Below are 143,005 nucleotides of genomic sequence, written 5' to 3'. Positions count from 1 at the left end.
CATTTATCGGCCTCCTAAATACAATAAGGATTTTATCAACGACTTTTCAGATTTCCTGGCAGACGTGATGCCTAAATATGATCATGTCCTTATTGTTGGAGATTTTAATATCCATGTATGTTGTCCTGATAAACCAATGGCCATGGACTTTTTAAATTTGATTGACTCTTTTAATCTTGTACAGTCTGTATCTGGTCCCACTCAAGAACGTGGACACACTTTGGATCTGGTTTTATCATATGGTTTACCTATTTCTAATCTGGAAATTTGTGACTCAGCTTTCTCTGATCATATGCCTGTTTTATTTGAGGTCTCTGTTGTTAAAAAATTCAGTTAAATCTTGTGCCCCTGTGCGGAGCTGCCACATCATTAACCCTTCCACTGCTGCAAAATTTTCTGCTGTTTTTAATCAGAAATGTGTCAGCACAGCGTCTTCAGTCAACAACACGCAGGATTTCAGTTTCTGGTTTCATGCAACCTGCCAGTCTGTCATGGACACTGTGGCTCCTGTAAAGACTAGAAAGCCTAAACTCAAATCTGAGCCCTGGCTGAATGAAACGACCCAGGCTGCTATAGGCGTGAATACCGCAGGGCATAGCGCAGGTGGAAAAGGGACAGGCTGGTGGTCTCGTTTCAAATATGAAAGGATTCTTGGCGACGATATCAAAAGACTGTGAAGGAAGCCAAAAGAATATATCTGTCTAATGTTATCCAGTCAAACTCTCACAAACCTCATGTTTTATTTACAATAATTGACTCGGTTCTTAATCCTCCACAAACTGTTTGCATTGATGCTCCCTCTGTTCTTTGTGAAAACTTTCTTCACTTTTTCATAGATAAAACAAAACTATTAGAGACCATATTTTACCTTCTGCCCATGATCCTTCTATTTATGTTCCTGCTTGTGCTGTTTTTGTCAGGTTTGAACCTGTGACTCTGTCTTCTCTTCAGCAGATTATCTCTCACCTGAAGCCTTCAGGTTCTCCCAATGATGCTGTCCCTCCTCGACTTTTTAAAGAGGTTTTCCCCACCATAGGACAATTTTGTCTTGAACTTATTAATAGTAGTCTGTCCTCTGGTGTGGTTCCTGATCATTTTAAACATACAGTGGTGCAACCTCTTATTAAAAAATCTGGACTAGACACCACTAATTTAGCTAATTTTAGGCCAATTTCCAAGCTTTCTTTTATTTCCAAAATCCTCGAGAAAATTGTGTACAGTCAATTACTTAGTTTTCTTGAAGAGCATAATATCCTCGAGGTTTTTCAATCTGGTTTTAAAACTTTCCACAGCACTGAATCAGCTCTTTTAAAAGTGTTTAATGATATTCTTTTAGCAACTGACTGGTGATTGTGTCATCCTTGTGCTTTAGGACCTAACAGCTGCTTTTGACACCGTAGACCATGACATTCTGTTATCTCGTTTGGACCAGTGGGTGGGAATCAAAGGTGTTGCCTTAAATTGGTTCAGATCCTATCTGACCAACCGAACATTCTGTGTTAGTCTTGAGTGGTCAGTGTCCTCCTCTTCTCCTCTTTTTTGTGGAGTCCCTCAAGGCTCAATTTTAGGCCCGCTTCTGTTTTCCCTCTATTTGCTCCCACTTGGTTCTATTCTCAGAAAGCATGGTATATCATTTCATTGTTACGCAGGTGACAGCCAGATCTATGTACCTCTTAAAAAGTCAAATTCGTTTGTTATGGACCCACTTCTTAGGTGTCTTTAATGAAACCAAGACTGAGGTTATGGTTTTTGGAGGTACTGCGGGTCACTCCCCTATAAATCTAGGTTCCTTGACTCAGTACAATAAATTGTTAGTGAGGAATTTAGGAGTTGAAATAGATCCCGATCTCAAATTAGACAACCACATCAGGTCAGTTGTTAAAAGGAGTTTTTATCATTTGAGGCAGATAGCCAAAATAAAATACTTTATTCCAAAAAGACATTTTGAGACAGTGATCCATGCCTTTATTACCACCTGGCTGGATTATTGTAATGCACTTTATCTGGGGGTTAGTGGGTCCTCCGTTGCCCAACTGCAAAGGGTCCAACATGCTGCAGCGAGGCTTTTAACTGGCACACGTAAATATGAGCACATTTCTCCCATCTTATCTTCACTTCACTGGCTGCCTGTGCCTTTTAGAATCCATTTTAAAATACTTTTATTTGTTTTTAAATTTCTGAATGGCCTTGCCCCACCTTACCTGGCTGATCTGCTGCATCCCTATAATCCCTCCCGCTCCCTTAGATCAGCTGATCAACTGCTCCTGAGGGTCCCTAAGACCAGACTTAAACTAAAGGGAGATCGATCTTTTGCTGCAGCAGCTTCTAAACTTTGGAACGAGCTGCCCCTCCAACTCAGACAGTCTGTTTCTAAAATGCGTCTTAAAACCTACTTGTTTTCTTTGGCTTTTGACACTGTGTATGGTGTTGTGTTTTTTGTTTGTATTATGAGTTGTGTTGAATCTAGTTTCTGTACAGCACTTTGGTCTGCTGTGGTGCAAAAGTGCTTTATAAATAAAGTTGGATTGGATTATGCTGTCCCACATGCACCATCTACTCTGCTTTTGTTTTCTTCGGGAGATGACAGTTCAACAGGAACGATTTCACACCAAACAGAAGAACCCTCCAGTACAACCAGGCTCAGGATGAGCAGCTGTCTGCCTCAACCAGCTGGAGGTTGAAAAGAGAAAAGAGTCACAGACAAAAGCTACTTGAATTGGACCAGGGGACTATTCCAAGATATTTCCACAAACCCTGAGTCTATCCTCTCCATCTTGTGTGTGAAATATTTTTATATCCTACCACTCTGCTCTGTCAAGGAATTTGCATTGGCATTTTGTTGTTTTACAGTTTCTCACTTTTAGCTGAATTACACTTTTGTGTCTTTAACCATCATACAAACTAAAAAACTTCTCTAAATGGTCTCACCTGGAGATTTGGCTTTGCCTTCACAGTTTCCCTCATTAAATGATTATTTGAGTATTGAGCAAAAAGCAAAGCTTCGGCATCCTTTGTTACTTGTGTCCTGTTTATTTGAACTGCCTACAAATGTGAGAGTCTGTGTGCATGGTTGACTCCTGAAATAGATCCCAGTTCGCCCTGCAATTGAACAAGATTAAACAAAAACAGCAAAGAAATGCATGGGTGGTTGGATGGCTTTGACTTTAAGGTTTTTTTTGTTGGTGAACACCATTAAGAGATTTTTGCTATATTTTTGCTCTTCTTGTTCTTCTATTGGCAGAGTTTATGGCTGTGATTTCAGTTTGTCTGTCACTTTATGCCTGTTTTGAGGTTTGAAGGCAACATTTGCACTTTATTCTTGGTTATCTCCCTACTTGTCCTTTTCAGATTATAATTTTTATATAATGAGCTTCATTTTTTTTAGACACTAGTGGCCTCTATTTTTCACATTTTCTTGAAAGTGAGTTGACAGGAAATAGGGTGGAGGGCCAGGACTCGAACCCGCAACAGCCTGTGTTGAGAACTAAGGCCCCTGTGCCATCACTGCACCTTTATACATTTCTTTTAAATCAGTAAGGAAACTAAAAAATACAAATGAACTGGTGTAATTTTTTTTTTTTGTGCTTTTCCTGCACACCTGGTTCTAGTTTCTGATATATAAACCGTGGATGGATGTGTATCTTGATTTTGCATGGTCCAAACAGAAAGTGCTGATTTGATCTGATAATTAGTTAAAAAGTGACTTTTTTATATTCACTTTATAACAGTTTTAAGTTTTTTAAAGAATAAATATTTGAAAAATCTATGTAAGAGTTTGGAGCCCAAATAAAGGTGAACATAGGTTGATTCTTCGACCCACAGTTTTCATTCTCCTGATCATTTGGCAACCCAGATTACTCAAAGGTTGCTGTCCAATGACTTGGCATGTTTTCACACCCACACTGCTGTCAGATGAAAGCTTTGTCTTCTATTATAAAACCACAAATGGCCAGTACATTTTGAAAAAAAAAAACAATCAGTGCAGCGTCAGATTGCCTACAACAGCCATCATCATTTAGCAGCCAAGCTGAAACTATCTGAAAGCCACACGAGAGTGATGCAATCGATGAAAGACGAGTGATGGCTTCTCTGTTTCCTTTGCACGTACAAATAAAGATGTTTATTGAATTCTTCTTGATTAAACCCCAGCTCATAAATCTGGCCTCTCTTGTTCTAAATTGATACTTATCCTAAAGGATTTAAACATCTTGGAAAAGAAAGGGTGCCTTAAAACCTTTGATATTGATCAGTAGGAACAATTAGAAAACAAACATTTCCAGACTTTGTCATTAAAGATTTATCAATTATATTCTCAGAATGTTTTCCAGTATTTTAAGCAGTTAAATCACAAACCTGCACAAAATTATTTCCTAAAAGTAAAGCAGATGGCAGGATGTTGGAAATTACTGGCACAAGCAAAGAAGCAGATGCCTGTTTTTGTGTTCAGATGCAACCCCCACTGAAACATCTGCTGTTTCAAAACGGCAGGATCTATAATATAAATCCCAAATCTACCATCCTTTGCATCCCCTATACATGCACAGCCTTCTGGGATCCAGGCCGGCACTTACTTTCATTGTAGAAACTACTTCCAAGGTTAGAATTGTTTTTGACATCATGGGTTAAAAATTAAATTGTCACGTTTTGGTGCAGTGTTGTAGGACATAAGAGCCGACAGGTGACAGGAAACAGACATAGAAGTAAACAAAGTATTTAGTATAAAAGGAAACAAAATCCGAAAGGTTACAGAAGCTAAACCTGGATGCAACACAAAGGAGAGCAACAGGGACACATGGAAAACAAACCAGTAAGATAACAGGAATTGGAATTGTTCTAAATTGCCACTGAGTAAATAAACTGAATGCATTGAATTGAATCAGAGAGAATGGCAGGAGTTGACAGCTGGATCTGACAAAAGGTGGTGATTACTGGATGAGGAACAGGTGGTTTAATAACAGGCTGCAGCTGTGGGGGAAGCAAGACGCTAGAGGGAACTGGTGAAAGGAATGATTGAAACCATAATCACCACAAGAAAACTCAGGGGCCAAGACAAAGGCTAAACTAGAAAAGCACTCATTGAGCACAGACCTCCACCAAGGCAATAGGGTCAGTGATGCATGTCAGCTTTTTTTCTATACCCTTGAACTGTTCTCTGGATGATGTCTGGTCACTGCATGTCAGCTGCTGATAGGGTGATGAACCATGTGCGCACCATGATCTGGCAATGATAAAGAAAAATCCTGCATCCAAATGGTGCTCCGCATCACCACCAAAATCAAATCCCATGTTCCTTGTGCTAAAACGCACCTTGTCTGAGAATTTAACCCTAATACGTTCATAACGTTTTGAGATATTTTGCAACAGGACATAAACCTGCACCTAGGAGACTAAATGCAAACACAACAATACTGAATAATAACATTACTGAAACACAAGAAAGACCCAAAAACACAGAGAAAGTATTTTATTCATGATACAATTTTGTACAGATAATCAACAGTCATATCAGCAGCATGCAAATTACCACACGCAGACAGGTAAACTAATTAGTATAAGCAGAAACTACCACATGCCTGAACAGCCTCAGAAAGATGCCAGCATAGCTGTTTCATAAATACCTATCACCTAACTCAAACCTGCAGCTACAACATAAAACATTTTTTAATCAAAACATTGTTGTATTTTTGCTCTTGTGATTGACAGTTAGGTTTAAATGAGCATATTTTCTCACTAACTCTGGAATGATTTACATAAACTAAAGTCTATATTTATATATGGACCACAAACTTCCTCTCCTTTTACTCTCTATATCAGTTTAGAGTTATCAAATAACTCAACATGCATCTGTTTGGACTGTGGGAGTAAGTTGGAGTACCCAGTGAGAACCCTTGCATGCATGGGAAGACCACGGAATATCCATGCAGAAAAACCTCAGGTCAGGATTCGAACCTGGAACCTTCTACCTGCAAGGTAGTAGTGCTAGCAACTGCGCCTATAATTATAAATGCTGCTAGTATTAATATAAATATTAACAATAAGAATAGTAAGAATATTTAAATTGTTTAATTGCATGCCCAAACAAGGAAAGGAATTGTTATAAACTGCAACATTTTAACAATAGTATTAGACGCAATAATAATGATGGGGTAGTAATATTACCAAATACTAAGAGGGGGTCATCTAGCAACACCTAGTTTTATAAAGGTGGTTTTAGCTCATAAAAAGCAAAATGAAACATTGACCTTTTGTTTTGTGACTGTTCTAATTCACAATTCCAAATAGTGAACTATGAACATAAACTAATTCCTTTTAAATCCAGGGGAACGGAAGCGTGAACTTACTTGTTCAACTACTCTTTTTTTAGTGTTCCGTAAATAAGACACAGGAGGATCTAAAACCTTCCCTCCACTTTCACTCTGCTGGTCTGCTCTAATTGCTCCCTCAGTTACGTGGCTCCAGGAAGAGCAGGACAGCTTTTGCAAAATACTTGAAGGCAGAGACAATTTGAATGCTTGTTATCCTGCTGATTGAGCCTCATACAGTAACATGACACAAATTTAAGTAAGGCTATCCAGGCTGTCGCTCGCTCATTTTCAGCACGCACTGATTACAAAATACCATCCTGAAAAAGATGTCCTGGAGAATTTAAGTCCGAGACAGCTGCCTTATTTCAATCATCTCTTCGCTTTTATGGTACAAAAATGCATTTGTTCGCTTCCCACGGGGAGAGCAAGATTTGAATTTTTACCCATGCTCATTTCATGATAATTCATGAGCCTGCAGGCTGTTAGAGCTCAGTCGAGAGGAACACTCTGAGCCATGCAAGCTAATGGAGCAGATAGGCAGTTATTTATTCAAATTCTTACCAAGCTTATCCATTTTCTTCATGCGTTTGTTTATTTATTTTAAAGTTCACATAACTGCAACAGGTTTCATTCAAATTAACATTCCAGCTGAATATTGAGTCAACTCTTCAGATCTTTGTAATTAGAGAGAAAATTAATTCTGTTTCACTAACAGGCAATTTAAGCAACTTGCAGAACTCGATTGCTATTATTATTAAGGTTTAGCTATTTTCCTGCATGATCTTAAATTTCTGCATATTGTCATATTTAAAGACTCTTCTTTAGCAGCAGCAATATAAAAAAATATAAAAAGCAGCCCTCATTGTATCAGTTTTTATTATTTGAACTGTTAAATGTCCTAGACGTGTTCCTTGTAAGACAACCATCTACTGCACACTGCAAGAGTGACGTGATTTACAGTGGGTATCTAAGCAGAGCAGGCATGCACCAATGCACAGCATCAACCATCCTGAACATCATTTGTCAAATTCCACCATAAAGTAAATCAACAGGCAAACAGCACGATGGCTGCAGCACAATGGTTTCACAGTTGCAGGGACATTGATTAAATTTAGCCATTTCTGCCTTTTCAGGGAACAGAAACACATTTCCTCTATAGATAAAATCACGTTTTCCTTTATTTTGTTATATTACTGAGTTCTCAAATTTATTGCTTTTTTTCTGCACACCCAAGTTTTTACCCATACTGTACTTGTCAGCAACAGCCTTAAGTGCGCCTAATCTAATAGGCACAATAGTGGTACCTGGAAGCAGATCCAAACATTGGTCCATTGCAGGTGTGGACTGAGAACCGGAATGGATGAAAGATGACGGACAGCAAGACGTCCAGACACTTGTATGAGCTGTAAAAGGACAACAGTAGAAAGTGGTTTTAGCTGTAAATCTTGTAATTTGTCCCTTCCCTTTTTGTATTTTCAATTGAATATGTTATTTACATAACATATGAATCTGCAGAGAGAGGAAAGGGAATAAGTGGAACTGCAGTTATAAAATGTTCAGAAATGAAAGATAAAAATAAAAGTCATTCAATATGATAAGAGTCAAATAAAGCCATACATGAGGGGATGGAAGGAATATGAGGACAGTTAATGGAGTTGGCAGAGATGTATCACGTACTTAATAGGTTAGTAATGATAACTGTTAGTACTTATCTGTCTTCCATGGCTATAAAAGAGGTTGTGTCTTCTGTCTAGTTTTACTGAAGAGAGAATCACACGAGAGCACAGCAGGTTAATTGCAACATGTATAGAATGACGTAATTCACTAATAAAATGTATTTTACTCTATTGTGCTCTCCTCTAGCCTCCCTATTTCTGCCTCCTCTTTTATGCATATTTCCCTGGAATATTAATGTACTTTTTTTCTATCGGAATGAAATATCCTTTATTGTCCCTTAGTGGGAAGCTTTGGCTGATAGAAGTATACATATAAGGCAAAAACGATAAAAAGCACAAAGCAATGTCAAGAAACAAAAACAGAGTTCAGGCGGGCGACCAGGAGGTCGTCCCGAGCAGGCACAGAGTTCAGGCGGGCGACCAGGAGGTCGTCCCGAGCAGGCACAGAGTTCCGGCAGGCGACCAGGAGGTCGTCCCGAGCAGGCACAGAGTTCCGGCGGGCGACCAGGCCTGCACCAAAGACATGGAGGCCGACTGAGCAGAGTAGAGGACCTCCCAGACGCTCTGTGTCACTCCAGAGGCATGGAGCCTGGCGCACCCTCAGAGGCAGAAGCTAAGGTGTCAGCCGGACCCTCAGTGGCATGAGCAGGAGCTGAAGCGTCAGCCGGACCCTCAGTGGCGTGAGCAGGAGCTGAAGCGTCGGCCTGACCCTCAGTGGCGTGAGCAGGAGCTGAAGCGTCGGCCTGACCCTCAGTGGCGTGAGCAGGAGCTGAAGCGTCGGCCTGACCCTCAGTGGCGTGAGCAGGAGCTGAAGCGTCGGCCTGACCCTCAGTGGCGTGAGCAGGAGCTGAAGCGTCGGCCTGACCCTCAGTGGCGTGAGCAGGAGCTGAAGCGTCGGCCTGACCCTCAGTGGCGTGAGCAGGAGCTGAAGCGTCGGCCTGACCCTCAGTGGCGTGAGCAGGAGCTGAAGCGTCGGCCTGACCCTCAGTGGCGTGAGCAGGAGCTGAAGCGTCGGCCTGACCCTCAGTGGCGTGAGCAGGAGCTGAAGCGTCGGCCTGACCCTCAGTGGCGTGAGCAGGAGCTGAAGCGTCGGCCTGACCCTCAGTGGCGTGAGCAGGAGCTGAAGCGTCGGCCTGACCCTCAGTGGCGTGAGCAGGAGCTGAAGCGTCGGCCTGACCCTCAGTGGCGTGAGCAGGAGCTGAAGCGTCGGCCTGACCCTCAGTGGCGTGAGCAGGAGCTGAAGCGTCGGCCTGACCCTCAGTGGCGTGAGCAGGAGCTGAAGCGTCGGCCTGACCCTCAGTGGCGTGAGCAGGAGCTGAAGCGTCGGCCTGACCCTCAGTGGCGTGAGCAGGAGCTGAAGCGTCGGCCTGACCCTCAGTGGCGTGAGCAGGAGCTGAAGCGTCGGCCTGACCCTCAGTGGCGTGAGCAGGAGCTGAAGCGTCGGCCTGACCCTCAGTGGCGTGAGCAGGAGCTGAAGCGTCGGCCTGACCCTCAGTGGCGTGAGCAGGAGCTGAAGCGTCGGCCTGACCCTCAGTGGCGTGAGCAGGAGCTGAAGCGTCGGCCTGACCCTCAGTGGCGTGAGCAGGAGCTGAAGCGTCGGCCTGACCCTCAGTGGCGTGAGCAGGAGCTGAAGCGTCGGCCTGACCCTCAGTGGCGTGAGCAGGAGCTGAAGCGTCGGCCTGACCCTCAGTGGCGTGAGCAGGAGCTGAAGCGTCGGCCTGACCCTCAGTGGCGTGAGCAGGAGCTGAAGCGTCGGCCTGACCCTCAGTGGCGTGAGCAGGAGCTGAAGCGTCGGCCTGACCCTCAGTGGCGTGAGCAGGAGCTGAAGCGTCGGCCTGACCCTCAGTGGCGTGAGCAGGAGCTGAAGCGTCGGCCTGACCCTCAGTGGCGTGAGCAGGAGCTGAAGCGTCGGCCTGACCCTCAGTGGCGTGAGCAGGAGCTGAGGCGTCACCCGGACCCTCAGTGATGGGAGCAGAGGCTGAAGCAGAGCCTGGCGAACCCTCATCTCTGGGTTCAAAGACCAGAACGAGGACAAAACGTTCCTTAAATCCCTCAGGAACAGGGTCCAGCGGCGCTTCCTCCTCGAACCCCTCGTCGCAGGGTTCTGAAGCCAGAACAAGGACCTGTTCCTCACTGAACCCCTGCAGGCTAGGAACAGGAGGTGAGGCGTCGCAGACACCCTCAGTGACGTGAGCTGAGGCGTCGCCGGGGCCCCCGATGACTTGAGCCGGGGCGTCCCTTTTACGACTTCCTCTGCGACGTGTGTCTGGCCTGGAGTCAGGCTGCTCTGCAGCAGCATCAGCAGCAACAGCTCCCTGGAGTCCTGGCGTGGGATGATCTGCAGCAGCAGCAGCAGCAACAGCTCCCTGGAGTCTTGGCGTGGGATGATCTGCAGCAACAGCAGCAGCAACAGCTTCCTGGAGACCTGAAGTGGGCTGCTCCGCAGCAGCTTCCTGGAGACCTGAAGTGGGCTGCTCCGCAGCAGCTTCCTGGAGACCTGAAGTGGGCTGCTCCGCAGCAGCTTCCTGGAGACCTGAAGTGGGCTGCTCCGCAGCAGCTTCCTGGAGACCTGAAGTGGGCTGCTCCGCAGCAGCTTCCTGGAGACCTGAAGTGGGCTGCTCCGCAGCAGCTTCCTGGAGACCTGAAGTGGGCTGCTCCGCAGCAGCTTCCTGGAGACCTGAAGTGGGCTGCTCCGCAGCAGCTTCCTGGAGACCTGAAGTGGGCTGCTCCGCAGCAGCTTCCTGGAGACCTGAAGTGGGCTGCTCCGCAGCAGCTTCCTGGAGACCTGAAGTGGGCTGCTCCGCAGCAGCTTCCTGGAGACCTGAAGTGGGCTGCTCCGCAGCAGCTTCCTGGAGACCTGAAGTGGGCTGCTCTGCAGCAGCTTCCTGGAGACCTGAAGTGGGCTGCTCTGCAGCAGCTTCCTGGAGACCTGAAGTGGGCTGCTCCGCAGCAGCTTCCTGGAGACCTGAAGTGGGCTGCTCCGCAGCAGCTTCCTGGAGACCTGAAGTGGGCTGCTCTGCAGCAGCTTCCTGGAGACCTGAAGTGGGCTGCTCTGCAGCAGCTTCCTGGAGACCTGAAGTGGGCTGCTCCGCAGCAACTTCCTGGAGACCTGAAGTGGGCTGCTCTGCAGCAGCAGCAGCTCCCTGGAGTCCTGGCGTGGAAGGAGGTGGACGCCAGTAAAACCGCCTTACTGCAGCCTCATAATCCCTCTCCATCTCCCTCTCCATCTGCCTGATTCTGTCCATCAGCTCAGGAGAGGAATACATGAAGCTGGTCTTCCTGAAGCTCTTAGAACCTCAAACGCTGCTCCAGCTCGTCAGGTGTTGCCTCAGAACACCGGGCTGGAGCGAGCGCAGACGGCATGGGCGGAGGTGCAGCGAGCCTGGGAGACAGTGCTGTGGCAGACGAAGATGCGGGCTTACTTGCCGCAGTGCTCACGTAGGCTGGCTGGGAAACCACTTCCTCCCCAGCCGAACCACAGGAAGGTGCTCCACGCCGGCGTTTCTTGCGGCGTGAGGAGGGCGAGGGCTTCACTGCCGGACCAGAGTGCGCAGCCAGGGGAGCAAGCGGAGAAAGGCAACGAAGGGGACCTGTCCCCGGAACTGGAATCGCCAACCTGGATCCATCATAAGCCGACTGCGGCACTGACAGCCCCACAGAACGACGCAACGACTTCTCCGCCTCCCGAGACAGGAACGTTAAGAGGTCCACCGCATCGCGGCCAGACCCAGGACCAGCAGGTGCGAGTTCCATCTCCTCCAGCAGAAGTGGAGAGGGCACAACCTCCAGGTTGGTCGGCAGATTGCTCATAGCCTCCTCCTTCTGACGCTGAACCCAGCAATCCGAGGTGTCTGCCTTCTGCGCGTCCGCGGGGTCCGTGGTTGGCGGAAACATTCTGTTATGGTTTGCCAGATACAGGACCCCAGTATGCAGACCAGAAGGCAGCTTGACGGTAAGTGTAAAAGATTTAAAGACAAAAAACAAAAACTCACTCACAGCAGGAGGCAGGAACAAAACAACGGACGGGCAGGCGAGACAGGCATGGCATGATCCGAAAATAAGACTTGAACGTCCAAACTTGACATGAGCATCAAAACTTGACATGAGCATGAAAGTGAAAAACGTTTCCGCGAAAACTAAACAGAACAGGTGTGTATAAATGGAGCATGGTACAGGTGGAGCAGCAAAACTGATTAACATGGTGCAGGTGAACCGAATAAACTTAATTGACAGAACAAAACGTGACTGAAGCAAAACAGAGACTCTTGAACACAAACTAGAAAAACATGAAGCAAAAGCATAACCAGATCCGAAAACCAAACTTGACAAAATATGAACAAGATGACAAAACAAAAGCATGAGTCTACTTAGATATAAGTCAAGCGTATTCTGCTGATATAAATCTAATATGCCAAATGGTGATGAGATTCATCAATATTTTGATATAGAATAGTAAACATTATACTACAGTTTGTCTCAGCTGTATTGACTTTGTTGTCAATGTGGGTCCCTTTACCAAGAGTTTATGTAGAAAAAAATGCCTAAAACTCTTAACTGCATCCAAGTGGTCAGTTCTGCAACAACAACCATCAATCATACCTCATCATGTTGTTGGGATTATGATTATTGATTAATTAATATTTATCAAGAATTATAATTAAAAATCATAATTTGAGAAAATTTATTTCTTAACCAAAAATCCTCATTTATGAATCGAAACCAGAGATGTCCTCTGGTGTTGTAATTGTAGCCTAAAGCCCTTGATAATTACAATTATTAAATTCTCAGTAATAGTTGATAACTATTATTAGATGTCACTGTTTAATCAACCGTTTCTGCCGAAACGTGAGGAACTTTAACCTTATTTTGACTGACAAATCACTCTTACACAAAATAAACACAAACGACTTCTCTTTATCTACGTGAATATTTATTAAACCAACAGCCCTGATACACCTCGCTCTTCCAATTCAATAATCTTCACCTAATCAAGCATGCAAAGTCCTACTAAAAAGGGTAAAATATCTAACTAAACAAAATAAAGAACAGCATTAAGTGTGTATGAGATCAAACCAGCAGTTATGGCAGTTATGGGAGGCCACTCCCAAAGTGTAGCTTAGGTACTGTAAGCCATAAAACATCTTCCACCGCTGGGAAGTCCGCGCAAACAAAGGGTTGTAAACTTTTGGCGGCAACTAATAGACATGACGTTGAAGACAAAGAAAATGGTTGATTTTCACCACGAAGTTATTATAACAGCTTTAAAATGTGCCCTGAGGTTGCTCTCAGGTGTTAAACAACACAGCAAAACACACACAGCTTGAAAAGCACAGCGGCTTTCAGATATCCACAGCAATCAAAGTTTCAATAAAATATTGCACGCACATACAATTTAGAACACATTGGACTATAAGTGGCGATTCTAAATCGCCTAAAACCCTACTCTATCCGGATAGGTCGGCAGTCCATTGCAGGGCAACACAGAGACACACAGGACAAGAAACCATGCACACACTCATTCACACCTACGGGCAAGTCAGAAAGATCAATTAACCTAACAGTCACGTTTTCTGGACTACGGGAGAAAGCCGGAGTACCCGGAGAAAACCCACGTATGTCAAGATCTGCCGTTTGCCTTTGTTTTGGTTTTGTGTTTTGTTTAGTTTTCATTTAGGTGTTTCTATTCCTTTGGGTTTAGTAGTTATGTTTGTTTATTCCTTCTGTTACCCTGATGTTAGTTTTGTTCTCTCTCCCCTCGCCCATAGTTCCCTTGGTGGTTGCTTTCTCATTTATTTATTACTTACAATGGTTTTCTCCTCTGGTTATTATTATTATTATTGCTATTATTATTAGAACAGTTCTCTTTGCTTCTTTGGGTTTTCTATTTTAGTTTCTCGCTTATTGTTCCTGTGTTTGTTTACTGTTAGGTTATTTGTTCGTGCTGCATTCTTCTAGTTTGTTAGTTTCTCTTTGGCCTAAGACCCCTTTTTGTTGCTATTTACCCAGTTGCTTGTTCCCCTTAAGATTAGTTGTTCTTTCCCAGCCAAGCTCTTTAGTATAGTTCTTCATGTCCCTGCTTTGTCTAGTTAGTGTTCCTTCCAGATTTACCCTTGTGTTTTGTGTTAGGGTTTATATTATATATATATATAGGGTTCCTTAGGTCGGTTTTCCATTCGTTTAGCTTTCCCCCATGCCCCTGTTTAATCCTTCCTAGAATTACTATTTATGTTCCCTAGAGTTGTCTTTAGTTTAGTTTAGTTTTCCCTTCCTGTCTCTGTGTTCTCTTTTTCCCGTTTCCATAGTAACATATTCCCTCAGTTCCCTGCAGCCTGGTCCACACCTGTTTCATGTTTCCTCTGATTACCTGCCTCCCTGTCTCATTGGTCCATAATCTACTTGCCTCAGTTTATAAGCTCTCTAGTTTTCATCGTTCCCTGCTGGTTCCTTACGTTGACAACCCTTGTTGTATTATCCTTATGGTTTGTTTATCTCCTGACTATACACCTGGACTGCTTGCCAGTAAGTCGTTCCTTTAATATTAAAAATGTCTTCTACTCACCATGCAGCCTCCTCGCCATGATCTGCATTTTGGTCCTGCCACCAAACCCACAACCTTGACAACGTATGCACATGGAGAACATACAAACTCCATGCAGAAAGACACCCAGCCCGGAGTCAAACCCAGGACCTTCTTGGAAGGCAACAGTGCCTTACAAGAAGAAGAACAGAATTCCCCAATTTAGTTTGAGGTCAGGAGGCTACAGGAGTCAATCATACATTTTGTTATTGTTTTGATTGTAAATTATAATTATTTTATCTCAAAAATGAATTATTAATGCATGGGTATTATTAGGGTGTCAGGCAACCAGCAGGGCCCCTTCATGGTTTTGAGACCCTAGATGGTATGGTAAGTCCACACCTAGGCACATATGACAAACTAATTAAAATAAATTACAAGTGTAAAGTAATACCCTACCACTCACACACTGTTGATTGCATAAGTTTGGTCACTTACAAAGAAAAAATGGTTTAGATTTAGATTTTCATGTAAAGTATCAGACAAAATTCTGATAAAATCAAATTACATAAAAGTTATTTTCACGAGATTAAGGTTAATGATATTATGTGTTCCGACTGATTGGTTATGTGCCAATTTTTCACACAGATTACTGTTAATCAGTCAGTCTATTAAAAATAGTCCTTACCTCAGCTCAAAATGTGGATTGAGCACTGTTACCAACAGATTCGGTTTCTTACGATGCAACCATGGGAAAGACCAAAGAATTATCAAAGGACAACTGCACAAGGCTAGAAGGGGCTCCAAGACCATCTGCAAGAAGCTTTTTAAGAGCTGGAGTAGGTATAAAATGACCATCAGTTGCCTTCACTTAGCCCGCTCATCTCATGGGGAAAGTAGAAAATGCTCTTGTCAGATAAGAGAAAGAGCGACCTGTATGGCAGAAAAATGTTCCCACAGTCAAACACTAAGGTGGAAAAATTATGGTCTGAAGCTGTTTACCTGCTAGGGCTTCAAGGTTACTTTGATGCATTGAGGGGCCAATAGAAACAGCAATGTGTTCTATAGTTTTGGACAAGAAACCTCCTTTCGCATGCCACCAAGGCAATAAAGGAGTACCTGATGAAAAAGCCCATTAGGGTCATGAATTGGATGATCCCCAGACCTAAATACAGAACATTCATAGGGCCAAATTCGCTCCAAAAACATATACAAACCTGGTGACAAACTAGAAGAAATTAGTGCAATTAAAGGTTTTTTCACAGAGTTCAAAGTCATGTTTAGCTTGAGGAATAAATACAGGGGCTTCCAAAAGTATTCATACCGCTTGAACTTTTTCATATTTGTCATGTTTCAAAACCTTCAATGTATTCTATTTGGATTTTTTGTGACAGACCAACACAAAGTAGTGCATAACTGTCAAGTGGATACACAAGATAAATGATTTTCAAAATGTTTTTTAAATAACACTTGTGGCATGCATGTGTATTCAGTCGCTTCTAATTTCTCTAAATAACATTATGTGCAACCAAGATCCTTCAGGAGTCACATTAGAGAACAAACAGCATCACAAAGACCAAAAAACACAGCAGATAGGTCAGGGAGAATGTTGTGGAGAAGTTTAAAGCAGGGTTAGGTTCTAAAACAATGTCCCAAACTCTGAACATCTCACAGAGCTCTGTTCAATCCATCATCTGAACATGGAAAAAGGACTGACCAACTGCAGACCTACTAAAAGATGGATATCCATCTAAACTGACAGGCTGAACAAGCAGGCATTACCCAGAGAAGCAGCCAAGAGACCCACGGTAACTCTTTGAGTAGCTGCAGAGACCCACACCTCAACTGGGAGAATCTGTCAAAAAATAACTATTTGGTCACAAATTTACGTTTTATGCAAGAGTGACAAAGAAATCCATGGTTGAAAGAAAGCCATTGGGTGTTCAGTTTGCGGTTTGAAACAAGCAAAGAAATCAATGCATTAGATGTTTTGGTTGTAATGTGAGAAAATCACAAAACGTTAAGGGGATGTTGAATTGTACAGCGCCATCCTCATTACAGAACAACTTCACACAAATTAAGTCAGACAGAAGAGAAAACATGATTGTACAAGTTGAAGTGCAAGGTTCAGATTGATTTATTACACATGGAATTTGTTCTGGATCTTTTCAGAATTTTATTTAGGAAAAGAATCTGAAAACCGTGTATAATTTTCCTTCCAATTCACAATTATGCAATACTTTGTGTTGGTCAATCACATAAAATCCCAATAAAATACACTGAGGTTTTGTGGTTGTAACTGGACAAAATATAAAATAAAATCAACAAGTTTAAATTGCTTTTCAAGGCTCTCTGTTTCACTTAGAGACATGCAAATAGATTTTAACATTCATGTTGTGCTTTTTCAGGTGTTCTGGTTGATATTTTGTTTTTCTAAATTAAAAGAAATCTACCATAGCAAATAACAGACTCTTCTTCTGTTTGTCAGTGAGCAAACCAGTGAAGCAGTGGGTCAAACACATATTTTCTCCATTGTAAAGAATAAACTCCCTGACATTCAAGACGACTTGGAGAACTCTCCAGTGTTTTCTACCACATGTAGAAGTTGTTTTGGTGGCACATGGAGGTTTATAAATGTGCTGAATATTGACTTTGTAATAATGTAGGTTTTAAAGTTTTTCTGCCTCTGCATTTACCTTAGTGTAAATGGTATCTGAATGTCCCCCTAATGTGTGCAATCGCTCCAAAACAACAGCATTTAGTCACTGCCACCTCAAATCATTATATAATACAAAGAGGAGGAAGAAGAGAGAAGAATGGAAAGAAAAGTCTGAGTAAAAGAAAACCAGAGGAGAGCAGTGCCAGTAAGGACACTGAAGTATTTTGAGATATTTTCATGGCATGCCACAACTGGCTGTCAAGATTAATCATCCGAATTTGTTTTTCTCGCCTCATCATTTTTGTTCCCTAAATCGTTTCTCTCTCTAGAGCGTAAATAAAAAAGTTTCATCACAAGACATTAACCAGCCTATGCAACAGATGCAGATGGTGAAAAGTATTAACATATAGTTTCAAAAGCCCTTAAACTTTTTCATATTACAACCACAGACTTCTATGTATTTACTTAGGATTTTGGTGACAGACAAACACAAAATTGTGCATCAGGAAAATCATTATGAGTTAATACTTTGCAGAATCACCTTCTCATTGCAGGTATAGCTGCATGTCTTTTGCGGTCTGTGTCTATCAGCTTTGCAAAAGCTCAAGCTTAGTCGACGTGTATGGAGGACCCTCGTGAGCATGAATTTTCCTGTCTTGCCATAGATTTTAAATTGGCTTTAGGTTTGTACTTTGACTGGGCCATTCTAATACATGAAAATGCTTTAATCTAAACCATTCCATTGCATCTCTGGCTGTATGTTTGGGGTCGTCGTCCTGCTGGAAGGTGAACCTCCCCCCCAATCTCAAGTCTTCTGCAGCCTCCAGCAGGTTTTCTCCCAGTATTGTCCTGTGTTTAGCCCCATCCATCTTCCCATCAACTATGACCTGCTTCCCTGTACCAGCTATAGAAAAAAACATCCCCATAGTAAAAAGTCACCACCGCCATGTTTCACACTGGGAATGGTGTATTCAGGGTTTTGTGCAGTTTGACAGAATGATTGGCAGAATGAAGACCACCAGTGAGGAATTGAGGGGTGAGTATTCAGGTAGGTGTTTGCAGATTTAGTTTAAAAGTGTGGTTCACAACAGGAGGACCACCAGTGGGCATCTGTGGAGTGAGGTGAGTATCCAGCCAAGAATAGCAGGTTGTGGAGGTGTGGTGGGAGCACGGTGGTGGCGCAGGGGTAAAACGTACGACCCACATTCGGACGCCTTAGTCCTCAACGCAGGCCGTCACAGTTTTGTGTCCCGGACCGTTGACCTTTGCTGCATGTCATCCCCCCTCTTTCCACCCCTTTCATGTCAGCTAACTGTTTACAGTTTACAAAAAATAAGAACAAAAATGCCAATAGTGCCACAAAAAAACAAAAATAAAAATAAAGGAATAACAGGTTGTGGTTTATTCCAGGTAGTTTTTGCCAATGAACAATGGAAAAATAAAATAAATGCATCAAAATATGGGGAATTCAGTGGTTAAGCGAGGATCTTTACCACAACCGCTGCTGACTATCAGGCATCATTAGATAACTTGATGTTCTTATGTTGTATATGGTGCACGTTAAGGAGAAAAATCACCCAGGATCATGACAGTTAGTTTGCTGCCACACAACGTATTTTACATCTGTTAAAGGTTTGAATTTACTCTCATCTGAGCACAACACCTTCTGTCATGTTTGCTGTGTCCTCTTGTAGTAAAGTGAAAATTGAGCTTTTTAGGTGCTTTAGAAGCAGTGTTCCTCTTCCCATGCTTCACCGTAGATTAATAGTTGCCCTGTCAGCAGATTCTCATACCTGAGCTGTGGATGTCTGCATCTCTTCCAGAGTTATCTCTTGGCTGCTTCTCCGAGCAATGCTGAGCAATGTCCAACCTGTCAGTTTAGGTGGACAGCCGTGTTTTGTTAAGTTTCAGGTTTTTCCATCCTGTGTCCATTTTTTGTGACCTAACCCTGCTTTAAACTTTACAACTTTATCCCTGACTTGTCTGTCGACGTTGTTCCCTGATGTAACAAACCTTTGAGGGCTTCACATATTGGCTGCACTAAATTCTATTTAGGGGTGTCAGAGCAAAGCAGGCTGAATACAAAAGCTCGCCACAATTTTCAGATTTGTGTTTGAAGAAACATTTGAAAACTATTTGTAATTTTTCTTCCACAATTCTGATGAAACACATTAGAATAATTTTATAAGGTACTGAAATTAAGAGAAAACTTTCAATTTTTCCTTTCTTTTCCTTGTCAAGTTAAAAGCCTTCAGTAAAACATATAAAGCCCAGCAGAAAACAGCCCACATAAATGTTAAATGCAGCAAGGATACATCACAGTGTTAGCCTTTGATTATTTTCTGTCTCAGCTCTCACTGGTTCTTGCCAAGAGTTGGGCAAAACCTGAGCAAACCTCTAAGCTAGCTTTAGTCTGGCAGGGCGTCACAGGAAAGTTTGATATCCAATTTCCGATTTCCTTATTGCCTTCAAAGAATGAGAAGAACGTGTGATGGCTGGTGAACATTTTGCTGCTCTAGCTGTTTGATAACCAAATACTCTGGCCTGCGATTTTGGTGTTGAGCCCAGCCAAAGAGGAAAGTAATTTGGGAAGTGTTGCAATCATGTATTGCTGAGCAGTGCTGCTTTCTGTATCCTCTCATATTTTGCTCATTCAGATAATATTTCATTGGCCCTGTTCCTGCAGATCAGTGGTTTAAGCTCCGGTTTGCAATCTCACACTGTATTTTTCCACAGATGCCTCATGTTTGCAGCCAGCATAAGCATCAGACTGTCAAGCAGGGTGATTTTCCTTAGGGCATTTTCCCTACTGTGTCTTTTTACTTTGATTCATGTGCTGACATTGTTTAGCTATGGCAAGGTTTTCCTCCACAGTGGTGCCAGATTTGTTTACTTTTCACACTTTAGTGGGGATTTCTTATTGTTGGTTTGGAGTTGCTAATTTCTGTGAGACACTATTGTAAATTAGTTTCATTATAAACAGGCTAATCTTGAGTTTTTCAGGAGAATATGATATAAGAGCAACACAATCAACCAGCCATATCAGGACGCGAGTCTACAGTTGGTCCTGGTTATAGAGCTTTGTGTTCATTAATGTTTAATTTGCTTGTAAAAATCACTGAGAAAAATATTGGAAACAGGGATACATGCACCATATTGCTAAAAGTATTTGCTCACAATACCAACCCAATAAATTCTGGTGTTCCGATCACTTCCATGGCTGCAGATGTATAAAGTTTGGTGTGGAGAAAACTGACTGGCCTGCACAGAGTCTTGACATCTACCTTGTTGAACACCTTTGGGATGAATTAGAGCAGAGGCTGCAATTCTGGTTTTCTCATCTATGAACACACTCCTAAACCTTGTTTGAACCCTGAAGATGTTTACAGAGTTAAAGTTGCTATTGCTGGCAATGGTGGGTCCAATAACAAATTGGACATTTTATATTAAGAATAGGATGTCATCAGAGTTCATTTACATGTAGAAGTAGACAGACAAATACTTTTGGCAGTATATTGTATGTCTAAACAGCCAGCCTACCTTTTTATCTCATATTTGTGCATTTAAGGAACTAGTAAAAGCAAATCCATCCTAGCCTGATCCGTCACATTGTTTACCTCCTCACAAATGATTAAAGTCCTCTTTGATGCCAAGAATGCCCTGTCTGCTTCCTGTACCTCTTCCTCCCGCTCTCTCACACACAACCACTCTAGAGTATGCACCCCCTAAGCTTTATCTTCCAACTCTACCTTTGTTACCTCAGCATATGATGCCTTTGGGGCCCTTTGAAGCATCAGTACATCCTGTGCCAGAAAGAGAAATGTTCACATTTAAGTCACTATATAGGCAAAGGCAAAAAAAATGCTGTCTATAACTGTAAAACTGAGTCAACAGAAGGAAAAGTAAAAACTGATAGATTATTCATAGAAAGCTTATTAAATCTGCTGTTATTCTGTTTCCTGTCTTGCCATGAATGTCAGTGTATTTAAAACATGCATTACAAGGGTCTAAATGAATGGTGTCCAAACTTTTTCTCACATGGGCCAAAATGGTCAAGTCAAAAGTACTCACAGGCCAAAAAAACTCTTTATTTGCTGTACTTAGTAAACTTTAATAAATCACTCAAAAGCAGATTTGGGTGCACCAAATTTTGCTCATGAGTCAAGTCCCCTGATATATGTTATCCAATTTACTATGACATTAAAGAGAAAGCAAACTGTGTGGTCATTAAAAGACAAGTAATTTGTGTTGTACCTAACATTTTCCATTATAAGAAGATTTAATTTTGTCGATTTACCTGTCGGTCTACGTTCCTACCCTCACCTATAGCCATGAACTTTGGGTCATGACCGAAAGAACGAGATCCCGGATACAAGTGGCTGAAATGAGCTTCCTCCGTAGGGTGGCCGGGCACTCCCTTAGAGATAGGTTGAGGAACTCGGCCATCCGGGAGGGGCTCGGAATGGAGCCGCTGCTCCTCCACATTGAGAGGAGCCAGTTGAGGTGGATCAGGCATCTATATCGGATGCCTCCTGGACGCCTTCCTCAGGAGGTGTTCCAGGCACGTCCCACTGGGGACGCCCAGGGGACAACCCAGGACACGCTGGAGGGACTATGTCTCTCGGCTGGCCTCGGAACGCCTTGGGCTTCCCCCGGAGGAGCTGGAGGAGGTGTCTGGGGAGAGGGATGTCTGGGCGTCTCTGCTGAGTCTGCTGCCCCCGCAACCCGGCCCCGGATAAAGCGGAAGACGATGAGTACGAGTTAACTTTGTCATTAATAATTTTGAAATAATTGAAATTTAAAAAGTTTACATCTGTATCAACCACTTGTGCTGGTGGGCCACATTTGTATCAGTGTTGAATTGCAGTCGGGGGCTGCACAAAATTAGTCCAGGAGCTGCAAATGGCCCCAGGCAGTACTTTGGACACCCCTACTCTAAACCTTCAAAAACAAATGGTACTTTTTGAAAAATTAAGTCCAGTCACATCTTTGAAGTATATAGGCCACCTTTGATAGGCTTCCAATCTTACTAGAGCAATTGTATTAAAATCAGATATGTGGTCTTCACAGTGTTCTGCTGCGTCATGACCAGGATGTTTCTTTGGCCATTCCATTTAGCATGTGGGAATAAACTTTTATGTTCTATAATAACCCCAAGTGGTAGAACAATCATTATCCAAATTAATCAAGAAGCAAGCCATACCTTTACTTTCACTTTCTGTTTTGAGCGTCCACAATGCTAAGGTGAGTGAAGCCCCTGTATAGTGTTCTGTAGGATTAAGTGATTGCATCAGTTCTGTAGCAGTTGTTTAAATGTGCAGCATGCATGACCTGTGAGAGCTGCAGTCCTCAGGTTGCTAGATCAAATGTGTAGTAAGCTGTCACAAAAGCATTGCTGTCCTCTGTCTTCATGTCTTCTTATAACATCGAATGAAAAGCAGACATCCAATAGTGTGACTGGGAAGTTATTGCAGTGAGCTGCAGAGACCAGGGTTAATTTTGGCAGAATTTCTGTGCTGTAAAGAAATTTTCTATTCCTGTCAATCAGATTTTTCAATATTTGAAAATTAGTTTGCATGTACTTGACTTATTACCTACAAAGCTATGCTTTAGTGACAAAACAGTATAGCATTGAAAGAATTGAATTTCTAACATGTAAAAAACTATCCCTCTAGACTAACTGTAGGCATTTCCAGTGGCTCCTTTTCTCACTTATTCCACTTTGACTATTCCTGGCTGAATCCTTCTGTATTTCCACAGAGCCACACTGTTACACAGAGAAGGAGGTAGGTGCTGAAAATAGTGCTGATTTTGACAGAAAACAGAAAGACATTGCAAATTCACCTTTGACAGGTGACAAGTCACATATTACCCGGGGACCTTTAATTTTTGTGCCATCCACAACCTGTGTTTAAATACCCACCAGTCCTCAGCTTCCTACAGTAATTGGATCCAGCCAGGGCACCCACAGATGAGGCACTCACACACATTGCTTCTCACAGATTTAATCATGCTTTTTTAGTTCATCCTTAATGTTATCAGAGGAGAAGGATTTAGTCAGTTGTGCAGATGCTCCCTGAGCTTTAAACTTCCCTAGATGAAGTCATTTAAGGTTTATTGTGACAAAACTTTCAAGGATTTTGCATTCCCTGTGGATTTCATATCTAAAGGAAAAGGATTTACCAGCAGTGGGATACTCTGAACACAGATTACTGCAAGAATTTTATGAGCATATTTCGTGTTCACTTTAATATCCACAATTAATAAAGAAATATTAAACATTTAAGTGTGCTGGTCTTAAAGTGGCTGTGACATAGAATTTGTACGATAAATCCAATTACATTTATGGAAAGGAAACATTGATAAAATGTTTTTGAAAGTGAATTCATGCAGCTGAAATGAGAGTTGTTGGCAGAGCACAAGTTTGGGTGCAGCTCCTTATATTTTGGAGCTGCAAGAAGAGCAAAATGCGCATTTTGTTACAACAAAATGTGCACATTTGTGCCACAATTGTCTTTTATCACATCTTTCATCCTGATAAGTCATTTAATGCCCAATAATGATACCACCAAGTGTGACTGCCATTTATCTTGTCCACATTTCAGAACGCTGTAGCTCTGAGGTACTATATGTTCATAAATTTTATAAAAACCTACGGCTTTTATATTCAATTCGCAGCTGAGCTGAGGTACTCCACCAGGAGTTTGGTAATTAATTCCAGGGCTGATGGTAGTTTTTTCTGCCCTCTCCCTTTTCTCTGCTCCATCTTTCAGCGTGGGAGCTCACTGTTGTAAGGGAACAACTCAAAACAAAGAGGGACAGGCTGGTCTGGAGAAAGGGAAAGAAATGATTTATTCACACACATTTCCAGGGAAACATGAATAAATTCAGTTAGGTAAGCTGTTATACATAGCTCTTTGATTGTTTTGTCTTGTCCCTGTGGACGAAAGTGGAGCTGTGTGCATTGTTCGAAGGATGTATAGGCACTCAGTGAAATGTTTGGAACATTTTATTCATGCTGTAAGTCTATTCTACATTAATCAATAAAAAACTGATCTTGTAAGCAAAAAACCTGAAATGTGTCCTTCTCTTAACATTACAGGTTCTTCTCAAAAAATTAGCATATTGTGATAAAGTTCATTATTTTTCATAATGTCATGATGAAAATTTAACATTCATATATTTTAGATTCATTGCACACTAACTGAAATATTTCAGGTCTTTTATTGTCTTAATACGGATGATTTTGGCATACAGCTCATGAAAACCCAAAATTCCTATCTCACAAAATTAGCATATTTCATCCGACCAATAAAAGAAAAGTGTTTTTAATACAAAAAACATCAACCTTCAAATAATCATGTACAGTTATGCACTCAATACTTGGTCGGGAATCCTTTTGCAGAAATTACTGCTTCAATGCGGCGTGGCATGGAGGCAATCAGCCTGTGGCACTGCTGAGGTCTTATGGAGGCCCAGGATGCTTCGATAGCGGCCTTTAGCTCATCCAGAGTGTTGGGTCTTGAGTCTCTCAACGTTCTCTTCACAACATCCCACAGATTCTCTATGGGGTTCAGGTCAGGAGAGTTGGCAGGCCAATTGAGCACAGTGATACCATGGTCAGTAAACCATTTACCAGTGGTTTTGGCACTGTGAGCAGGTGCCAGGTCGTGCTGAAAAATGAAATCTTCATCTCCATAAAGCTTTTCAGCAGATGGAAGCATGAAGTGCTCCAAAATCTCCTGATAGCTAGCTGCATTGACCCTGCCCTTGATAAAACACAGTGGACCAACACCAGCAGCTGACACAGCACCCCAGACCATCACTGACTGTGGGTACTTGACACTGGACTTCTGGCATTTTGGCATTTCCTTCTCCCCAGTCTTCCTCCAGACTCTGGCACCTTGATTTCCGAATGACATGCAGAATTTGCTTTCATCCGAAAAAAGTACTTTGGACCACTGAGCAACAGTCCAGTGCTGCTTCTCTGTAGCCCAGGTCTGGGGAATGCGGCACCTGTAGCCCATTTCCTGCACACGCCTGTGCACGGTGGCTCTGGATGTTTCTACTCCAGACTTAGTTCACTGCTTCCGCAGGTCCCCCAAGGTCTGGAATCGGCCCTTCTCCACAATCTTCCTCAGGGTCCGGTCACCTCTTCTTGTTGTGCAGCGTTTTCTGCCACACTTTTTCCTTCCCACAGACTTCCCACTGAGAACAGCCTATTCGTTCAGAAATTTCTTTCTGTGTCTTACCCTCTTGCTTGAGGGTGTCAATAGTGGCCTTCTGGACAGCAGTCAGGTCGGCAGTCTTACCCATGATTGGGGTTTTGAGTGATGAACCAGGCTGGGAGTTTTAAAGGCCCCAGGAATCTTTTGCAGGTGTTTAGAGTTAACTCGTTGATTCAGATGATTAGGTTCATAGCTCGTTTAGAGACCCTTTTAATGATATGCTAATTTTGTGAGATAGGAATTTTGGGTTTTCATGAGCTGTATGCCAAAATCATCCGTATTAAGACAATAAAAGACCTGAAATATTTCAGTTAGTGTGCAATGAATCTAAAATATATGAATGTTAGATTTTCATCATTACATTATGGAAAATAATGAACTTTATCACAATATGCTAATATTTTGAGAAGGACCTGTATATCACTTCTGGCTTGATAAGGCGTTGGGATCCCTCACAGCGTTACTGGGTTTCTATCCTAGACCTGTTACCCTTTGACCCAATCTCAGACGGATGGATAGATCCACATTAAGGAAACTAGGTCCTGAATAATAAATTCTTACCGTTTCCTATTGTGGAAGTGATGCAGTTATTTTTTTTTTTCTATATTTGTACTTTTAGACTGTTGGGGTCATCCATTTTGGTTGGGCAGTTCGACATGAGCTGCTCAGCAGACGTCGCAGCTCTGATGTCACCTGGGATTATAAAACCTGCAGAAAAGAAACTTTCGTTGCCATTTCCAGCGTGTCTCACGGGACGCATTGGAGGTGCATATCTGAAGAGACAAAAGCTCGCAGGCTAACTTTTTCTCCACACAGCCATTCCCAGAAAAGCTTGAAAGCTGGAAATCTGTCTGATACAAGAAGGCCAGAAGATTTATATACAATCGAAGACCACGACGACGCCTGGTGCAGGTGAAAAACGCACAGAGGTTTTATTTCCAAGGAGATGAGTTTCCCCTTGTGATTCAGGCGATTAAACAATTTGTTGCATGCAATACTGATTGAAGTGTTTTTTGCTGAGCTGTTTTGATTTGCTGTGCAAGAGTGGCTGAATCGCAGAGTGCGGATGTGATTAGAGAGGTGTGTGTGCATGTTTTGTCTGGCTAATCCCAAATCAACCAGGAGTTTGAAGTTTGACTTTTAAAGTTTTCCATTCAAAGCAGCTGTGGTCTGGGCCTCTTGGCCTGACCACTCCTTTGTTCCAGTTTTACTACTGGAGTTTTCCACCGAGTTCCCGCCTCAGAATTTTATGACTCTTCGTTCGAGATCTGATCGCCGCAATCGAAACGCATCAGCACACCAGGAGGGCTTCTCTTTCCAAGTTAACCCAAATTGCACATATTGTCCATAAAACTGCTGGTTTTAGACACTCAATGCGCATATATTTTTCTTTTATTACTATTGTTTGGTAGTCATTTTTATCCCCTTTGTGTAGAATAGTGCTTGTTAGGTGGAGGTTTTAGGACCAGAATGGTGGTATACCAGAATTATGTGGCTTCAATAAATCTTCATATATATAATTAAGAGAAGCGTTTGTGTTTATTTTGTGCAAGAGAGATTTATCTGTCAAAATAAGGTCGAAGTTCCCCCACCTTCGGTGAAGTGGTTGATTAAACAGTGACATGGTTTTTGGTTAATAGTTATCAATTGTTAATTAAAATGTTACTAGTTGTAATTAGTAAGGGCTTTGAGCCCATAATCATAACACCAGAGGAGATCTGTGACTTCTATTCGTCGGTAATGATTTTGGTTAAGAAAATTATTTTTGTGAATTATGATTTTCAATAATAATTTTTGATTAATATTAATTAATCAATAATCATAATCCTTACAAGACCTTGTGGTGCCTTAGAAACGATGGATCAACACCTCTACGTCATGTTTTAGCCACAAAAGTCATATTGTCTCCATCATCCAGACGTTATTTATAGATCACTTTTCATACAGTCAAGTGTAACACAAAGTGCTTTGCAAGATGTTTAACCAATAGAAACAAATACAAAAATGGTCAAATCAAGTCAACAGACTTGAAGTATTTATTGGTAATAAAACAAAAAAGAATTAAAAGTGAGACAAACCAATTATAGAGAATGAGGAACCGTGAAAAATAATTTTGTGGATCAAATTAGCAAGGATGAATGTTCATTCCTTGACTGTAGCTTCACTCTGATGTGAAGTTCTTCAAGGGTTTATCCTTGGGCCTGTCCCATTCTGATTGTACACGCATTGCTACTCATCTTCAACAAACACAATTTTCTTTTAATTCATATGATAATGACATTCAAATCAGATCAAAAGAGCCACTACAGCCTTTTTAGAAAGAGCGGTATAGAAAATGACTAACAGACTAAACTAAACAGATTATTGTAAATGGGTTAACTGAGTTTAAAACCAATCCTTTGTAACTTGGGTGTGAACTTCTTCCAACAGTCATGGCATCGTTCAGTCTCCCTGCTGCTGATTTTAAAATTCCTGTTTTCTGCTCATTTGGAAAACTGCATTTTCTTTAAGGCATGTTCGTCCGCTCGTCCCTTCGTTGTTTTGCTGCTGGTTCAAAACTACAATTTGACCCATACAGTTGGTAATAATAAATAGTAAATTGATCGAATAGAGTATTTAGATAGGATCATCACAGGAAGCCTGATTAAAGACTAACCCTTCACTGGTCACACAGAGTGACTTTTGTGGCTTCAGTATTTGTTTAATTTAATTCTGCTCTCAGTCATTCGAGCTGTGAAACATAAGAATCAACACACAAACACAACAAAACTGGATCACCAACTCATCACAAATATAACAATTTGGAATAATTATTTTTCTCTTGAGTCTTTTTGTTATGATTTGGGGTTGTTTGGTTTTTGGTTTCTGGTTTTTTCTTATGTTTTTCACAGTTTTGACTCGTTCTTTTGTTATTATTCTTCTTAGATTTTGAATCATGCTTATGTTATTTTCCTGGTCATGCTTTAGTTTTGTCGTCTTGTTCATGTTTTGTCAAGTTTGGTTTTGTTTGTATATTAGAGTCTCTGTTTTTACCGCAGCCACGTTTTGTTCTGTCTGTCAATTAAGTTTATTCGATTCACCTGTCCAAGTTAATCTGTCTCCTTGCTCCACCTGGTTTTCACTCCATATATACACACCTGTTCAGTTAGTCGTTGCGGGAACATTTCTCATTCTCATGCCTTGTTCTCATGCTCATGTCTAGTTTTCATGCTCAAGTCTTGTTTTTTGATCATGCCATGCCTGTCTTGCCTGCCCGTTTGTTTTGTTCCTGCCTCCTGTAGTAAGTGAGTTTTTTGTTATTAAATCTGTTGCACTTACCGTCATGCTGCCTTCTGGTCTGCATTCTGGGGTCCTATATCTCGCACTTCTTCTGGAACCATTAGAAACTGATATTGAATTGAAATCATATTCAGCTCAGGGCTCTGGACTGGTGCATTCCCACCCTAACATTTTAATTTTATCTTCTTTGTTGTGGAAAAAATATTTAGAGACTCTTAAGCCTCAGATTACAAAAACATTGATAGCAAACCTAAATCTATAAACCACAAAAATTAAATTAATAATTCTTGTTAATCCTTTCTATAATAATTCAAAATGGCTTGTTTTAATGGTGTCAAAAAATGTTATTTCCTCTCTGAGATCAAGCCCAAATCTATCATCGATGAATGAATCAAAACAAGAAGCAAGCATACACCAACCAACAGAACATGTCATTTAAATCCCATATTAAACAGGTTTCTAGGATTTCCTTCTTTCATCTCCGGAACATTGCCAAAATAGAAAGACGCTGAAAAACTAGTCCATGCATTTGTTACTTCAAGGCTGGACTATTGTAATTCTTTACTATCAGGATGTCCAAAAAATGCAGTTAAAAGCCTTCAGCTGATTCAAAATGCTGCAGCAAGAGTTCTGATGAAAATTAAAAAGAGAGATCATATTTCTCCTATTTTAGCTTCCCTTCATTGGCTCCCTGTTAAATCCAGAATATAATTTAAAATTCTCCTCCTCACATATAAAGCTTTTAATGACCTAGCTCCATCATACATCAGAGATCTGATTGTTCCATATGTTCCTAACAGAGCACTTTGTTCTCAGACTGCAGGTTTACTGGTGGTTCCTAGAGTCTCTAGAAGTAGAATGGGAGGCAGATCCTTTAGTTATCAGGCTCCTCTCCTGTGGAAGCAGCTCCCAGTTTTAGTCCGTGAGGCAAACACCCTGTCTACTTTTAAGGCTAGGCTTAAAACTTTCCTTTTTGATAAAGCTTATAGTTAGACTGGCTTAGGTTATCCTGAGTTATCTCTGTAGTTATGCTGCTATAGGCTTAGGCTGCTGGAGAACATAATGACCACTTTAACCTTCTTCGCTACATTCTCACACTACTCTCCAATTTTGCATTATTTGCTGTTATTTCAGCTTTTAACTTTATGTTCTCTCTCTATTCTCTTCCTAGAAGCTACACCTGGCCTGACTCTGTGTCTACCTGTGACACCTTTCTGGAGAGGGGAATCGTCCGAGCTTCTGCTGGCAACAACTTAATGCTCACCTTCTACAGATGATCCACATAACCCTGTCTTTCAGTGTTTAACTCTTTCTCTCTCCTAGACATGGCGATTGACTGAGCTTCTACTGTAACTAATTATATGTGCTCTCTTTCAGACTCTAACCTTGAAAACTGGCTCAGAGTTTATCTGTTCTTTCTTCCTAGATGAAACGACTAAAGGAGCTACATCCATTAACATTTACTTTTCCTTCCCATAGAAAGTACTCCTGGATCAGTGCTTCTTTGTTCTCTTTGTGTCTCTGCTCTGTTCTCTCAAACCCCCAGTTGGTCGTGGCAGATGGCCGCTCACACTGAGCCTGGTTCTGGTTCTGCTGGAGGTTTCTTCCTGTTAAAAGGGAGTTTTTCCTCTCCACTGTCGCTACATGCATGCTCAGTATGAGGGATTGCTGCAAAGTCAACGCCAGTGACTGTCCACTGTCTCTACATGCTCATCCAGGAGGAGTGAATGCTGCAAGTCACTGACTGGATGCAATCTGCTGGGTTTCCTTAGATAGAAAAACTTTTTATCCAATTTGAATAAATAACTGAATCTGACTGAACTGTTCAATTGTTAGTATTAATTGGAATGTATGTACCTGACTTTTGTGAAGTGCCTTGAGACGACATGTGTTGTGAATTGGCGCTATATAAATAAACTGAATTGAACAAAAAAGATGCTAAAATATTAAATGACATAGAAATTTAAAAGGCAAGCAGAATAAAATGTCATTAACACAGTGCTAAAGAAACACGAGCAACCATATATGAGGAAACACCAAAACAGCCATGAAATAATACAAAAAAATAATATATTTCTAGTATTCTAAAAAACAGAGAAAAAAAGTACAATAAACATAAGACAAATAAAGTTAGTGTTAGGAAAGTGAATAAGGACCCAAATGTAGATAGGCAGGCAAGACCAGACAAAGGTGAATGGAGAAGATTTAATAAATAAAAAAGCAAAAACTTACAGCCAGGCATGAGAAGAATGGGCAAAATATCACAGGGATAAACATGGGCCGCTTTGGCAGGAACATGGCATGGAAAGAAATCATGGACAGACTTGGCAGGGATAACAGTCGAAGACATGAAGAACCAGTGAGGAGTACTTTCTGCTCTCGGTGGAAGAGGACGCTTTTTCTCTGTCTCCCACCCCCTCCCATATCTGCCCTGCTTCAGCTCTGTATCTTGTCTTTGGAGCCTCTTCTTGCATATCTTCCAAATTCTTAGTTATGGATTTGGTCAGCTGGTCTCTCAATGCAATAGATCAAATTTTCTCGATGAGAAGCCAGGGTGAAGGAGAGCCCAACTTGTCCGGGCTGGACGTTTTTCTCTGGCTACACAATGGACTCCTGGCAGAAGTGGAGGATTGTGTGTTTGTCGATAATGTCAGTTGAGGATGTGGAAGATGTGTATATAATTGGATGTTTGATATCAGGATTTCTGCTTTTTGGAGTCAGCGGTTACCTGGCATATCGAGAAATTCGGAGAATGTCAGCAGCTGTTCTGGCCATTGTGAGGCTACCTGGCATGTATGATGGGATCTTCAGAGTGATCAACACTCAGACTGAGATGTTACGTGAGCTGAATCGCAGACTGGATGTGATCCTTATACAGGATCGCAGGCAGGTTGCGGTTCCTGGACTCAGGGGTGAAATGGGATAAATCTTGGAGAAAGTTGTTTGCTCGGATCTGGTAAAAGACCAGGAATTTGGCTGTTTGGATTCACCTTTGAGAAGCACCAGCGAGACTCTCAAAGCTGACGGAAAATTAAGAGTCAGCCTAACCCAAATAATTATTGTTTTTCTGAATCTGGCTCCCCTGCACGGCCTTGATGGCTGGCTATCTTCAACTTCTCCTGGAAGTTATGTAAAATGACACTCTGCACCATCTGCCCCCTCCCTTCCCTGAGGACATCTGTGGACCTGCTCAGAACTTTGTGGCCAGTTGATGGACCTTCCAACGTACCATCGAGGACAATGGCCTCTGTGTCAGTGCTTCGTGGACTTACTGCACACACTCACTTACACACACACACATCCTCAAGATACACATATGCACCCCCTCACACCACCTTCACCGTTCCCAGCATGATGTTGTTTTGTCAACTTGCTGCTTCTTTGTTCTGAGGTTTTTTGCAATCTCAAACTGTATCCTGCTAAGGATAAAGTGTGAAATATGATTTTTTTCCCCTCTACTTACCTAATGTGGCCTCTTTTCTCATCTAACAAGGGTAGCGCCTGTGAGTGGGCAGCAAAGCCTCGGTCACCCGTCCCCCCTTGTCTTGTGTCATGATGTCTGTTTGGATGGGTTGTACTGGAATTCTAATTTCCCCTCGGGGATCAATAAAGTATCTTTGAATTGAATTGAATTGAATAAGGGGGATGGCACAAATGAGAGCAATAAGAGTGATTGTTTGAAGGAGGTGGACCAGGTGGAGCTCATTACAAATTGACTATGACAGGTAGTGGTATCAAGAACATGAATGAGCCCAACAGAAATCCAAAGACAATCTAATGAAAAGAAAATCTGGCAAATGTAACAGATTATAAAATACACCATACACAGAACAAGTAAGAAACAAAACATAAAAAAATAAACTGAAGCACCACCTGCAAAACATTAACAAACATGAGCAAAGTCCAAAACAAAGCAAAAAAGCTTACAAAATGTAAATCAAATCAGAACAAAAATATATTTAATGTAGGATGAAATCTACAATAGAGCTACAAACTGGAATAAAAAGACAGAAAAATATAACTAAATCTTAATAATAAATTAAGATTTATTTTAAAATGTAATACAACCAAATATAAACCTCATTAAAGTTTAAAAACAGATTAATTACATTAAATAACCAAAGTTCAGATAAAGGCCAGGAAAAAAAAGATCTATTTTTACTTTTCTTTTAGCAAATCAGAAAAATAAGTTTGAGCCAAACCATTTATACAGCAACTTAAAATCATTTCTAAAATAGTTTTCCATATCTCCAGCTTCACCAGGTAAAATGCGTTTATAAGCCTGAGCGGTCCATGTTTTCATGGAGGAATGACCGTTTTTCAGAAGAGGTCTTCAGGCCAAAGGACAGTCTGCAGATGAAAGCAGTGAGTGGATCTTTCAATCCGTAGCCAACATCAGTAGAGCCTGCAAAACTTAATAAAGAACAGACCCACACTTTTTATATGACTGAGCTGAACTTAACTACTTCACTGACCCCAACTCAGCTGAGTTCATCGATTCCTTCAGCGGGTGGAAAATGACTTCTGTTTCAGAAGGACCTGGTAAGGAATGTCCTTTCACATCACAGAAAAAACTGGATGACCTTCTAGGTCATTATATTGATGGAGATGTTTCTTTTTTACTGTTCATTTTAAGATTAAGAACTAAATTGTCAAGTCAAAGAGTCAAAAGATGAAAAGTTATTAGACAACAATTTTTTACAAGTTTTAATAAGAACTTCTCTGATCCTCAGACCACCAAAGCAGTAGCTCTCAGTAACCAAACACAAATCAACAAATCACAAGCATAGTAAGGAGCCACTTTCACTTAATGGACTAAAGAATTGAGTCATCATCCAACACAGAAATACGACAGAGAAATCTGCCAGTTTGACACCAAATCTAGAAGATGATGCAATAAGTTGTAAACATGACGAGATGTTCGGAGCTGTAACTACACTAATAAAAGCCTCATCTGCTAGATTGTTTTGTTGTTTGTACTGAGCTCACAAAGCAGATAAAAGGGATGCAGAGCATTTATTTACTGGCTTAGTTTTGTTGTACGCGTATTAACACCATCCATTGAAGACCCTAACTGTATTGGAAATAATTCTGCTGGTTTAAATATGTCACGCAGAAAAAAAACATAAAATGTTGTTAGAATCTGACCAAATATTTGTTTTATGAAGCAGGCACTAAAAATAAAGCAAGTAGTAACAAATGTTTGTCCTCAAAGTTGTAGTTTATTTGGTGTGCAGTACTTCAGCCTCTTTTAGTCTCAATTCTGCTTGTTTTGCCTGATCTAGGCACTGAAACCATTTAGCTCGGGTTAAGAAACGATTTAGAAAAGATCAGAAAATTAAATGAAAAGGGAAATAATAAATGAAAGATGAAACAATTACAGCAGCAAGAGTCTGACTGCATTGTGTCTAAGAAACCCCAGAAAATACATTTTCTGCTCTAGAGTCCAGTGGCAACATGCTATGCACCACTGCATCCGACGCTTTGCACTTAAGGCTTGGATGCAGCGACTCGGCTTTAGAAACCCATTCCCTGAAGTTCTCTAAGCACTGTTCTGAAGGCCACATGAGGTTTGGCTCTAGACGTACTAACTCTACAGAACAATGGTCACCTCTGCAGATTATGCGCCTCCACTGACCAGCTTACATGGCCTACCACTTTGTGGGCCTGTTGCTGTGGTTTCCAAAGGTTTCAACTTTGTTATAAAACCACTAACAGTTGATTATGTAATGTTTAGCAACGCAGAAATTTCACAACTGGATTTATTGTACAGGTGCCATCCTTTCCACACAGGAATTCATGGATCTCCAGAGAGCAACTCTTTCTTTCACAAGTATTCAGCATGATAATACAGCTGTTGTTTTATTAATAAAGGCCTTTGTGTCAAATATAAAAGGTGCCTTATTACAAAAAGCAAACCAATGTGTTTGGATCTTTAGCTTGTTTAACACATTGAATGTTTTGTTTGTCATTTAATTACACAGTGATAGTGTATTAAAGAGAGATTTACAAGTTTAATCACTAAAAAGTTGAAAGAAGAAAACAAATAAAGCGGTACTGAAAAATTTTGCAAGGGCAGCCTTGTACCATGAGGAGAACTGATCGATGTTATGCTGTGAAACATGAAAATTAGAGGCTCCCATGTTGGCTACATATCAGAGCTCACAGTGAAAACAGGCAGTTCCTTTTTTACTTTTACAACCAGCACTGCATGTCAAGGAAATATTTAAGTATGCATATAGACACTGTCATACACTGTTTTACAGCAGAGAAGATCAATTCTAAATATATATCACCGCTTTTTTTAACGCTTTTTTTCTCAGTTCTTCTCTTTCTATCGTTAAAAGTGTGTAGAAATATCCTGAAATCTAATGAGTTATTTTCTTCCCCTCACAGCTGCACATATGGAGTAAGTGCAGAGCTTTGTTTAACATAAGCATGAAAACCAATCCTCATTAGAGACGTTCAGAACCGCGTGGGTTTCTGTATCCAAACACCTCTTTCTTTCTAAAGTGAGCAAAAAAGGAAACTCTGGTTCTTTGTTGATTATGTGGTTAGACTTTTCTCACTAAGCACCAAAATGTCTGTTTTTGGCTGAAATATGCCTCTCCTGGTGTTTCATTATCTAATCTAACTAAAACCAGATATGGATGTTGGATACAGATAGGTTAGAATGAATTTATGAATATGTTAGAATGCAGTTAAAGCATTTCCCACCATGTAACATGTAAATTACTTTATCCTCTCAGTAGAGCTGAAGCCGTAGCTTCCTTTAGACTGGCTTTGGTATCTCAGTGCAACCTGTGATTGAGTTTTTATTTCATCAGGTTACATTTTAAAAGGTAGATCTACATCTATTACAGCAATGTTTTGCATTGCTAGGAACAAAGCTCACTTTTTTAAGCATGATGTAGTAATTAAAGTCATACTTTTAATTTGTTTAGTTCTGGACATGCTTTCCTCTTAAATCCACAGTTTTCCCTAAAAGAAAGTTTAGATCCTCCTAACAGAACAGGAGGTAAAACAAATTAAAAAAAAATAGGATTTCTACAAGTTTTGCTTATTTTTATAATAATAATACGATAAGCAGGAAGGGCTTTTACAGTTTACTGTGTTAATCTTTTTCACATTTCAACCACAAACCTCAATGTATTTTATTGTGATTTTATGTGATAGACCTACATAAAATAATGCATAGCTGTGATTTGAAAGGAAGCCATGATCTCACACACACACACACTTGTGAAAACATGTGAAGCTGATGGAGTTTCAGATACTTGTGAGTGTTCCAAAGACTGGACAGAAAATGCAAAACTGAGTACAAGCAAGCGCTGGGCTGACTTTTTTCTTGAACCATATGTTGTTCTATGTTTGCAGAAAGATGTTGCATCTTCTGTCTTTGGTGCAAAGTGTGATTCCTTTTGCCTCTGTTGGATCAGCAGCACCAGACCCAGTGAGCCAAAGAAACTGAAAAAACTAATAAAGAAAAATAGTTCTGTGCATGTGGGGTAGCTCTGGAGACCCAAGCGCTGATAGGGAAAGAAGATTGCTGCTCAGCTTCTCAACATGACAGACCACTCTGCACCTTTTCTACACAACATTATGATCAAACAGCGTTCAAACTTTGAAGGGTCTTCATCTTTGCTGCCAAGCCAATTTTAAATCAAAACAATACTGACCCAACTGTTCCTTGTAATAGTCTGAACTGCTTTTATTTTATTGTAGCTTTGTGTGAATCAACATTAATCTTCATTACACTGTGACCTGACACCAGAGTTGTATAATTTATATGGTCAATAGCAAGGTTCTCATCTGATTTATTTATCTCCCAGATTTTGAATTTCCTCAAAAACAAACATCATGAATTGTTTTATGTTGATTAATAAGTGACCTGATCTGAACGCCTCACTAAACAGTAATATCTGGACCATATCTAACTTAGCATTTATGGCAGAGATTACTAAAAAAAGAGTTTAACATATTTACTTCTATTTAAAAAAAAAAAAAAAAACTCTTCAGGTCTTTCCAGTGACGATTTTGGAAAAGTGGGCGGGATTGTCTTGTGATGTGCTAACCTGTTTCAGATCTTACTTGGCACTTGGCAGACTGGGACTACTTTGTGTCATTCAGCAATTATAAATCTGTGCAAACAACGATCAAACATGGGATTTCTCGAAGCTTCATTCTAGGGACACTTTTATTCATGCTCCCAGAATAAATGACGCAGAATTTGGATTGTTTGCTCCTCAACTCTGTAAGAAACTTTCTGAAAACCTCAGATTTGCAGAAACTATTGGCTGCTTTAAATAAAGACTGAAAACCTCATTTATTACTCTAAACCTTCCAAAAAAGATTTTTTAAAAGTGTTTATTCGTCATTTTATATCAGGTTTTAGCTATTCATTTGTTTTAGATTTACATATCTACAACTTCATGTTTATGTAATGTTTAAATGTTTCTATTATTATTTTCATTATTACTCTATTTTCATGTATTTCTTTATTTTCAGCAAACTATTTTAAATTACATTGTTGGTATATACAAATAAAACTGGTCTTGCATTATTTATTTGGAAGGAGCCTGTAATCCCCGCGACGTTTTTGGCCTGGTACTTTTTAGCAGTCGGAAGGCCACTGGAAGCTTATCAAAATGTATCACACACAGTACAGTTAACCAACACCAGCATTGCAAATTATCTGCTTTACAATCTCCACGATCCAACACACCAGAGACATCATGCAAATTGAAGCTTTCATATGGTGTTGGGTGTTTTACAGATTAAGCTTTCAAAACAGCTTTCCTAATGCTCATTGTAAGGGCTGCAGACACTAATGTCAATGCCCTCAACTTAAGCCCTGTCTGAGGGAGTTAAAGAAAAAAACTGCTAAGAAACTACCAAATTGCTTACAGTTATAAAGAATTTGACCTTACATAGAATTCAGTTTATATAGTTCCAATTCAGAAAATAATTCGTCTCATGACACTTTACAAAATATGTCTTTCCAGTCATACAGGCAGATTCCAAGTCAGTAGGATAAGTAGTTTCTCAGAAACAGCAGAACTTCAGGACATTAGCACTCTCCTGTACTGAGAAGATTCTTGAATGAGCTGTCCATGTTTCCTTTGAGCTGCTCTAAGTCTTGCTCTCAACTATAAACAGAACAGTAAGCAAGGAGTAACTCAGGATCTGAATTCTTAAATAATAATTCTGTCTTACTGGATAGATGGGGAGATCCACCAGAGGGGGGTGGAGAGACCAAAGGGTTGTTTACCCGTGAGACTGAGGACGGTGAATACTGGTGTGCCAGGATGGTTAGCTGGTCCAAGAGTTTCTGAAGTTGGTGCAGTGGATGGAGGAGGGTGGACAGGGTTCATGAAGGGTGATCCAAGAAGCGAAGAAATCAGGAGGCTGCCAGCCGGTGTGATCAAACGAAGTAGCAAGAGGCTTGAGTCTTTGTTCATGGAGCTGGATCGCTTCTTTCCAGAAGAGGGTAATCCAGGCAGAGTTCAATGCAGAAGGCAAAGTCAGGTTCAGGTAATCCTGCAAGGTAACAGACACTGATTACCAAAAGGTCAAGGCAAGGACAAGACAAAGGTAATGTGGCTAAAGCTGTACCACTAAAGGCAACACTCTGGCAGTGAGTTGCTGGCAGCCTTCTCCTTAAATATTCCTCAACAGGTAATCAGGGAAATAGAAAACACCTGTCACCTCTCATCCAGGTTCCACGCCATCTAGAGGTTAAGCATAGTAAACAGCACCAAACAAACAGACATGGCACAGATCCTGACAAAGCTGTTTACATCCCTGCTGTTTCTGGCACAGTTACCTTTTCTTGTAGTCTGTTGTTGTTTTTCTCATACACAATTACAAATGCACTTTTTGTAAATTGCTAAATCACTCTTCTGGGTTGCAAATTTCATTTAATCTGAGTATGGCTTTTTTAATAACTGTAAAATATCTCTGTTTCTTTATGTTGTAAAATTTTATTTTCTTTTATTGTACAGGCAACTACTTACTCTGCTTTTTACTTTGCTGCTGATACACCTGAATTTCCCCATTGTGGGACAATAAAGGATATTTCTGTTCTTCTATTCCCTATTCTTAAAATGATATATAATTTTCAAAACGATTAACAAATAACATTTTGAAAAGTGCAGTGTGCAGGCATATTCAGCCCCTTGCATTCTGAAACCAGTTGACATCATAAAAATGCAGCTGTTCTGTGAAGACTTCAGAGGTTTGTTAGAGAAAATTAGAGAACAAATTCCATCATAAAGACCAAGGAACACAGCAGACAGGTCAGGGAGAGATTTGTGGAGAGGTTTAAAGCAGGGTTAGGTCCTAAAACAACTTCCCAAGCTTTGAACATCTCACAGAGCTCTGTTCATCAAACTTACCACTGTCAGTGTGTGAATGTGTGTATGAATGGGTGAATGACTGAATGTAGTGTGAAGCTCTTTGGGGTCTCTGGGGACTTGATAAAGCGCTATACAAGTACAGGCCATTTACCATTTACATGTACTGTGGCTCCACCCTGAGGTCTCTGCACAGTGGGATGTGCCCTGAAAACCACCATCCATCTCCCACTCCATCCTTGAACATAGAGAGAGGATGGCACAACTGTAAACCTACCACAATATGGCCATCCAAGAGGGGCATGAAAAACGACATTATTAAACAAGAACCATCAGACGTCTTGTTTGCAGATTGCCACACCATGTAGGAGACACAGCAAACATTCGGACGGAGGTGCGCATCTCAGATGAGACCAAAATTGAACTCTTTTGAATATATGTGTTGTGATTATGAATCTGAGAATATTATTTAATATTTAACATTAATATTTTAATATTTTATCTAATAATATTTTGGTCTGTTAAGGGTTGTCCTGTGAATACCAGCCCCGTTAAGGAGATGGTATTAGGACAAAATAGAAAGGTGTGAGACAAGCTCTGACATTATTGAACAGCATAAACTCTGCACATATATGGAATGAATTCACACAATTTCTTAAAATACAAGAATTTATTAACAAAAATAAGTCAACTCAAAGTCAAACGTATTTCAATCAACAAACTCTTTACTTTGCTAAAACAATCCAACTAAACTACCAAGCAGAATTAAAGAATAATGAAGACTAATGGGCTATGTACAATATAAACAAGTTGATTAAAGATGATTGAAAACCATGACCAAAAGAGTGGAACCAACTTAGGCAATAATCAGCAAACGTTTAGACAACCATTCACAATGCAAGATCAGGTAAAATATTTTAATAAAATAATGTTTTAATTAATGATCTGCTGAATAAAACCAACCTTCTGGATGACTAATTCTCAACAGTGTCTCATTAGCTGCCTTTATTTATTGAAATAATATTTGAAGAAATATTATTAAGGGAATATTTTGGAAAGAGCCAAATCTTTCTGGAGAAATGGGGCTTGATGATGTTTACTTAGTTATCAGATTTAGTGAAATAATGTTTAGGGACTATTATTCACTAGCTTGAAACTAACAACCTTTCTGTTAAATATTCTGTAGCAGCAAGCACGTGTTCTTACCGGTTAGCGTTGAGCTAACAAAAGAAGCTAATAGCTTAGCACCAGAAACAAACACATACCTTTAAAATACCTCGGTTAATATAAGGGTTAAAATGCATAAGCGCGGACGGCGCGTTATGCGCAATCTTCTGTGTATAAAATCACCCTTCAAGAAAAGTTTGACTTAACTTTAAAAACACAAACACAGAACACAAACAGGACATGTGTGCTGCAGATAGCCTGCTAGCACTAAGATAGCTGAGTTTCACACAAACAAAACCAAACTTCATAGAAAGAAAACGTTCAGATCATTTCAACCTAACTGTTATTCTGCCCAAACCTAACCTCTGACCATGGTGAGGAAATGTTGTCCAAGGGACGAAGTTTGAAGAAACGTCCACAGTCAACAAGCGGTTAGCTTTCAGCTAATCTCAGTAGCTTCGCGGGGGTTTGAAGGTGCGTTCGCTCTGTGAACAAAAGGGTTACCTCCGGAGCTGTAGCTGGGCGGCCCGTCCTGTCCGCTGACCACACGGGTTAACAAGGTCTCTGCTGTCTTCCTTCCAGACTGGGAGACCGCGTCTTTGCAGGGGCTTCTCTCGAACACCGTTTGCTTCTGCAGGGCTTGGAGAGAAAGTCAGCAATGCTTATACCTTAATTTCCCCTCTTTATGAATGAAATCACCGGGTACACAAACAGTGCTTCACTCATTCTTAACTTGTGCATATGATCACGTGATCTTATGACACTCTTGGATCCAGTTTGAAGAGTTTGTCTTTTTGCCAGCAAAAGACATTAGCGCACTTTGTTCCCCTCCTATCCCGATGAACACCGGTGTGGAAGAGGTCGTTTTGTTGGAGAGAGGGTGCTCTTATTCAGACAGAGGCGTCATGGGAAGTCTGCTGCTACCCCCTTTTCCTCAGTTGCTGGAAGTCAGTTAAATGCAATTTATTTTGAAAGTTCCAGAAAAGTCTGTTCCGGAGTTTATTGTTGAAATCCATAGCTGGGTCCCAACATATGCAAAAGGCTTTGTGTGGAGGAAAACTAACACCACACAACATCCTGAACACATGAAAACACAACAAGTCAGAGTGGATGAGAAGATCCATTTAGTTAAATTCAGAAAAATCCTGAAAGGTAACCTGTTAAAGACTCCAGAACACTTGGAACTGGGTTGGACGTTCACCTTCCAACCGGACAACGATCCTCATCATAGAGCCAGAGCTACAAATAAATGACTTAGATCAAGGCATTATATATGGTAGAATGGCCCAGTCAAAGTCCAGACCTAAATATAATTGAGAATGCAAGTGAGGACTTGAAAACTGACATTCACAGAGGCTCCCCATCCAGTCTGACTGAGCTTGAACTATTTTTGCAAAAAGAACTGGCAAAAACTTCAGCCTCTACATATGCAAAGCTGGTAAAGACATCTGCAGCTGTGGTTGCAGCTAATTGTGGTTTAATGAAATATTGGCTCAGGGAGGCTGAATTTAAATGCATGTCACACTATTCAGTTTCTTATTTGTTTAAATTAAGTGAAAACCATGTATTATTTGCCTTCTACTGCACAATTATGCACTACTTAGTATTGGTTTATCATATAAAATCCTAATAAAATACGTTAAAATTTGTGTTTGTAATGCAACAAAATGTAGGGAAAAGTTGTTTCTCTCTTTCTTCGGCCCCTCCCGTCCTGACGTCACTGAGTACGCAAAGTCACGCCTTGAACTTGGCCGTGTAATCATGCTCGTTTCCTCTTTTCATTTTAAAAGGAAGTGGCGGTTTGATGGAGTGCGGTGAAGAAAAAACAAAACAATCTGGCACGGTTCTGCCAGTTTTGTGAGTCAGAGTTGGAGGTATTGAGCTTAAAGTTGAGGCTGTGTAATCCCTCACCTGTGCTAATCGGCTAATAGTTCTACTTCATGCACGAAGCTGCAATCGCAGGTTGGATCTGATTGTGGACGGGGCTGCTTCATTGCTCTCGCTGACTGGGTGCTGGGGATTCTGGGGGTGTGCCGCTACCTGGGTGGACAGGTCATGGATTCCTGATTCTGCTTGACTGAGAAGTACACGAGACTTCTTTTTGCTGCGGGGCATTATATGTATAGGAGGCTTTTCCCACATGATTCTGGAAGAGAAGAAAAGACCATTGGACATTTAATTTTCATTTTCATTTTTGGATATTTACAAAATACAAAACTGAATATGTGAATATGTTTCTTTTTTTTGGGTGGGGGGGTTTATCTATCGTGTGTGTGTGTGTGTGTGTGTGTGTGTGTGTGTGTGTGTGTGTGTGTGTGTGTGTGTGTGTGTGTGTGTGTGTGTGTGTGTGTGTGTGTGTGTGTGAGAAAAACCAAAAAAAAAAAAGAAAAGAAACAATCTTTATTGTCATTCAAAGCTGTTAAGGGGTCAACTTCATTAGTAGGTATGATCCTTATTTGACAGTTAAGGGAAATGTTACAATAATACAACAATTTTGTCAGAAGGGTTACCAGGCTGGCACCCCATTTTGATTTTTCATATCAGTATCAGAAAAGCTTTATTGCCAAGTACATTTTTGGACATACAAGGAATTTGTTTTGTCGTAGTCGGTGCAATACAATACAAATTAAACAGTATAAACATATCTACAATATAATATAAATATATGTGCACAGTTTTAAGTGAGTGAGAGTAAATGTAGAGCAGTATAAGATGCAAGAGCAGTACAACAGTGCAGATGATCATTGTGCAAGTATGGCAGGAGTCCAAGCTGAGCGTTAATGTAACGCATAGAGTTACAGGTTACAGGTGTCCTGTCAGCAAAAAAGGGGGGGTGTGGGGGAAAGGGAGAGTGTCAGTGTGGTTTCCGGGCTTTGTTAACAAGGCTGGTGGCAGATGGGAAAAAACAGTTCTTGTGGCGTGAGGTTTTGGTCCGGATGGACCGCAGCCTCCTGCCAGAGGAGAGAGTCTCAAAGAGTCTGTGACCAGAGTGGGAGGGATCAGCCAGAATCTTCCCTGCCGGCTTCAGGGTCCTGGAGGTGTACAGTTCCTGGAGTGACAGTAGACTGCAGCCAATCACCTTCTCAGCAGACCGAATGACACGCTGCAGCCTGCCCTTATCCTTGGCTGTAGCAGCGGCGTACCAGATGGTGATGGAGGAGGTGAGGATGGACTCAATGATGGCTGTGTAGAAGTGCACCATCATAGTCTTTGGCAGGTTGAATTTCTTCAGCTGCCGCAGGAAGAACATCCTCTGCTGGGCTTTCTTGATGAGGGAGCTGATGTTTGGCTCCCACTTGAGATCCTGGGAGATGATGGTTCCCAGGAAGCGGAAAGATTCTACAGTGTCAATTGTGGAGTCACAGAGGGTGATGGGGGCAGGTGGGGCTGGGTTCTGCCTGAAGTCCACAACCATCTCCACTGTCTTTAGAGCGTTGAGCTCAAGGTTGTTCTGGTTGCACCAGTCCAACAGATGGTCCACCTCCCATCTGTACGCGGACTCGTCACCATCAGAGATGAGTCCGATCAGGGTGGTGTCGTCCGCAAACTTCAGAAGCTTGACAGACTGGTGACTGGAGGTGCAGCTGTTGGTGTACAGGGAGAAGAGCAGAGGAGAGGGAACACAGCCTTGGGGGGAACCGGTGCTGATGGTCAGGGAGTCAGAGACGTGCTTCCCCAGCCTCACACGCTGCTTCCTGTCAGACAGGAAGTCAGTGATCCACCTGCAGGTGGAGTCGGGCACACTCAGCTGGGAGAGCTTCTCCTGGAGCAGAGCTGGGACGATGGTGTTGAAGGCAGAGCTGAAATCCAAAAACAGGATCCTGGCGTAGGTTCCTGTGGAGTCCAGGTGCCGGAGGATGAAGTGAAGGGCTAGGTTGACTGCATCATCTACAGACCTGTTGGTTCTGTAGGCAAACTGCAGGGGGTCCAGGAGGGGGTCGGTGATGTCTTTTAGGTGTGAGAGCACAAGGTGCTCAAAGGACTTCATCACCACAGAGGTCAGGGCGACTGGTCTGAAGTCATTAAGCCCTGTGGTCCTTGGCTTCTTGGGAACAGGGACGATGGTGGAGGACTTGAAATCCGGTCCAGCAGCTTTCCGGGGGTTCTGTCTCCTGAAGAGTTTGTTGACGTCCCTCTCCTGGATGGAAAGAGCCGTCCCCGGCGTGGGTAGGGGGCTGGTGGGGGGGAACTTCAGGGTAGGGGTTGGAGGTGCCAAGGCCCCTCTTGAGGTTGGGGAGGTGGGGGTGGTGGATTGTGGCTGCAGCTGTTGGGGGGTGTCGTGGGGGATGGTTGCAGGACTGTCCCTTTGTCTTTCAAAGCGGCAATAGAACTCGTTCAGGTCGTTGGCGAGGTGTCGGTCGTTAATGGAGTGGGGGGCTTTTGGCCAAACTTGTACTTCGCCTCTCTGTATATGTCTTTGTCTCCACTCCTGAAGGCTTCTTCCTTATCCAGTCTTAACCTTCTGAGTTTGGCTGTGAACCAGGGTTTGTCGTTGTTGTAATTCACCCTGGTGCATGATGGTACACAGCTGTCCTCACAGAAGCTGATGTAGGAAGTCACAGTCTCTGTGTACTCGTCCAGACTGTTGGTAGTAGTCTGGATGAGTCTGGAATATAAAAACCGTCCCAAAAGTTAAATGGGTTTGAAAAGCATTGTAAGCTACAAGACAGCAAACCAGCTGAGGATGTGTTGTATGTGCATTGTCTTTCTCTTCTTTCTTACATATTTTTTATTCTGAGGATGACAGTCAAACAGTACAGCATCTATATTTCTCCGAGACGGCACCAGTCTGACTCAGAACCTTCCTCATTACAGAACAACTTCACTCAAATTTACCAGCCAAATCAGACAGAAGATATATGATTTTTTTTCAAGTTGAAGAGCAGGGTTCAGGTTGATTTATTAGACATTAGACAGAATTTGTTCTGGATTTGTCTCGGCCCAATTGGTTCATCTGAATTTGTGTGCATGAAGCTTGCATCTGAAGCTCTAATGGTTTACTTGCTATGCAGAGATCTGCTGAGCGGGGCAGACATATCCCTGCATACTTGTTAAAACGCCTGTTTAAAGGCATTGGTCCTGCTGACAGAGACTGGAGATCCAGCTGAAAAGCCAAACGCCTCTGGCAAAAACACTGAATCCATGTGAAATACATTTGTTTCACATAGCTCCAGCATAAATGCTTTGTCATTTGACAGTCATCTATTTAAAACCCCAGGCTTGCACCATCATAAGAATCCCATTTAACGGCAGTTCTTCACGCAGAAAATAACATGCACTTTTATGCCTTTTAGTTTTTACACTCTTCATCTATGAATTCACATCCAAGAATCAAAACAGATTTTATCTTAAAATTAAAACAGTTTCTATCTGTCAGTTTTCATATAGTTCTGGCTTTTTGCACATCAGTGTGAAGCCAGGCAGCATCAGAAGGGCTACAGAATTTAAAAAGATGTTAAAAGGTTAGGCATCGATGCAGAACCAAAATAAACTTGTTGTTTACTTGTTTGTACAAAAGGGTTGACAGAAGTATTACAGTTCCTCATTTGTACAGTTTTCTTTAAAGATCTTCTCTCTTTCTTTGTGTTGCACAACAGCTTTGCTACAGAGGTCTTTGTTCTTGCTTTGTATGCAGTCAGCATGGGGAGGACCTTCTTTTACATTGCATCACCTCTGTGGGGGAAAGGGATCTGATCCCTCCAAAGTCACCTTGAGCGGTCCTATTTGCAGTTCCTTTCCATATTGTTTCCTATGTGGAGCTGTTTCTTTCTCAGGGTTAAACTGTTATTCTGAATTCTCATGATCCATACTCTGTTGGACTGAGCCTTCCTCTCCCAGTTGACTATAAATATAAAGTGATTAATTTTTTGTAAAGTTGTTTAACTTGTCAATTTTGTCCTTCAAAGGTTGAATATTTAGTTTGAACTGCAAGAAAAATATGCCACTCATTGTTACAGAAAATCCAAGATTTATAAATCCATCCATCCATCATCCTCTGTTTATCTGAAATAAGGTGGGGAGGGGGAGGTCAGCAATTTCTAGAGGTTCCTAAGGCATTTCCAGGTCAGAACAGTCTTTACATGTACTGTGGCTCCACCCTGAGGTCTCTGCACACTGGGATGTGCCCTGAAAACCACCTCCATCTATCCATCTCCCACTCCATCCTTCCATCGCTTATGAACAAGATGTTTTAACTCCTCCACTTGAGGCAGAGACTGACCCCACCCTAGATGAACCATTCAAGATTTTTCTAGTTAAGAAGCAAGGCCCCAGAGTCAGAGAGACTTGTTTCTTCCTGGCTGCTTTACACTTTGCTGAAGGTATGGCTTGATGATGCCAACAGAAACATATAACCTGCAAAAAGCAAAGATAACACTCTGGCATTCTCAAGCTCTTCTCCATCACTGCACCTTGAGATCCTGTCCATGAAGGAGGGTGGACTGTTGTAAGATTCAACTCTCCACCATGTGAAGTTGATGTTTCAACAGAGAAATGTGTAATATAAAAACATTATGGACAGAGTCACAATTTTAGAACCAGAATCAACTTTAATGGCCATTCTTCAAATTGCCTACTGTTTAAAAATCTAATAATAATAAAGCCAAAAACATACAAAGAAAGCTCTTTTAAAGAAACAGAGCATGAACCTGGCAGGTAGTTGAATCCGGAACAAAACAACAGAGGCCATATTACATGAACCATGAAACAGAGTAACAGGAGAAACCAGCAAAGAGCAATGACAACCAACAGTTTAAATACTGGGAGAGACTGAAGAGAAGGCATGACAAGCAGGTGAGAGCAATCAGGAGTAGCAGCTGAAATCAATGAAAGGAGAGAGAATGAACACAGACGCTGAACTGAAATACTGGAAAGAATCAAACTAAGAAATCTGAATATATAAGAATGATCTAGGAAATAAGTATGCAAAGGAAGAAATACAAATGGCAACACCAAGTAAATATAAACAAGAAACTGAGGAAACAGAGACTAGGAATTAAACTCAAAACACCTGACACAACTGGATCATGACAGTAGAACAAACACAGAGTTTCTGAACAAATTCATCATACTGACTTTCAAACATGTTGTTGGTAGTGTGATGATCTAGGGCTGTTCTGCTCCCTCAAGACCTGGACAACACATTTCAGCTTCTGGTATTATTCAGGGATTTCTGCTCCTTTCTGTTTCACCTTGGAAGTTGGGCCAGAAGCTTTTGGATTTTTATAAACTCACATTTGTGTGCTTCATCGCTGGCTTGATTTGTGATTTATGAATGGCCAGAGGCAGCTCAGAGAGGGGCTCGTCTTCACAGCTTTGTGGACTTATGGTTGAAAGAGGCTTATGAGAAACATGGTGGTGTGAACAATATTAGATTAGAATTATAACTGCAGGCTATGTGATAATTTGTCTGTCAAATACTTTACTTTCCATTGTTTAAAAGGTAAAATGTGCTAAATATACAAACTCAGGCCCTGATGCCCTTTCACCGGTACCCGAAAATCATAAATCAACACAGTTTAAAAATTTTTCCAGTGGGTAAATAATCAGTCTTATGTCTCTATAGGAAGACGGATAAATATAAAGGTTTTATTCTGATTTTCAGTCATTTTTTTAGGAAATGGAAATAGACGTGTGGTTCAAACTCAGTTTTCTGACAACAGCTTCCCAATGTAGCTTTATATTGCCTTGGTGATCTAATTCATAATTTCTTGAATATAGTCTGTGTTCAGTTGGAAATGCAATCGAGCAGCTCACAGCACAGTTGCAAGTAAACAAATCTAAGCACTTTCTTCACAAATATGTGTACAGTGGTACTCACTATCTGTAGTCAAATGTCCCAAAACTGTTCAGCACTATATATAAATATCTTCCTAATAATGTGTGTCACCTTTCAGAGCATCCATTTAGGATAGATGTATTTCTTAACTAGTGCAACCTACTTGGTTAAATGTACGGAATCCAAAACATAAAAAGGGTCATCCATACTGTTTTGATTGTTCTCCTAGCCCAAGACTCTTACTGAATAAAGATATTGGATGTTTGTGGTTCTATTTACTGCAAAATTAAGATAAATGAAGAAACCTGGTTAATACATGATAAAATAACATTATCTATAAAAATGTGCCCTAATAAGATAAGAAAATTGTCCATCTAAATCAACTGCATCTGCCTGAAGGTAAGATTTGGGAGGTGCTGTTTGTTGTTGGAAGGAAATTGTGATTCATGCCGAAAAAACCTTTTTAACAAAAACAAACTAAACTTCATCTCTGCTGGTATTCAGAAAGTGTCTCGTCAGTGCACAGCATGTACAGCCTAAATATTTAAAAACCGAAAGAATAGCAAACACTAGCACAGCACAAATATGTAATGTTTACTATTCTTTCGGTTTCAACTGAAAAAATATTCTCTTTCCACAGGTTGACATTATTATCACAGTGTCACTGAAGACATTGAAATGAGTTCATTTATACCGAATCACATGAAGATGTTTACATCTAAAGCAGAACAATGACTCATGGTATATAAGATCTACGTTAAGCTTCAACTTTGGAATCAGGTCTACAGCTCAGTGGGAAGCAACCTGGCACTTAGAATGCAGTGTTAGGTCAGGGATTAAAGGTGTGAAGGCTGTGAGGATTCATTAGTGTGGTGCACATCAGTTAATCTGAGGAAGGAATTTCTTGATTGATTTATTGATTGATTTTTGATTTATTGATTTTCTCAGCTGAGTGGACTGAAAGATGTTCCTTTTCCCAGGAGTTTAAACACCCACAACCAGTTTAACAACCAGTCCACCTTAAACTGGTGGACTTCAAAACCACCAAGAACAACATCTAGTTTAGATACTGATAGTGATTCTTGATTGCACATTTGATTTTGGTGTGGCGGATGTCAGAGGGTGAAAGTGTTTGCATGTTTTTCTTGTATTTTAGCACAATTGTTTTCTTTTTTTCTTTTTTTTTTACATTTTATTGTAATTTATTTTTAAACACTTAAATGAAACCTGTCTTTCCTTGGCTACCATCTTGCTTGCTCTTCCCAGTAAATAAGGAAACTAAAACCTCCTTCTTTTAAATTTCCATTTTTTACTAAACTTATTCATAATTTAGTTCTTCTTCTGACTTGACGTGTGTTACAATGCTGTAGTTTGTTATAAACTCATGTATGAGGTTGTAATATTCTGTAGGTTGTATCAATAGGTGGTTGTACAGCAGCAGTTTAAATCTAATAATAGGCCCCCTAAGAGATGCTAACCATTATCACCCTGAACCATTTCACGCCCTCTAGTCGTCTTCATTGAAACCAGCTTTAATCACTGTCACTTAAATCATGTGACGTCTCTCTTCCCCTATTTTCTTCTCTTTCTGAATTTGGCTCTGAGATAATCTTAGGTTGACCAGTGAATATAAATGTTTTTTCATGCAAAACATGAAAGTGCTCACGAGCACATTGTTAAATAATGTGAGCACATAGTGTACAGTATATGAAGCCCCCAAGAGTGCAGGTTACTGAGCATCACTTGCTGTGCACTAATGAGCAGCAGGAGGCATGTTTGTTTTAGTGTCTTATTGATTAGAGCTACAAGACTGCTGAATTGACATGTTTAAAAATGTGTTATGCAATCAGATAAAAACTGGAAGATTTCTTTAATCTTTTTTGCACTTTACCATGAGACACTTGCACTCAAATTGGTTTTGTGCCAATTCTCTGTAGCTACTGCAGGGTTTTGTGTTGCTCAAGGACATTTTACTTTAGCCCCTTTTTTGTGTTTTAAGCTAATCTGTGTGTTTTGCTTGTGATTCATTAAATAGGAGTTGATAAAGGTTTCTGACAGGTAATTTTCGGATCCTAAATTCAATTTGTGGCCCTGCAAACCCAACAGCAGTCTGCAATGGCCGATTTCTGTTCCAGCTGCCTTTCGTGTTTGAATGGCTGTAATGAGTTCAGAATGACAGAGAGAATCGAGTTGCACCGCTCCCGCTCTAAATCATCATTTCAATTACACCCGGGGTCAGTGAATATAAACAAGACACAGACATGCCCTGCTGCACCTCATGTTTGTAAGAATGCATTACTACTTCACACCTGACATATATCATGCAAAATGTGGTTTGTTCAAATGTACTGATGACCTGCCATCAGTTGGCTCTGTGTGGGCTGGAACTGACTAGTTTGTTTACACCAAAAGTACAAGTAAGCTATGTTTGGATTTACAAATATAACCTCAACCGAAGACCCTTTGTATAAATCAGTATAGAAAGAAATTCTGACAGCATTAAGCAAGGCATATTTCCAGTATTGTAATTCTGATGGGCAAGGGCTTGAGTTGGTACCCCCAATTTTGCAAACGATTGGGCCACCAGAATATCTTAGCAAACCAAGCAGTGGTTGAGTAGAATATAGCAGCAGTGAATGGAAGCAGCTGAAAGTCTAATCTGTCAACACTATAATCAGTCTGAGTTTTTCTCTTGAGGGTTTAATTGAACTAAAGTAACATAGCTGTTAAAACTTTATTCTGAGGGAAACATCTAACTTACCACTTAAACTCTGTAAATCCATCTGCAGCTAGTTTCATAACACAGACATGTTTAGCAATAAAGGTTCACCTGAAGCCTATGTTACATGTGTGGTGGTTTGAATGTAAAGTTAAAATATACAATTTGACATTCATTTGGCTCAGACACTGAGAAAAAACAAGACACAGCTGCAGCTAGTTAAAGTGAGTAAACATGCAGCAGGAACTTTTGGAGAGATTTTAATTAGTAACTCAATGCAGGGACTTAATCAAATGTTTTGTATTGATCAAGGACATTTAAAACCTAAAAACCACCATCAACACATTTTCCCAAAAATTCACAAACAATGCCAGTGACTGTCCACTGTCTCTACATGCTCATCCAGGAGGAGGGAATGCTGCGAGTCTCTGACTGGATGCAATCTGCTGGGTTTCCTTAGATAGAAAAACTTTTTATCCAATTTGAATAAATAACTGAATCTGACTGCACTGTTCAATGGTTAGTTATTATTGGAATGTATGAACCTGACTGTTGTGAAGTGCCTTGAGACAACATGTGTTGTGAATTGGTGCTATATAAATAAAACTGAATTGAACTGAATTGCTTTTAACGGTCCTGCTGCTGACACCACAAGATTTACTTGTCATTGCTGTGGCATAAACTGTGTTATGTTCTTGTCGCTCATCTTTTGGTTGTCGCTTCTCTTGTGGACAAGATTGCACCTGTTTTACAGAGTGTTTCTAACAGAGAAATGCTGTTTTTGGTGGAAAAGTTTCTTTATGGATTTAATTTAAAGAATATCATCCACTCTTTTTTACATAATTGGATTTTTGTGAATCCAACATGAATAAGTTTTCAAAATATTCGTGTTGGAAACTTTTTTTTAAATAAGTGGCAGTCTTGCGCTGCTCTTATAAATACAGGGGTTGGACAATGAAACTGAAACACCTGGTTTTAGACCACAATAATTTATTAGTATGGTGTAAGGCCTCCTTTTGTGGCCAATACAGCGTCAATTCGTCTTGGGAATGACATATACAAGTCCTGCACAGTGGTCAGAGGGATTTTAAGCCATTCTTCTTGCAGGATAGTGGCCAGGTCAATACGTGATACAGGTGGAGGAAAACGTTTCCTGACTCGCTCCTCCAAAACACCCCAAAGTGGCTCAATAATATTTAGATCTGGTGACTGTGCAGGCCATGGGAGATGTTCAACTTCACTTTCATGTTCATCAAACCAATCTTTCACCAGTCTTGCTGTGTGTATTGGTGCATTGTCATCCTGATACACGGCACCGCCTTCAGGATACAATGTTTGAACCATTGGATGCACATGGTCCTCAAGAATGGTTCGGTAGTCCTTGGCAGTGACGCGCCCATCTAGCACAAGTATTGGGCCAAGGGAATGCCATGATATGGCAGCCCACACCATCACTGATCCACCCCCATGCTTCACTCTGGGCATGCGACAGTCTGGGTGGTACGCTTCTTTGGGGCTTCTCCACACCGTAACTCTCTCGGATGTGGGGAAAACAGTAAAGGTGGACTCATCAGAGAACAATACATGTTTCACATTGTCCAAAGCCCAAGATCTGTGCTCCTTGCACCATTGAAACCGATGTTTGGCATTGGCATGAGTGACCAAAGGTTTGGCTCTAGCAGCCCGGCCGTGTATATTGACCCTGTGGAGCTCCCGACGGACAGTTCTGGTGGAAACAGGAGAGTTGAGGTGCACATTTAATTCTGCCGTGATTTGGGCAGCCGTGGTTTTATGTTTTTTGGATACAATCCGGGTTAGCACCCAAACATCCCTTTCAGACAGCTTCCTCTTGCGTCCACAGTTAATCCTGTTGGATGTGGTTCGTCCTTCTTGGTGGTATGCTGACATTACCCTGGATACCGTGGCTCTTGATACATCACAAAGACTTGCTGTCTTGGTCACAGATGCTCCAGCAAGACGTGCACCAACAATTTGTCCTCTTTTGAACTCTGGTATGTCACCCATAATGTTGTGTGCATTTCAATATTTTGAGCAAAACTGTGCTCTTACCCTGCTAATTGAACCTTCACACTCTGCTCTTACTGGTGCAATGTGCAATCAATGAAGACTGGCTACCAGGCTGGTCCAATTTATCCATGAAACCTCCCACACTAAAATGATAGGTGTTTCAGTTTCATTGTTCAACCCCTGTATGTGGTATTGTATTTCTGTTTTAGGGAGGTGCGGCTTCAAAAATTGTCTGGCTCTTTTACTGTATATATGATCTGCACTTTGAAGCAATAAGACAAAAAAATATTACAACCAATAATTGATTATCTTTTAGAAATTATTCAGCATTATAAATTACTGCAATGAAGAGTATTCAAACCTTTGCTTTTCGTTGATGCACCATACCACAATAAATTAAACTTTACATTCAATTCAATCTCAACCTTTAGTGGTGTTGGTGATTTTTCAATTTTAAACATATTTGGTTCATTCTTTCAACAACTTTTCCATATTAGTATTAAGTTCACAACTTTAACTTGCTCATTGCCCAGCCAACATGTACAGGAATTTAGATCTGGCTGAAACCAAGTAGATCTGTGTATACAATGGGTGTTTTGAAAGGTGAGTCAAGTCTGCAGACTGGCTTAATTAGCAGATAATTGCCTAGCCAATCAGAAAGCTGCTGTCAATTTGTCTACGATGATGCTGGAAGGAGTCAGAGAAGGAGAGCAGCTCTGCAGGACCCTAATGAACAAAGAATGGATGCTATCAATATTAAATAATATCAGCTACAAATATGTTGTTTAGGAATTGTTTGAGTGCAAGCTACCAGTAAATATTGCAGTATTTTTAAATACTGTTAAATTGTTTAGCTTGTTGCTCTTCCAGTCTGTTAGAAATATGGCCACCGCCAGAAGTTTCTGATTTGTTGTGTAGTGTAGTGTGTACCCCGCCTCTTGCCCATAGACTGCTGGAGATAGGCACCAGCTTCCCCGCAACCCACTATGGAATAAGCGGTAGAAAATGACTGACTGACTGACTTTCTTTGAACAAAATTAGCAATAACTCAACATTCTTGCTAAATGGTCTTGGTTGTACAGTGTTGTACATGTTATTTGGACTCAATGCTAAACTTTTTTTTTTCTCCTTTTCACAGACTTAAACATTTAGTTTGCCTTCAGTCTTAATCTTCATATTGTTAAACTGGGACAGCAAGAAATATGTGAAGTTTGTCGTTTCACTGCTCTGTTTCAGAACCACACATTTATGAGAAGATGAACTCTTCAACAACTTGTAAAAAATTTAAAAACAAATTCTCATTTAATTGAATGGATTTGTGACATTATGTCTCATTATGTTTTCTGTCAGACTTGGGCAGAAATAAAGATTTTAATCCCAAATGTCTGACTTGTTTTTGTGATGTTACATAACTTTATGATGATATATAACCTAATATAATAAACTGGCTACATTTAATTGCTGAAAATGTGTGTTGCTGTGAGTGGTTGAAGCATTAACCTTACAATTACCCGGAGAACTGGGTTCATCGGTGCCAAGACACAACATTTCCTTTGCACTTTTCTTCTTACTCTAACATATTTATAAAAGCATGAAAAACATATAAGGTATATGATGGTCTTTAAAAACACAAAACACATAAAAGAGATCCTTCCACGTACCCTGGGACATTATGAGGCTAAAATGACAACATGAAACATTTTTGTATCTTTCTCAATGCTGTACAGCCGGACAGACCAATAACTGGAGCTACATAAATAGCATGAAAAACCCTCACTCCGTCTAAACTACTTATTAATGGATGCATGCACACTCTGTCAAGTTTGTGCTTTTCCAATTTGCCTCCTATACAGCTGACTTAACTCTATCTGTACACTTTTCTTTTGCTTTTTTCTCACTTCTTTAAGCAGCCTGAGAGACTGAGAATAATTTGTCCTCATTCCAGGGCGAAATTAGCAGATACTGGGTATTGGCTCAAAGAGGCCAAATCTCCTCTGGAACACTTCTGCATAGTCTCACAATACAGACTGCTTTCATCAGGACTAAATTAGATATTAAAATGCTGCTCTCTGACGTGCTCCTCGCTACTAATCTAATTTTAAAGCCATCTCTAGTTCAATAATGACTCAACAGAATAATTTTGAGGCAGGCTCGGGCATTACTGAGACATCTGATAGAAGCTTAAGAAACCAATCAGTTCATGCTGGCATGAAGGAAAACCTTTTAATCATTCTCATTTGTCACACACAGTGTGCTGAATTCCCAGTAATGAAACATCAGGTTACAGAGGTTTAATCTTTAAGCTGTGTTACGGTGTAAAGAATAGAAAAGGTAAATAAACTCAATAAATTCTGCTTAAAATAGACTCAGCTTTTATTTATTTAAATTTATGTCTAATTTGCTATCCATGCTTTTTTTTCACATTCCAGCCCAAATTATCCACAAACTGGATAAATTAGGGCAAAATAAGTTTACGCCCTAAAAATGACAAACTCTAAGTGAAGAGTATTTGAACTCTCGTCTATAAAAGAAAAAACATCTATGAGCGACCTGAGAGAAGCCATGAGGGATACATCATCCTTCAGAGGGTCATTCAGCTAAGCCCACAATGAATCAGGAATCACCATGAGGGTGTAAATGTTTTCTTCTGTAAGTGCAAACAAATCTAGTTTACATAAACATATGCACAAATATGAAGCTTTTAATTAAGCATTTTATTGTTTTATAACTTAAAGTATTGGGTAAGTAAGTAAGACAGTTGACACAGGACTGAGAGGGAACAGACTAAGAAGGAAGCCCCTGCCCCAAAATCGGCACGTAGAAGAATGATTAAAACCTGCAGCTGCCCACATGAACAAACTCAGAGTCATCTGGGCATTGATTTTTCAGTCTGATGAGATGAAGAATGAGCTGTTTGGTCACACTCAAAAGAAGGATGTTGGGAGGAGTCAGTGTTAGTCTTTAAACCTAACAACACTGTACTGACTGTTAGGTATGGTGGTGGCAGCATCATGATGAGGGTCTGTTTCACTGCAAATAATAAAGAAAGAGAACTACCTCTAAACTATTCAATGTCACTTCCACTCAACAGCTAAATGGTTGAAACCTGGACAAGACTGGATGTTCCAAAAGCTCAATCATCCCAAACACATCCAATGTGGTTTTAGAAGGGACGAGGCAGACTAACATTGAGCTTCTGAACTGACCTCTGATTTTCCACAGCATCTTCCAGTTCATGGCAGGCTTGACTTTTGGAGGTTAGTAGTCTCTGAACATCCTAGCTAACTTCCTTTGATTGGAGGCAGCAGATAAGTTGAGTTTTCCAACAGAACAATGACCCCCGACACACATAAAGAATATTTTTAAAATGGATACCAGGATATCATCAAGGTTTTGGCTTGACCAATGAAAATGTTTGTATTACGCTTAGAAGCTTAGTCTGTTCCAGAAAACCAATGAAAATAAATAACCTGTACATTTCAGATAAGAAGACGGGTCAAACATCCAGTCAAAATTTCACCAGAAGCCCAGTAATGACTTCAAAAAATAAGGTTTCTCTGCAACTTGCTAAGAGAAATTTTAATAATAATTCAAAGGCATCATTAAAAGCTCCACATTAATATGACATTCATAATGACCACAACTCTAATTGGTGACAGATTTCATAATGAGCGACGTAAGACTTTTGCACAGTACTTCAAAGGGAGGTAGACTACCAGACTAGATTTAGATTCATTCCCAAACAAAAATAGCCACAATGATCCAAAATGTCTCTAAAACTGTAATTTTCTTTCTTTTCCACGTCTCCTCAGCATGCCACCTCAGGAAAGCGTGGAGGGCTGTCTGTATTCCTAACGGGCCAGGCCTGCAGGAGCTGTTTCAGACAATCATGGTCTCCTCAATCTGTTTCAGCTGTTGTGATTAGAGAGCAGGCACAATCAGCCAAAGATCCCATCTCTGCAGCCGCCAGTGATGTCTCCATCTGTTTAGAGGAGCCATGACATCCTTAGTTAACGCAGGTAGACAGGCATCAGATTGGCTGTGATTCTCGGGGCGACAGCTTTTTATGGGGCACACAACTGTTTATGGTGAATAACAGAGAGGAAACAGACAAACACAGGATGTACGGGTTGTATCTTAAGCTTTGTTGGGGTGCAAGAAATCCTCACGAGACCATCTGCTATGTTTGGAAAGACGACCGATATGTCTCCTCATTTTAGTCAGTCAAAATAAAAAGGTGCTATAACACCCACATGCAACATGCACCCTATTGATTCTCACTCTTTATGGTAGCTAAAAACACGTACAAACACACAGATCTAAAATAAACCCTACTATTTTGGGGTTTTTTTTGTCTCATCTTGCATTAAAACTATATCCACTATTGATATAACATAAAGGTTAGAAATCCCTCTTTGTGTCATACTGTTAGTTGGCCGTTAAAGGATCAATTTTCCACTCTAATCCTGTCTGATTGCTTCATTTAGACGTCATCATTAAGCTGCCACCAACCAGGCAGCAGAGGCACTCCTTTTGGACGCCTCAGGAGATCCCAAAATCAATCTAGAGGAGCCTTTGGGGAACACTTTAAAGTGACTTTGTTTTATTTAGGTTTTAATTGTGTACTAACTGCTGCCATCTCGGGTCTAAAAGTCAATAAGAGAAAATAATGCCACACAAAGGAATGAACAAAAGTTAAAAAGGGACTTCAAGCCATGAAGGTGGGAAAGTGATGACTACCATAATGACTGCGGAGCTGTAGCCTTATAATGCGGTTAACTTCATGTACCTTGTTGTCACATTACAAAAGCATTGCTCAATGTATTTCATTACAATTTCATGAGATAGACCAAAAGAAAGATGTGTAATTATAAAGTAGAACAAAATAATGTTTTCAATTTCTTTTATAAAAAGCCGAAAAGGGTGGTGTGCATTGGTATTAGGCTCCACTCACTATGACAGCCTTAAAAAACGCCAGGGCAACACATTTCTCTCAAAAGTTACATAATCGGGTAAAACTATTAGTTTGACATCCAAAGATCTGTTTTCATGGAAGGGTGGCAAGAAGAAACATATTTCACCAAACATCCGATCATACACTCATCCATTGTCTACACCTGCTTGTCTGCACAGGGTAGCGGGGGAGCTGGCACCTGCGTTGTTCCCTACGGGATGAAAACATGGATTGAACTGTACACAATCAAAGACGCTGGTGGGAAACTGCATCTTTAAATTCAGCATTACCCTTCTTTTAGTCCAGTCCAGGAAGAAGGAGTCACAGCTGGAATCCTTGTAATTTCATTTAGCCACTAGCAAAACATTTCTCCGGCTACACCTCGTTCTCTATCCTGCTGCCCAGCAGCTAAAGGAGAGGCAGCACGCAAAACCAAAGGTCTTTGAAACTCGCCGGCAGGTAAGACTGTCTACTTCAAAGAATCCTGGGACCCCAATGTGACTCAGATCAAGTGTTCGTGTACGTGCCAGTTGAAGGACAACCAACAGTTAAGTAATGTTCTGCTGTTCCAGCATCCAGGGTAAAGTTGTAATCAAGACAAGGTCCATAGCCTATCTTTCTGAGCTTCTGCAGAAAAGGAATCTGAGCCAGAGATTTCTCCAGATGAGACGGTGTCTATAAGTGAAGATGTTTTCCCCCTGCCTGAAGGATGACAGTGTAGGAACCACCAGCATCGCACTCCTTCCTGCATACCAATCCAAGTAGCAGGAGCTAATTGAATTTTAAATAACTTAAGCATATTATTGCACAACACCTGTCTCTATGGGTCACAAAACATTTCCATCTATTATCTACGGATCTATCATCCATTATTTACGCTTGTAAATCCTGCTGCTGGCTTGCCCAACAAACCATTCATCATCACTATATAACTTCCTCGACCCAGCTCGCCCCTATAGAAGTCAGCCGGTGCACATCTGGGTCTATCTAGCTTGACATGTTAGGGGCATACCTAGGGTGGGTTGACTTGCCACGTCGGTCTTCTCACAAAACATACAGAGATGGCTAAACGAGCCTTAATCCTACCTTGAAGGGTTTTGTGAAGGGAGCTTTTGTTAAAAGAAAACTGATCAATGTCTGCTACAAGCTGTGACGGCAACACAGCAAAGATATTCGACTTTTTGGAACACATGAGAAAGTGTGTGAAAGAAAACAATGCAAATCACTCTAAACATACCATCCCCAGAGACGATGGCAGCATTATACTATGGGGATATTTTTCTGAGGCTAAGGGCAGAGGTTCATCTTCCAGCAGGATAACGACACTAAACATACAGCCAGAGTTAAAATGGTTTAGATCAAAGCATATTTCTGTCATAGAATGGCCCAGTCAAAGTCCAAAGGCTTTTTTTCACATCCAATCTGACTGAGTTTAGCTACTTTGGAAAAAGAAAAAAGTAAAACATTCAGTCTCCAGATCATAAAGTACACGCAAGAACTTGTAACTGAATCGGATCTTCTCCAGTTGTGGTCCACAGAAGCAGTTGATTCAAGTTACCAGGTCTCAGTTCAGATTCAAATCAACACACAAATATTCAATTCAGTTTGTTTATATGGTGCCAGTTCATAAGAAATTAAATCATCCAGAAATATATAGTCAATTAAGTCCTACATAGAGACAATTTATAGTTCAAAGTTAGTATTATTGACGATGTATATTCACTTTTTTATGTCAAGTGGTAAAAAGTTTTGAGAAGATTTGAGAAAACAGACCATACAAAGAAACAACACAGAAGCACCGGTCCAGGGTGTACTTTCTATGTTAAAGAAAAGCTGAAGAGTTCCTGGCAGCAGTAGCTCCTTTAGTGGCTTGACATTGGAAAGAAATTGTAAATTTAACCAAATCTGCAAAGTTACTATTTTTTTGCAAGCCACTTTTACAAGATGGGAACATGTGTGTCCCTTTACCAGGCCTGAATAAGTTAGTAAAATCTTTATGGCCTAAGTAAATTAATGTTAAAAATCATTAGAACAACCAAAAGACTTTGACAGAGACGAAAGTATTAACGCTGTCCGAGGTTTGGAAAAGCCATTTAGTTATCTATAGAAATATATTAAGGTGTGGTTAATAGGAGAGTAATTGAAATGGCTGATAACTTCAGAGCCTGTCCTACTTTCAGCTGTAAAGACATACAGAAGACCGCTGAAAGCCATCCAGTCTCTCCCAGGAGATCCACATGTAACGGTTCCAATTAATACCGAGCCATCCTGGGCATTTTACTGCAGAGGTTTTCTAATAACCAGAGTCTGTGGAGTCCAAATACCTTCAACACAGAATCAGCCAAGCCAGGAAAATTCATATTTAAAACAGATATCTAAAGACTTTCTACTGCTCCAAAGACCTTGCGGATAGGATTGAGCTTTATTGTTGTTTTGACAAATACTCTTAGATACTAAAGTGAACCCAGGTAAACCAAGCTACAGTACTTTTTTAGGACTGCATGTTTCAAATTAATATCTTGAAAATCAGTCAACTGATAACTGCCACAGGAAGTACAATGCTGCTCTCTGCTGGTAATACAAGGAAGGTCGCAAGTTTGAGAATTTAGTAATATCCCTAATCAGCTACTTTCAGCTCATTTTAAACTAGAAATAAAAAGGTTCACTGTGGATTTATAGTATTTCTAGTTCCTGTATGGATCCAAACAAAAGGGAAGCAAAGTAGTAAGAATGACTGATGGATGGACAGACAATTTCCCTCTTGGTTATTAAGACAGCATCTAGTTTTTTAATTGATAGGATAGGGAATAATATCTGGAAAATACAAGTTATTTCCATGCATCCAGAAAATGAAATATACTGGATCTCCCAAGTGTATACCTCCTGGAAAAAGGAGGCATTTTTGTGATGTACAAAGTGAAACCATAATATATCACATTTATCCTGTACAACTAAGAAAAAACACATTGTTGGGGGAATACATGAGGGAATAACCATGTTGCATTAGGGGTGCACTCCCTCAGCTAATATTTTTTTTCACATCTGTCAGATTTAGTGGATGTGACGAATCCAAAATCAAGCTCCGTTGTCTTCGCAGGATTCTCCTGATCTTTATATCCTGCAGCTCAAGAAAATTTCCAAAGGTAACAATGGATCAAAAATTGTGTTGTCCTAAAGAATTAGTCTGCTCAGTATCAACAGCTGGAGGAATTACGGGAGAACATTTAAAAACTTGACATCTCTGCAAATTTAATAAAAGGACACTAAACCTGGAGGCTGAAAAGAGCCTGAAGGAGCTCTATTTCAGGACTTAGAGCGGAAATTGAAGACAGCAGCCTTTTCTTTCAAAAGGTCTTCCAAGAAACATTGAATGCTGAAATTAAACCAAAAGGTGCTTTAAATAAAGTGCTAGATTCAGGTTGTGCACAATTACATAACCAGGCTATGAAGTTATGAAAGGATGGATCACATCTCCAAAGCCAGGAATAATGGAGATGTACATTTGAGACCCACTGTAGGACCACAAGGAATTATAAATGTGTAAAGCTCAATCTAATAACATTTCTATGCTTGGGCATCAGAACTAGTCGATGTGAGGTAATAGGATAAGATTTGCATCAAACAATGAGCTTTAAATAATTTGATATGAATTCCTCATAAATAAAGTCTGGCAGGTTTCCATTGATACTGCATGGAGTGTAATCATAACCATGTTTCTGCTATATAAAAAGGAGTCAGATTTAATATCATGAATGCATGTGATTGGTTCCTGCCAATGACACCTGCTGAATCCAACAAGCACTCCAAAAATCATTTAAACCAAAAAAATTAAAACCAAATGTTTACTAAACACATAGAAGTACAAATTTATCGATAAAATATACACAAAAAAGCCAAGAAGCCTTTTCTAAACATTTATTTTACTTTATTGGCCAATGAGCTTAGACAAGAACACCATATTGTTTCAGAACGTCTGTGTATTTTGCAATCTTGCTCTCAACGTTCTTCTCCGCCTGCTTGGTCAGCTTGATTGTTGTCTTTTTCTTGGTGTAGCGGAGCTTCGACTTCTCCTTTCTCTTCTCCTCCAGAGTGGCTGTGATGGCCTGGTACTTCCAGCCAACCTCATGCGCCAGACGCCCAAGGAGGGCAAACTAAGGAATACATGAAAAATCTCGTTACATTGAACAAGACACATCAACCAATTGTTTTAAGCCATCCGTTTAGTTTTTGGTTAAAGAACTCAATTTGAAAAGCAAATCAAATACTGTACCTTACGAGTGGGCTTCAGACGCACAATTTTAAGAGCAGCTGGGACAACCATGCGCTTTCTCTGCAAAACCAATCCCAAAATTAGCACACAAAAAAAAAAACATTTTGTATCTAGATATCTAGACAAGTCTCAGGTGTGTTTTTCTCTCTCTCTCACTTAAAACTCAGTTAAGGGGGTTAAGAGTTGCATCATCACAGACTTCCAACACAAAGTCAATAAAAAATATATTGGCACACCTTGTCATAGGGTGGAGGGATGCCGTCAAACACCTTGAGCCTGTCCAGGGCAGCCTGGCCTCTCTTGGTTTTGTGGGGCAGCATTCCTAAATAGAAACAAATGTTACTTTAACACATTTTAAAAGCAAAGAGACGAGAGCTTTTAATGTCAGACAAGTATGCAAGCACAGAGGTAGCACTGATGCTCAACTCAGCAGTCAGATCCGTAATGTTTGGCTCATCAATGGAAGATCAGATTCGGGAAAAAAAGGCTCATCATTGTCAAGCAACCTGTGCAATGTCAAATCATCACATATTTACACCCAGCCCCATTTCCCCATCTCACCTCTAACAGTCCTCCAGAAGATCCTGCTAGGAGCTCTGAAGTGGTAGGGTCCCCGAGAGGGATTGGTGTTCATCCTCTTGCGCAGGAAAGCCAGATACTTCACTGTCATCAGGCACATTATACAGCAGGTTACAAGTCCAGTCAAATTAACAAGGCAACTATCACTGCTCTAACAGGGCTCATGTCTCAGATGGTAGTGCATGTAAAGTATTCTCATGGTCAATGAAACTCAAATAACATTGGATAAAACATCACTGACAAGCATCCAATGAAAACGTTGAAAGTTCAACAGACATTACTTACGTTTGTTACGGTAGAAGTTGCCAGAGATGTTGATGCCCTCACATCTCACCACCACCACTTTGTGCCCTGAAAAACACAAAAATATGCAAATAAACTAAACAAAGTCGTACAATTTAATTGGATTACAAAAACCAACAGAAAAAAAAAAAAAAAAACATACCCAGGAGGACCTGCTTAGCCACAATGGCAGCAAGTCGGCCCAGTAGATGGCCCCTGCCATCTATTAGCAGAACCTGTGGGAGCAGAAAACAAAGTCACAAGATTTTTTCCACTAAACGAACTCTGAAAGATATCAAAAATTAACTTTAGTTGCTTAATCATTTTTAGCAACATATAAATCAAATTGCTGAATTCTCTCAGCATGTCATTCAGGTCTGCAAAGGCCTGCTGGTAAATAAGCAAGTTGGAAAAGGGACACATTTAAATGTTCCAGGAGGGTAGCTCTCAAAGATGAGCGGACCTGCTTAAACCACTAAACTTAGATGCTAAATTATTTACGCAAACCAATGCTATGCTAGAGGACTTATTTTAGCCTGCTTTGAATAGGCATGTTAGCATCTGTACTTTGTTTTTTATTCGTTACTGATTATACCGATAACACTGCAGGCTTAACTACTTGATGAGGATGTTTTTTTAAACTTGAGTTTAATACTCAGAATGTGATTCATTATCCACTGTTTGAATGTTTATCTAAATGACAGCATGTTAACGTATTGAGCTGAGAAAAATTTGAAAGGAAAAGCTAATTGTATGTCAAGAAACATTTAATTTTCACCCAATTTCAGGACGTAACCATAAAATGTAATTAAAACAAAAATAAAGAGCTGAAGATCCCTTTGTTTGAACACAGAATATTTGTTCCCGTCTTGATTGTAAAAATATAAAATGCAAGAACAATCGTGATAAATCGTTAAACGTTGCCATTGCAATCTCAAATTTGTGATTTAGGGTCAAAACCATGTAAATTGAGATCGAACTGCTCCAGAATTTTATGTTTAAAAAAAATAGCACTATTCACTACAAGCAAAAATTATTTTAATGCTCTTTCAGATGAAATCGTTTATGATAATAGTAAAACTTTACTAACTTGTCTAGTTTTTAAGGAGCCGATAAATGAACGCTCAGAGCGGCTAAGCTAACATTAGCATTGCCCACATAGCGAGTTGGAAAGTCATTTCAGAGGCTTAGTGCAAAAACGCACCGCAACTGTATTAATATAAAACCCAATTTAATCACATCAAGTTTCCATGTCCGCTTTCCTATATTAGAGAAAACGTTTAGATGGAAAAGCCAACACTGTTGCCTCGCAAAGGAAGCTGCCATGATGGAAGGCATGTTCACAGTAACGGCCAACTTTCTGTCATTACCCTGAGAATACAGCATTTTAGAGAAAACAAAGAACCAAACAGGTATCATACCAACAAAATATAATTATTCCCTGCTGCTCTGCTATGACAGGCGAAAAACAATCGACTCGAAAGAGGAATTAACACAGTTTATGTCTCCGCAGCACTCGCTCACCTTATTGAACCGGTCCGCCATGATGTGCGAAAAGAAAGAGGAACGGGGCTGCTCGTGGTAAAAGGCAGGGGCAGCCGGAAGTGACAAAACTTAACTTTCCCGATTATTTGCGCTTTGATCTTGACTAGCGCCATCTTTGTACAGAGGAGGTAATCAGCCGTTTGCTTCCAGTCATTCTGCAGAAATGCAGACATATTTCTGCTGAAATAACATCTTTAATAACTTATAAACTTAATGAATTGTAACAAAATATTCTCTTGAACATATTTAGTAGTTTTAGATCATGTAATATATTAAACATAGATTTTCATAAAGCAGTATTTAAGTGTTTATTTGCCATCTATGGTGGCTATCTAAAGTAATTCATTGTTTTCTCATTACAGGCTGAATATTTAAGAAAAAATAATCTACCGCCACTGCAACGATAACCCAAGGAGAAACATTATCTAGCTCAGCTCTACCATCGCCGCTCAGCCGATCCAAATGCCAGTGACCCCACATCCAAGGACACAGCCCCCCACCCCATACCCCGCACCCCTCAACGCCATCCTCCAGCCCCGATCCAATAATCAACAGAATAGCCTTTATTGGCATCACAGCAATGAAATGCTATTTTATAATTGCTGAAAATCTTGTATGTTCCCACTTGTATATTTAACCATTCCACAAGTTTGTTTGGTTTTCATGCAGTAGTGCCCACTAATCCTGCGAGAACAGCCAATAACGGCAGTTTTTTTTTTCATTTTGTCACCAGTATACAGGTCCTTCTCAAAATATTAGCATATTGTGATAAAGTTCATTATTTTCCATAATGTCATGATGAAAATTTAACATTCATATATTTTAGATTCATTGCACACTAACTGAAATATTTCAGGTCTTTTATTGTCTTAATACGGATGATTTTGGCATACAGCTCATGAAAACCCAAAATTCCTATCTCACAAAATTAGCATATTTCATCCGACCAATAAAAGAAAAGTGTTTTTAATACAAAAAACGTCAACCTTCAAATAATCATGTACAGTTATGCACTCAATACTTGGTCGGGAATCCTTTTGCAGAAATGACTGCTTCAATGCGGCGTGGCATGGAGGCAATCAGCCTGTGGCACTGCTGAGGTCTTATGGAGGCCCAGGATGCTTCGATAGCGGCCTTTAGCTCATCCAGAGTGTTGGGTCTTGAGTCTCTCAACGTTCTCTTCACAATATCCCACAGATTCTCTATGGGGTTCAGGTCAGGAGAGTTGGCAGGCCAATTGAGCACAGTGATACCATGGTCAGTAAACCATTTACCAGTGGTTTTGGCACTGTGAGCAGGTGCCAGGTCGTGCTGAAAAATGAAATCTTCATCTCCATAAAGCTTTTCAGCAGATGGAAGCATGAAGTGCTCCAAAATCTCCTGATAGCTAGCTGCATTGACCCTGCCCTTGATAAAACACAGTGGACCAACACCAGCAGCTGACACAGCACCCCAGACCATCACTGACTGTGGGTACTTGACACTGGACTTCTGGCATTTTGGCATTTCCTTCTCCCCAGTCTTCCTCCAGACTCTGGCACCTTGATTTCTGAATGACATGCAGAATTTGCTTTCATCTGGAAAAAGTACTTTCAGTGCTGCTTCTCTGTAGCCCAGGTCAGGCGCTTCTGCCGCTGTTTCTGGTTCAAAAGTGGCTTGACCTGGGGAATGCGGCACCTGTAGCCCATTTCCTGCACACGCCTGTGCACGGTGGCTCTGGATGTTTCTACTCCAGACTCAGTCCACTGCTTCCGCAGGTCCCCCAAGGTCTGGAATCGGCCCTTCTCCACAATCTTCCTCAGGGTCCGGTCACCTCTTCTCGTTGTGCAGCGTTTCCTGCCACACTTTTTCCTTCCCACAGACTTCCCACTGAGGTGCCTTGATACAGCACTCTGGGAACAGCCTATTCGTTCAGAAATGTCTTTCTGTGTCTTACCCTCTTGCTTGAGGGTGTCAATAGTGGCCTTCTGGACAGCAGTCAGGTCGGCAGTCTTACCCATGATTGGGGTTTTGAGTGATGAACCAGGCTGGGAGTTTTAAAGGCCTCAGGAATCTTTGCAGGTGTTTAGAGTTAACTCGTTGATTCAGATGATTAGGTTCATAGCTCGTTTAGAGACCCTTTTAATGATATGCTAATTTTGTGAGATAGGAATTTTGGGTTTTCATGAGCTGTATGCCAAAATCATCCGTATTAAGACAATAAAAGACCTGAAATATTTCAGTTAGTGTGCAATGAATCTAAAATATATGAATGTTAAATTTTCATCATGACATTATGGAAAATAATGAACTTTATCACAATATGCTAATATTTTGAGAAGGACCTGTACATAGATATTTTTAGATTCACTTACTTTTTAGCAAAATATCTCCATATGTGACATCTTTACATAAAGCATAATTTGCTCGAGTTTTTTCTAACAAACTGCTGAGTTTTAGCAGGGTACTCACATTATTTCATATGAAACCATTTCTGAATGTATAAACTGTATTAAATTAAGTGATTGACTTTTGAGGTTCGTTATCATTTAAAATCATGTCACTCCAGCACTTTGTTGTTGTTCAATCTTCTTTCAAAATCACTGGGGCTAATATAAGTTTAAAAAACATTTATTAGCTTAAAATAATCTATTTACAGCACTTTTCACACCTTTATTAAATACATAATAAATGCCAACACTTTGTGGGAAAGAGATTTTTATTTGTGGACAACCACCATGGTAGACTGACTACACCAAAGCTCTGCCAGTCTGAATGTTAAAATAAAACAGTGGAAAGCAGACTTCAGAGTTTCAAACTTGCAATGTCACGCACCTTTTTATTCACTTGAACAATGTAAAAAGCTGATGCTGACACACGTTTTAACTATACTTAGGTCTTTTCATGATGGTGCATGACCAGAACTGTACAGTCCACTGGAGAACGTCAGACAGGGAGAAACTGTACTCTTGCTACCACAGCAAACCATAGAAAGACAACAACAGATGAGGGGATTTAATGACTTTCAGTAATTTACAGAACAGCATCTTCCCCACATTCATGTCCCGCCTGGTAAGTGCATGCAGCAACAGGTGTTACAAATAAAGGCGTTTTGGGCGGTGAGTGAAAATAAATTTTTTTCAGATTGTTCCACTCAGTCGTCATGCTTCAGCTTCCTGATCTTTCCCTTGTGGCGGTCTATCTCGCGCTGCATGCGTTCAATCTCCTTCTTGTGGTGATCGATTTCTTCCAGGTGGTGCTGCTTCAGCGCAGCCAGCTGCTCCTGCTCTTTGCGCCTTATGTGTGTGGTTGGATGGACAGACGGGATCACATGCACACACAAAAGCAGGGAAGAAAACCAAAAATTAGATTTTTTTATATTTAATCCACCACATTTTTGGTATAAAAAAAAAACATACTTGAAATACATCTCCTCCTCAGCAGCTTGCTTCTTCCCCATGGCTCCACCTGCCTCTCTGATGGAACCTCCACCTCCTCCACCTTTTCCTGCACCTTTACCCAGCTCACCCAACTGCAACAGGGTGACACATTTATTCAAAGCATGAAATCAATCGGTCTCAATTTGTACATATTAGGAATAGGTAACCTTTTTATAAAATATTGTCACAGATTGTGGTGCAGGAAATTACCCTGTCCTACAGCTGTCTGTTTGGAATTCTGGATACTTATATAAAATCAATATGATTTACTTTACTTCTTTAATAACATGTCAGAATTGTCTCCACCTGCAGTTACATGGCTATCTGACACAATGTCCTTTTTGGAGTTTGAAAAGATAGATATCCAACTGAGTGGTAGTGCGGAGTACCCGGCCTTCTTGGTGTCCCTGTCGCTGGATGGTGCCCCTCCCGGGGACTCCATTATTCTGCCGGGGGACTTCAACGCCCACGTGGGAAACGACAGTGACACCTGGAGAGGCGTGATCGGGAAAAATGGCCTCCCCGATCTGAATCAAGAGTGGTGTTTTGTTGTTGGACTTCTGTGCTAGTCACATAATGAACACCAGCTTCAAACATAAGGGTGTCCATCAGTGGACTTGGCACCAGGACACCCTAGGCAGGAGGTCAATGATCGACTTTGTTGTTGTAACATTAGACCTTCGGCCGCATGTTTTGGACACTCGGGTCAAGAGAGGGGCTGAGCTGTCCACTGATCACCACCTGGTGGTGAGTTGGATCCACTGGAGGAGAAAGCCAGACAGACTTGGCAGGCCCAAGCGCATAGTGAGGGTCTGCTGGGAACGTCTGGCGGAGCCCTCAGCCAGGGATGTATTCAACTCCCACCTCCGGGAGAGCTTTGACCAGATTCCGAAGGATGTTGGAGACATAGAGTCCAAGTGGACCATGTTCTCCACATCTATTGTCGATGCTGCTGCCCGTAGCTGCGGTACCGTAAGGTCTGCGGTGCCTGTCGCGGCGGCAATCCCCGAACCCGGTGGTGTACACCAGCAGTAAGGGACGCTGTCAAGCTGAAGGAGGAGTCCTATCGGCTGTGGTTGGCTTGTGGGACTCCTGAGGTGGGTGACGGGTACCATGAGGCCAAGCGTGCCGCGGCCCAGGCAGTGGCAGAGGCAAAAACTCCTCGCCTGGGAGGAGTTTGGCGAGGCCATGGAGAAGGACTACCGGCTGGCCTCGAAGCGATTCTGGCAAACAGTCCGGCGCCTCAGGAGGGGAAGCAGTGCTTCGCCAACACTGTTTATAGTGGGGTGGGGAGCTGCTGACCTCGACTGGGGACATTATCGGCCGGTGGAAGGAATACTTCGAAAATCTCCTCAATCCTGCCATCACGCATTCCCTGGTGGAAACAGAGGCTGGGGACTCGGGGTTGGACTCTTTCATCACCCAGGCTGAAGTCACCGAGGTGGTTAAAAAGCTCCGCGGTGGCAAGGCTTCGGGGGTGGATGAGATCCGCCCTGAGTACCTCAAGTTTCTGGATGTTGTAGGCCTGTCATGGTTGACACGTCTCTTCAACATTGCGTGGCGGTCGGGGACAGTGTCTCTGGACTGGCAGACTGGGGTGGTGGTCCCCGTTCATAAGAAGGGTGACCGGAGAGTGTGTTCCAACTACAGGGGGATCACACTCCTCAGCCTCCCTGGTAAGGCCTATGCCAGGGTATTGGAGAGGATTGTCCAGCCGATAGTCGAACCTCGGCTTCAGGAGGAACAGTGTGGTTTTCGTCCCGGCCGTGGAACACTGGACCAGCTCTATACCCTCTACAGGGTACTCGAAGGTTCATGGGAGTTTGCCCAACCGGTTCACATGCGTTTTGTGGACCTGGAGAAGGCATTTGACTGTGTCCCTCGTGGTGCCCTGTGGGGGGTGCTCCAGGAGTATGGAATCGGGGGCCCTTTATTAGGGGCCATCCGGTCTCTGTGCGAGTGGACCAGGGGTTTGGTCCGCATTGCCAGCAATAAGTTGGACCTGTTCCCGATGCATGTTGGACTCCGGCAGGGCTGCCCTTTGTCACCGGTCCTGTTCATAACTTTTATGGACAGGATTTCTAGACGCAGCCAAGGGCCGGAGGGGGTCTGGTTTGGGGACCAGAGGATTTTGTCTCTTCTTTTTGCAGATGACGTGGTCCTGCTGGCCCCCTCTAGCCAAGACCTACAGCATGCGCTGTGGCGGTTCGCAGCCGAGTGTGAAGCGGCTGGGATGAAGATCAGCTCCTCCAAGTCCGAGGCCATGGTTCTCGACCGGAAAAGGGTGGCTTGTCCTCTTCAGGTTGGAGGGGAGTTCCTGCCTCAAGTGGAGGAGTTCAAGTATCTCGGGGTCTTGTTCACGAGTGAGGGAAGAATGGAGCGGGAGATCGACAGACGGATCGGTGCGGCTGCCGCAGTAATGGGGGAGCTGTGCTGGTCCATTGTGGTGAAGAGAGAGCTGAACTGAAAAGCGAAGCTCTCAATTTACCGGTCGGTCTACGTTCCTACCCTCACCTATGGCCATGAACTTTGGGTCATGACCGAAAGAACGAGATCCCGGATACAAGCGGCTGAAATGAGCTTCCTCCATGGGGCTCTCCCTTAGAGATAGGGTGAGGAGCTCGGCCATCCGGGAGGGGCTCGGAGTAGAGCCGCTGCTCCTCCACATCGAGAGGAGCCAGTTGAGGTGGCTCGGGCATCTATACCGGATGCCTCCTGGACGCCTTCCTCGAGAGGTGTTCCAGGCACGTCCCACCGGGAGGAGACCCAGGGGACGGCCCAGGACACGCTGGAGGGACTATGTCTCTCGGCTGGCCTGGGAACGCCTTGGGCTCCCCCCGGAGGAGCTGGAGGAGGTGTCTGGGTCTGGGCGTCTCTGCTGAGTCTGCTGCTGCTGTGACCCGGTCTCGGATAAAGCGGAAGACGACGAGTGACGAGCTACACAGTTTGTTTCTGTCAGATATTAAGTTATAGCATAAACGAGTAAGCTCAACTTTTCAAGGTCAACATCAGTTTAAAAGATTTTGAAAAGAATAAAAGGCTCCTGTGTTTTCTAGGTAATTATCTGGAACAGACCAGAAGCTGTGCAAAAACAATGCAATGTCAACCACAATGGGCTAAACTATTCACTGATGGGAATATTTATATCTTCTGTTCTGACGCAGGTGGAAATTAATACACATTTTACTGGTCTGATTTACAAATCACACTCGACCAAAATCACTAAAGATCTCATGGGATCTACAAACTATTATCAGCCATTTTAAACTCATTTTATTGCTTCCATGTTGGATTTTGGCTAGCTGGAGGAGCTGTTAAATGACACACACGTCACCGTTTGACAGGTTGACGTCCGGTTTTTAAATCAGCAGAGAGGTTACCGGCGGTTATTACCTGGTCGGATGACATTCTCAGCTGGGATGTGACAAAACTCCTGACGTTTAACCTCAAGAACCTCGCCATGTTTGATTGTCGGATATAAAAACGACGCTGACACTGACGCTTTGCCCTTGTCCACAGGAATACACCACCGGACTGTTCCACTGTCGGCGAGACGGAGGGGAGCTCGCCTGCTCTGCTGGTCTACACTTAGAGAAAAATGACGTCTAATGACGATCTAATGCTCTGATACTGTTGGAGTACCGTCGGAAAACCTCCGTTTAGAGACATAAACAGGTTTTAATGGGAAACAGCTAGACTTGCGTAATGGTACGTCCTCCGGTGTGTATCTTACGTTATTTACGTACCTGTTGACCCCGCGTCGATGCGGGTCCTTCCGGTGTTTTTTTTTATTTTTATTTTTTTATTAGAGTATAACTATAAGCGGAAAATCACATAGCTGCAAATTGGACCTTATGGATTAAGAATAGGATGTCATCAAAGTTCATGTACATGTAAAAGTAGACAAATACTTTTGGCAATATAGTGTACACACACATATACATATATATAGTCACTCAGTTCGTATGGGACACACTCTGCCATGGACAGGTCCCCAGTCTATCAGGCATATGGGACAAAGAAAACACAGAGATGTGTGGACAGGGATGAAGAAGATCACGGGCTTCAGGCTCACAGCCAAACAGACATGCCACCCTCCTTTGACCCACAGCTGTCCAGTAACACCTCAAATGTTTTATCTTCCACCTCAGCCCTAGACCCTTCTGCTTCTACGTGTTTGCCTTCAACCAGATGCTGATGCTTCCTTTGCTTCCCCCTTCCACCTGTGTGTCTCAAGAAGTCAAGTGAAGAGACAACTGAAGAGACTGAATAGGAATAAGGCTGCAGGTCCAGATCATGTCAGCCCTAGAGTCTTGAAGGGCTGTGCAGAGCAGCTCTGTGGGATTCTGGAGCACCTCTTCAACCTTAGCCTGGCCCAGAAGAAGGTTCCGGTGTTGTGGAAGACCTCCTGTCTTGTTCCGGTACCAAAGAAAACTCACCCATCAGTCCTCAATGACTATAGACCTGTTGCCCTGACATCTCACATCATGAAGGTCCTAGAGAGACTCCTGTTGGCCCACCTGAGTAAGCAAACCATCAGGACCTCCTTCCGTTTGCATATTTCTGTGGAGTTGGAGTTGAAGATGCCATCATACACCTGCTTCAACAAACCCACTGTCATCTGGACAAAGCCAGTAGCACTGTGAGGATCATGTTCTTTGATTTCTCCAGAACATTTAATACAATCCAACCTGATTTGATTTGTCAGAAACTCCAGAAGACTCAGGTGGAGGCCTCAACAATCTCCTGGAACAAAGTCTACCAAACAAACAGACCAGAGTTTGTGAGACTGAAGGGTTGTGAGTCTAACCAGGTAGTCAGCAGCACAGGAGCACCACATGGGACTGTACTCTCACCATTCCTCTTCACTCTGTACACCTCAGACTTCCAGTACAAGACAGACTCCTGTCATCTGCAGAAATACTCGGATGATTCTGCAGTCGTGGGGTGGATCAGAGATGGACAAGAAGCTGAGTACAGGAAGGTGGTGGACCACTTTGTGGCATGGTGTGGAAACAATCATCTCATTTTGAACATGACTAAAACAAAAGAGATGATTGTAAATTTTAAGAGAAACAGGAATAAGTCAAAAACTATTTCCATCATGGGAGAAGAAGTGGAGGTGGTGGAGGAGTATAAATACATCGGTGTTCACCTGGACAACAGACTAGAGTGGAGATGCAACTGTGAAGCCATCTACAAGAAGGGACAGAGCAGACTGTACTTCTTGAGGAAGCTTATGTCCTTTGGTGTTTGCAGCAAGATGCTGCATATCTTCTATAAGTCTGTTGTGGAGAGTATGATCTCTTCTGTCATCATCTGCTGGGGAAGCAGCATCAGAACCAGGGACTTAAAAAAGCTCAACAAGTTGATAAAAAAGGCTGGTTTTGTTCTGGGGACTCCTCTGGAACCTCTGGAGATCATTGTGCAAAGAAGGATTCTTCATAAAATGAAGAACATTATGGAGAACCCTGAGCATCCTCTTCATGAGACTGTCCTACAACAACAGTGTCTTCAGTCAGAAGCTTCTTCAGATCTGCTGTAAAACGGAGCGCTACAGGAGATCCTTCCAGCCCACAACCATCAGCATCTACAACGACTCTTTGAAGAAACCTTCATAATATGATCTACAACAACATTTAATTTCCCTTTGGGATTAATAAAGTATTTTTGAATTGAATTGAATTATCATGCAGGTGGGATGCAGCCTGGATATCCGTAATATTTATAGTATCTCATAAGGGGACAGCTAAGTCATTTTTTGTAAAGATGCTTCACAGTTTAACCTTCTTTGTTAAAAACATTTTAACATGCATGTCATTTTATTTTTTCCTCATCTTTGGGTTGGATTAAAATATTTTTTTAACATCTAAGGAGCAAAATCGAGCAGGTATTCTTTCAAATGTGTCCACAATTCTGACTTAATTAATCAATACTATTACTAATTAATGACCAAAATATTTCCAGAAGCAGGAGAATATCAGGTAAACAGAATGAGATACATGCTTTGCAGAATTTTATTCAACACAGCAAAGAAAGCATCAACCCCCTTTTGAGCAAACCAAACTCTGGCTTGTGTGCTAAAGGAAAATGTATAGCCCCCTTTCCCAATGTCCCCATATATACTTTGCCTGCCAGGCAACCCTGGGCTGAAATCCAGAGAAGAAACTAAACATTGAGTTAACTTAAAAACTCAAACCACATTCAACATTTTCACTTTCATACATCCTAAACCTAATCATTACAATGACATTAAGTACAGGGCTGGTTGGACCCTTTAATGCAGGCAAGTACTTAAGAAAAATAACATAGTTCTTCATTTCATGTAGAAAATAAAAATCTCAAGTCTAATTTAACTTCAACTAAAACTTTCTGAACTGCTCTGTTCACATCGTGTCCACTCTCAGAACAAAAAGAGATTCAGAGGCACTCACGTTTGTCATGGTTTCCAGCCGTTTAGCACAGCTCCCCTGAAAAACTGGAATTTCATCAAACTGTTGATTAAAAAAAAACTTTTTGATACTTACAAAAACGAACTGTTCAAGGGCCACAACAAAGCTGTGCTTGCAGGACAAATCAAAATCTAGCCTGTTTATCTATAAAAAGCATTGTCATGAGTACAGATGAGGCTAATTCCTTTATTGCTAATAACAGACAACTAGAATACCTGTTAAGTATTCTAACAAATTCTTCACTAGTTTGACATCCTGTCTGCATCCTTATACCAAGGTCAATAACCTGAAAAGAAATCCTAAAATGTATTTTGTCTTTTTAAAATATATACAGAACATAATTAATAAATAATTTCAAAACCAAAACTGCTAAATAAAAGTGTCAACTAAACTTTACTCTGACAATCTTTTCCTAAACAAACATTGTCCAGATGATTCCTCACAGCAAACTGCATAATTGGTGTTTCCAGAGGAAAAGGGTAAAGGCTAATACTTTTTAGGTTGCCTCACGCTGAAATATTTTGGTTTTGTTGAAAGTATGTAAAGTGGAGATGGGTTAAAAAAAATTAAAACTCAATGGTTGGGGACAGATGGGAAGAAAAACATCAGGCAGCATCACAGGGCCAGGAGAGGTCTGCGGAGGCCCTTAGGAGGAGGCAGCGCTCGCCGCTCCCCCTTCCAGCCCCGTCAGTCCTGCTTCACATTGCCTAGCGCCCTGAGCCGCTCCAGGAGAGGAGGGTGGGAATAGTGCCACATGGAGAAGAGCCAGTCTGCAACAGGGAAGCCCAGGTTGTCTTTGTTGAGCTTGATGAGAGCAGAGTACAACTCTGAGGCTTTGCCCATACCGCGGGCAAAGGCATCTGCCTGGAACTCAAACCTGCGGCTCAGGACTGTCAGACAGAAAGACAGAAGCTGCAAAGAGAGAGCGAGAAGGTGAACTTATAAGCAGCCTAATATGATGAAAAATGTACAGTGTGATAACCTCAATTACCTCGTTGTAAGGAGAGAAGATGAACTGGAAGATAATCATCAAGCCAATTAACGTGGGCTGACTCTCAGTGAATCCAAAAGCCACAAAAAGCTCCCTGCGTCCAATCAGAACCGCAAATAGGGAGAAGCAGAGGAAGGAATTCATCTGCAGAAATAAAAGTTAAATATTGGAGATCTGCACTGGTAAAACAGTCAAATCAGTTTGTTCATTTTGATGCAGAACTTATTTCATTTTAAACACAGCTCATCACCTGACTGATGACTATGTTCTTCACAGTATGACCAAGCTTCCAGTGGCCCAGCTCATGACCCAAAACAGCCAGAATCTCTGCATTGTTGCATCCTTGCTTCTTGTTCTGCGAAGAATGTAGCAGAACACTTTAGCTTGATTAAACAGTCCGTCACTCGTATACGAACCGATACAGAGACAGAAAGTTGCACTATGTTTCCACTTTAACGGCTTTCTGTGGTCCAGAAGCAGGATATCTGATGCTCTCCTGTTGTTGCCTCATTGAGGACATGAGACTCAAAGTTCTCATGTTGAAACAAATCCTGATGATTCAACACAAACATTACTGAGGATCATTTTTAGAAATCTTTCCTCTCTTCAGTAAGTCCTGGTTTGGTCTTTCAGAGTAGATTTTCCAATCTTGTAGAGGACGTTAACAATGAGGTTAGATGAGGTTAGATGAAGTTAGATGTATCAGTGTTTCTCAAAGTTCGGACTCAGATCGGGTCGAAGCCGCGCCTTAATTTTAGAAAACTCTATTGCAGCCAAACAGATTGCCATGTTTCTGTTTTCTATCAAAAAAATTGGGCGGCTTAGGGTCACAAACATACACAGACATAATGTAACAACTTTTGCCACTAAGTTGTAAAAAAAAAAAAAAAAAAGAAAATGAAGAAAGGCTTATAACTTACTGATCCAGACTTCTGATCTTATCTAGAAATCAGATTTGAACCTTGAACATTAAAATTAAGAATCCCTGCTGTGTGGAAATTGATCAGCCATTAAAAACTTAATAATCTAATTCTGAAATGTTATAGCTAAAAGTCTGCAGGCTCTTAGGAGGCCTTAGTTACACGTTTGCTTCATTAACACAAAGTATTTTCACAACCTTGGGCTTGGTTATCGGTTCGCTGGGTGTCTCGTCCCTCTCTGGCTGCCCAGGCTGTGGCTCTCCAGCCTTGTTGAGAGGGGAATAGTCTTCCAGCAAAGTGTCAAACAGAACAATGCGTTTGTTCTTGAAGAAGCCGTAGAAGTATGCATTGCTGTGTGAAGAACGCTTGGAACCTTGATGGATGGAAAACATCCAAAGTTATTCAAGAAAACTATTTTTCCCACCAACCTTGCATAGAATCTGAAAGACAAATCTGGGTTCTTACCTTCAACCACATAAAGTTTAGTGAGGGGGAAGCTTATACTCTTGGCCATGTCCTCTATCGCCGTCTTTAACTCTCCATCCGGCAGTGGGGTGAACTTGTCAAAGAGTGGAGCAATGTAGTCTGCATAAATGGTTACAAGTACCTTCAAACACCAGAGCAGAGACGATATATTTGTGACTGATTAGCAGTACAGAAAATACAACAATAACTGAATAAATATATAAAAATTAAAATAACCTATATAGTGCCTTGCAAAAGTATTCACACCCCTTAAACTTTTTAACGTTTGGTAACATTACAACAACAAACTTCAGAGTATTTTATATCACAGACGAAGCAGCTCCTACTTGTCACAGGGAAGGAAAATGATGTGTGGTTTTCAACATTTTTACTAATAAAACCTTAAGAGTGTGGCATGCATTTGTATTCAGTCGCCTTTACTTGGGCCTCAGAGGTTTGTTGGGACAACAAACAGCATCTTAAAGACCAAGGAACACAGCAGATAGGTCAGGGAGGAAGTTGTGGAGAAGTTTAGAGCAGGGTTAGGTTCTACATCAATATCGCAAGCTTTGAACATCTCACAAAGCTGTGTTTAATCCATCATCTGAAAATGGAGAGAGGATGGACCACCTGCTGACCTACAAAGACATGAAGGTCCACCTAAACTGACAAGCTGAACAAAGAGAGCGTTAACCAAAGGACCAGGCAAGAGGCCCATGGTAACTGGAGGAGCTGCAGACACCCACAGCTCAGGATTTTTCCTACACATAGAGGAAAACTAATATTTCACATCACCCTGAATACAAGTTACCACAAAGTAAAAATAGGGGTGGCAGTATCATGCTGAGGGGATACTTTTCTTCAAAAAGGAATAGAGTGGCTAGTGGATGGGAGGATGGAGCTAAATACAGGACAGTCCTGGAAGAAAACCTGGTAGAGGCTGCAGAAGACTTGAGAGTGGGCTGGAGGTTCACCTTCCAGCAAGACAATGACCCTAAACTTCCACCGGAACAACAACAGGATGGTTTAGATCAAAGTATATTTCAGTATTACAAGGGCCTAGTCAAAGTCCAGACGTAAATCCAATTGAGAATTTTTGTCAAGACTTGTAAATCGATGCTCACACACATTTTCCATCTAATCTCACTGAGCCTGGGCAATTTTCCAAAGAACGATAGGTAAACCAATTGAGTCTCTAGATGTGAAGAGCCGGTAAAGACATGCGCCAAGGGTCGCCATTGCATTTGTACCAAAGGTTGGTTCTACAAAGAATTGATTCAGGGGGCTAAATTCACATACACACCACACTTTTCAGATTTTTATTTACAATAAAATTTGACAACCATTCCACTTTCCCAACATGCACTACTTTTCGATGGTCTGACACAAAAAATCCCAACAAAATCTGCTAAAGTTTCTGCTGATTACTGTGCAAACAACATGTTCTCACACAAAACAGAAGGAAGTAGAAGATGGGCGCATCACTAACCAGAGAAACAACGAGAGTGAAAAGCCAAGCGTAGATAAAAAAGTAATCTCCACCAATCTTTATGATGTACAGGAGCAGTGAGGTCACAGGCAGCAAGATGCACTGGGTCACAACAAACTTCTTCACAGCATCCTTCAGGAAAAAACCTAATGTCTAAAAGAAAGACAGTAGCAATTATCAGACTAGAGTTTTTAAACTGGGGTGTGTGATGGTGAGTGTGATTCAGTTATTATACCTGCTGATTAAAGCCATGCTTCTCCTCGATCACAAAAGTGTTGTACAAACTCCAGGGAAGTCCAGTAATGGCACTGAACAGGGTGGCCAGAGTCAGAAACAACAAGGACTGGGTGATCTCATAATCTGGGCTGAATCCGAAGCGAGCCGTCACAGAACCGGCAACGTGCCACAGAAATGGGATTCCACCCAGCAGCAGGATCAGCTAAAAAGTTCCAAAATGTGTCATTAATACACTGAACTCTAAACATATCTAAAGATTGGCTTCTGCGTGTCTTACCGTTCCTTCGGTCTCTGAATACAACCCAGACCAAAAGCTGAAGTTGCTTTTATCCAGCTGATACAGACGCGACTTCTCAAAGGTTTCAGGATCCATGATCTTTCCGAGTTCCTGGGGAACATGTGTAGTTGTCCTATATATTCTCCTCTGCAAGGTAGGAAAAGATTGATATGTCAACCCATGAAATCCACTCAACCACCTCAAGATCTTTTTTTTATTTAACTCTTAGCGCTATTTCTTTAGAAATAAATCGTTTTTATTTTTAAACAGGTGCTTTGAAAGGTGACATAGTTTATTTCTGAGCTATTTCCTAAATTTAGATCATGCACAGCTTGTAGTCTACCTCACTTTGCAGTTCAATACATTCTGATAATCTCCACCCCGTAAACAAAACACATTCTTGGTTGATATAATTTTAACAGATTCTAACTTTAACCTCAACCCCCACGTTTCTGTTTTAATGCTGCAGGATGTTGTTCTTGAGCAGGGCCAGGGAAGCTGGCCAGACCTGATGGGGACATGGATGCAGCTAAAACCAGGACAATCCTGGAAGAAAACCTGATAGAGACTTCAGAATGGAGTGAAGGTTCACCTATTAACAGGACCTACAGCCACAGCCTCAATGGAATAGTTTAGATCAGAGCATATTCATGTGCTACAATGGCCTAGTCAAAGTTCCGACCTAAATCCAACAGAGATTCTGTGGTAACATCCTTCCAATCGGACTGAGCTTGAGATATTTTGTCACCTGTCTCCTTTATATTTAGCCATTCTCCTGTGAACAGCAAATAAACATTAATGGGTGCTAAAAGATTTTTATTTGAAGAATGTGGAAAACCGTGTATACATTTCTTCCCACTTCATAACGATACATAACTTTGTTTTAGTCCCTAAAACTAAATAGTAAGAATCCCATGTTTGTACTTCCAAAGGATGTGAATACTGCATTGTATGTATTAATATGCCATAAAAATACAGACTTCTCAGACAAATTTATTACACGTTAATATGTTTCAACCTGTTAATCTACGTTTTCTCCTCACGACAACCGGGAAGAACAATGTTTCTGCCATCATGGGTATTTTTGAGGTGTTTTCGTTCCGTTCAGAAAGATAAAGAAACCTTTTCTCACCTGTCTGTAGGACAGGTGTGCCTCCCAGAGATACACCGTCCACGAGAATCCCAGCACAGCGTAAAATATCTGTGTCTCCACGGGCAGCAGAAGAATATTTTCTAACATCTTTGCTCTGGGTTTCTCTCTGACCAACTGACTGACAGGCTGGGTGTTTGGGCCAACGGCTACTCCGCTTCCGCTTCACACAAAGACACGCTTTAAACTTCTAGTACGGAGAAAAAGACGATTCAGCGTCAATCCGACAGACACCGACTAAAAAACGGAAGCTACGCATCCAGCTTTTATTCCCCAAACCAACGCTTCGACATTCAATGCTTTTTCCCATTCATGTAAGACTCCAGAGCGCCCGTCGGGGAGGTGTTTCAACGTTTTGTGTCCCCAATGCAATGGCCGTGACGTTGGTTCCGCCGTCACGCACCGAATTCCGAGACCATTTCGTTTGGTGACTCCAGGGGGCGCAGTTGCTCAATCTGGACGCTCATTTATTAAACCCGCTGACCGACGTTTTCTTTATCGTCGAACGGGCTTATTTTTTAAAACAGGAGCTCGGTTTATTAGAAACAAATCTCCTGTAAATAGTCGTTTTATTCATTCTCCCAAAACGAACATACATAGTATTGTTTGTTTATTATTTCCCCTCTATGACGTACTTCCTTGTTGTAAATAAATGACCTTAATAAAAGGAACATTTTATATGGACTCACAGAGACAGAAGTCTCTGCACTGGTTTCATAGCACCGCAGTTGTGTCCTCACTGTCTTGTAAATTTTACTGGGCAAATATGTTTTGAAAATATTAACGTAAATTGTTTCGGTTGAATACATACAAATGTCTACTGAATAAGGTAAAGGAGGTCCCTTTAAAATGGTCTTTAACTTAATAACTTAACTTAATAATAAAATAGAACAACAAATGTAAAAACAGCACAGAAAGTTCCTCTAAACTATAATTTATCTCAGAAAGATATGGAAGTGTAGAAGCTGCACCATGAACAAATATTAATAGAGCATCGTGGTTGGACAATGTGAAAATGTTCTTGTTCTAACAATAACTTTCTGATGTTTCAACAAAACGTTATCACAATCTAATAATATAAATTATGAGAACGTAAAAATGTGATAAACTTGTATACTGTAACAACATACTATTCAAAAATTCAACATAACTATTTTCCTTTTCCTTTGCTTTTAGGTATAGTCAACGTATATTTGCTTCAGCCATTTTTCACCAAAAAAATATAATGGGGTAGAAATCTTTAATTAATAGATCAGATTAGAATTATTTAACTTAATCCATAAAATCTCAATAGGATCTTTTTTTTAATTAAAAATTACCTTAAAGTTATTACAGTGAACAGCAATAATTTTGGTAATTCTAACTGAAATCAAACAGAAAAAGTTGAATCTGATTTAATGTCAGGTGGTAAGAAAAAAAAAGGTTCATCGTGTTTACAGTGAATGTATATGTGAATATCTGATTTCATCTCGTTCATTTAACATCAACAATGTTACATTAGGTAACGTTATAATATTTATGTAAAACAAATATTTTAAATTATTATATTTAATATAATATTTAAATATTAAAGCTGACCATACTTGTTAGGAATAAGGGGTAAACCAAGGTGATTGGAAAGTAATGTTCTGACGATCCATCCAACCCGAAAATACGCCCTACCTTGAGGCACTGCGCATGCGCAGAGCAATGTTACGTCCCTAGTCGTTTACCTAAAAGACCTCATATCAAGACATCAAACCAGTAGAAGTTTCATTTCGTCCTAATTTAAATTCTTTAATGACTGTTATTCCCTAAGTTGCTATATTTTACTTATTTTAAGTTTGCATGACGTCTAACATACATATACTACTTTTCAACGTATTAAAAGTATATATATATATATATTCATATGTTGAAAAGTAGTACTTGCATATTTGATATTAACACACACCTAAAACCCTTTAAATAAAACCGTCTCGTACAACTTTCTGCATGTTTCACAGGAATACCACTCACAATATGGCAGCAACGTTGACGCACCTATTATACCATCTCCTACTTTTCTATGCATGGAGCTATTGTTAAATGTGACGGACTTAACACAAAAGTTCTAACCCTGTAGGGGGCGCTATTTGTCATGATTTCCAATTGAAAGCGCCACACCCTGAGATGCTTGGGATCTTTAAACATGATCAAATATGATCTATTATTTTATATAATCCTGAGAGTGCTGTAAAATACATTAAGCAAATGATTCAGCATCATTCTTTCTTCATATCTCATTCATTTGTAGTGATTGTTTGCCATTTCTATCCAATAATAGATGATTTAATTTTAATACCATTTTGATTCTGTAAATTGTGTGTAAATACTCTTATGCAGTTCCAAACATAACCCTATATTTAACATATCTGTGTACAAAGCTATTTAACCATACATCTCCAATCAGAGACAAACTGAAATGCAAGAAATGAATCCAGCTTACAAGAATTTGACATCAGCTTAAAAACAAGCCTTCAGGTGTCTCACAATCAAAGCAACTCTAAAAACCACTTCATGGATTAAAAATGCCCTAAACTGGTTTCCACATTACTTTTTTAATTAGAAATCATTACATACATGTTGTCCAAGAACTGCTGCCAACACTGATTTCATATCAACAGAAGTGAAAAATAACCAAACATACTTCTCTGGACCTTAATAGTAGGGAAATATTTCACATTTTCACAATAGTGAAAAGGCTTGGCATTATGCTACTGATCATTTCTAACAATCTGAAAAGCTATACATGTACTTGGGAGGGCTTGAGTATATATACACACTTAGGAGTGAATTAACACATTGAATGTTATCTGACAGCTTTGATAAAGTCTAAAATACTGTCAGACTGTTCTGATGGGCACCTATGAGGCTTGTTGTTTTATTCTTATGCTAATTTCTACAAAAGTTCAGTTAAATTAAAACAAAACTGAATTTTTTTTTTTTTTTTGGATCAAATAAAAAATACTGATACATAGTTTATGAAAAGAAAGTCATTTTTCATTGCCAAGTTAAAAAAGGTGCTCAGTGAAACTAACTTCCATGAAGCAGTTTGCTGTTTGTCTTCGATGAGAAGAGGTCATTCATGGTGGCGCTGGATACAGGTCTTCCCAGGACCACCACTGGTCTGAGGTACTGTAGCTGCTTTATGGCCAGGTCCCCACACCCAGCCAGGGCTTTGTCCAGGATGGACTTCAAGTTTTGTACCGAGGTGAAGTCTCCAGTCATCACTTGGGGCTTCACCAGTGGGGAATGAGTGCGTCTGCTGCGGGTGTGAGAGATTCCCAACTGGTTGTTCTCCTTCACAGAGCCGCTGCGTTTGAAAGTCTCCTGATGTTTCACTGGTTGCTCTGTCTCCACTGGAGTTGTTTCTTGAATGAACTTCAAGAAGGAAGACTCAAAGCCCATGGGCTTATAGGCAGCAATGTCAAAAGGGCCTGGAGAGGGGCTTTTAGGCTTGGCTTCTTTGAAGTTGAAAGGCTGTTCAGAAAGTTCGTTTTTCCGTTTCAGTGGCTGGCGAAGAGGAGCCGAGGGTGGCGACGGCGGCGACGTCGAGTTGTTTAGTATTTTAGCGCCATCTTTGATGCCTGCCTCAGAAGTAAAGCGCAGCGAGCATGGAGGTGAAAGATCAACAGTGACTGGGCGAAGAAGTGGTTTGAATTTGTCTAAAATTGATCTTTCATCTTGTTTTGTAGTGGTCTGAGGTGCTACAGCTACAGTTGGCTCCTCAGTAGGCTCTTCCTTGATCAGTCCATCTTTAAGCACCTCATTGGCAACCTCACTTTTCTCAACATGTGGAAGCTCCACCTGCTTCTCCTCTGGCAATGCTAGAGGCTCACGGCTGTCCTCGTCCTGTGTTTCATCTCCGACTGCCGGGGGACTCAGAGGTGGAGGCTGCCCCTCTGTGTTTTCTGCTTGGAGCTCCGTTTTCTGAACCGCTTCAGGTGAACATTCTCCCGTAACAGGTGGCCTGGCGGACTTCCTCTGGATCAGCACCTCAAGCTGCTCTGCATTAAAAACAAGTTTACCTTCGTGTGTGCTGAGATCTTCTCGACGCATGCGGTGCACCCCCAGGTAGTGACGGTGCAAGCTGTGCAGGTAGGTAACGACAGAGTCGCAGTCTTGGACCATGCACGGGTAAGCTGCACGCAAACAACGGTCCTGACACATCTGTAGTGCTTCCTCATGAGATCTTAAGACAAAACCGCTAAACATATCTTTCTTTGGCTTTTCTGACGCCTTTTTCACATCAGCATCGTCGTTGCCCTTCTTTTCTGACTGGGCCGTCCCTTCAGACTCTGAATTCTCAGCGGCGGGTGAAGAAGTTTCCTCTTTCTGAGGACTATTTGGTGTAACTATCACCTTCTTTTGGCATCCGGTAACTGACTTTTTGTGTGTGCTCTGCAGCCGTACCACCAATGAGTCATAGTACTCACAGTGGCTGTAAAGCGTGTGTTTCTTAAGGGCCTCATTGTGGCTGAAGACCCTTGAGCAGCCGTCAAATTTGCACCGTATGAGCTCAGGAGGTCGAGAGTGATAATCTCGCGTGTGCCGCACCAGACTGCTTTTAAGGTGGTAGGAGGCGGAACAGTTTGCAAAGTGACACTTGAACTGGGGCTGAGGTTCATCAGAGTTTGCAAGAGGTCTTTTCTTTGCAGGTTCCCTTCTGGCTTCAGGACTGCTGTGCACATCGGCATCTCTTTCCAGCAGGAGCTGAGAGCGGTTGTAGTGATGCACAAACTGCAGGTGTCGAACGAGACCTCCCTGAGTGGAAAAAGCTGCGTCGCAGTTTTTCGCCACACAGTGAAACGGTTTGCTGAATTTATCCAAGATGTAACACAGGTTGCTTTTGGCCACCACACGCCTCGTTCTGACCTGGGTGGTCTTATCCCCGCTTTGCTCCTTCTGCTCATCATCTTTTTCTTTGTGCTCCATTTCATCCTCTCCTTCTTCCACTGAGGAATGATTGCTGCCGTTTTCTCCATTTTCACTAATTCCGGTCTCTTTCTTTGCCTCGTGCTGGTGTTGTAGTTTCAGAGCATCCTTCTTTTTAACCTTTTTACTGTGATTCATGGAATGCTTTGTTGTTGCAGACACCTTGTTTCCTTTAAATTGCACAGATCCAAAGCTCAGTTTGTCAAAGAAGTCCTCACTCATGTTATGTGTTTGAATATAATGGGCCTTCAGCACTTTCTTTTCTCTGTGACTCTTGGTACAGAGTTGGCACTTGTAGGGCTTGAAGGAGGAGGTCAGCTGCTTGGCCTCGTCAACGGTGCGGTTATGTATGGACAGATAGTGCCGCAGCAAGCTGTAGCTCCGAGCAGTCCGAAAGCCACACCGTTTCATCTCACAGACATACGGCTTAGCTGTGGCTAACGGTTCCACGCTATCTTCCTCAGCCGTTACTAGCGTTTGTTCGGCTTCGGCTTTTACCTTCTCTTCTAGCAGGTGTCGTTTCTTCTTGAGCAACACAACAGGAGGCTTCGCTATGATTGCTTGATGTAGGGACGTTTGAGATGCTTTCAAGTCGGCGTTGGACTGAGGGGTCTTGTTTTGCAAGCTGTGAGACGATGAGGGGCTCAGGCTTAGTTTACTCAGCCCAATAAGGATTTCTTTCAGAGCGTCACCTTTTGTGTTTAGGCCTAAACAGCTCGTCTCATTGGATTTGGCATGAGGGGACACCTTTTTCTCTTTGCCCGACTCCGCAGGTAACAATGGAGTTAAGTGTTCATGTTCTCCCTGCTCCTCGCTCTCTGGCTCCGTTTCAGGCTTTATCTCCTTGGGCATCGAGTTCTCCTCTATGTCCTGTTTGTGTTCTCTGTTCTCCAATTTAAGATGTTCCGGGTGAGCACATTTTAAATGCCTCTGGACGTCTCTGGCTCTGGAAAACGTCATTCCGCACTTCTCAAAGCCGCACGTGAATTTACTCCCGTCGAAGCACACAGCCACTAGTGTTGTCGTCGCCTTAGGGTCCCTGATCTCAGGTTCTTGTAACGCGGAGGCACAACTAAGTGACTGAGAGTTCAAGACGTCGCCATTTAAAGCGTCTGTCGCATCCACAGGCTTGACGGGGCGCACCATCACTTCACGAACAGCCTTAAAGAATTTCCTCTTAGCCCTTCTCTGAGCCTCAAAGTCGTTTTCTGTGAAAGTTATGTTGTGCGTGGATAAATGCTTTAGGAAGTCCTTTTTTGATAAGAAGAATTTTTTGCATTCAGCACCACTGCAGGTAAAGGCTGCATCTCTGAAATGCTGCGCTTCATGATGATATATCTGCCCCAGGTCCGAGTATGCGACATAACAGCCTTTGAGCTCACACTGGTAGTTCAGCTGAAGGCCGTGGGTGTGCTTGTGCATCACAAGTTCATTAGATGTCCCGAAGCGAGCGCCGCAGCCGGTAACCACACACATGTAAGGCTGGTCGCCGTAGTGAACTTTCCTGTGTTTACGGTGATGGTAAGCTGAGACAAAGTGACGTCGGCAGAAGACACATTTTTCCCTTTTGTCCCTCATCTGATGAAAATGTTTCACATTTTCATCCCCTTTGTGCTCTGATTTCAGGTGAACGTACAAGTACTTGGAATGTTTAAAGACCCGAGTACATTTGGTTCCCGGGCACGGATACACCTCCCGGTTCTGCAGCTTGAAGTGTTTTTCCATGTAATCGAATGTCACAAGCTCGTCATTGTCCTCCTGCTTCTCCTTGGCGGTTTGGGCTTGTTCAACGATGTGATGCAACACGTCGGGGTCATGTGTGGATTTGTAATACAGCATCAATGAGGGGTCGACGGTAATCTCGCCGGGTTCAACGTCATTGTCGTCATCCACTTGTTTCTGCGTGTTCTCTTTCTTCACGCTGTTTTGGGAAGGAGGCAGCTGGTTCTTAATGTGTCTTCTCAGGTGAGGAATCAGGTCCTTTCTGCTCCTGAAGTCCTCCAAGCAAATAGGGCAGGGGTGATTGTTCTTCTCTGTGTGTCTTTTGGAGTGATGAATTATTTGTATGTCTGTGATGGACCTCTTACAAATCTGACAGCGCAGCTTTGGCCTTTTAATCTCGCACTTTCCCTTAATGTCTGTGTGGTTATTGATCTGATTTTTATCCACCTCAAGACCACCATTTATCCTGTTGTGGGGCTCAGATTCATTTTTTATTGGCCCTCCAAGTGGCTCCAGCTGTTTTGCCTTCTCTTGTTTGTCTTCCACCTCCTCCTCCTCCTCTTCATCCTCCTCTTCATCTGACTCCGGCCTGATCCCTAGAAGTGATATGCAGTGATATTTAAGAGTTTTCCAGTCCCAGAACTCAGGATCAAAAGGCCAGTAGGCTTTAAGTGCTAGCAGCAACTCGCAGCGGAGCGAGTTGGGAATAACTTTGCCTTCCTGGTCATACTTTTGGTCTGGGCGCATATAGAGCTCCTTCAGACATGTGTAAGCTTCCTGGCTGGTGCCAAGGAGAAACTCTGTGAGCTGGCAGGCACGCAAAACTTCAAGATCATTGGGAAGAAGGCAGGACACCGTCTTACAAATGGATGTTCTTGTTTCTGAGTCGTCCTGCTTTGGAAGTTGAAGAGCTTTGACACAAAGCTCTACTGAGGCAGGTACTCCAACTTCCTCCACCTGAAAAAAAGAACAAAACGTTACAGTTAAAATGGTGTTTGAAATGTTGACAGACTTAATGACATTTTGTGTTTGTTTTTTAAAATGCAAAGTGCCAATGAAGACCTTCAGCACTGTTGGGGGCAATGAGGAAGTTGGTGATCAGATCCACAAATGATGTCAATCGAATCAACATCTTTTTTGAGCAAATCTGATCTTGCCATAATCTGTGAATTATGGAGCAGCGCAGTGGAAACTAACCTCTGCCTGAATCACACGGACCAGGTAAAGCAGATGTTGGACAGTTTTGGCAATGGCACCGAGCTGAAGGCATCGTTCCAGGAGAGACGTCGACGAGGGGTCAAGTCTTCTCTGGAGCTTACTCCACAACGATATCAAATCCCTTTCAATACAGAAAGATAAGAACATTTTCACATAGGAATGATGGTCTGATGAGCTCCACAGCAAATGAATACAAAAAACAAATATACATATTTAAACAATAAGTATGTTTATATTTGGCTGACATTCATGTAACCCTTTAAAGTGGTCTTGATCAATAATTCTCGAACAGCAACACTCCTCGGTGTGAAAAATGTTTGCCATTTTCAGAACCAGTGAAGTGTTTAAAAAGCATCCAGAAGAAGCACAACTCCTGATTTCAGGTGTTGATTTTCTGACCTATTAGAGGTCAGTCATTTGACGGCAGGACAGCAGGTTAGCTCACTCAGAAGCTCAACTGAAGTATGCACCACTCACCAGGAGCAGTAAAGACTCTCCTGCTGCAGCTGCTGAGTTAGGAAGGTTGTGCACAGAATGAAGGCTGTGTTGTCCTCTCCCTCCGTCTCCAAACTGCTTGTGACGTCAAGCACATCCTTACAGTCCAGTCTGGATATCTGAACGGACATGAAACACAAAGTCAGTAGCGTATTGTTTAGATTTGGGAAATCAGAGACAGTAACTATTCTGTTTGTTATTAAAAAACAATTTGAGGAAGGCCGGAAAACAATAGGACAAAGATTAGAACCGCAGTGATATCAGATGTTCAGAAATCTCAGAAGGCCTCCATAAAACATTAGATGGATCTGAAACAGTTTTTTTATTATTTCACGGTTGTGTCAGAACAAGAGTTTATTTAAATGCACGGCAACTTTTTAAAGTGTTCATCTTTTGCTGCTAGTTTAGAGCTCAGTCAGCTTTGGAAATGAATGCATTCTCCTCCGTTTCTTCCTCTCAGGACTGCAGGAGAACACATCTTGAATCACACTTCTCCTTCCAGCGAGAGACATCTGATCTAGGTTGTTTGTTCTGGACCCGTTTATCCCAGAAAATGTGAACAACAGGGTTTGAAAAGAAACCATTGAATATGTTTGAAACGCGATGTGGCGAAAGCTTTTCAGAAGACCCCTGGCCGGGTGGAGCAGCACCCGATGACCCCACAGCCAAGCCCTCTATGTTGAGTCAGACTTTGAGAGACACAGAACCAGAACAATGAAGAGCCCTATCTGGATCAGAGACAAGCCTGATGAAATTGGTTTTGTTCACCGTACTTTAATGTGTAAAGTCCAGCAGATGGTTTGTTTTTATGCACCTACAATTAATACGAAACCCAGCGTATCTAACATTACTTTTTGGTTCCGCTTACGATTCGGTCTAAATCCAGGGAATGGAAGATGCCCAGACTGTACAACAGAACCAACAGCCTCAGAGTGAATTCCTCGGGCAGACAGATCAGCTGCTGGAGCCGAGACGGAGAGGGCTGAGAGCTGGCAGAACCCGGAGCAGAAACCCAAGTTGGCTCAGAGAAAGTAGACACCCGCCTCATCGGTGGTGCTCTACTCCTATTCTATGACTGATGGTTCTGGTCAGAAACTGACTGGATCTAAAAGTTTCTCCCTTGGACGTAAATGGGTTATTCAGAACTCCACATTAAGTGTTGAGTTGTATTTCCATACCTCCATTATGGCCTCTTCATTGGGCAGCAGGTGACAGAGCTGGGAGACGTATATTTGCCGAAACATTCCCTGGTTGGAAATAAGGCTGCATTCAGCGCAAGCTTTGGCCAACACTCCGGCCTTGGCCACCTCGCCCATCTTTTCCAGATGTTTCACTCGCATCTCCATGAAGCCCTCACCTTCCAAGCTTATGTAGGCATTAACTACAAACAGAGCACAGGAAGAAAAGCTTAGTTAATATTTATGTAGAAAGCTCAAGGTTGCAGAATCCAGAAAAGAGACTGAGTCTAACCGTCCTCTGGCCTGGTGGACTGGCCAGTGAGGAGGGCGTTGAGGATTGGGTTGCTCCATGCTCCACCTTCTCCTGTGATTTGGAGTAGTGCTTGGAGGTCAGTGCTTCCATACTGTATCAGTGTATCGTGGGCGATCTGCAAGAAACACAAGAACAGATTGAAATACATCAAATCTGATTTTAAATGCCTTTCTTTGCTAAATCAGAACATTGAGTACTGTTTCAGTTTTGGCTTTTTAACAAGGAAACATTTTATCATTAAAATGCCAGTGGGAACTGGAAAAAAATAAAATCTAAAATAAACGACATTGTCTTTAATTCATTTAATTAACTTTGGGTACAAAACAAACATCATATTACTTTTGAATTTAGACATTTTTCTAATGATTCCCAGAACTGATTAACTGAATCAACTACAAATATTTCAGGTCTGAAACCCCCCCCCTGCATCTCTGGACATTTCATTTTCATTTCTATTTTTGCAGAACTTTGATGCCATTTTTTTGTGTTGTGAATTTCCATCTATAATTATGTTTCCTTTTTTCTAAATAGTCCATCTGCCTTTTACACAAAACAAAGATGTTTTATCATATAAATTCACCCGTTTCCATAGATGGGATAGGCGGGGCGGATGAACGCCTAATGACTGGATATGGTCCCAGTGTAAGATGGTCGTGGGTCCCAGTTATGCCTCTCAAGTGTTAGTGGTGAAAAACAGAGATGGTTTAGAGGACACACCGTGCAAACTAAAAACAAAGCTCTGTGTTTCAGCTGTTCCCACACTTCTTTATCTGAAGACCTTCAACAGAGCCGCACACCACCTTCCCCACCGCACTGCATCGTTTTAACAGTTGCCACAAAATACACATAAATGAAAGCACAGCAGGCTGCGTGTGAGCCGGTGCCGGTGTTGGGCTGGTCCGTTTTAACATCAGAATGTTCAAAAGAACCAGTATAATATTCCTTGTCAAACAAGAGGAATCATGACTCATTAGGCAGAAGCTGGTATGAGGTTCTCACACCATGATAACTGAAATAAAACAAGGTTTTACAGTATTATTTAAACTGAACATTTCAACTAAAACTGTATAAAATGATCAAATCAAGTTATTCTAAAACAAAAAGCAACAATTATCCTACTGCTGCAAAAATAATCTGAAGTTGTACAGTTTTCTCATTAAGGTGATAAAGAGGCACCTGCTAAATTTAACGTGTTTGTAATCAGGCTTACTGCCGATTAGAAAACTGTCCTAGAATGAAATCTGTTTTTCTTGTAAGCGAGGGAAAAGCGCCAGCTCGACGGTGTGCAGCAACAGGTGCAGGAGGGGCAGAGTTGCTGCATCCATCCCCATCCAGAGAAAACTCCAGTCAATGAAGCACTTTCTCTGCGAGCTCAATAAAATCCCTTTAAACCCGAGGAACCGTATGGGCTTTTTGCGCTTTTAAACTGTAAGCAGCTCAAGCCTGTTAGGTATGACAAAGTAAACATTTCTTCTAATATAGTCTGTATGCATCCTTTTAGCATTTCTAATTATGTGTAAAGGACTGCAGTACAGGGATACAGATTTTTTACCTCAAAATTAGAGTTTGTCTCATTTCCCTGCAAGCAAATATCTGAATATCACATAGCGTGTGGTTTTTCCACCAAATAATTTATTGGGAATAACCAGGGCTGCTGCTGGAGCCACTTACTAGGTTCTATTAAGAGGAACCTGGGGGGTTTCCACAACCATAGACATGCCATCGCAGCCCTGTAAACATCTCATCCAGCCAATGGTCTAGCTCCAGTAGCCAGTCTTTCACACGGAAACACACAGGAAAGACAAGCATACGTGCACACACCCACACCTCCGGGCCATTCAGAGTGGCCCAATAACCGAACATGCATATTTGTGGACTGTGGGAGGAAGGAGTACCCAGGGATAAAACGGCCCCAGCCCGGATTTGGCCCGGCTCAGAGTTAGTGCTAAGAAAACCAGTTTATTTGCCCCTGAGCCTGCAGCTTGGGAAACATTAAGAACCGGTGCAGATCAAGAACCCACACCAGTTTAACGCTGGAACTGGTTCGGTGGAAGCCTCCCCACCGACAGAGAGAACATGAGGTAATAACTAAAATGGAGAAATGATGTGGAAAGAAAGAACACAGACACCATCTGATTTCCATCTGTAATCCATCAACAAACCAAGCTTTGAAGGGCATCTACCTGAACAGAGTGGTGGAACTGAAGCCAAGCTTCATATGGGATTTCATTCTCAGGCACCGACAGGAGTAGTTCAAAACAGCTCCTGCATGAGACAGAGACAAGACGGCTGTTAATCATCTCCAAACTGATCCGGATTTCACTTGGTTGTACAGTGAGAACACTTTAAAAAGGACCCATAAAACATAATGCATTTCAAAGGTAGACTGAAAAAAAACTGGATTTCAATGGTTAAATGTAATGAAGCCAGATGTCAGAATAATCCACCCCACATTTGAGGAAAAACTGATGCAGCTGCCTTCATCTACAATCAAATTCAAACATTACCGGAGGTAGACGTCATCAGGTTTAGAGATGTTTAGAAAATAGAAGATTTTATTTAAAGATTCAGCTTCTTTATCTCTGCCAATAAATCAAGAGTCAAATCTAAACTTAAAGCTAGTCAGTCACTGGATTTTCTCCTTCATGTGGACTAATTATGTCAGATACCGAGGAAAGAAAACAACAAAGAAAAAAGGATTGTGTTTTTCCATCTATTTATATATATGATGCATTTTTGCTACGTCTAACCAGATGCTGATGGTCTATTTTTTACCTCAACCTTCATTCTATGCAACCAAGTTGTTCCTACTGAGAACAGTTAGATTTATTGCACATTTTTTTTTTCCTATGCAGTGTCTTACATTCAACGTGATCAAATGCACAATATTCAGAGAGTTTAAATCTTATTTAAAGTTCTCATGTAACCGATATAATGTATATATATATATATATTAAAAAAAAATCAATGTTGTCATCTCTATATAAATTTGTCCGTTATCGCAATCACAATCTTGCTGCGAAAAGATATTTGGTTGGATTTGATATTTTAAGTGCAATGAATGAAAAATCTGCAGGGCAAAAGTATAATTTATAAGACTTTCACCACCCTTGATGCCGAACGCTTGCTGTTTATTTTAGAGTTTTTAGTGACGCTGTATCTATGTTGCACTGCGTCAACTGTATCTGCAGCAAGGTTGCAGACACCAGTAGACGACAACTAAGTGGTAAATAGAAAAACTGGATTGAAATAACCTCGAAATTGCAAAGCAAAGAAAATGCTCAGAGACTAGGCTGCTCAAATTCTCACAGATTTATTGTTGGCGAAATTTCACCGCACGCAATATGGATGCAAACACGGGAACTGCCTGAACTGCAATACATCGCCTTCAGGCTCTCTATGCCTGTAATATTTGTTATTACACGTTTGTTATTTAATGCAGCATAAAAGGTTCTAGAAGGTAAAAAGGTGGTGAAGTGGTCAAGTTGTGAAGAAGCAGCAGCAAACACCAGCCAGAAGGAACTGTTGATGTAAACAATACTTTTTATTTTGACCAGTAGCTGGATAGACTTCTCATTATCTGAGCTCAATGTTTCATATAAACCTAAAGCAGAAAGACAATAACACTTTTTATTTATTTGGTTATCAGAAGTCTTCAACTATATTATCGCATGTTTTCCTAATATCGTGCATCCCCATCAGGTAATAATGGTTTAGAGACATGATGGGTGGCAGAAACAGAGTTACCGGGTTCAGAAAGGTCAGATTAGCAGATGGAAAAGTGGAATGACTGATATCAAACTGAGATAAATGACTGAATCGAATAAATGAACCTGGTTTGAAAGACTCATGTGTGTGTATCGTTTACTGTACTTACAAAGCCAGTCTCTTCAAAACGAGTCCCACTCTGTCGGACTCTGCAGTGAGATGGGATCTGGCTGCTGCAAAGCAGTTTATGGACAGGCAGTACACCTCCAGAAGAGGTAGACCATGCTCTATGGAGTTCCTGCTCCCAGCATAATGCATCAGTGCCTAGACATGCAAAACAAGAGAAGAAGACAAAACAGTTAAGAAAAGGACACGTACATCTGTTTACGGGGATCATATTATTTGTCTGGGATACTGGGGGATTTCCTCTATAGGGAAAAACCAGTCTGCACCTGTTTGATCCCAGTTGACTGTCTGAAGGTGATGTGCTTCTTGATTGGGTCTGAGGGGACTTAATAGTGCAGCATAAAACACGCCTAAATCTGCACAAAACCTGACCCCACCAGGTATGAGCAGAACTTTCTACAATAACCTGCTTGCAACTAATAAAACTAAAAACGTTTCAAGGTGCAAAAAATGCATACAAAATAGGGAAAAAAATCCTTATTTTTCATCATAAAGTGTTTTTCTTCAGTAAATCCGGTCAACTATCAAACAGATGGCAGAAGCCAACATCTGAACCTGTTCTTCACCTGCATGTAGGTGGCAGACACACATTAAATCATCAGGATACACTGGGAACATCTCAGGAGTCTCAATTACCAGGCAGGAGAAGCTTTCTGCTGATTGGTGCGCAGAATTAATTCCCCTCTGTCTAAATATACGGCCCCCTCTCAAAGGGAGGCCAAGAATAAAGTCACGACCCCAGAGATCCACATCAGTGGGCTAATTAACACTGAACTACTTCCGACTGGAACTTCGTGTCACACGTAATTGTTTGTCTTACTACCAGCATAAAAAACTGGGAAATGGGGAGAATTTCTTGGTTTACTTTGAATTATTTCTCTGACTGTGAGACAATTCGTTCCTCGCTTGATGACAGAACACCTAGGGTTCAAAAATAAATTGCTTTATAGCTCAACTGCTGAAGGTTCATTCAGTAGGAAGAAGAGGAAGAGGAAGCTGTGGGTTTACTATTAGGCAACTGAGTTGTGTTAACACAAAAAAAAAAAAAACGTCACATCTTTTTATCAACAGCAATTAAATAAAAATAGACCTCATATAATAAAAAAAAAAGCAGATCACTGTGACCACTGACCAGGTTTCCCCAGATACTCCTCCTCCACAGAAGCCAACCCGGGTTTCCCATTTTATTCCCAGAAAATAGGAATGCTTCACTAGTGATGATCATGTGGGACTTTTACCTGCAACTGATGCCCTTTTCCATGGGCTCCACGTACTGTTTCCATTACTTGTTTTTCCGGCCCGGTACTGGCTTTCTTGGCACCTGCTCATCAGCAGATCCGGTCAGGACTGAGCAGGGCCGAAATGTGACGTGAACAGAGCGCTGTTCACTGATTGGCTATGAGCGTGGTCAACCGTTCGTCAGGGGCATGAGAAGGTGTTCGCCGAGGTGGCGGACAGAATGAAAAGCCAGGGATTTTACCGCACGCCACGGCAGAGCCGGGAAAAGCTTAAAAACATCCACAGCGACTGCAACATTAAAGGCCGGAGCGGGCCGAACCCAAAGCCATGCTTCCTCAGGGGATCTTTGATTTAGATGAAAGTATTGTTAGGGTAAAATAAAAGTAGTGCTACTTTTTTCACATCACCATTTCTTATTTTTAATCTGCAGTTTTAAATAAATGCAGAGGAAAATAAGTCACAAGGTTGATCTTAGTCAAACTTTTAGAAATCATTAAAATAAGAACACAATTAATCTGTCGATAAAGATCATCACTGATTATAAACATTTACTTTATATGTAGTACTTGTGAAATAATAAATGAATTATGAATATATTCCTAAACTTTTATTACTGTAACACACTTTTTTCTTTAATTTTATATCATTTAAAGTTAAAGTTCCTGAATTATCCCCCATTATTCTGATGATCATCTAGTAAATATGATCATAATGGGAAAAGTTTGTTTTGTAAAGAAAGATAAAAAGAAAAGATGCATTTATTCGTTTTATCTGTTAGCTTATTGTAAACAAACATCAAAACTCTGGAAGAAGGATTTAACATCTAGTACTTATTGTCCTGAGAATATCTAAACTCCCATTTAGATGAAACATTCACTTTGGTTTAGCATTTTTAAGCATTAAAAACAAAATAGTTTCTCCTGGTGCTTCAGAACGCTCCCTCTCAGGTTATAATTTCAAACATCTCATAAATATGACCACATCTTTTTCAAATTAATTTGAAAAAAAAAAAAAAAGGTTAAAACGGAATTGTATTTGTAAACTAAAACAAAAAGGTCCTGGTCAGTCTCTCCCAGTGTTTGGATGGGGATGTCATTCAGATCATCTCCACAGCTGACAACCAGAAACAACATGGCAGCTGTGCAGGGCCCGGTTCTGACACCACCCTCCGCACATTTTACAAACAAGCGTTCAGTTTGGAAAACATTTAGACATGAAGTTGTGATCAGTAAGGTGGAAAACCATTCAAATTTGGGTAAACAGCCCCGCCCCACATGCATGCAGCAACGCATAATGTCCAAACTGGGGCAATGTCATGTGCATCCATTCTTTGCATTCCCAAAATGAGCAGATTTCGAAATGAGAGGAAACCAAATGAGGTAATAACAAAGGTAAAACGACTTTAATGTATGTAATCAGCGGCACCAGCGAACAAAACATAAATTATCTTGCAAATATTCTGAACTGACCCTAACGCATGGTTGTGTTTCATTAAATTCAAATTAAATGCACTGAACAACATAAGCAAATAAACACAGTGTGTATTTTTTTTATTTTTTTCCAAACAATGTGGAGGAGAGCAGCAGCAGCTCAACATGTTATCTTCAAGCTGCGATAAAAAAAAAAAAAAAAAAAAAAAAAAAAAAAAGGTCCTAGCTGGGCTAACATGGAGCTAATGATAGCTACGATACACACATTACCTGGCAGAAGTTGTCGCAGTACTCCGTGGAAGATGCCACGGATATGTCTTGCTGTCTGAGAACGTCTTCGAAAGCTCTCAGCGTGGCCAGCAGGGTTTCCATCGCAATGACAGTATCTTCGGCCGCATCCAGGGCCCAGTCGCCCCAGTCGTGCTCCGCTTCAACGTTATTCTCCGCCATCTTCGCTCTCCGCCACGGCGCGTATGCAGTGCAGCCTGGTGCTGCCTTCAGGGCTCGTCCGGATTTTTAAACACGTCAGAGGAACTTCAGTTTAACGAGGCGAAAACAGATCAGAGACACGGGAAACTTATCCTCTGTCCACGTACTCTTTCATTTATAATAATAATGTGCTATAATGAAATGAAATCCTTCTCCTGCAAAGACTTGATGAAGAGTCCCCCATTTCAGAAAGCTAAGCTCCTACATGATGTAGATTCATTATGCGTAGACTGAAAGATTTTAAGCCTTTATTTCTTGTAATATTCGTAATTATGACTTACAGTTAAAATATTACGTAGGGTCAATAAAAACTGTTTTTTTTTTTTAACAAAAATGTCCAGCTTCTAAAGTATGTTCATTTTTATGCCCTCAATTCTTGGTTGGGGCTCCTTTTGCATGAATTACTGCATCAGTGCAGCGGGGCATGGAGGTGATCAGCCTGTGGTTCTGCTGAGGTGTGATGGAAGCAAGGGTTGCTTTAATAGCGGTCTTCAGGTCATTAGCATCTTTGGTTCTGGTGTCTCTCATCTTCCTCATGACAATACTCCATAGATTCTCTATGAGGTTCTGGTCAGGCCAGTTTGCTGGCCAATCACACACAGTAACAGCATGGTCACTGGACCAGCTTTTGGTACTTCTGTCAGTGTGTGCAGGTGCCAAGTCCTGCTGGGAAATTAAATCATTATCTCCATTAAGCTTTTCAGCAAAAGGAACCACAAAGTGCTCTAACATTTCCTGGTAGATGGATGCGTTGACTGTGGACCACATCATCACTGACTGTGGAAACTACACAATGAACTTCAAGCAACGAGGATTCGGTGCCTCACCACTCTTCCTTCGGACTCTGGGACCTTGATTTCCAAATACAATGCAGTATTTACTTTTATCTGAAAACAAGGCTGTGGACCATTGTCAGTGGTTTTCTCCTTAGCCCAGATAAAACTATCCTGACATTGTCTCTGGTTCAGGAGCGGCTTCTTCACGCAAGGAAAGTGACAGTTGTAGCCCGTTATCCTGGATACATCTGTGTGTTGGTGGCACTGACCACGCCTTGTATATATCGCCTAAATTCTTGAATGGGCTTTGTTTCGCAAAGCCCATCCTGTGGTTGTCTCTGTTGCTTGAACATCTTGTTGTATTATAGTTTTCCTTCCACTCAACTTTTCATATATATGCTTGGATAAGCCTCTCTGAATAGCCAGAGCTAAACAAGAGAAGGCAGCATTGATTTTTTTTATGCCCTGAAACAAACTCCCTGAAAACCTGAGATGTGCAGAAACTGTTGGCTCCTTTAAATCAGGACTGAAAGCATCACTGTTTAGTGTTGCTTTTTTATAAAGATCAAGGTTTTTATCAGTTTATTTTTATTATGTATGAGCTTTTCTTTGATTTTAAACATGCATTTTAATATTGATGCTTTGTGATGGTTACATTTTCTTTATTTCTGTTAATATACTAGCTGTCCTTATGGTTATTTTCTTTCCTTATATTCATTTCCTTTCTTGTAAAGCACCCTGTGTATGAACGATGCTATACAAATAGACTTGCCTCACATATCATGGAGCACTGAGGTGTAAACCTCTTACCCACCATTGCACTTTACAGTATCTGGTTATCTGGGCTTCATTGACCACACAAATACTGTTTCACTATTACATTTATATTTTCAAATCAGTTACAAAGTGACTACCACTCTATTAATATAGCTTTGTCACAAAAAACTAAGCAACTGGAGCCTCCGCTTTTTATTTCAAGGACTTTTATTACAAGCAGCGTTCCTCCAGTACATAAAGAACATGTGAAAAATGCATTTTCCTTCAATGGAGCTTCAAATGTGGAACAAGGTACAACAGGAATTGAAACTGTTCAGCTTATTTCAGCTGATTCTGCTGCACGCTGGGGCAGCTGGTGGCACACTTGCCTTGCAGCAAGTAGGTTCTGGGATTGAATCCCAGACTGGCAGGAGTTCTCTCCAGGTAATCTGGCTTAACTCCCACAGTCCAAAAACACGACTGTTAGGTTAACTGATCGCTCTAATTAGACCTTAGGTATGAGTGTGTGTGTTTGTTTGTTCAGTGTTGCTATGTGTGATACTTGATTCTTTAAGGATGATAGAGAAAGCATCGCAGGATGGGGTTGTCCCTGTTTTTAATGTTTTCTTGCTTTTTCTGGTTGTTGGTTGTATTTCATCACCTGTATATTTATCAACATTGTTATGTTGTGATCTTGATTTTTGGAGACATTCCCTGTCATCTGATGAACCTGATTAAGGTGTTTGGCCATAATAACCATTGTTAGATTTGGAGGAAAAAGGAGTAAGCTCGCAAGTCTGACAACAGCACCCCAACGGTGAGGCACAGAGGTGAAAGCATCATGTTGTGGGGTTGTTTTGCAGCAGGAAGGACTGAAGCACCTTACATACTAGATGGAAGAACATTATGTGGGAATTTGGAAGCAACGTCTGAAGACATTAGGCAGAAAAGGTATGCAAACTTCTAAATTTAAAGAAAGTTAAAACTTCTCCAAACATTTCCCTCTCTCCCTATTCTTGCAATTAGAAATGATTTCGGGAATCCAGACTTAAAACAAGAAAGGTTTGGTCTGATTTAATGTCAGACAGTGAGAGAAAAAAGGCAGTTGTCTTTTTTATGTCGTATTATTTGTTTTTAACTTCATATGCTCGCTTTTTTCACCTAGGTTTAATTGGTGATATTTGGCGCCCTCTACTGGTGAACAAATTAACTATTGTGATAACCCGGAAGTACATCAATCCATCTCCCTCGGCTACACGTGTAGAAGGTAAGCAAAGTCTGAAGGTCTGTCTGTTACGATGTTTTTTAGATGAAATTCCCTTATATCTTGATTTATTCAGTGATTATTTGTGACATAATAATGCAAAGTAGACATTTCTGAACATATAAATGTGATTTAAAGCTAATTTGCAGTCCTTTAAACGCATTTGGTTTGTAGGTGACGTCAGATGCCTTGTGATCAGTGGGCTGAATCTAGCTGTAAATGATGTTGTCTTTGTGTGCCATCCAGTCCGGCTCTGTCCAACATGGGGAAGTCCAAACAAACAGGGAACCACAATAACGGCAAGAAGAAGAACATCGCAAAGAAGTGGAAGACCAAGCGTAGGACCAAAGACCTGGACCAGATCCACTCAGACATGAAGCCAGAGACTGCAGCCAAACTGCTGCATCAGGAAGTGGACTACGACGTGACCGGATGTGCGCAACACTACTGCTTACACTGCGCGTAAGTGTTGAATGTGAGCCCCACTTTCCCCAGGGTCAGCTCAGCACTGCATGCTGACAGGGTCAGGTAGAAGGACCCAACAGGAAATAAGAGAGGACATATTCATCATCAGCGAGCTCATGTTGGAGGTTATATTAGATTTTAACATCAGCATAAAGTCAATTATTATCACCCTGATAATTGGTCTGTTGTCATCCTGTCTTCCCACACAGCCTGGAAGTGTAAGGAGAATTATGGAATTTCATTTCTGTATTTTCCAGGTCTGGAAAAGAATGAAAAAAGAAAATAAGTGTATGGAAAAATCTCTGTATTTCCAGACTTTCATCCTTCACATTGTTTAAATGTCGTCTCCTTCCCTCTTCTCTCTGCCTTAATACTTTCTTTCATTCAAATCCTTCCTTATTTTCTTTCTGTCTTTCTTTACTAGTCATCTTTTCCTTCTATCCTTCATTTCTTTCCTAACTTTCCTTCCTTCCCTGTATGCTACATCTGTTCCTTATTTCTTTTTATTTCTCTTTTTTTGTACCCTAGATGCCATCTTTCCTTCCTAGTTCTTCCTTTCTTTCTTCCTAGTGTCCTGTCTTCCTTTCTTATTTTGTCCTACCAGCATTTCCTGCTTTCTGTCCGTCCTTCCTTCCTTCCTTCTATCCTACCTCAAGTGCTCTTAAATCTGTTGTTCTGTCTTTGTGTCCTACCTCCCTTCCTTTAGTCTTGTTTCTGGCTTTTCAAGGTTTGATATTGAATGCTTGCACGGTCTAGAATTACAGTACAGACCAAACGTTTGGACACACCTTCTCATTCAAAGAGTTTTCTTTATTTTCATGACTATGTTTGACCTCTTGTCTTGCAGGAGATACTTTGTTGACATGAGATCCTTGAAAGAGCACTTCAAGACCAAAGTGCACAAAAAACGGTAGGTCCCAGTCCTTGGGCAATGCCGAGCAATCACATGGAGAAAGTGTTGGACTTGTAGGTGTAGGAGGTTCGCAGCTCACCTGTCAATGTGTCTGCAGGTTAAAGCAGCTCAGGGAGGAGCCGTACACACAGGCAGAGGCAGAGCGAGCTGCAGGAATGGGCTCCTACATCCCTCCAAAAACCATTGAAGTGAAGACGCAGCCTACTGAGGAGGACATGGACTGAAAGCTGTTTACGTTACTGCATGGACTCTCAATAACGCGGGGGGGTCTGCTTGTGTTATTTATTATGGTCACAATGCCAGATTGCTTGGGTGAATGCATCTTTGTGACATCTTATAATCTTTTGCTGCAGGTATCCATGTAAACAAGTACGTGGCAGCAGCACTTGCAGAATAATAGACTTCATATAGAGTCATTTTGTATATGTGGGGGATTCTAGGAGGAACAGTTCTTCAGCTGGAGGTCTCTGTCTACATGTCAGTGATAAATATGTTTTACAGGTTTCTCTCCAATCAGGGATCCTATGTGGTGTTGATAGGTCTGCAATATTTTCCATGTCTGGATTAAAAGGAACTGACTATGATAAAATGTAAAATGTTCCAGACTTTATCCCTTATTCTGTTATCGAAAAGATAAAATCCTTATTCGTAAGGAATAAAGTGCTTCTTATAGTGAGTAATATCTGATGTACCTCAGTTATTTTCAAATTACCACATTTGAAGTTGTCAAAATTATTGAGCAGTCTAATTTTAAAGGGGTTAATTGTTGCTTTGCTTTAGGATATGGTCACATTTGTTTTAAAAATTAAAAAATAGAAACATTCAGGTAGAAAAATACTAATAAAATTGATTTTATAGAGTCTCAAGTGTTGATGTTAATGAGAAAACACACAGCAAAGTGGCAGACAACTGGCAGCATGCAGTTTAACACAAAGGCAAACTAATAAAACAGACTGTACAGTAAGGGCAAAATTACAAGGTAAGAAAAACCCATTTTTAAAAACCGTATTGGTTCTAAGAAATGCGTAACTGAGTAGGATCATTTACAAATGTACAAACTGCTTGTATGAATGGTTTATGCTAAAAAACAAAACTTCAATAATATGGAAAACCTGAAGCAGGGGGGATGTAAACAACTTGATTTTGGGAGCAGTGATGGTTGTACAGCTGCTGGGAGGAAGGAGCTGATGTGGGAATAAATCAGAACTGTTTACATGGTTTTAAATGATAACATTTAATTATTATTTAAAGTAAATAACATTTTTATTTTAAACTGTAAATGAACGACTGCAGTGCATTGCAAACCTATTTGTACACCTTGATCTTCTCCACATTACAACCAAAAACCTGAAGGTTTTTAATCTGGATTTTATGGCAGACTGACACAAAGCAGCGGTTAACTGTGAAGTAGAAGGAAAATAATGTAGACCAGAAAGTCCAACCTTGGTCTCATCTGACCAGAACATCTTTCTCATGTCTGCCGTGTTCCCTACATGATTTGCTGCAAACTTTAAACCAGACTTCTTCAGGCTTTCTGTCATCAGTGGTTTTCTTCTTGCCACCTTTCCATAAAGGCCTGATTTCTGGAGTTTATGACTGAGAATGGTCAAAGCTGAAACTATTCATCACAGTGAAGTTCACAGTTTTTATTTTCTGCATGATCTAAGACCCTGGGTGTGTTTATTCACCGTTTCATGATCAGCATGGAAATGTCCACCTCGGCTGATTTGAGGACAAGTGGTTTGAAAAATAACAGCAGTTCTCTTTCTGGCACAAAAACGTGCAATTAAAGCTTGTTAAAGAGACATTCTTTGGATGCCCCTTTAGGTGGGAGTTATGGGCCAGCACATCAAGTTAGAAATATTTAGGAGTCTGTGAACAAGTGTTTCCGGTTTGTGTTGAAAATAGGATGAGGTCGGATTGCATTTTTCCCCTGAGGTTCGTCAACAGTTGGGTTTTAGACTACAGATCAAGCCAGAACTTTTAAGACTGAAGGAATTATTCTCCTGTCTGTGTTTTTAGATCTGGCCATGCACCTAAAAGCTCCAGGTTTTTTTTTTTTATCCCTCAGTGACTGAGTTATCAATTACCAATGGTGACAGGGTGCCTGATTGCTCAAAAATCCTTTTTATTTATTAAACTGATCCTGGATCGTTTGGCAGGATTACTTTTTGAAGATCATCCCATTCTTTATCCGTTGAAGGGATTTTAGGCAAATTGTGAGGAAGCCTCTATGCTAGCATGACACCAGACTCATTCACCTTTTTTCCATTTCTTCCTCCAAGCAAAATAAGATCCCTAAGATCCCCTCTGTATTCTGCATTCCAGTCCCGGTGCTTTCTGCAGAATCCCGGTCTGTTCTTGATGTTTTTTCTTAGAGATAAGTTGACCTATGCTGTCCTTCATAACAGCCCAGCATCCAAAGCACTTTGACTCACGGTGCGTACAGGAGCGTTCCAACATGCCTGCTGCCATTCCTCAGTGAGCTCTGCACTGGTGGAAACCCATCTCTTTGGACCTTTTGCAGTGCGCTGAAGCACTTTTTTTCCAAGCTGCTGAACTGCAGATTTTTCTAAAGGATCTGAGTTATTCAACAAATTGGGATGCAGTCTTACTATCAGCAGCATCCTTGCCTGTGAAGCTCTTTTAATGAAAATCCATTGTTTTCTGGAAGTCATATTTGACAAAAGAAGAATGATAGAAGTATTTTTTTTTTTTTGAGAAAATGTTTTGAAAAAATGAGATGACAAGCTCTAACAAACTGCAACATTTGTATTTATCAATACATTTGTTCTTCTCCTTCGTTTTATGATACCAAATGTGCATCGCTTTTCTCCTGCTCATCCTCCTGTATGTAGCAACTGCATAATGAGGACAACATATAGCTGAAAGTAATTTATAACCACTAAACACTTTCACTTTATTTTCCTTACATGAATTATGTGACATTCAACCCAAGTCGCTAGAGGTCTTTCGACCGTCTGAGCTTTTATTGTGAAGGTCACCTTGCAGAATATCCGGTTTATTGTATGGACCAATCATTTCGCTTGACGCATGTAACCGCTTCCATATGGTTCCAGTCTGGATGTGGGAAATAAATCTGGGCAGCTAGCAGCCAGAGGAAGAACTCAAGGCTGGGAAAGAGGCGCTTCTCCCGGCTGGAGGCTCAGAGATCTCCCGGCGGATTCTGCTGGTTTGTCGAAGTTCTGTCTGCAGCTGGTTCAGGACCTCATCAGGCTACAATGAGCTGCTGAAGAGGAGGTCAAGAATGGCCGCAGACGTAGATAAAACAATCCCGGAGAAAGAGCGGAGGAACGGGCACAATGGACAGACGAGTCCGGGATCTGGATCCTGGTTCTACAGAGGGATGTGGACCCTGCTGGTGGTCTGTGCGGTCCCCCTTGTTGCTTTTGGGATAAAGTACTACCAAGATTCCCAGCTCCTCAGGCGTCATGTAAGATCCACGTCTGGGATTTTATCTCAGACACAGCAGCGTTGATTCAATGACCTGGAATTAATCATAGAAATTAGATTTCCATCACCTACATTAGACGCTTTTAAAAGCTCCATCCGTGATTTTCTCGTGCTTTTATTGGGCGGGTAGGTGGGTCTGTCTGCCTGCCAGCAGCTGAAACATCACCAAGCCTTAAATCCACAGTAGTTTGGCTCTCCCAAGTTATTTGTGCACCCCCTCCCCCCGTTGTACAGCCGCTGGTAGGCACAAGGATGGTTCTTCTCAGTGCTGGACTGGTCTTCATCCAGGCAGAATTAATGCATCAGTTACCGTAGAGGCATTTCTGTGTCTACAAACATGACTTAAACATGTGATTACTCTGGAGTATATGACTGTGTCCTAGTTTTTGGTGCAGAATTAGAAATCTTTAAAGCATTTTATGACAAAGATCTCTGTTACTCCTCAGGAGGAGGGCATTCGAGCTCTGGGTGCCGAGGGCCTTTTTCTCTTCTCCTCCTTGGACACGGACCATGACCTCTATCTGAGTCCTGAGGAGTTCAAACCCATTGCAGAGAAGCTTACAGGTGCATCATTTCAGCCTTTCTGATTCATTTCATTTCTGTTCTCTCATACCCGTAAATAAAATCTAGGGTAACTAACTGCCTTCACCTAATTAGAAAGCAAGAGTCCACCTGTGTGTAATTTAAACTAAACAAACAAGCTTCATGAAGACCAAGAAGCACAGCAGACAGAAAGAAAGTTGTGGAGAAGGTTAAAGCAGAGTCAGATTGTAAAACAATACTCCAAACCTTGAACATTTTACAGAGCTGTGTTCAATCCATCATCCGGGACATGGAGAGAAATGTCAGAACTAAACCTACCAAGACATGAACATCCACTTAAACTGACAGGCCAGGCAACAAGCGCTTTAGTCACATAGGCAGCCATTAGGCCCACAGTAAATGTGGAGGAGCTGCAGAGATCCATAGCTCAGATGAGACAATCTGTCGACCAGACCACTGTTGGGTGTACACTCTACAAATCTGGCCTCTATGGAAGAGGGGCGAGAAGAAAGCTGTTGAATGAAAGTCATAAAAGTCCCCATTTGTAGTTTGCTAGAAGCCATGTAGGGGCAGTGGCACCCCAACCCTGGTCATCAGGGCCCAGTGTCCTGCATATTTTAGTGATCTCAGTGCTCCAGCACAGCTGATTTAAAAAGTTGCACCACATACCTCCTCAGCATGTCATCAAGTGCTACAGAAGCCTGTTAACACATTTAAGTCAAGTGTGTGGCAGCAAGTCCTTCAACTTGTAGATGTGTCCCTTCTCCAACATACCAGAATCACATTAATGGGTCGTTACCAGGCTTCTGCAGAGTTGATGAGGGAATTCAGCTATTTGAATCAGGTGTGTTGGAGAAGGGATGCATCTAAAACTTGCAGCTTAGTAGTCCTGCAGGACTGGGCTTGGGTACCCCTGGTTTAGGTCATAGCAAATGCATTTGTTAGAATGACCTAGTCAAAGTCGAGAACAAAATCCAATTGATAAGAGGCAAGACTTGATAACTGATGATCACAAACTTCAGTCTTCAGTCTCTGGATGGGCAAAGGTGGAAGAGATGTATCCAAAAGGATCTGGAGCTGTAACTGTAGTGAAAGGAGGTTCTGGAAAGTACTGGGCGGCTTCCAGACAGAATGTTGCACGTTTTACTCCAGTTTCCAGACCCCAAAACCCTAATCCTCAACTCATACTACGGGTCTGTGTACTGGTCTATGAATGACTGCAGGTTTGGGAGTGAAGATGGGTGAATGGGACTCTGAGTGGTCAACATTATTTCTTTCCCATAAAATCTCAATGAAAACCTTGAGGTTTGTAGTTTTAATGAGATAAAAACTGTGCAGAAGTTTAGGGGTATACATACTTTTGCAAAGTGCTGTAACAGTATTTTCCTTGCAGGGATCACACCCCCAGTGGATTTGGAGGAGGACGTGATTGACGACCCAAATGGAGAGACTTTGGTCTTGGAGGCCAAAATGCAGCCTCTGTTGCTGGAATCCATGACAAAAAGCAGGGATGGTTTTCTTGGAGTAAGAAAACAACAATGCTCTGTGCTGTTATGAAAAAAGGTCCAAATATCCAGAACCAGCAGATGATTTGTAATAATTATGCATTATTTCTGTGCAGGTTTCTCACAGCTCCCTGAGTGGTCTTCGCTCCTGGACGAGCCCTGCGGTGCCCTCCTCTTCATTCCCTGCCAGCCAGTTCAGAGTGTTCCTGCCCCCAAAGGGCAAAGTGGAGGTGGGAGACGCATGGTGGGTGATTCCCAGCGAGCTCAACATCTTCACTGGCTACCTGCCCAACAACCGTTACCACCCTCCCACCCCGAAGGGCAAAGAGGTGATCTGACACTCCTGCTCAGTCTGTTTGAGTTCTAACTATGCATCATGTACTGATGGGACCTGTTCTCCGGTTGTAGGTTCTGATCCACTCCCTGTTGAGCATGTTCCACCCTCTGCCTTTTATCAAGTCACGTTTTGCCCCGCAGGGCACAGTCGCCTGCATTCGGGCCAGCAATGAGTTTTATTATGACATCGTCTTCAGGTGAGGAAGCAGCCTGAGAGAAGTTTAATTCACTTTGGTTTTGCTTTTTCAGCACCATTTTCTGTTTTTCCAACCTCAGGGCCTTCTGTCTGGAATATATAATGAATGTTGACTGTATTATTTGTTTTGGCAGGCAGCCACTGCCGACATTGACACACAGTGATACAATCCTTTACAGAAATCTGATTGAAAATTGTAGCTGAAATCAGTTCCTGCATTGTAAACTACTGCAGAAATGCACAAAGACACCTCAGATTTGACCTTTCTATTGATGTTAATTCATGATTTTGGAGAGTGACTATTCTAATATATCACAGTGAATAATGAGAGGAACAAATAAAGCCTTTGTCATTATATTTGTTGTTGAAATAATGGCCGTGTTGCATCAGTCAAACAGGCATCAAGCTGGGACTGCATAAAAATAACAGAAGCTGCACTGTTGATAGTATTAGATGGGTGCAAGGCTGGGAACTGTAGCTGCAGATGGAGATGTTTGAAGAACACCTGAGATCGTTTCACTACAACACTTCTTCCTCATTCAAATCACACTCCTTTTTAAACATCAGGTCCAAGAACTCCAGACACATTTATCCTCAGTTGTCATAAAAACAAATTGAACAAAACAGAAATAAAGCTTAACAGAAAACTGTTTTTGTGGGAAAAGAACCCAGATTGAATGAACGAGCATCAAATATTTAAAAATGAAATAAAATGATGGAAAAAAGAAAACATGGTTAATGGATATAACAAAAGGGTAATAATACACTCACTATGCACCTCAGCTTACAGGATATTAAACTTGGAAAACACTGAAGGGCTCTAATCCTCAGAGCCAATAAGAAACATGTGGTGGGTTATTTGAAATGGTAACGCTCCCCCAGAGCAGGAATTGTTCATCACTCAGCTTTGTAGTATTTCTTGTAATGATGATAAAAATGAAAATGCACCTGTGACAGCATACAGTTAGAGGCTCACAAACACAATTAATGCTTTACTGCATTAGCTCAGTTCATTACCACATGCCATCAGTCATGCATCAGTCTGTTATTATTCTGTATACAACTTTTTAAATGCGTCAACCTGTAACTTATCTCAACACATTTCAAGTCATTTGAGATTTGTCATTTAGCTCTTCAGAAGAAAGGGATATTTAGGCTCCTTCTCATGTGAGATTTTTGTGAACGCCATGCATTTGTCCTGCTAAACAGCCCAGAATAATTACATTCATTCAATTAACGTTTTAAAGGTGCTGGAATTTAAAACGACGACAGAATCAATCCCAACCATGCACTCAGCCTTTGGGGTTTGCAAACATCATCAATTAGATTTGATTATTTTCACTGTAAATCTGTTTTCTTGACGATTATAAATGATTCGATTGTTGCCGATGCCTCTTTGTAATGTGGGATTGGAGCTAAAACACAACACTAGGACATATGACATCACACATCCCTCAATCAGTCGCAAAACGGTAATCTAGGAATACACATATCGCAATGACCTCTTTACAGTTACGTATAGCACTATTGAGGGGCCGAAGCACAGCTATATTTGTAGACACCATATAAATAACAAAGAGTCATCATTGACGACAAATATTAGTGCGTGGTAGAAGGCTGGGAACCCCAGGAACAGAGAAGTCAGAGTCGCTACTCTGATAAAAGTGTGAGACCATAGATGCACCTAGAAGAACGTCTTTTCTCCAGGTCCCTTCACGCATCCTTGCTGGACTGCAGGTCAAGTCAAAATAACTTCGTCCTCCTGTAGGGGCCGTCCTAGAATTTTTTTTTGAAATATGAGAAACATGTGACTCTGTCAGGTGATATGCTAAAAATTTCTGGCTGAATGTCTGTCAAAATATGTTGAGGTTTTCCTGATATAAATGATGTGATTTTATTCATTTAGAAATTCAGTGAGCTTTAAAATGACCAATTATTAGTTGTAACTTGAAATATTGATAATTTAAGTGACATTGTGGACAGTTTTATTCTCTCTTAGTTTAAAGAAAACGTTTTAGAAAACTGAATGTAATCTGTTTTTTTGTATTGGTCGTCTGGCATTACATAACTAAAGCCACCCATGACTGGTTGAGGAGACCTTTGTGACGTCTCCTCCCCTGGAAGTGTGCAGGGTGCCGAGCTGAACTGATTCTGGACACTTAGAAAAGACCAAACCTTAGAACAGCTTCGTAAACTAATGGTTGTTGAGTATGAGGGCAGAAATTTGACTTTTCATACTCGGCTCCTGAACCTAACAAATCTATAATACTCCTGCTTATAAACTGATCTGTGTGTAATGCATACGAATAACTATGATTTTACCTTTACACTTATACTCCCACGGATAGCGCTCTGGATTATTGGAATTATGAAAATCGTGTGGGCGTGTCATTTATCATGTTCAAATAGTTTTTTTTCTGAATGCCTGACAGCTTGAGCTTGGTAAAAAAACATCTGATGAAGATCGGTGCATTTCAAATCAAATCACTTTCTTTGGCACAAACTGAGTCTCTTCTTGTGTTCACACATGCAGGATTCACGCAGAGTTCCAGCTCAATGTCGTTCCAAACTTTCCTTTCTGGTTCACCCCGGGTCAGTTCACCGGGAACATCGTCGTCTCAAAGGATGCTTCCCACGTCCGTCACTTCCACCTTTATGTCCCCAGTAACAGGTAAGCCGCTGTGTGTTTTCCCTCTGCGCTGCTCAGTCACACTGAGACATGTCCCCGCGTGCCGCAGGTCTCTCAACGTGGACATGGAGTGGCTCTATGGAGCCAGCGAGAGCAGCAACATGGAGGTGGACATCGGATATCTGCCACAGGTAACATTTCCTCTCACATACAGGAATCATCAGATATTCACATCACTTTCTGTTCTCTCTGTAACACAGTGACTATTTATAGTGTGAAGAGTGGTTCACTCAATCTTTTATAAGTAGTGTATTGTTAAGCCTTTAAACTGTACGGAAATATGTTTGTAAAATGGATCTAAAATTTCAATACTTTTTAACTTGTAATGTGACGCATATCCTGTATGGATCAACTAAAACAAATCTGTCAGAAGAATAATAAAAAATACAGCTGCAATTTGTCATGAAAACACAATTTCATCCAGTTTCAGCTTTCATTTGTTGGAGTGTTACAGCTTCCCACATCTTGACTTACCTGCAAAAGTTCTGCTAATTATCAGATTGAGAAGACATCTGTAGTCCACAGCTGTCTTCAGGCAACCCCACAGACTCTGAGTTAAATTTACTTCTGGACTCTGGCTATGTTCATTTACGTCTGGTGAAATCACCCTTCTATTGATTTGAATGAATGATTTGAGTTACTGTGATGCTGAAGATGGAATCCCTCCTCATCTTCACCTCTCTTGAAGGCGCCTGAAGGTTTTGGTTGTACACTGGCATGTATTTCAAACTGTTCATAAGTTCATCCTGCTTTTCCATCTTACAAAAGTTTGCCCAGAGCATGATACGGCCACCACCGTGTTTCAGTGTGGGTATGGTGTTAATTTGATGATGCACAGTGTGGTTTTTGTGCCGAACGTAACTTGTAGATCTGTGGCCCAAAACTTGAAGTCTGTTTTCATCGGACCATAACCCACTCTTGCACATAGTTTTTGGAGATTGTTGCCAGGACGGGTAGTTTGCGTCTCAGAACCCTCCTTAGTCCAGACATTTGGAGAATCCAGAAGATTGTCACAAGTAGAACACAACCGACATCCCTGCAGCTTCTTCGGTCCTCCTGTCAGAAACCCTGATCAGCTTTTCATCAATTTTTGAGATCCGTCCAAGAATGTGCAGAAACATATGCGCCAGACTTTTTCGAAACCTTCTCCTGAATGATGGTTTTAAATCAATTACATCCTGTAAAACGAATCCCACTATGGAAGCTAAACCTTGTCGTATTTCCTATAAACTGGTTGCGGAGATGAGGACCGCCACGGGCTAAACTCAGAGATAAGACCTGCTCGATGCGTGCTCCAAACAAACTCCAGGCCACTTGTGGGTCAGCAGCAATACATTTATTCTGTTCCAAAATCAACCAAAACCATTCAATATTGCATGAGAATGAAGCACCAACAGAGACACAGATTGACCCGACCAGGTCCAATCAATACGATGCACGGCATTATTACTCGATATGACAGGGTGAACAGAAAAAATGACCCCACCTCCCCATCCATCAGTGTGCCAGTTCTGCGCGGTTACCTCTGCCGTATTATGAATTAGCTAATTTTACTCGTATGACACCTGTAACTAATGGCAGGTGTGAACTCAAGCAAATTGAATGTTGAAACTGGATCAGTGCTTCAACTTTAACGGTGTGCTCACTTTTTCATTTCTTGCATTTTCCTCCCAACAGTTCTGAGCATAGATGTGACACTTAAGCTGGTAAAAGGTTGAAGTCATGGAAAAGCTGGCGTTTTAACAGGACTTTTAGATCCACTGTACGTGTAATGTCTCTGAAGAAAACTCGTTCTTTTGTAGTTGGAACTGCAGTCTGTGGGCCCCTCCACTCCCTCTGTCATTGTGGACGAGGAGGGAAACGTCATCGACAGTCAGGACGGGAGCAGCGAACCGATCCAGTTCGTCTTTGAGGAAATTCACTGGACTTCAGAGATGAGTCAGGAGGAAGCTTTCCACCGCATGGAGGTCACCTTCTACCCGTTCAAGAAGGTTGGCATTCATGAGAGAGGATGAATGATCAGTGTGTGACAGCAGGGGTTTGATGTTGACATGGTGTGCGCTTGCAGGTGCCCTACTTGCCTTTCGCCGAGGCTTTTGAGCGAGCCGAAGCAGAGCAGAAACTGGTGCACTCCATTCTGCTGTGGGGAGCTTTAGATGATCAGTCCTGCTGAGGTGAGGTCGTTAACGAGGAGCTAATTCTACAGGACTGGATTATGCGAAGAAGTGTTTGCTGGTCACATCTAGTGTAAATGTGTCAGCTGATTGATTTTAATAACACTAAGATAAGATGAGTAAACACAGAAGGCAGTTTTTGATATAATTTCATTTATTAAGAGAAGAAAGTGGTCCAAACCAACCTGGCCCTATAGTTGTGTGACGCTTGGCAGAAACAGCCCTTTTCTGCAGAATTGTTTTATCAGCAAGAGTGAGCGGTTTTAGGTCATTCCTCAGCATCTCAAACAGATTTAGGTCTGGTCTAGACTAGGTCCTTCTAAACACTCTTGTTTTAGCCACGAACGTGCCTGCTTGCTCTGGATCATTTTCTTGCTTTATAACCCAAATGTGGTTTAGCTTAAAGGCACGAACTGATGGCCGGACATTTTCCTGTAGGATTTTCTGGTGAAGAGCAGAACTTGTGGCAAGTCGTCCACGTTCTGAAGCAGCAAAGCAGCCCCAGACCATCACACTGCTACCACCGTGTTCAGGGTTCTTTAGTGACTTCTTTTAGTGACGCCTGAATATGGTTTATGATTTTGAAATAAAAAAATGTGTTAATTAACTAATTACCAGATGGAGGGCATTTATATTTTCACGTAGGACCAGGTTGGTTTGGATAGTTTTATTCCTGTAATGACGGTTTTTACTCAGGTTATTTGTGCCTGATATTAACATTAGTTTGATCTGGAACATGTAAGTGGGATGAAAAAGCAGAACTGGTTTGTAAGGGGCAAATAGTTTTTTTTACAGCACTGATGAAAACACTAAGACTAAAGGAACACAGATTTTAGCATCAGTTTTGGCCAACCCATGTTAGGCACTTTGTTTATAAGTTACCAACAGATCAGTTACACACACAGCTCAAAAAAATAAAGGGAACACTTAAACAACACAATATAACTCCAAGAAAATCAAACTTCTGTGAAGTCAAACTGTCCACTTAGGAAGCAACACTGATTAACAATTAATTTCACATATTGTTGTTCAAATGAAATAGACAACAGGAGGAAATCTTTGGCGATTATCAAGACACTCAATAAAGGAGTGGTTCTGCAGGTGGGGACCACAGACCACTTCTCAGTACCGATGCTTTCTGGCTGATGTTTTGGTCACTTTTGAATGTTGGTGGTGCTTTCACACTCGTGGTAACATGAGACGGACTCTACAACCCACACAAGTGGCTCAGGTAGTGCAGCTCATTCAGGATGGCACATCAATGCAAGCTGTGGCAAGAAGGTTTGCTGTGTCTGTCAGCGTAGTGTCCAGAGCCTAGAGGCGCTACCAGGAGACAGACCAGTACACCAGGAGACGTGGAGGAAACCGTAGGAGGGCAACAACCCAGCAGCAGGACCGCTACCTCTGCCTTTGTGCAAGGAGGAACAGGAGGAGCACTGGCAGAACCCTGCAGAATGACCTCCAGCAGACCACAAATGTGCATGTGTCTGCACAAACGGTTAGAAACCGACTCCATGAGGATGGTATGAGGGCCCGACGTCCACAAATGGGGGTTGTTCTCACAGTCCAACACCGTGCAGGATGCTTGGCATTTGCCAGAGAACACCAGGATTGGCAAATTCGCCACTGGTGCCCTGTGGTCTTCACAGATGAAAGCAAGTTCACACTGAGCACATGTGACAGACGTGACAGAGTCTGGAGACACCGTGGAGAGAGATCTGCTGCCTGCAACATCCTTCAACATGACTGGTTTGGCAGTGGGTCAGTAATGATGTGGGGCGGCATTTCTTTGGAGGGCCACACGGTCCTCAATGTGCTCGCCAGAGGTAGCCTGACTGCCATTAGGTACCGAGATGAGATCCTCAGACCCCTTGTGAGACCATATGCTGGTGCGGTTGACCCTGGGTTCCTCCTAATGCAGGACAATGCTAGACCTCATGTGGCTGGAGTGTGTCAGCAGTTCCTGCAAGATGAAGACATTGAAACTATGGACAGGCCCGCCCGTTCCCCAGACCTGAATCCGATTGATCACATCTGGGACATCATGTCTCGCTCCATCTACCAACGTCACGTTGCACCACAGACGGTCCAGGAGTTGGCGGATGCTTTAGTCCAGGTCTGGGAGGAGATCCCTCAGGAGACCATCCGCCGTCTCATCTGGAGCATGACCAGGTGTTGTAGGGAGGTCATACAGACACATGGAGGTCACACACAATACTGAGCCTCATTTTGACTTGTTTTAAGGACATTACATCAAAGTTGGATCAGCCTGTAGTGTGTTTTTCCTCTTTAATTTTGTGTGTGACTCCAAATCCAGGCCTCCATTGGTTAATAAATTTGATTTCCATTGATGATTTTTGTGTGATTTTGTTGTCAGCACATTCAACTTTGTACAGAACAAAGTATTCAATGAGAATATTTCATTCATTCAGATCTAGGATGTTTTATTTGAATGTTCCCTTTATTTTTTTAGCAGTCTAGTTTTTGAAGCTCTGCACTGTTAGTTTAGTACTTTCATCTTTTCACCTTCACTTTGTCCTCAAACGTCTGCAGGTTCGGGGCGAACTCTCCGGGAGACGGTCCTGGAAAGTTCGCCCGTCCTCGCTCTGCTCAACCAGAGCTTCATCAGCAGCTGGTCTCTGGTCAAAGAGCTGGAGAACATGCAAGTGAGTGATCAGGGCCACCAGAAACCAGTGAAACCAGTTAACTGTTGTGCAACAATACAACCGTTTGTTTCTGTTTAAAACCTGTTTCAGGCTGACGAGCAGAACCCTGCACTGAGTGTAAAGGCCCGCTTACATCTGGAGAAGTACAGTTTCCCCGTGGAGATGTTGGTGGCACTGCCCAATGGAACTATTGTAAATACAGCTTTTATGTATGACCTATGTAAAAATGTTCATTTAGCAAATACATTTCAGAAGAATCTGCAGCAGGATGCATGCATTGGTTCTTATGAATAACTCTAAGAATAGTATTTAATAAGTATTCATAATTTAAGCCATCCTCATTCTGTAAACAGACTGCCCTGAATTATGTTTTGCTTGAACAACGTTTGGAAACTTGGTGTCAGTTTGTCTGGTCACTAGTTGTAGAGGTATCCAGCCTTCCTTCCTGATGAGATAAGCATTTGGCTCCACAGCTGAAAGGAATCAGCTTTCATGTGTGTCCCTCAGGTCCATCACATCAATGCTAACTACTTCCTGGACCAGACAGCAATGAAACCAGAGGACGAAGGAGCAGCTTTCAGCTTTTCTGGGGGATTCGAGGACCCCTCGACATCCACGTACATCAGCTTCCTGAAGGAGGGGCTGGAGAAGGCCAAGGACTACGTCACCCAGTAATATGTGTGAATTTGATAACTCCTGAGCCCCTCAGCCTGTAAAAGGGACTGTAAAGACCTAGGATCAGGAAAATACCACCAATAAGCATGTAAAGATTTCCCATCTGTTTGCAGCAAAGAATCTGTTTTTTTTTTCCATTTTGTTCACTTTGTTCTTATTTATTCAAACATCTTTTGTGGTTAAAAATTACATTTTTTTTTAGTGATTTCTGCCTTTGTTGGTTTAAAATAAACATTTTAAGTGGCTTACATAGTGAAAGAGACAATCATGTAGCCATATTTAGACATCTATAAGCAGCAGCTAACTGATGTGTAGGTCAGGTCTGCAAAGTGGCACCAAAATGCAGGACAAACTAAATTATCATGCAGCACTGCAGACAATAGGCTCTTGTTCATGGTTTTGCATGGGAACAGGTTTACTGCTGAGTGTAGCCAGAGCTGGGGGGTAGGGGCTCTTGTTGCCTCCAGCTGTGCTTTGCGCAGTTTATGAAGACGTCACCTGAAAGCTCTCTGAGCCGGGGGATGCCTGATGTTGTTGCCAGCGCGGCTGGATGGAACAAAGTCCTCTGACTCAGGAGGAGACCCAAACTGTGGCACATAATGTAGATTGTTTTTTTTTTTTTGCATTTGAAAGCATTGTATGGTTCTGATATTAATGTAATCAGACCAAAGACCATTGTTTTTGATTTATTAGATTAATTTCCACCTGCTTCATATTTACACATATGAGACAAAACTGATGTTTTAGCTATAAAGATATTATACTGATTATACAGCAAGCTTGATAGTATCTGTACCTAGACAAGAAACTTTTTATCTCATGCTTCAGTGTGTTCCTCATGTCCTTAATTTACATTTACATATAAAACAAGATGCAGAGAATCATAGCTGGTACCACAAGCTTTCCAGAAAATCAAGAACTTTAACCAAGTCATTTCTGTTTGCTGCACAAAGCCTTTGGAGTAACCACACAGTTATTCTCTGACCCATTTGTGCAATTTTTCCATAATAAATACACTTTTTCTGTACAAATAAGAGTGTTTCTTTCTCAGCAACAATCTTGGAAACAGTTCTGTTCAGAAGTCTGCATCCACTATTCATCTGCATTAATGTCAAAGAGTAGAGTTCATTTAAAATGGTTAATTTCCTGACACCATGCTTTTAAGTAGGGATGAACCGATACAAAACTTGTTCTTATGGCTGATAACTGATATTCAGCGATATTATATAAATTATATTTCCCTACCCGTTCAACAACATAAAAAAAAATGACCACACCGCTCACATTGCTTCTCTGCTTCAGTTAAATAGCCCACAATCCTGCGCTGCATCACCAGTTTTACTTGTGGGGCCGATACAGATATGTTAAAAAATGACTAACGATGTTAATGCAGATATATTGTGCATCCATACCTCTAAGCATAGTCCACATTTTTTCCACAAGGCTGAGGTCGAGGCTATTCTCAAAACTTAATGTTAGCCTCGTTCATCCACCCCCAAAAGCCCTTTTGATTTCAGTCTGGGATCATTGCACTGATGGAACACCCAATAGTGCCCAAGTCTCCACCACATGACCCAAACTGTACCCCTCAGATGAAAGGAAAAGTAGTTTGGATGTTAAGGACCAACCTGGAAATTACTGGGGCTCAAACCTGTTGTAAAATGGAAGTTAATTTTCTCATCAACCTGGACTGAAAGTACACTGACCAAGCCAGAAGACCCCGCCCCAAAAAAGACTCCTTTTAGCCTGACCGGGAGCTGCCGCACGGACGAGCTACATGCCTCAAAGAGAAACATTTTATGGTTAGACAAGACAAACATTGAGTAGTTTGAAGAAAGATGTTTGTAGGATTCATGTTGAGGGCTTTAAACCTAAAAACACCGCACACATTTTCAAACATGGTGATGGCAGCATCATGCCGAGGGCATTTTGCTGCTAGTTTTTCTGGTTTATTGCACAGGGTGAATGAATTGTTCTGACTGGAAATTGATCCAAAACTGTTTTTGAGTTACCAAAGCAGACTCACATTAAGTTTCTGGGATCACCCTTGTTTATGGACTATGTTTAAAAGCCAGGTTTGTGGCAGAAAACCAACCATCTAAAGAAGCTCTACCATTTCTGCCAAGAGGAGTGGATCCATGCAGAATTATGCCAGAAGTTTATTGATGGCTACAAAAGTGTGTGGTTTCTCTGCAGCTTGCTAAGGAACGTTTAACAAAATATTAGTGTGGAGCTTGTTTGGATTAGAGAAAAGTCACAATAGGCACAAACCAGTGAATCCAATTCTGTTTTTTAAAAGCCATTCAAATTGTTTTCTCTATATTAACTCCAGCATTCAAAAAAAAAAGAATAGTTCAAACACATTATTAAAAGCCCCAAATTCATATGACATCCATACAGATGAGTGGATGCAACCCTCTGGCCAGCCCTGTAGATCCATTATACAACCATTCAAATTCACATTAATTAATCAATCCACAGTACTGATTGATGTAAATCAGGTAGATTGGTCAATCAGAGTCAGTATATTACAGTTACAGCCATAATGTAAGTCATTCTACACCTTCTCCTTCACGTTGAGAGACCTCAGTGGTGGAATACAGTGTTCAGGCACCATACCAGATGGACGAAAAAGCCATTTATACCTCCAGCGTCAACTGAAGAGTAACATATTTTAAGATTAGTCATGCATTAAGATGGCAGGCACAGGATTGTATTTATTTATGTTAAATTATAAAATGACGTGAGGGTGCTAATTTACATTAAGACCAAAGTCCATTCTCTGACACTTGCAATGGATTCAAAGAATCTAGTCTGGTACCAGTTCAGCTGCGCTCAGTTTGGCTGCCAAACCCACAGGAATGGGTCGGACATTTACAACAGTCGACCATCTGAACCCCACTCAGGGAAAGAGTCCACAGCACATGACTCTAGTTTGATAAAAGATATGGATGTGATTGGGATAGACGAGCAGCTTCTACTTTTCAGTGACCAGCAGTCTCCTCAGCTAAATGTCCACACCTCCAGCTCCATGATGCGGAAATCATCGGTTTCAGAGAGGCAGCAGTTGTTGAAGGTGTAGCACGGACTGCTGCGCCCCAGGTACAGGTTCTCATCGACCCACAGCCCAAAGTGACCACTGAGCAGATAGAGACACAGAGGGTGGGTGGGTGTAGAATAAATCTTTGGAAAAAAAGTCTTTCAACTTTGTGTTTACATGCATGTACAAAATAAAAGAAATCTAATGCTAAAAACGCTTTACCTTCCACCGCCAACAGCGAAGCAGTCCAAGTCTCCTTTAATAAAAAAGGAGTTCTCTCCCGTCCACCTGAAGCACTGAGATGACAGACAAAATGACCACAAATAGCTTCTCAAACAGAGTCCAGCAAAATCGTTCATAACGATTCAACTTTCCCACGTATTGTTACAACCACAATCATTATTAATCTTTATTTCAGACAGAATTAGTTCATATTATTAAAATAGCACTGACATAGAAACATCAATCTTCAAGCAGATAAAACTATCAACGATGAAAATATAAAGAAAATTGCTCCAGTGTTTAAAGAAGCTTGACATATACCTTGCCTCACCACATGTTTTAGCAGCCAAGCCTCTTACTATTGATTTTTTTTTTTTACTCATTCAACGGCACATTTATACATATAGTTCCTCAGTAAGCCATGAAAGGTTGGAACTGCTCGTGACAAACCTTTGACTTGCAGACATCCATTTTGGAAGCCAAGTGAAGACTAAATGCTTCCTGAAAAGCCACCTGCCGTTTGTTCATTATGGTTTGATCCTTAATTACACCCCAAGTGAGCCGTATAAAAAGAGGTACCATGGTAACATCATCTATGCACATGTAAAACTTACGTGGCAACATATCAGCTTGAATGAACAACTCCTACAATTATGAAGTAAAAAAAAAAGGGACACATTGTTTTAACATTTTTAAAATAAACATCTGAAAAGTGTGGCGAGTAGTCAGAATCAGCCACCCTGACTGAAAGTGTTGAGTTAGAGTAGAAATACTTTGGCTGCAATTATAGATGTAACTCTAATGGAGTATGTCTCTATCAGGTTTGCACATTCAGAAATTGAAACAGCTCAAGTCTTCCAACATTGTTTGTGGAAAATTTTAAATGGAACTTCTAATGGTTTTCTATCAGCATTGGCTTTGAATGCCTTTCTTCCACAAACACACTTTTGTGGAGTGCAATACAAATGGTTAGATGGTAACTCTGGAGGATCTCTGCAGCTCCCCCAGAGTTTCCATGGGCCACTTTGCTACTTCTCTATGTAATGCTCTCCTTAGCCAGCCTGTCAGTTTAGATGGACGTCCATGTCTTGGTAGGTCTGCAGATGGTCCATTCCTTTTGCATCTTCAGATGATGGATTGAACAGAGCTCTAGTTGTAGAAGCTAACCCTGCTTTAAACTTCTCCACAACTCTTTCCCTGACTGTCTGCTGTGTTTCTTGGTCTTCATGATGCTGTTTCTTCTCTAATGTTCTCTAACAGAGAGGGACCTCTGAGGCCAGAAACAGAACATCTGCTGTAAGATTAAATTACACACAGGTGGACTCAATCTACTTACATGCACATGTTTGCAGTGCACGGTATGCTAATCCATCTTCAAAAACATTTCGAGGAACATAAATGATCAAATTCTGGGGATCTGTCATCTCAAATGCTGTAAATTGTCTAATTCTCTGATGTTTTTTTACCTTGACAAGAACAATAAAGTTGGAATTTGTTGTGTATAGGCTATATTTAATAAATCTGGTCAATATTGGCGTTCTCAGGATGTTTATCAGTTATACTACCTTAAAACGAGGATGCAACATGAAGAGGAAGGTTTCTCCTGTACCATAGAAATTCTCACTGGGTCTCAGAGGATCAGAGAGAAAGGCTCCGAAAAGCTGATGGGAGTGAAGCCACAAGAGAAAAAAATTACGAAAACTAACTAGACTGCAGCACATTCATAGTTTATGTTACAGATTTTACCTCATCTAGTGCATCCTTTATGACAATCAGCACAGGAGAGTCAGTGTTGCTGAGTTTCCTGTAAAGAGACTTGAGGCTGGCGCCATGACGGGACGTGCTGTAAGCCAGCTGCCACGTCTGGCCCACCGTCCTGGGGGGAAGCTCCTTACACAGCTGAAAAAAGCAAAAAGGAGCAGAAATGATAATAAAACAGCAAGAACAATGCCACGGGTATCCTAGAAAATAAATATGTACGTAGACCCTGTTTGTCTGTTTAACCCAGAGTCTTTCAAAAGTATTTAACCACCTTCAGCCTTTTCACATTTTATCAATTTACAACCAGAAACCTCAATGTTTTGTTTTGGGTTTTTTTGCAATACAAAACCAGCATGATCCACTTTATTTGAACTGAATGCTCAACATCTGTTGAGTCCAGTAAGAAAACACAAGTCACAACATGCTCAATTTAGACATGAAAGTTCCTAAAACATTGAATTCTAAGACACTTAGAAGCTCAAACTCTGCACTTAAAGTCAAAGCGTGTGTAAAATGTAAGTGGTTGAGTTGATAAAACCAGTTGATTACAGCAACCAACAGATAATGATAATAACCAGCAGATCATGCTGATCAATGAGAGATAATATTTTGCAAATACTGCTGTTGCTGCACCACCAAACTTTACTGCTTCTGTTATTAAGACTTAAAAACAATAATAGCTTCTATACTTATAACTTTAAATTTCAATGAAGGGTCTGCCATTAAAGATACTGTGCATCATCCAGGTACTCTTTCAGTTGTACTGTGGTGGTTCTGGTGCAGAAACCTCTGAAAAGCCATTTTGGACATAAAATTTTTCAAGCATCACCTGACATCTAAAAAAGAAATGCAGTTAAAATCCTTGCTAATTTAGTGTTGCAGCGTCGTTAATTAACACCAGCAGACATTTAATAAGCGCCCCCTGATGTTCAAAAAGTATAGCACAAACTCATGGTGGCGCTAAATGAGTAACTGCCCTCCAATCATTACAGCCAGTAGCTTTAAAAAGCTCTCATATCTCACTTCAAGGTTGGAGGATTTATTTCCTATCTCATTTATAAATCATGAATTAATAAAAATGTCACAATGGCTTGAAAAATATACAAATGACTGCAAAACGGGATTATGACATGATAAACAACTAAAATTATTAATAAAGATTTAAAAAAACAATGAATTAAAAATGTTAATTGATTTCCACATATTTACTTTTTAAATTATTGTTAGAAACTCATGGCTGTCAGGATATGAGTGCACACTTACTAACAGACAGGCCATTAGGCGTTTGTTAACCACTGTATGGTGTTTAATTAACTCCTGGTGGCGCTATACTGATTACAAACCAGGTGGTGTTGATTGGGTGTGCAGAGGTGCTAAATTAACAGCAAGTGGCGCTAATTAGATCATCAGAAGGCACTGTAAGCTGCCTTTTATGTCTAAAACGGCTTTCCATATACAGCTGGTCCGGCGGGTTCTGAGACTCCGAGTTGAATCTCCTTATTCCTTTCTGCTCTTACATTAAAGGAGCCATCACGTCAAAACTAGGCTTAAAAGCCCATTCCTTTCATTTTAATTAACAATTAACAGTTACAATGGATCATTCTTATCATCATTAACTGACATTTTTATTTTAGTGTTGATGCTTCATTTGAATCTCCTTGCTTTTTTATCTGTAGTAAAGTTCACACACTGGAAAGTAAATAAATCATCTTTCAGATTTCAGTTATCAAACTGACTAATTTATGAATATGATAGCTTAACAGATTTCTTGCTACAGCAGTGATAAAATACTTCTAACATCACAGAAATCACTCAATTTTAAAGTGAAATAAAAGAAACTCAATAGGAATGAAAACTTTAGAACATCAGGTAGTCTGCTCTATCATATTTAAGTCTGGCTGATGAAGGCTTCACTTTATCCAGCCTTTTCAGCTTCAAACACAGTGCACGTATGCAGAGTATACTGGGTGTGCAGAGTGTGAAGAGTGGCCAGAGTGTGCTGCTCACCTCTCTGACATGCGAAGCCTCCAGAATATGGCTGTTGTCGATGATGTTACTAATTCCTTCGGGTTCCCTGTCGATTACCATGAGTGGCTTGTCTTTATTCTCTTCCATCAACACCATCTCCACAGAAGAAAAACATCCATTTTTAAAAAATACATCCAGAAGCTAAAAAACATTTTAATCCACAGGTATGAAAGTCCACCTGAGGGTCACATGGCCTTTCTCTGCTGTATACACACCCAAGCCACAATAACATTCATCTTTCTGAACCCACTCACCTCCCAGTCGTCCCCTGAGCCGCGGAGTGCCTGAAACATCTCTTCATCCTCTTCTCCCTCTTGTCCTCTATCCTCAATGAGAACAAACTCCTCCTCATCATGATCGGTCTCCCCCTCCTCCTCCCCCTCCAATATATACAGGTCTGGCCGTCGAAGCTTCAGATAAAAGCGCAGCTCCTCGGAGCTGCAGCGGGAGCAGGATGAGTCAGGATTACAGAGATGACAAACAACAGCGACAGCTGCACCAACACGCTGGAAAAGGAGACTCTGCTGTGAGCAAACTGGGAGGCTTTTGTTAAAACAGTATTTATTATCAGGTCTCCTTTTCCTCAGGAAGATTGTTGATCATCTCTGTTATTCGGATGTGGAAAGAGGACAGAAAAATAACAAATCTGCAAGTTTACTTCTAAAGTAATTCAGTTAAAAAGTCACTAGCTAACATGTACAAGTCCTGACTTTAAATGGGTTGGAAGGAGCATTCACTTACTTCGGTAAAGCAGCAAAAAGCTCTAAAAGCAAAACACCTACAATGGAAATTTTACAAAGCCAAACAGCAAAGATTTGGCCCTTCTAGCTTTTTTAAGTAATAACAAACAGGTCTTATATTGATGCGTTTCAGTAAAGTAGAATATAATAGAAATGTTTTATTTGATTCAGGAATTTCTTTCAAAAACTGAAGCCCAGGTTGCTGGACCTGGTGTCTCCCATCTCTTGATACCTGTGTTTAGAGTGATTTGCAGTGATAGTTTCTCAAACACATTTTGGTCTCATCTCACCAGAGCAGCTACTTCTAGATCTTTTCTGTGTTCTCTACATGGTTTGCAGCTAGCCTTGAACATTCTTTCTTATTGCCACTCTGTTCTGTAGACAGATTGTCCCACCTGAGCTGTGGATCCCTGCAACCCTTCCAGAGTTACTGTGGGCCTTGTCTTTTTCTATGATTAATGCTCTCCTTGCTCAGCTTGTTAGTCTAGGTGGACGTTCATGTCTTGTTAGGTATGCAGTTGGTCCATCCTTTTTGTCTTCACTTGATGGACTAAATGGAGCTCTGTCAGATGTTCGAAGGTTCAAATATTGTTTTAAAAAAAAGTGAGACACTTTTTTACCTTTCTTGTGTCAGGGCCAACCAGGTGTCCCTTCTGGGTAAAGTTTTTGATGGGTTAGGCTTCGTCTTTCCTGCAGATGACTGAGCCCGCAGTCGCACAAACATCAAATCCCCAAGACTTCCCACTGACGGTCTTTGAGGAACTGGAAAGCAAATGGACTTCGAGTAAAGAAGATATACACATGAAAGCAGCAGACGTAAAGGACTGACGATATTCCCACCTGCAGTCTGACTCTTCACAGAAGATTTCTCCATGTCTGGCTGCTCCACCTCTGGACTGCCACAGCAGAAGGTGGTGGCATTGCTCAGGACAGCCAAACCGCCCACAGGATCCTCAGGCAGCACCTCAAGAGAGCTGCTCTCCAGCCCCCCCTCCACATCGGCCATATCTCTGCTCTCCTCGTCCTCCTCTGAAACCTCCTTAGTTAGGCTCAGGATGGAACTGGGCATCACTGATGGAACTGGGGGAGACTCCTCCTGCTTTTTGCTTTGGAGGCTGCCTGCTTGACCTTTGGTGATTTTGAGCTTCTGAAAAAGTTTCTTTTCTTTTCGCCTCCTTCTGCAATAAAAACAACAAAAGCGGCTATATTAGCTTTTTACACTGACAGGCCAAAACAAAAGTCACCACCAAAAAAAAAAGGTCACACGCTCTAATATTTCATTGGACCGCCTTTAGCTTTGATTACGGCACACATTCGCTGTGACATTCTTTCGATAAGCTTCTGCAATGTCACAAGATTTATTTCCACCCAGTGTTGCATTAATTTTTCACCAAGATCTTGCATTGATGATGGTAGAGTCCCAAAGATTCTCAATGGGGTTAAGGTCTGGACTCTGGTGGCCAATCCCTTTCTGAGAATAATGTCTCATGCTCCCTGAACCACTCTTTCACAGTTTGAGCTCGATGAATCCTGGCATTGTCATCTTGGAATATGCCCGTGTCATCAGGGAAGAAAAAATCCATTGATGGAACAACCTGGTCATTCAGTTTATTCAGGTAGTCAGCTGACCTCATTCTTTGAACACATACTATTGCTGAACCCAGACCTGACCACCTGCAGCAACCCCAGATCATAGCACTGCCCCCACAGGCTGGTACAGTAGGCACTAGGCATGATGGGTGCATCACTTCACCTGCATCTATTCTTATCCTGATGGGTTAGGGTTAGGGTTACCATCACTCTGGAACAGGGTAAATCTGGACTCATCGGACCATATGACTTTCTTCCATTGCTCCAGAGTCCAATCTTTATGCTCCCTAGCAAATTGAAGCCTTTTTTCTGGTTAGCCTCACTGATTACTGGTTTTCTTAAGGCTACACAGCTGTTCAGTCCCAATCTCTTGAGTTCCCTTCCTTTCACTATTAAACATAGCCTGGAGTTCTACTGTTGTTTCTCTTTGAATTGATTTCACCAAATGTGATCGCCGATCACTTCAACATTCAGGATATTTTTCCGGCCACATTTCTTCCTTGAAGACGATGGGTCCCCACTATCCTTCCAGTTTTTAATAATGCGTTGGACAGTTCTTAACCCAGTTTCGGTAGTTTCTGCAATATTCTTAGATGTTTTCTCTGCTTGATGCATGCTAATGATTTGACCCTTCTGAAACAGACTGACATCTTTTCCACGACCACAGGATGTGTCTTTAGACATGGTTGTTTAAGAAATGAGAAGCAACTCATTGCACCAGTTGGGGTTAAATAACTTGTTGCCAGCTGAAACATAATCACACATGCAGTAATTATCCAATTGGAGGCTCGTACCTATTTGCTTAGTTAAATCCAGGCGGCGACTTTTTTTTCGGCCAGGCAGTGTATATCATAGGAACCTGTTTGTCTCGTGTGTGTAAAGCAACAGTGAAACACTGACCTCTGCTGGGAGGTGTTGAAGTGAATGTGCGAAATGTCAGGGAAAAAGGAGACAGAAACCAGACTGTCAACAGTGCAAGACAAAAGGTAGTCCTCGAAGCCATGCTCCATCACCAGAGGATGGGTCTTAAACGGGTCAAAGAAGATTTTATTGGACGTCACCAGCAGGATGCCAGAAACCACACCCTAACAGAGACAGAGACGCTGAGATGAGCTTTCAGATGTCCATAAAGCTGAAACCAGAGCAGTGTTCCTCATCATCCCCACCTTTCCGTCGGTGATGTAGCGGCAGAACAGTTTGAGGTACAGCATGGCCTCTGGGCGCTCGCCCTGACAGCACTCAGGAGGCAGAGCCAACAAGCAGAGGTGTCCGTCTGGCAGCGGCACGGCCTCCACATCCTGTCAGCATCATAAGCAAATACATGTTTGACTTTTGAAGCTTGAAGCTTGGTTCAGACATTTTAACCACATGAATTTGTGACTTTAAATATGGTAATCTTTTTTCCTTGAATTTATACACTTTTATTACAGTCCTCAATATAAGACTAGTGCAGCATTAAGGTACAGCACCAAACGACACCTTGGAACAAAAGCTTTTCTCCAGATTAGTCATAGAAACACTTTTTGTGTTCATTCTAATATCGTTTATCTATGTATAAAAAACAGAACAACTTTAGTCAAACATTATATTTTTGTTAATTTACTCCCAACAGCAGTTAAAGATCTGATGCTTACTTGACGACAAAAAAAATACTTAGGAGAGGTTTTTATTTATCTCTTGTGCTAGTGAGATGTTTATTGTGATATTTTTAGGTTTTAATGTTTTGTTTTATTTTTTTGAACACCTGCTCAAATCACCAAACTACAAACCCTCAAATTGTCTTTCCCCCTTTTCTCTTCCCTTCAGTAAGCGTGACAAAAACAGAGTTTAATAACTTATCACTCCGGTCCTGTGTTCCGATTTAAGGAAGGTTGAAAAAAGGTGATCTTGAAAAAAACATCTTAAGAGTGAACATATAGTTTCACTGTATGTGATTAAGTTTATTACAGGAAGTAAAGCTGGATAGCCAACAGTTGATGTAAAAATGTGCTATTATTCAACATTAAACAGTAAATATCATAAAATACTGTACACTAGTGCATCTTGAACATCATCTTGAACATCATCTCAAGGCCTCTCAAGGGCCCACTTGTGCACCTATTTCTATCACATTTTTCCTTCATCTCAACTTTCCATTAATATGGACAATGACTGATACCCTCGGTGTAATCATTGTCTGCTGGACAATTATAAAGTGAGCAGTCTTGGTCATTACTGTGTAGGCCACAACATTTCTCAGTTTTTATGGATGTAGTTTCTGAGAAACGGACGAAACTGTATATTTTGCATGTCTGGTGTGTCTTCTCAAACTGCCTGACAGTTGTCCAGCAGATGGGCGTTCACATTGAGCCGGGTTCTGCCAGAGCTCCTGTCCTGTTAAAATGAGTTGTTTTTTTCCACTGTCACCACATGCTTGCTCAGTATGAGGGATTGCTGCAAAATCCATGACTTAATGCAGTCAAATCATGTCCATGATAAAGTGAACTTAACTGCATTGCGTTATTATTTAATTAAACTTGAACCTGTTTATATGATTAATTGATTTGAATATACATTTCTGTATATAAGTTTAATGTTTGTCTTGTAAAGTGCCTTGAGATGTCTTCATAAATCGGTGCAACATAGAAAAACAGAACTGAATTAAATTTTGGATTTATGTGCTATGAGCAATAATAATCTCAATTAATAGAAATAAACACTTGACATAAAATTACTTTGTGTGGAGCTATTTCATATAACAGATGAAAATTTCACTTTTTGAATTTAAATAGTGGAGTAGTGCAAGGAGTTTGCACGTTCTCCCTGTTCATGCGTGGGTTCTCTCTGGGTACTCCGGCTTCCTCCCACAGTCCAAAAACATGACTGCTAGGTCTCTATTAAATTAGCCTTAAATGTGAATGGGTGTGTGCATGGTTGTTTGTCCTGTGTGTCTCTGTGTTGCCCTGAGATGGACAGGTGACTTGTACAGGGTCTACCCCGCCTCTCGCCCGTTGACCGCTGGAGTTAGGCGCCAGCTCCCCCGTGACCCTGTACAGAGGACGCAGGTATAGAAAATGGATGGATGTTTGCTAAGTCATCAACAAAAAGATTTTTTAATTAATAAAATAAAAAATTATCTTTCGGTTAAAGACTGAATACAATTATAGCCACTACCTATATAACTTAGTTGACATTTATTCTAAATATATAGAGTACTATAATGAATATTTCAGCAGCAAACATAGTGTAAGATTTGCAATGTGTAAAAGGTTTGGTGGCACATATGTCTAGAGAGGAAGTTGGTCTGAGTAGAGATGTACAGGGGTTGGACAATGAAACTGAAACACCTGGTTTTAGACCACAATAATTTATTAGTATGATGTAGGGCCTCCTTTTGCGGCCAATACAGCGTCAATTCGTCTTGGGAATGACATATACAAGTCCCGCACAGTGGTCAGAGGGATTTTAAGCCATTCTTCTTGCAGGATAGTGACCAGGTCACTACGTGATACTGGTGGAGGAAAACGTTTCCTGACTCGCTCCTCCAAAACACCCCAAAGTGGCTCAATAATATTTAGATCTGGTGACTGTGCAGGCCATGGGAGATGTTCAACTTCACTTTCATGTTCATCAAACCAATCTTTCACCAGTCTTGCTGTGTGTATTGGTGCATTGTCATCCTGATACACGGCACCGCCTTCAGGATACAATGTTTGAACCATTGGATAGCACCCGAACATCCCTTTCAGACAGCTTCCTCTTGCATCCACAGTTAATCCTGTTGGATGTGGTTCGTCCTTCTTGGTGGTATGCTGACATTACCCTGGATACCGTGGCTCTTGATACATCACAAAGACTTGCTGTCTTGGTCACAGATGCGCCAGCAAGACGTGCACCAACAATTTGTCCTCTTTTGAACTCTGGTATGTCACCCATAATGTTGTGTGCATTTCAATATTTTGAGCAAAACTGTGCTCTTACCCTGCTAATTGAACCTTCACACTCTGCTCTTACTGGTGCAATGTGCAATCAATGAAGACTGGCTACCAGGCTGGTCCAATTTAGCCATGAAACCTCCCACACTAAAATGACAGGTGTTTCAGTTTCATTGTCCAACACCTGTACTCTGTCACTTTGGGGAGTACTCTTTGCCCTCCACATTTACCAGCAAGCTTAAAAATAAAATTGAAAAAATCAGTAGCATTAAAAAATTTGGAAAGATCCAAACTTTATTTGACAACATTTAATCAGAAAGACATTTTCACCTCCAACATCCATTAAAACAAATGTAACTGAAGCATTTATTCGAATTACACTTGTTTGGAGTTTAATGTGACAGACTCTGTGGTCCATTTCTCCTCTTCACAATTGGAAAGACAAGAGATGACATCATCCAAGCATGTTGATCATTAGCCAGGAAATGGCTACAAGTAAAAAGCTACTCCCCTGAACCATGTCTAAAGACAGAACAATAAGTAAGCTGTTGAAAACAGCAGGAACTGTGACAAACGAGGCAGGATTTGGACACATATTTACCTTAACCATTGCACACAATAAGGAGGACGGTAAGAGAGGTGAAAACACATTTCCCCAAAGAGAACTGCAGCACATTTTTCAGTCAAGCTATAAAAGACTACCTCCGAGCTGTGGGGCCAACAAACTGGAGAGAGTTGTGGTTAGTCCAATATATGGGAAATTTGTTTTTGAAATGGCAGGTTATCTTTTATACTCTACAGTTACAGTATAGGAACCAGTTGAAGTGACAGCAGTAACACTTCCTAACCCCCACTACTGGCACGTATCCCAGCCTGTAAACACTGAAGGTCTTATGTGGGTGATTTATACAAACTCCTACTGTGAAACACTTCTTGTTACATCCTCTAACCGTCCCTTGAAAGCAGTTTGCATGTTTGTTTAAATGTTTCATTCAAATGTCTAAAATCATTAGGACTTGTTTTCATTTTCACAAAATGCAAAGCAGTCGAGGATCTAAATGCACAATCCGGAGTCAATGATAAAACTCTGAAATATGCAAACAGGTCCAACTATGGCTAATAAGTAAACTCATAGATGCAGAAATCGCCTCATGCTGGATTTTATTAAAAACACTCAAAAATGGGGTTATCTTTTCAAACTTTACTTCTAGATCTCAGTATATAAAAGTATTTTGTACTGCTTTTAAAACGTTTAAAACCTTTGGGCTGAGTATAGTTCTCAGAAAAATGCAGTAATATGCAGTAATTTTCCCTTCTTACCAGTAGCTTGTCATATTCTGCCTCCGGTGAGGGGGACTGAGGCTGAGCAGTGAGAGAATCCAAACAGTCTTGATCTGCATCTGCCTCCTTCTTTTTATTCAGCCCGGAGTCTGAGTCCAGTTGTGGGTTAGATGATTTTCTACTGACAGAAGTGTCCTTTCTCTTCGAGACCAGCTGCTTCAGAAAGGAAGCCATGATAAGATTAGATCTGACATTGACAAGGATAAAGAGCACACCTCACAGACAGAAGGGATCACTTCCTCTTTCCACATACCCCCTCCTCTCTGTGTTTGTAGACACATCTATGTTGCAGGAGGCAGATGAGGGCTATAAATGTAAAGCTGGTCACATGCTCTTTTATCTGCAATGCTCCAATATATGGTATTAAAATAATGCACACTTCGTATTTTATTGTTAGTGTGATGATGTTCGTTAGTTGCATGTTTTGAGTGAGGTATGGTTGCAGGAAAAAAAATGTAACAGAGTAACTTCCTGCTGATTATTTTAGTCATAAGAGAGGAGGAGCATAGTTTGCATTACAAATCAACACAGGCTTGTCTGTCTGAGCCACATATCAGCAGCCATCACATGCTTACAGTTGGCTTATACCTCTTTCACTATGAGGGTATCAGAGCTGGGTCGTGTTACGGAGAACAGGTCGACTGTTTTGCTCTCTTCAGCTGAGGGTTCAGCATTACTGTTGAACTGGGATGAAACGCTGAACACTGTGTCTCCGGGAAGACCCTGTGTGGAAAAAAACAGCAATAGCAGAAGGTTTCTGGTCGGTCTTTATTCCCGGAAGTTTGAATATAATCAGTCAACCAAAGATACCACCTCAGATATTCCTCTTTGTTATTGCATTAAACAATAGTTTGTTTTGACATGAAAATCAAAAACGTTCTGTGAATGTTATTAATCATCAACCTTCACTGTGTGAAGTAAAATGTTGAGAACTTCATAAGAGCCATGAAGGCAAATAAAAAGCAAATGAACGCTTCAGTGCCTTGCAAAAGTATTCACAGCCTTTTAACTTCTTCATATTATGTCAAACTGACAGGCAGGGGCATGGAGAGCATTACTCAGAGTAGCAGCCAAGAGGGACATGGTAACTCTGGAGGAGCTGCAGAGATTCACAGATCAGGTGGGAGAATCTCTTCACAAACATGTGGGAAAATGTGCCAGGGTCAGAATAGGACACACATATGGTAAAAGATGGTTGTGGCAGTGTCATGCTGTGAGGATTTTTCTCCTAGAGAAGTATGACGTTATATAGCTGGTAGACACATGCCCCCTACAGACCTGCTGCTGTAACTGCAGTGAAAGGTCGTTACATAAGGAATTGACTCAAGGGAAGCTAAATACAAATACAAATACAAACCACATAACTCACTTCAAATTTTTTATTGTAAAAATCTATTTAAAGCAATACAAACTTTGGCTTTCACTTCACAATAATATGCTAATTTGTGTAAGTATTTCACATAAAATCCTCCCTAAAATACTTTGAAAGCTGTGGTTCTAGCATATAATGTCGAAACATTATAGACAAGTAAATACTTTTGCAAGTCACTGTATAAGCCACAACTCCACATTCACATATATGTGTATCTGAACAGCAACAATATAACTGTAAATGAAGTCACATCATGCTGGGAAGCAAAGGTCCAGAAATAATTTCTCACACAGACTTTCAGCTTGTCTGCATAACCTTTATGAACATAGATGGGAAACAATCTTCTTGGTTTGGTACACTGGTTCCCTTCTGTAATACTTGAGCAAAACTTAAGAAAACTAATTAAGGTGCACTCATGAAACAAACATGTCTGAGTAAGAGTAAGTAGGGGAGTCAGACAATGATGCATGGACCTAGCGTTAATTAGTTTCCTAGTGCCTGACCAGTTATGTGAGCACAGAAAATGACTGTCCTGGTACATGGGTGTGTGCACATAGCTGTCGTATGACATATCTGCATTCATTAAATGGTCATGTTTACCGTACCTTTCAATAAGAAGTAATCAACAATAACAACATTTATGAGCACCGCAAAGTGCTTGCAAATTATTCTGCAAAACCAATTGACTATAAATGAGATACAGCGTGTCAGACGTTTGCGTTGAGGTGCATTAAAATAAAGCACAAAAAAAACCCTTACGTTTTATGTTTATGTAATATGTATATAGATTATCACTACAGACATTAATAAATACTAATCTCTCATTTTTAACACGTAAATACAAGATCAGTCAATTTAAAAAGGAAACTGATGGGTACCTTGGAGTAAAAGTCTGAAAATGCGATCCTTCGACTGTATTTACTGCAGAGATTCTTAAACAGACGCTGTTTCCCCATAGTGTCAAAGAACAGATGAACCTCCTTTGAAACCTATCATAACGCTGAACCTTGGACACTTATTACCCAACTCTTACAGGTCCATGAAACCAAAGACACAGTCCAAAACCCAAAGTCCCTTTATTAGCAAACACACACAGATGTTACATACATGGAGCAATAATTTCTGTTACCATTTTGCTTATCTGTTTCTATAGATGGGCTCCTGGATGTAATAAAGCACACAATTTAAGTGACTTACAGTGCTGCCTGTGCTGCCATCTGGTGGTCCACCAACATGCTCTTTAGTCCCCACAGCGTTGTTTAGCTCCCATGCAGTCCCTGAGAGGGGAAAAAAATATGTTTATATAAATTTTGGCTCAGGATAAACCACTGAGTGTCTGGTGTAAATTTCAAAAACCCATAGATCCTCTGGTTTAAGAACTGTATACAGAGGATATAAAACTGCCATCAGGATTTAAATAATATGCAAATTCAAACTGCAGCCATTCCTAAACTACACAATGAAAGCATGCACCCATCAAACAGTGCAGGAGCACCTTGCAGGTAGTACTGCCGCAGCTTAGGGTTTCTGATGTGGGGGATGTGGTCGAGAGGTCTGCTCACAATGGGCTCATTCTTATACTGTACGCTGGCTGCGGCTTTCTGCATCATCTGGGATTGAGGTCGGGTCTCCCAGGGAGGCTTTGCAAACTGTGGAGGCTGAGAGACACCAGCAGGCAGCTTGGACCCTAACCTGAAACATGCAGATGCACGAACAGATAAATTACAGTTATAATACTACACATATTTCAACAGGAGGGCAAAATAACACACAATTTGTTTGCACGGATGAAGTGTCACTGTGCAAATTTGAATAAGACTTTCATTTATTCGGTATCTGACTACTTTTAGGGTGCGTAGCCCCAGTTTTGAGCTTCATTTACGGGGTTGATTTTTTTGGTAGCAAAACATGATTTGTGTAAATTTAAAATCTAACCAACTGTAGAATCACAGTTTTCTGTTGCATAATGTGCTTCATATGGGAAATTATTTTCGGAATTCAAATAAGTGTCCAATTCATTTGTGCAGTTCAGCACAAAAAACTGCTAAAAGCTGCAGAATGCAAAAATTCAAGAATGCCTCATTAATGTCCAAAATCTTAACTATGTTTTGAAGAAAATGGCTCCGTGTGAAGTGTCCTGAAAAAGGTAAAAGATTGAAAACAACTCCTCAAACCCTGAAAATGAAGAGACTGAAACTAAAAAGGCATGAGACAAGTATATGATGCCTTACAAAAATATTCATACCTTGTTTATTTTTCTACAATTTGTCACATTACAACCAGTAAGTTCAATGTAGTTTATTGAGATTTTATGTGATAAACCAACACAAAGTAGTACATTATTGTAAAGTGAAAGGAAAATGATACATGGCTTTCCAAACTTTTCACATTTAAAAATCTAAAATGTGTGGCCAACCCCTTTTAATAAGGTAACACATTCAAATCCAGTCAGAAGTCACCTAATAAGTAAATAGACAAACTACACCAGTGTGTATTTTAATCTCAGTATAAACCCAGTGGTTCAGTGAAGGCCTCAGAGGTTTGTTGAAGAACATTTGAGAACAAACAGCAAGGAGAACAAGGAACACAACAGACTGGTCAGAGAGGAAGTTGTGGAGAAGTTTAAAGCAGGGTTAGGTTCTAAAACATGGAAAGAGAATGGACCAACTGCAAACCTACCAAGACATAGACATCCACCTAAACTATTCAATTCAATTCAGTTTTATTTATATAGCGCCAATTCACAACACATGTCGTCTCAAGGCACTTCACAACAGTCAGGTTCATACATTCCTATTAATCCAAACCATTGAACAGTGCAGTCAGATTCAGTTATTTATTCAAATTGGATAAAAAGTTTTTCTATCTAAGGAAACACAGCAGATTGCATCCAGTCAGTGACTTGCAGCATTCACTCCTCCTGGATGAGCATGTAGAGACAGTGGACAGTCACTGGCGTTGACTTTGCAGCAATCCCTCATACTGAGCATGCGTGTAGCGACAGTGGAGAGGAAAAACTCCCTTTTAACAGGAAGAAACCTCCAGCAGAACCAGAACCAGGCTCAGTGTGAGCGGCCATCTGCCACGACCGACTGGGGGTTTGATAGAACAGAGCAGAGACACAAAGAGAACAAAGAAGCACTGATCCAGGAGTACTTTCTTTGGGAAGGAAAAGTAAATGTTAATGGATGTAGCTCCTTTAGTCGTTTCACCTAGAAAGAAAGAACAGATAAACTCTGAGCCAGTTTTCAAGGTTAGAGTCTGAAAGAGAGCACATATAATTAGTTACAGTAAAAGCTCAGTCAATTTCCATGTCTAGGAGAGAGAAAGGGTTAAACACTGAAAGACAGGGCCATGTGGATCATCGGTAGAAGGTGAGCATCAAGTTGTTGCCCGCAGAAGCTCGGATGATGCCCCTCTCCAGTAAGGTGTCACAGGTAGACACAGAGCCAGGCCAGGTGTAGCTTCTAGGAAGAGAAAATAGAGAGAACATAAAGTTAAAAACTGAAATAACAGCAAATAATGCAGAATTGGAGAGTAGTGTGAGAATGTAGTGAAGAGGGTAAAAGTGGTCATTATGTTCTCCAGCAGCCTAAGCCTATAGCAGCATAACTACAGAGATAGCTCAGGATAGCCTAAGCCACTCTAACTATAAGCTTTATCAAAAAGGAAAGTTTTAAGCCTAGCGTTAAAAGTAGACAGGGTGTCTGCTTCACGGACTAAAACTGTGAGCTGGTTCCACAGGAGAGGAGCCTGATAACTAAAGGATCTGCCTCCCATTCTACTTCTAGAGACTCTAGAAACCATCAGTAAACCTGCAGTCTGAGAACGAAGTGCTCTGTTAGGAACATATGGAACAATCAGATCTCTGATGTATGATGGAGCTAGATCATTAAGGGCTTTATATGTGAGGAGGAGAATTTTAAATTCTATTCTGGATTTAACAGGGAGCCAATGAAGGGAAGCTAAAATAGGAGAAATATGATCTCTCTTTTTAATTTTCATCAGAACTCTTGCTGCAGCATTTTGAATCAGCTGAAGGCTTTTAACTGCATTTTGTGGACATCCTGATAGTAAAGAATTACAATAGTCCAGCCTTGAAGTAACAAATGCATGGACTAGTTTTTCAGCGTCACTGCGAGATAGGATATTTCTAATTTTGACAATGTTACGGAGATGAAAGAAGGAAATCCTAGAAACCTGTTTAGTATGGGACTTAAATGACATGTCCTGGTCAAAAATAACACCAAGGTTTTTTACTTTATTACCAGAGGTCAATTTAATGCCATCCAGGTTAAGTGATTGACTAAGCAGTTTCTTTTTTAAAGACTCCAAAGCATATATATAGTAAAGAGAATTGGCCCAAGTACTGAACCCTGTGGTACTCCACAATTAACCCTAGAGTTTAAAGATGATTTATTATTTACATGAACAAACTGGAATCTGTCAGACAGATAAGATTTAAACCAGCCTAGCGCTGTTCCCCTGATCCCTACAGCATATTCCAGCCTTTCTAAGAGAATATTATGATCGACTGTATTAAATGCAGCACTGAGATCTAACAGAACCAGAACAGACACAAGTCCATTATCTGAGGCCATAAGAATATCATTAGTGACTTTCAGCAGAGCTGTTTCAGTGCTATGATGAGCTCTGAAACCTGACTGAAACTCTTCAAACAGGTCATTGCTGTATAAATGTTCACACATTTGATTAGCAACTATTTTCTCAAGAATTTTAGATAAGAATGGAAGATTGGATATAGGTCTGTAATTTTTCAAGTCATCTTGATCAAGCGAAGGTTTCTTAAGTAAAGGTTTAATTACAGCTACCTTAAAAGCTTGTGGTTCTGATCCATTTACTAAAGATAGATTAATCCTATTTAAAATGGGGCTGGTAATCAGAGGGAACACTTCCTTAAATAATTTGGTTGGGATTGGGTCTAACACACAAGTTGAAGGTTTAGATGAAGCTAATATTTCTGATAACTCAGGAAGCTTCACAGGATCAAAACAGTCCAAACACAGATCAGGTTCTGCAGTTACTTCCAATGTTGTCTCAGTTGCTGAGGATGAAGTAATCATCTTCGGGAGTATGTCAAAGATTTTCTTTTTAATAGAATCAATTTTATTTTGGAAGAATCCCATAAAGTCATGGCTGCTAAGAGCTAAGGGAATGGATGGCTCAACAGAGCTATGACTCTGTGTAAGTTTAGCAACTGTACTAAAGAGAAATTTAGGATTATTCTCGTTCTCTTCTATTAATGATGAGAAATAAGCTGTTCTAGCTTGGCGAAGTGTCTTTTTATACAACAGTAGGCTATTTTTCCAGATTAAGTAAGAATCCTCTAGGTGTGTAGAGCGCCCTTTTCTCTCCAATTTTCTAACATTGTGCTTTAAAGAACGCAGCTCTGAATTAAACCAAGGAGCCAGCCTCCTATGAATAATTACTTTCTTTTTCAAGGGGGCTGCATTGTCTAATGCCTCACGCAATGATGAAGAAACACTATGAACAAAAGAATCAATTTGTGAAGGAGAAGAAACAAAATTATTGCCCTCCACTGTGATTTTCAGTGATAATGAGGAAATCAAAAGTGGAACAGATTCTTTAAAGGTTGTTACAGCATCGCCTGATAATGATCTACTATAATGAAATTTTCTTTCAGGTGTGGAATACTCGGTTAAATTAAACTCAAAGGTTATTAAGAGATGGTCAGACAGGACAGGGTTATGAGAAAATATTGTTATGTCTTTACACTCAATGCCATATGTCAGCACAAGGTCCAGAGAATGAAAACAAAGGTGGGTAGGTTTGTTAATGTTTTGAGCAAAGCTAATTGAGTCAATGATAGCATTAAACGCTATATTTAGGCTATCACTTTCAGTGTCAACATGAATGTTAAAATCCCCCGCTATAATAACTTTATCTGTATTTAACACTAAATCAGATAAAAGGTCTGAAAACTGATCTAAAAATTGAGAGTAAGGGCCTGGTGGACGGTACAAAACAACAAACAGAAGTGGTTTTAGTGCTTTGCAATTTGGATGAGGAAAACTAAGGATTAAATATTCAAAAGAGTTGTAGCTATTGATTGGTCTGGGGCTAATCAATAAATCGGACTGAAAGATGGTTGCTACTCCTCCTCCTCGCCCAGTATTTTTGAGGAATGTGAAAATTTTAATAATTAGTAGGAGTTGACTCATTTATAGTAACATAATCCTCTTGCTGCAGCCAGGTTTCTGTGAGGCAAAATAAATCAATCTGATTGTCACAAATCAGGTCACTAACTAGCAATGTCTTTGAAGAGAGAGATCTTATGTTCAGTAAGCCACATTTAATTGTTTTATTTTTCTTTTTAGTCTGAGTTCGCCGTAGGGGAGAATAAGTCAGATTAGCAGCCAAGAGGCCCATGGTAACTCTGGAGGAGCTGCAGAGATCCACAGTTCAGGTGGGAGAATTGATCATGTTGAATAACCCCCAAATTTGGGCCTTCATGGAAGAGCACCAAGAATAAAGCCATTGTTGTAAGAAAGTCAGAAAAAGCCACATTCGCACTTGACCACAACTCATGTAGGGGGCACAGCAAACATATGGAAAAGGGTGCCCTGGACAGATGAGGCCAACTTTGAACCTTTTGGCCTACATAAACAACCTCGTTACAGGCAACAAGTAACCAGTTTTCTGGAAGAGAACTTGTTACAGGCAGCAAAAGGTGTGAGACTGGTGTGAGACCAGCAGATAAACAACCAAAAACATGTAGCTAGAACTACAATTTAATGGTTTTAATCATTTCATTAGACCTTTCTGTATCCAGTCTGCCCGATTGTGAGCTATTTTGCAAAGACGATTGGCCAGACATTTTAGTTTCTGGAAGTGCAAAGCTGATAACAAAAACAAGCCATACTTTGTGGATGTCTATCACATGAAATTCTCCAAAATTCCATTGAAGTGTGTTGCTGAAATGTGACAAAATGTGAAAAAGTTAAATTGGTGATGCATTTGCAAGACTCTGTATAAAGACAGTAGGAAGATTTCAGTCAGGTGTGTCATAAGGTAATAACATGATAAGCATGTTGCAAGAACTGTAGAGATCCACTTGTGTTCAAAGAAATCAAGAAGGTATTAAAGGTAACTAACTGCATTAAGCACTGCTTCAAAATGTAATCAAAGTACCAGGCTGTCAGTGAAAAATCATTCAGGAGAATTCTGCAAACCCTAGAAAGGTATGTAGACTGTTCAACAGGACGACTTCTGCTGCAAAAGCATGTTATCATGAAAGAGTCATGAGAAAAAAAATCTAAACAAACCTGTGGCACTGCGTAAACGATTTGATGGAGCGATACCTGCAAACCTTTCTGGGCAGCAATGTGAAAAAGATGATGGAGGATTAAAAAAAGGCAATTTCTTGTCTGCGTCAAAGCACTGTCCAAAAGCCTGTCACCGTCCCTACCATGGCGACTACGCCACCCATTCAGGCATCGCATTATTTCCATTATCAAAGTTGTTTCAGTTCATGAGCTCGTCTAAATGTTCTGCTTTCAACCTGTAAGAAATAACTGCAATATATTTCAGAACTCAGTTCCTCACTTTTAGGAGAGTTCACACATAATTTAAATAAATACACATTTTCGAACAGCATACAGTACATCTCAACAGGTATGTAATGATGCATCTAAAACGTCTATGTCAGTTTCACTGCATTGGGCGAGCTGATCATAATAAACTGATTGATAGACTGAAAAACGGATAGGATTATCTGGTACTTTGCTAGATGGGTTCTGATCTTACTTGGCAGATAACATAATTATAACACCTGGGGTTCCCCAAGGCTTGCTCCTCGAGCCACTTTTATTCAACAGCGTCATTCAATCATTACAATCACTGAACCAATGTGTTGATGGCATCATTGACTGGATTGGTCAGAGTTTCCTTCAGCCTAATGCAGAAAAAGCAAAGTCATTTTTTTGACCTCCCAGAATGCAAGGTGAAAGTCTACTAAATTAGCCAAATGCCATCATAAAAAAGTTTCCTGTGAAGTCACGAGAAAAAAATTATAATTTGCAACCTGTTTTCAGTAGGTTAGAGTTTGTAGTGTGTTTTTGCTGGTTTCTGTAAGCTGCAGCTCCCCCAGAATGCTGATGTCAGAGTCCTGTCTGCAACAGGAAAAATGGGTTGTTTCACGCGGTCCTTGAACAAACTGCAGAGCTTTCCATTTAAAAAAATGACATATTTTAAAATCCTGTTATTGGCCTATAAAGTACTGAATGGTCTTGGGCTTAAATACATGTTAGAGGTGCCTGTCAGGTGTGAACTATGTGAGCCCAACAGGTCTAGGTCCCAGAACCAGAACTAAACATGCTCCTCAGTTCTGGAACAAGATCCCTGAAAACATGGGATGGCAGAAACGGTTGGCTCCTTTAAATGAAAACTGAAAACATTACTGTTTACTGCACCTTTCCAGTAAAGGTCAAAGATTATTTTACTAGTTGATTTTTAATTCTTTACCTATTTCCCTTTATTTTCCTGTAAAACTCTTTAAATTGCTGTACCTTGTGTATGAATTCAACTTTGCAAACAAACTTGCATGGCTTTACACTAACTACTCACATTGAATGGAATTTGCTCTTTCAGAAGATTTTATTTTCAGGCACGGCTTTAAGGATTTCAGATTTGGAGTACTAAAGTGTGAATTACTAAACAGTGTAGCATTCAGTCTGTTCTGAACTATTTATAGTGGAGTAGGAGTCATCCCAGAGTTCCTGTCAAGATGGGCCAACTTTCACCCACGTAATGTTGTCATGCAGTCTTTCACAAATAGAGTGGAGGAAACCATCTGGTAGAAATGTGCATTTTGAAATGTACATTGTTGTTAAAACCTGAACTGTACTATGTAAAATCTGGGAGCCAGTTAAGCTGCATATTCAGAGGCCTGACCTGCTCTTCACATTGCAGAAGTAGCCGGTCCTGGTCTTATCCCCTTGAGGTTTGAGGTTTGCGGCTCCTAAAGTATCCGGTCTTCTGACGGATTGAGCCATTTCTATTTTTCTGGTTTATTGCAGGCAGCAGGCTGTAGATGTAGAGCTGTTAGGGGCTCAGCTGGTGTCCTTCCTCTTTTTGTTCCCCATGCCTAGTATTTACTCCCTGTGTCTGCACCTGCAGAAGACAAGCAAGTCATAAAATGCGAGTTGATTCTACATGCATTCACCGGGCAGGAGGGAAAGGCTTGAAGCCACATGACCTAGACACTCATCAGAATAATGGAGTCAGCTGTTCAATTCAGAGAAACCTTCAGTCATTCCATGTCATTGTATGTAGGCCTGTGCTTGCAGTCATGAGTCGCAGTCAGGGTTGCAAGTTCAAGGTTGCAAGGCTGTAAAAAAGTATTTGCTTCCACAAACATTTATTCTGGTTTTTTTTTTTTTTTTTGCTTTTTTGTCACACTTAAATGTTTCAGGTCATCAAACTAAAATTATTATCAATGTTGTAATATTTTTAACCAGAATATTGTGGAAAGACCTCTAAAATTAATAAATCACATCAATAGAACCTGCCTGACAACATGAAGTAGGCTAAAAAGCAACAAATCATGCCCTGGTCTAAATAAATTCAATAACTGATGACAAGTTACTGACACTAAGTCTGGAAAAGGTTCAAAGCCATTTCTTAAACTCCATTACAGTGAGAGCCATGATCCACAAATAGAGAAAACATTTGTAGGCCAGGATTTACCTGGCCTACCAAAGTTACTCCAAGAGCTCATTGACAAATTGTCCAGGACCTGGATGACTTGCAATTGAAGGAACAGTGAATTCTGCTCTGTACCAGTAACACCTGAGACAGAATCTCTGGCCATCAATTCGTGACCTTAAGCTCACTTGGGTTATGCAGCAGGGCAAAAATCCAATAATAAAATAAAATAAAACCAACAATTCCACTTCTGAAGGACTTAAAGAAATAAAATAAAGGTTTTGTAGCGCCAAGAAGCTTCTGATTAATCTGATTAAGATGGTGTAGCATGACTGTAAATGTGGCTTAATTAAAACAATTCTGCTAAATTCCATTGCTCTTTGCGTTTTCTACCTAACTTTATGCTTATGTTTTTCATTACTAGAACCTTTACAAGATGAGCAACAACATTTCATTTCCCTTTGGGATTAATAAAATGTTTTTGAATTGACCTGAATTGAATTAAACTGATCTTTAACATGCACCAATCACACCTAACCTTATGACCACTAATAGCTAAGGTGAAGACTGATTATCTCTGTGGGATATGCTAACCAGCAAGTGAATATTTTTAATAAAAGCTGATCTGTTAAAAGCAGAAAAAATGGGCAGTGAGTTTTAGAAAAGCCATTCAATTGGGTAAGAGCATCTCCAAAACTGCAGCTTGTGGGGTGTTTTGTGTCTGCAGGGGTCAGTGTATAATGAAAGTAGTCCAAGGAAAGAACTATGGTTAACTAACAAGAGTATCCTGGATGGAGTGATGTGTGGTTCGATCCATCGGAGCAAAGAGGAATGGAAGAAGGTGGCCTGGTCTGATGGATTACATGAATGTGTTGCTTAACTGGAGAACCTGTAGAACCAGGACCTACCTGTATCACCTACCTGAGCACTGCTGCAGACTATGTACACTCTTTCATAGAAAGAGTCTAACGCCACAAAACTAAAACAGCTCAGAAATAGTTTTGGAGCACAACAACGAGTTTAAGGTACTGAATTGACCTCAAATTCTCCCAGATCTCCTTGTAGTTGAGAATCTGTGGGATGTGCTGCACAGGCCAGTCTGATGCAGGGAGCCCCCACCTCATAACTTGCAGAACAGCACACCTTCAGGGGTCAAGTGGAGCTAATGTTTGGATGGGTCAGGGTTGTTTTGACAGTAAACCAAGAACCAATGCACCTTTCGGTAATAAGCAGGTCATAATGTTGCAAAGAATATGAATCAGTTTGATAAGATCCGAGCTTATTTTCAGCAATATCAATATAGTAACATTTCATTACAGCCCTCGTACGGCATTGAGCCTGGCTCACATCTCTCTGGGTGGTGGTTTATTTACAACACACATAAAATCGAGCTTAACCACAGCATACTTAGTAGTTTCCTTCCATTCATCCGCCATGCTGCTAACATCATGCAATACAAAACATTGCTTCCTCTGAATGCTGCTGTTAACATTATCGTTGTTGAGCAAGTAAGCATTTCAGACGACATCACACAGAATGATCTAGAGAGCAGCTATGGCAGGAGCAAACGACACCATGCAGCAGATGAAGTCGAAAAAAGAGACACGAAGACGATAAACTGAGCTACATCTTCACTGACCTGGGTGCAGTCCTGCCCGAGGACGGGGATGAGCGGCTGTCACATGAACGCACCTTCATGATGCAGGGTTATAATATGACCGCAGACAGCAGTAACAAGTTTATTATAGAAGCTCCTCCTTTGTCAGGAGCGCCATCTCGCCCACATGTCAAGATAGTTCCCCTCCTCTACTGGGGACACAATCAGGAAGAAGAACGTAGATGGGACTGCGACACCTTGTGTTTTCAAACATCTTTGAAAAACGCTAAGCTATTTTTAGACAAAATGTTTCAACACCATTTGTCTTTTCTAACCTGGTGTAATCTGCTACGACTGAAATAAAGAGTCGACGTCAATCGCAATTTAGCAGCGGCTGAAATTATTCCACTCCCCAAATTAATTTAATTGTCTCATAAATTCCTGTTTGTTCCTGTTAACAGAGTCACTCATGGAGTACCACAAGGCTCGGTGCTTGAGCCGATTTTTCTTCCTACATGAAACCAAATATTTACATACACTGAATTCTAATTCTGTCGTGATTTGGGCAGCCGTGGTTTTATGTTTTTTGGATACAATCTGGGTTAGC

The 143,005-nt window shown here is 41.1% G+C and overlaps 7 protein-coding genes and 2 non-coding genes across 13 annotated transcripts; 2 read left to right on the top strand and 7 right to left on the bottom strand.

Moving 5' to 3' along the window:
• Positions 1 to 61,565: 61,565 nt before the first annotated feature.
• Positions 61,566 to 64,404, bottom strand: rpl13a (ribosomal protein L13a). The gene is made up of 7 exons (XM_047392973.1): positions 64,320 to 64,404; positions 62,959 to 63,031; positions 62,799 to 62,864; positions 62,496 to 62,597; positions 62,171 to 62,256; positions 61,935 to 61,994; positions 61,566 to 61,815 (listed from the first exon to the last, which is right to left on the bottom strand). The coding sequence occupies exons 1-7, from the start codon at positions 64,338 to 64,340 to the stop codon at positions 61,606 to 61,608; spliced, it is 618 nt and encodes a 205-aa protein (XP_047248929.1). The 5' UTR covers positions 64,341 to 64,404; the 3' UTR covers positions 61,566 to 61,605.
• Positions 62,358 to 62,434, bottom strand: LOC124856072. The gene has a single exon (XR_007035246.1). It is a non-coding gene; the product is annotated as a small nucleolar RNA SNORD50 (small nucleolar RNA).
• LOC124856070 lies at positions 62,676 to 62,757 on the bottom strand. The gene has a single exon (XR_007035243.1). It is a non-coding gene; the product is annotated as a small nucleolar RNA Z195/SNORD33/SNORD32 family (small nucleolar RNA).
• Positions 64,405 to 67,020: 2,616 nt separating the features above from the next.
• Positions 67,021 to 71,453, bottom strand: atp5if1b (ATP synthase inhibitory factor subunit 1b). The gene is made up of 3 exons (XM_047345485.1): positions 71,153 to 71,453; positions 67,739 to 67,851; positions 67,021 to 67,615 (listed from the first exon to the last, which is right to left on the bottom strand). Exons 1-3 carry the CDS (start codon positions 71,219 to 71,221, stop codon positions 67,474 to 67,476), a joined length of 324 nt encoding a protein of 107 aa, XP_047201441.1. The 5' UTR covers positions 71,222 to 71,453; the 3' UTR covers positions 67,021 to 67,473.
• A 2,305-nt stretch (positions 71,454 to 73,758) lies between these two features.
• On the bottom strand, positions 73,759 to 80,110 carry zmpste24 (zinc metallopeptidase, STE24 homolog). Its single transcript, XM_047392957.1, has 9 exons — positions 79,723 to 80,110; positions 78,591 to 78,737; positions 78,312 to 78,515; positions 78,077 to 78,229; positions 76,588 to 76,729; positions 76,320 to 76,495; positions 75,453 to 75,557; positions 75,203 to 75,346; positions 73,759 to 75,123 (listed from the first exon to the last, which is right to left on the bottom strand). Exons 1-9 carry the CDS (start codon positions 79,828 to 79,830, stop codon positions 74,899 to 74,901), a joined length of 1,404 nt encoding a protein of 467 aa, XP_047248913.1. The 5' UTR covers positions 79,831 to 80,110; the 3' UTR covers positions 73,759 to 74,898.
• A 2,192-nt stretch (positions 80,111 to 82,302) lies between these two features.
• Positions 82,303 to 96,670, bottom strand: rlf (RLF zinc finger). Its single transcript, XM_047345414.1, has 8 exons — positions 96,456 to 96,670; positions 93,500 to 93,654; positions 91,806 to 91,887; positions 89,602 to 89,737; positions 89,310 to 89,512; positions 88,114 to 88,250; positions 87,616 to 87,757; positions 82,303 to 87,375 (listed from the first exon to the last, which is right to left on the bottom strand). Exons 1-8 carry the CDS (start codon positions 96,633 to 96,635, stop codon positions 82,795 to 82,797), a joined length of 5,616 nt encoding a protein of 1,871 aa, XP_047201370.1. The 5' UTR covers positions 96,636 to 96,670; the 3' UTR covers positions 82,303 to 82,794.
• Positions 96,671 to 99,369: 2,699 nt separating this feature from the next.
• On the top strand, positions 99,370 to 101,708 carry znf593 (zinc finger protein 593). 2 transcript variants are annotated; one of them, XM_047345589.1, is made up of 4 exons: positions 99,370 to 99,473; positions 99,717 to 99,932; positions 100,783 to 100,845; positions 100,946 to 101,708. In XM_047345589.1, the coding sequence occupies exons 2-4, from the start codon at positions 99,733 to 99,735 to the stop codon at positions 101,070 to 101,072; spliced, it is 390 nt and encodes a 129-aa protein (XP_047201545.1). In that variant the 5' UTR covers positions 99,370 to 99,473; positions 99,717 to 99,732; the 3' UTR covers positions 101,073 to 101,708. The 2 variants fall into 2 exon arrangements, with proteins under 2 accessions (XP_047201545.1, XP_047201546.1); XM_047345590.1 differs by having other exon boundaries at positions 99,466 to 99,490.
• Positions 101,709 to 103,899: 2,191 nt separating this feature from the next.
• Positions 103,900 to 116,137, top strand: selenon (selenoprotein N). Its single transcript, XM_047344850.1, has 12 exons — positions 103,900 to 104,302; positions 104,769 to 104,886; positions 106,259 to 106,389; positions 106,487 to 106,699; positions 106,779 to 106,903; positions 109,436 to 109,573; positions 109,641 to 109,722; positions 111,394 to 111,582; positions 111,660 to 111,765; positions 114,319 to 114,431; positions 114,522 to 114,623; positions 114,939 to 116,137. The coding sequence occupies exons 1-12, from the start codon at positions 104,117 to 104,119 to the stop codon at positions 115,104 to 115,106; spliced, it is 1,671 nt and encodes a 556-aa protein (XP_047200806.1). The 5' UTR covers positions 103,900 to 104,116; the 3' UTR covers positions 115,107 to 116,137.
• On the bottom strand, positions 115,780 to 142,591 carry si:ch211-15d5.11 (oxidation resistance protein 1). Of its 4 annotated transcripts, none has more exons than XM_047344846.1 (16): positions 142,441 to 142,575; positions 140,049 to 140,267; positions 132,610 to 132,806; positions 132,312 to 132,391; positions 130,331 to 130,465; positions 129,722 to 129,898; positions 125,654 to 125,785; positions 125,388 to 125,572; positions 123,738 to 124,075; positions 123,518 to 123,659; positions 122,412 to 122,595; positions 122,137 to 122,253; positions 120,115 to 120,267; positions 119,934 to 120,029; positions 118,369 to 118,442; positions 115,780 to 118,245 (listed from the first exon to the last, which is right to left on the bottom strand). In XM_047344846.1, exons 2-16 carry the CDS (start codon positions 140,147 to 140,149, stop codon positions 118,110 to 118,112), a joined length of 2,247 nt encoding a protein of 748 aa, XP_047200802.1. In that variant the 5' UTR covers positions 140,150 to 140,267; positions 142,441 to 142,575; the 3' UTR covers positions 115,780 to 118,109. The 4 variants fall into 4 exon arrangements, with proteins under 4 accessions (XP_047200802.1, XP_047200803.1, XP_047200804.1 ...); XM_047344847.1 differs by having other exon boundaries at positions 129,722 to 129,895; XM_047344848.1 differs by lacking the exon at positions 140,049 to 140,267 and having other exon boundaries at positions 142,441 to 142,591.
• Between the last annotated feature and the right edge of the window lie 414 nt (positions 142,592 to 143,005).

Source organism: Girardinichthys multiradiatus, chromosome 19 (genome assembly GCF_021462225.1).
Source record: "Girardinichthys multiradiatus isolate DD_20200921_A chromosome 19, DD_fGirMul_XY1, whole genome shotgun sequence".
In the NCBI taxonomy this organism is placed as follows: domain Eukaryota; kingdom Metazoa; phylum Chordata; class Actinopteri; order Cyprinodontiformes; family Goodeidae; genus Girardinichthys; species Girardinichthys multiradiatus.
This window is presented reverse-complemented; position numbering and strand designations above follow the sequence as displayed.

What these genes read in the sequence shown, in the direction of transcription:
- atp5if1b (XM_047345485.1), bottom strand. Translation starts at nt 71,221, where the DNA reads ATGGCGAGGTTCTTGAGGTTAAACGTCAGGAGTTTTGTCACATCCCAG. An exon ending in TGAGAATGTCATCCGACCAG is followed by an intron (nt 67,852 to 71,152) that starts GTAATAACCGCC and finishes ACCCTGTTGCAG; the next exon opens with TTGGGTGAGCTGGGTAAAGG. An exon ending in GAGGAGGAGATGTATTTCAA is followed by an intron (nt 67,616 to 67,738) that starts GTATGTTTTTTT and finishes CACACACATAAG; the next exon opens with GCGCAAAGAGCAGGAGCAGC.
- znf593 (XM_047345589.1), top strand. Translation starts at nt 99,733, where the DNA reads ATGGGGAAGTCCAAACAAACAGGGAACCACAATAACGGCAAGAAGAAG. An exon ending in CACTACTGCTTACACTGCGC is followed by an intron (nt 99,933 to 100,782) that starts GTAAGTGTTGAA and finishes CTTGTCTTGCAG; the next exon opens with GAGATACTTTGTTGACATGA. An exon ending in ACCAAAGTGCACAAAAAACG is followed by an intron (nt 100,846 to 100,945) that starts GTAGGTCCCAGT and finishes ATGTGTCTGCAG; the next exon opens with GTTAAAGCAGCTCAGGGAGG.
- rpl13a (XM_047392973.1), bottom strand. Translation starts at nt 64,340, where the DNA reads ATGGCGGACCGGTTCAATAAG. An exon ending in TGGCGGACCGGTTCAATAAG is followed by an intron (nt 63,032 to 64,319) that starts GTGAGCGAGTGC and finishes CTGCTCCCACAG; the next exon opens with GTTCTGCTAATAGATGGCAG. An exon ending in GTCTGAAGCCCACTCGTAAG is followed by an intron (nt 61,816 to 61,934) that starts GTACAGTATTTG and finishes TGTATTCCTTAG; the next exon opens with TTTGCCCTCCTTGGGCGTCT.
- rlf (XM_047345414.1), bottom strand. Translation starts at nt 96,635, where the DNA reads ATGGCGGAGAATAACGTTGAAGCGGAGCACGACTGGGGCGACTGGGCC. An exon ending in GTTTTGAAGAGACTGGCTTT is followed by an intron (nt 91,888 to 93,499) that starts GTAAGTACAGTA and finishes TGTCTCATGCAG; the next exon opens with GAGCTGTTTTGAACTACTCC. An exon ending in AGTTCCACCACTCTGTTCAG is followed by an intron (nt 89,738 to 91,805) that starts GTAGATGCCCTT and finishes TGTTTCTTGCAG; the next exon opens with ATCGCCCACGATACACTGAT.
- zmpste24 (XM_047392957.1), bottom strand. Translation starts at nt 79,830, where the DNA reads ATGTTAGAAAATATTCTTCTGCTGCCCGTGGAGACACAGATATTTTAC. An exon ending in ATTCAGAGACCGAAGGAACG is followed by an intron (nt 78,516 to 78,590) that starts GTAAGACACGCA and finishes GGAACTTTTTAG; the next exon opens with CTGATCCTGCTGCTGGGTGG. An exon ending in TAAACTTTATGTGGTTGAAG is followed by an intron (nt 76,496 to 76,587) that starts GTAAGAACCCAG and finishes CCATCCATCAAG; the next exon opens with GTTCCAAGCGTTCTTCACAC.
- si:ch211-15d5.11 (XM_047344846.1), bottom strand. Translation starts at nt 140,149, where the DNA reads ATGGCTCAATCCGTCAGAAGACCGGATACTTTAGGAGCCGCAAACCTC. An exon ending in ATACCCTCATAGTGAAAGAG is followed by an intron (nt 129,899 to 130,330) that starts GTATAAGCCAAC and finishes TCCTTTCTGAAG; the next exon opens with CAGCTGGTCTCGAAGAGAAA. An exon ending in AGGCTTCGCATGTCAGAGAG is followed by an intron (nt 120,268 to 122,136) that starts GTGAGCAGCACA and finishes TGCTTTTTTCAG; the next exon opens with CTGTGTAAGGAGCTTCCCCC.